The following is a 136,503-nucleotide window of genomic DNA, read 5'->3' on the forward strand; positions in this document are numbered from 1 at the left end:
TGCACGGTTAAGACAGTAAATGTTTGGGAAAAAAATCCTTGGCCACATAGCTAGTTGATGGCAGTCAAAGCTAAAATGAGATTCCAACCTCAATTATTCAACAAATATTTTCTGCTGAAGTAATACATTAATGTAGGCTTAGAATTTTGTATAATATCCATCCAATTCCAGAGCTTTGGACATGAAAGTCCTCTCCTGGGATCCCAGGAGTTAGAGTCACCCCCCTTCTCCCATTTCACCCATCCCCCTGCTTAGCCTGTCACTCTCCATTGGGAGGGTCATTTTGTCTAGAAAGTGATAGAGAGAATCAGGTTCATAAGTGTACATCATGTCCTAAGCCAGACAGTCTCAAAGGGCACTTCTCACACAGCATTCTAAGTCTCTGGGCCCTTTGCAGAATTGTGTGTGCTGGCTTAAGAGTCTGGGTGCTGGAATCAGGCCTCATTCAAACCTCAGGTCTGCAACACTTTAGGAGCCTGGGAGGAGGGACAGAAACCAATATAAATGTATAGGCAATTTAATCTCCCCCATTTATGTCATTTTTTTATAAGTCAAGAATAGTCATATACATACCTCTTATAAATGAGGATTAAATAAGATAATGCCTGTGAAATCCATATTACAGAACTGGGATGTGGGGTGTAGAAAAGTCCCAATAAATGTTACCAAGAATTTTTTTAATTTTTTATACCATTTTTAAAGGTTACACTCCATTTACAGTTATTAAAAAATATTGTCTGTATTCCCCTGTAGTACAATACATCCTTGTAGCCTATCTTACACCCAGTAGTTTCTATTCAATACCTCCCTCTCCTGACCAGTAACCACTGGTTTGTTCTCTGTATCTGTGAGTTTGCTTCTTTTTTGTTATATTCACTAGTTTGTTGTATTTTTTAGATTCCATGTATAAGTGATATCATACAGTATTTGTCTTTCTCTGATTTATTTCACTCAGCATTATGCCCTCTAAGTCTATCCATGCTGCTGCAAATGGCAAAATTTCATTCTTTTTCATGGGTGAGTAATATTCATGGGGTGTGTGTGTGTGTATACCACATCTTCTTTATCCATTCATCTGTTGATAGACACTAGGTTGCTTTCATATCTTGGCAACTGTAAATACCGCTGCTAGGAACATTGGGGTGCATGTAACTTTTCGAATTAGTGTTTTCGTTGTTTGTAGGGGATATATACCCAGGAGGTGAAATGCTAGGTCATATGGTAGTTCTATTTGTAGTTTTTTGAGAAACCTCCATACTGTTACCCACAGTGGCTTTACCAGTTTACATTCCCACCAACGGGTTACCAAGTACTTTTGTCAAACTGACAGAACTTCAGATGCAATAAGAAAAAATCAAGGTAACAAGGTATTAATAAAAGAAAATTTCAAAAATGAGTTATCTGTAGTATCCCATGGTTAAAAAAACACAAGTGCAGGAATTCCCTCGTGGTCCAATGGTTAGGACTTGGCACTCTCATTGCCAGGCCCTGGGTTCAATCCTTGGTTGGGGAACTAAGATCCCGCAAGCCGTGCAATGAGGCCAAAAAATAAATAAAAGAAAATATGAAACATGCAGGGATAATATGAAAAGCTATAAATTTGTCTAGATGATTAACATCAAAAAGAAGGATTTTTTTATTTTGTATTTTTATTTTTTTTTTGGCCTCACAGCATGTGGGATCCTAGTTCCCCAGCCAGGGATGGAACCCGTGCCCCCTGCCTTGGAAGCGCAGAGACTTATCCACTGGACCGCCAGGGAAGTCCCAGATTGTTGTTATTAATAACCTTTGCCAAATTAAACCATGGCTGTTATTATATTTGGTATACGTGTTAACCAAAGTTCTGTTGGCAAAATCCAGCCAATATGTTGGGCACCATACAGTATTTTTTTCCTAGAAACAGTCTTCCTATCTTGTAGCTAGAGATAAGTGTACTCTTTATAAGAATCCATAGGGCTTCCCTGGTGGCGCAGTGGTTGGGAGTCCGCCTGCCGATGCAGGGGACACAGGTTCGTGCCTCAGTCTGGGAAGATCCCACATGCCACGGAGCGGCTGGGCCCGTGAGCCACGGCCGCTGAGCCTGCGCATCCGGAGCCTGTGCTCCGTAACGGGGGAGGCCACAACAGTGAGAGGCCCGCGTACCACACACACAAAAAAAAAAAAAAAAAAAAAAAGAATCCATAGCGCTTGTGAATACCCACATCACAGTATGTGTGACATCGCATTTTAATTTTGTTACCTATCTGACTCTCAGTATGGGGCTGACATACCCTGCCCATGAAATTGCGGGATTAGTTATGTGCAGAAGGGGTTACACATCTCTTTTCTCCAGATTTCACTGCATCACTTGCAGAATCTCTAGGATAAAGGGAAGACACTAAAAACTTTTATGAAATATCAGGAAATGTTCCAGAAAGCAAAGGGTATGATACTGTGGCACCGACTCTGGGGAATGAATGTGAGGCCTTATTACTGACCCGTGTAGAGCTAAACTGGCCACAGGCCTGGGAAAGGTCTGGAGGGCTAAACTCTATATTTCAATCCTTGAAGTGTATCAAATAGCCTGGCTGTTTCTGCAAATTCATAAAAAGTTATGCAGGCTAAGTCACTGAATAAAGTGTGTATTGAGTGCCCACCATATGCAATACACTGTGCTTGCTGTTGGGAATATGGTGCTGAACAAAACAGCAGTCCCGTAATGATGGTCAGAGAGGTAACAAAATTAAAATACAATGTTACAAATACTGTGACACAGGTATTCACAGGTGCTGTAGGTTCCCATAAATAGTGCACTTTAGCTACAAGATAGAGAGATTCTTCCCAGGAAAAAATACTATAAGGTGCCCAAGGTGTATTGATTAATCAGTCAATAATCACCCCAAAGGGAAACTCTGTTACTACCATGCTAAGAGGCTTAAGGTCCCTCTGACACCTGTGACCAATTTTCAATGTAGGGTCTTAAATTTTCTTAAAAAGAGGACATATTCATCAGATGGGCATGTGGCATAAAGTTGGGAGAGAGAGCTAGAAAATTGATGACCAAAGCAAGATTCAAAAAGATATCGCAGGTTGGGAGGATGGCCTGAAACCAAGAAAAAATGTGAAATTTTGTATAAAAGTATACATAAGAACAGAAAGAGGGAAAACTGGCTCAGAAGCAGCCTATGTGGGAAGACTTAGGGAATGATTAACTGGAAGTTCTTCTTGGTCTGACTGTAAGCTTCTCTAACAAAGCAAAACATCATTACTAAACTATGGTATCCTTGAGGGCAGGAATCACATCTTAAATATTGAATACCCCTCCCTTGCCTTGCATAGGACCTAATACAGAGTGTGAGCTCCATAAAACTTTCTTAAATGGAGTCAAAACTAAAGAACCCAAAGTAGTAGACTCCACGAATGAATGGACTTTGGTCAGAACCATCAGGAAAGACTATCAGCTCTCCCCCTATGTACCACCTTCCTGATACCGCTCTGGGCTTTCTCCTCCTAGTTTCTTCTTGCAATAAAAATCAGAATCCTCTGCATGATTGACGAGTTGACCCCATCTCCCACCTGACCTCCAGCCCCACCTCACAGGACCTTCCTCTATCCTCACACGCTGCTCCAGCACTTTTGATTCCTCCAAGGCCCCAGTGGCCCTTCCAGCCTGGTCTCTGATGGGAGATTCCACCCCACCCCCTCATACATATACACATGTGTTCCACTTGCTTCTCCTGGTTCACCCTGGCTTTTCACTGTAACCTATGCAGGGAAACCTCCCCTGAGCCCCCAGCCCTAGGCATGTCCAAGTTCCTGATATGTCCCCTTTCTAGCGCTTATCACCATCATCATCCAATGCTGACCATGGAATTCTTGTTTCAGATCTGCCTCCCATGCAAAAGTGTGAACTCCATGATGGTGCAGACCTCAGCTGTCTTGTGTCTTCACCACTAAATCTCAGGTACCAAGAGCAGTATTTCTCAAGCTTTAATGTGCCTATGAATGAATGAATGACCTGGCAGATCTTGTTAAGCTGCGGATTCTGATCCAGTAGGTCTGGGGTGGGGACCGAGAACCTGCTTTTCTTCCAAGTGATGCTGATGCTACGGGTCCTCTGAATCACTTTGAGTAGCCAAGTCTTACAGCACAGCTTGTCCCTGTGTCCTCACTGCCTTTAATCCATCCCCTTCTTTCCATCCTTACAGCTATTGCCTTAATGGAATCCTTTTGCATCCCTTATCCAGATGATCTTATCTCCCAGCTGTTCTTCCTGCCTCAGTTTCCTAGAGGTCCAACGCCTGGGTCTTACACCTTCAAAGTGTCTTTCTAATATGTAAACCCGTCATGTTGTCCCTCTTCTTTAAAAACTTTAGAGATTTCCTGTCACCTTGTAGGAAAAAAGTCTAAGCTCCTCAGTATGGCATTCAAGGCTCTACCCTGCCTACCTTTCTGATCTTACCTCTTTTGTACCCGAATCTCATATCCCACACTCCTGACCTATCAAGGCCTTTGCAGTTCCATGGACTCACTAGGCGGTTTCATTCCTCCCTACCTTTGCTCAGGCTGCTGACTCTCCCAGAAATACCCTCCCCCAGCTCCATCTGCCTGTCAGAAGTCCACACTCATACTCTGAATTACCTCCCCTTGGTAGGAAGCATTTCCAAGGATTCCCCTCTCCAAGGAGAACTGGCAGCTCCCTCATTTTCTTACCAAGTCCAAGCTCGTACTGCTCACCACATGACAGGTCAATAAATTGAGAGACAATTTGTTGGGGCAAGGAGTAGGGACTTTATTTGGAAAGCCAGCAGGCCGAGATGGTGGACTAGTGTCCCAAAGAACCATCTTCCCTGAGTTAAATTCAGGCTTCCTTAATACTAAAAGGAGAGGGGGTAAATTCCTGGTTCCAGGATGTGTTAATTTCTTCTTTCCTGTAGCCATTTACAGGTGGGCCTGGTCAGGAGGTTTCCTGTGGGCTAAACAAAGGCATTTTAGCTTAACGCTCATTATATGGGAGGCAGGGTTCTCAGAGATGAGCTATTATGTATACCTTAAGCTATAGGCAACATCCCTTTAGTGATTAACTTGTAGCAAAAGCAACAGAATACGAAGGTTAAAGTAATTTGTTCTTCCCTATTACAATTTGGGTTTCACTGTAGCTGTCTATGCTGGACTATCTTAGTTACAGGGCAGCCTCCTCCTTCTGGGCAGTGAGTCCTCTGAGCACAAACCTGTCTCATTCATCCGTGTTACCCTTACACCTGGCACATGGGACACTTAAGTCATGTTTAACACATATGAATGGATGTTATCATGCTTTGCTCCAGATGCCGTATTTTAAAGGTGATGTTTGACACAGTGGTGTCCTCCTAAGGAGGGAACACCAGTACTGGTCCAGAATCCCCGTGACACGAGAAACAGTTCAAAGAACAGTCTAAACGTAAATCCTGAAGAAAAGATGTGCCTGCACATTGTAGGTGCTCAATATTTATTGAACGGATGAACAAATGAGTCATAATAGCTCTCTTCATATGGAGCTGTCAGGTAGAAGAGAGCACACACGCATCCTGAGTTACCTGGAGCTCCCGAAGCTCCAACATTCTATCTAAGGCAGAGATTTCGGTCCATTAAAATAATGAATTTCCTAACAAGACCAAGATGTACCAAACCGCACTTCCTCTAGGAGCCACCTAAATGATTTCTTTCTTTTACAAAGACAAAAACAAAGTAACACAACACATTCTCTGGACCAGTTAGAGTTATTTTTGTGGCAAATGACAGAAAAAAGTTACGTTGTGGGTGATTTATTGTCTCTAATGATGTATGTCCTCAGGACCCTCTCTCTCCTGCCCTCTTTCCCTTTATCTCCCCACTCCCCACTTTCTCCTCTGTTGGCTTCAGTGTAGAGACTCCACACACAGCTCCAGCTCACTTCTCCCCAAAGCAAAGAAAGGACATGCTCCTCTGACAGGACCAGCTGGAACTGTGGCTGAACAAAGCCCAGTGGCCCCGGAAGACGGTTCTCTGGTACACACAGGATCACCTACCAGGGTAGGACCCAGTGTACCTGGGGGAGGAGAATAAGATGGGACTGAGGGTGAAGGAGGGGGCAATTTCCTAGACTAACACTGGCTGAGAGTTACCCGAAGTAAAAATAAAAGCTGGAGGACAAAAACAGCACTTAGCCACCATGGCCTGAACACTTGTCCCTATTCCAGAACTTATAACTGCATTCAGTATTACATTTTCCCATAATATACTTTCAGCTGACAAACACTGGTTATTAAAAATTCCTGAGCAATTCAACCCACATTTTACTAACCTAAAAAGATTTCACTATTCCTATAACATAGACTAGAAGACTTTTTCTGAGTTGACTTTCTTTATTCATTTCTTCAAAAAAAAACGTTGTTACTGTATTGAGGATACAATGAGGAGGAAAACTGTCCTCATGAAGCCTATAATCTCGCAGAGAAGGCAGCCAAGTAAAATGACAATCACAAAGCAGGTGACAAGTACTTTAAGAAAATAACTCGTCTCCATATTGTGGTATTGAGATAGAAAAAGATAAAGCGAAAGTTTCATCACACTCCTTTATGACCAAACATCGTTTTCTTTGTTAGCACGACTAGCTGCCTCTCTGAGTTAGGATGTCAGCTGGCAGAAATGTTATTTTGGCTGAAGTAATCTCAACGTTTCCCCGGCATAGCAGCAGAAGAAAAGGGATCTTCTTGCTTGGAGCGCTCAGTTTCAAAGCTGGAAGAACTCATGGATGTAACATTGCAGTCGTTGGAAATCAGCACCTTCAGAGCACAAAAAGCAACTGATCACTTCACATGAAATCGGCAGCTCCTATCAGTGGCTGGGTCTATAAAGAATAAAAAAAGGAGGAAGCGAGGAGATTAGCAATGTCTTGATTCCCACACCATTTAATCCCTTGTGCCACCCATACTTCCCACTCAGTCATCAGTTTCACTTATTTTTCTCAGATGGATGTTTTGAACTTCTATCATGATCCCACAAACTATATGACCTCTCAGATGTCACCTTGGCTGTGGACATCCTTTTCTCTGTCCATAGTGACATGGCATACTACTCGTCTTTCAGAATCTGCAGTAGGTGAAAAGGTTTGGGTGATACCCTTTTCTCAGGCAGAGAATAACGACATTTTCTTTTACTTGCCGCTCCAGCCTTGATCATATATTTCAGGTTATTTAGGTTTTGAGTGATGGCAGTGGTTGCTGAATTACAAAGCTCATCAGAATTCTGATCTCTGCTTCTCACCTTGCTTTTAAAAATTTTCCTGTCGCTTATGAAAATCTTAGTTGCTGTTGTTAAGTAGCAACTGTGTTAACACTGAGTTAAAGAGACATCTAAAATAACTGCTCTGGATTCTTTTGCTGTCCCTTCTGCAGGAGGCACAGATGTGGTGCACTCAGGTGATCGAAGAGGCAATGGGTTCCATTGTAATTGCTGTGGGCCCAGCTGGGCTGACATTTTAATTTCTGTCTCTTTTGTGGCTCCCATTATCCTGGGGGCCAAGGTAAGAACGTGTCTGGAATCACAATTTGTGGAAGGTTAGTGAAATTCTGGAACAGGGCCAGGACCATTCAGTGCTTGGGATGGATTTCTTGGAGTCTCTCCAAATGTATGGGTTGTCCATCAGTGCCACGTGGCCAGACCTGAGTTTAGAATAGAGAGTTAAGACAAAATTACGCTTACTGCAGCCTGGTTGTACAATGGAAAAGAACAGAACGGAGATGAGTGGTCTGGAGAGAGTTGCTTCAGTGCTTTAGAAAGCTAGCTCCACAGAGGAATGCTCCCTGGGTGTATAAAGGGTTTAGGGTGCTTAGAAAGCAGTTCTTAAATAAATATAAAAGATGAATTACAGGGAAAGTAATGGCTAAGACTGAAAAGGCTCTGGTTTGGGGAAAATGTCTGTCTCCCAAAAAGAAGGTAGTTCTATGTAATGAATAAAAGCATGGCATTCTGGTTCAGCCTGGGTGGGTGTCCCAGCTTCACCAGTTATCAGCTGTAAGACTTTGAGAAAGTTAACTTCTCAGAAAAGCAGCAGTCTTGTGAAGTTACGGTTAAATGAGGTAAGACATATAAAGTGTTTCAGCATAATGCCTGACACATAGAAAGTGATATTTCAAGCCTTATAAGGAGACACTCTAAAATGTTATAATCCAGTGGCTTGTAAGGTTTTGGGGTCTCAAACTACCTTGGGAATTTGATGAAAACTATGGATCCTTGTTCCTCAGGGGAAAAAATGCACATATATAAAATTTGTATGCACGGTTTTAGGGAACTCAGATATACAAGGAAGTACAACCCTACACTTCAGGTTAAGATTTTTTGTTCTAGGGCTACACTCATTCCCAAAAGAGAGACTAAAGACGTCAGTTTTGTTTGTTTTTTATATTTTTTGATGATTTATAATTGTAGTCTCAACTTTTTAGAATTGGAGGGAATTTCATCTAGTCTAAAGCCCCCTTGACTCCTGCTTTTTAGGAATAATAATATTAAGGTCCTAGGAAAACTTGGTGTTTCAGATAAACAGGGAATTCTTTATCAATTTCACATTTCTATAATTAAAAAGCTTAATTTTCTCTTTATCAGCTACCCTTCATGTTCAAGATGCTTCTTAAAATTTAGTATATTTCTACTCCATTCTTAGTCCTGTTCTCTGAAATACATTTACAGCCCTCAGAAGCTCACGTTCATTCAAAGCCCATGGTATTTACAACGATCTTTTTTTTCCCTTGTGTATATTAATTAGCATATTAAAATCGACTCTGCTATACCTGTTTGATATTGTGCTATTTGGTGGAGAAGAGCCTTGCTGAAATGCGGTACTAAAGTAACAATTCCATCGGGCGGGAATTCAAATTAACAGACTTATCGGGCACCTACAATGGGACAGGCTCCGTTCTGTGCACCTGGGATGCATGAATGAAAAGAACTCAGACAGAGATGTGTGCCCTCAGGGAGCCTACAGTCTACAACGAACATGATCTTTGCTTTTGGAAGGATTTGGCTGGGGTTGAGATTCTGTTCGTGGGCAGGACCAGAGCTAACCTGAAAGGTTATTATCTACATGAATGTCACCCACGCCTCCATCACTGTTCCTCAAGGATACTTACCTTCATTTGTTTCAACAATAGCTGACTCAGCACGGGCAGCACAAAACACAGAATGGCCAAAGCGTGCCTGGGCAAAATCCCACCATCCCTTCCCCCTGGCCAGAGCATGAACTACATCAAGCAGCAAATAGGCCATGCTTGGGTAAGTCGTCTCTAGGCTTTCCACTGCAAAAATAGTTTAAGCTCTTCTCCTTTGCTTCCTGGAAACTTTGGGTGACTTTTGAGGGGAATGTGAACAAGAGAGCAAAGGTACTGGGGTTGGCAGTTTGCTCTAGTGAGAAGGGAGCAGAAAGTAGGGCTGATGATACGGGAAAGAGTCAGATGAAATAAAAGGGATGGGAGATTGGAACATGAAAAGTTGGAAGTAGGTCAGATAAGTGACATGCCAAAGGCAAGAGACATTAAAAGGCTCTGAAAAATCATGTGATCTTGTTGAATCTGCTTCTGGAGAAGCAGAGGTGACACGAAGTTGGTGTAGCTAACATGTCACTGGGACCCATGGGCTCTGAGGAAGCCACCTAATCTCACTCTGAAATAGGGTAGAATGATGTCAATGAAGCCCCGAAGATAAAGAGCAAATAGAACCAAGCTGAGGGGGCGCGGAGCTGGCAGGTGGAGCTAGAGCCGCTCTTCACCCCCAGGTCGTTGTCCTGTCTTGGGGCTCAGATGGCTGGTCTTCACTCTGAAGATACTTTGGGCAGCTCCAGGGCTACAGAAATTAGGCCACCGACACACCCAAGCATCTGCCTTCCCTTTGCTTTTTCCACCTAGAAAAATCTTACCGCTCCTTGTTACCCTCCACATCTAGAACCTTATCCTCGTCTGGCTAAATCTACTCCTTAGTTCTTTGAAAAAGGGGAGAAAATCTTATTGATGTTCTCAGGAGGATCCAACTCAGACTTTGCTTCAGGCCCTTTTTACCTGAGATGTCACTGCACAAGCAACTAAGAACTATAGTGAAAAAGCAAAAATTATGTTCATGACATCTGAGGAAGGCGAAATCAACCTAAATGAGTTACATCATTTGTTCAAGAGAACAAAATCATTGTCTTATGACGTGGTAATGCAGTGACTTCTTTCTCGTGCACTCAGAATCTTCAAGCCACAATATTTTTGTCAGATGAATCGCTTATCTCTTCTTCCAGTGAATGCTATGATAGACAACAGTATAAATATCCTGTGTCCTGGGCCCTTGGTTTTGTAAACAATCATGAAATAAATAAGGCATTTTCCCTGATGACCAGGGCAGACTCATAAATAGGTTTCTATAAACAGAGGGCAATTGTAAAAGGCAAAGAGGAAAGAATCCATGGCTTGGTCCATGCTTTATATATCCTGCCCATTACACCTCCCAGAAGACCCTCTCAGCCCAGACCTATATTTAAAAAAAAAAAAAAAAAAAGACCTATTTATAGTATGGTTAAGTTCTTCTAGAGTCATACAGAATACATGAGGTATATTATCTTTTGTGATTTTGTCCATCTCCCTAAAGATAGTTACCTCCTGTAGAGTAAAACTGAGAATCATCAGCTATTAGCTAGTAGGCAAAGCTCTTGATGGCAAGAGCCAACGCACTCTATCTTAGGACTCCAGCTCTTAAATGGGTTAATACGTCCCGTTCATTAACTGGCAAACTGCAGTTCTTCAGTTAAAAGCTTAAGGAATGGGACTTCCCTGGTGGTGCAGTGATTAAGAATCCTCCTGCCAGTGCAGGTGACATGGATTCGATCCCTGGACCGGGAAGATCCCACATGCCATGGAGCAACTAAGCACGTGTGCCACAACTACTGAGCCCACGCGCTGCAACTACTGAAGCCTGTGCACCTAGAGCCTGTGCTCCACAAGAGAAGCCACTGCAATTAGGAAGAGACCCACACACCGGAACGAAGAATAGCCCCTGCTCGACACAACTGGAGAAAGCCCGTGTGCAGCAATGAAGGCCCAACAAAGCCAAAAATAAATAAATAATTAATTAAAAAAAAAAACCAAGGAATGATTATGACTCACTATCTCTAGCTTAGCAAAAAAGAATTTGTTGGGAATTCCCTGGCAGTCCAGTGGTTAGGACTCCACTACGCTTCCAAAAGCAGGGGGCTCCAGTTCAATCCCTGGTCGAGGAACTATGAAGAACTAAGATCCTGCAAGCTGTGAGGCACGGCCAAAAAAAAAAAGAATTTGTTGAGAGCAGGACACATAAAGGCATATATCCATGCGTGTGGACGCATACACTCACCTAATACGCGTGAGAGCCCAAGTCCCAGAGAAGATGGTCCTTCTTCATCTTCATCTAGAGAGAGGTTACAATGGGGGTTACATTGTGGTCATTTAATTTCTCCAGACACTTAGGTTCTTCATTTTCCCACAGGCTCTCTGACACAGAATTCTCTATCTTGTAATGTGATTGAACAGACTAACTAAAAGAAGACCAAAATGTACTTTGTGAACACAAGTGCAATAAAGATGCTTTGATGATCAACCTTGCATGTTATCAAGTACTTGAGGCCCTTTTAAATCAAAACAAACAGTGGTAAATGGCATCAGGGAACCCAAAATATTAAAATTCAAGTAAATTTCAATTGCTACTGAACAAATATATTATTGTTGTATGAAAAATTTAAAAAATAATAATAACTAACATTTATTGAGTGCTCATAATAGGAGGAACACTGTTCTATGCACTTTACAGAAATTTTTTCATTTAATCCTCAAAAAACCCTACAAAGTAAGTACTAAAAAATGAAATTTGAAGAGTTTTTGAACAGCAACTTGATTATACAATACCGAGATAGAAAAAATTTCACCTGTACAGAGTTCTTAGGTAATACATTTCAGGTCACAGCTGAAGTTCCACTTGTGTAATATATTTCCATTTGTTTCCATTCCTCAGCATTCCAATTCCCCATAGACATGTGACTCTCTAGATGTTCATGTCTTCTTGAAGAAACAGAAAATGAAAAGCGACAGGCCTTGAGTATACAGAAATAACTGTAGAGTTATTGCATCAACAGCAAGTCCAACACGACCACAACCCTTCTAGTATGGCCCAGGGAGAAGCACCACTTCCTTTAATTTCCCATCCACAAAGTTTCCAAAGTTGTGGCAAAAACAATCCTCACTGGTCAGGTGAAGTACCTCCTTTATTTTCCAAGGTCTTAGCAAATCCTAAGAACTATTTTACCTACAAGATAGAGAATGGGTTCAAGGGTGGCTGAGCTCAGAATAAGCCCAATATAAATGAGAGAGAGAGAGAGAAGGAGAAGGGGAAAGGGAAGAAGAAGAAGGAGAAGGAGAAGAAGGAGAAGAAGGAGGAGAAGGAGGAGAAGAAGAAGAAGAAAGAAGAAGAAGAGGGAGAAGGAGGAGGAGAAGGAGGAGAAGAAGAAGAAGAAGAAGAAGGAGGAGGAGGAGGAGGAGGGAGGAGGAGGAGGAGGAGGGAGGAGGAGGAGGAGAAGGAGTAGGAGACAGAGAAGGAGGAGAAGAAGGAGAAGAATGAGAAGGAGAAGGAGAAGAAGGAGAAGAAGGAGAAGGAGAAGAAGGAAAAGAAGTAGAAGAAGGAGAATAAGAAGAAGGAGAAGAAGGAGAAGAAGGAGAAGAAGAAGAAGAAGGAGAGGGAGGAGGAGGAAGGGGGAAGGGAGGGCGGAAGAAGGAGAAAGAGGGAAAGAGGGAAGGGGAGAGGGAAGGAAGGGAGGAAGGAGGGGAGAGAGAGACTTAGAAAGGGAAGGAAAAGCAGCGGCTCCTGCAGAGACAAGGCATGTGAGGCACAGGAATGGAAACCAAGAATATTCCAGATCTATTCTGGTTAGCTGAGTTGAGCTCCTCCAAGGCTAGTGATTGGCCCTACGGAAACAGATCACTTGTTGAGGCACATTCCTCACCTGGCAAGTTGAGTCAAATTAAAGCATTTATACCTGTTCATATTTATATGCCTGGTCCCCTTTGTATTTCATAAAGACCACCACAGTGATCTTTAACCTGCCAACTGACACAAAGCTGCCCTTATTCACTTTATCTTTTTCTTGACTAACTACTTAGTTCTTGGAAACATTCAAGGACATTTAACTTTGACTTCTGTTTTTACTTTTTAAAAAAATCTTTTTGGTTCAAAAACTCTAGAAAATCATTAAACTGGGCCAGCAGGCATGAGATCTGAATGAAGGATAAAGAGTGGAAAGGGAGAAAGCCTTTTGTCTCTCAAAGTTTTCTTCACAGGCAGTTGCTCACATAGACACATTAGAATCACTTTGACATTAAACTTGGAGAGAAGCAGTTCGGCTAATAGATTACTGATCTCCATTCTCCAACTGGGAACACAAAATGTTCTAAAAAGTTTTGAGAGCAGCCTTTCTTAATGAAACGTATGCTTAATGAAACGTAAAAATTTTCTATGTGCAAAAATCAAAATGTGGTTTTCTGGCTCAGCGCATTCCAGTTCTTTCTTTTGAATGTCTGACTTTTCACATCCATTTACTAATGAGAACTAAGAGTAATACTTCATATTTGTAAGTGCTTGACATGTAAGGGAAGGAAGATGGTTTTAGTCTCTTTTGATTGAAAGAAACAGGCACACTCAAGTTACTTCACAAAATTAGTGGTGGAAGGAGATTCAGATAGGGGAACGGGCGGTTACAGGGATACATGGCAGGGACCAGAACTGGAAACACCCAGGATCGAAAGCACTTCTAAATACAAGTGTCTTAGTGTCTTCGCCTTCTTCCTGTGCATTGTCTCTATGCTTCTTTTCCAACCAGCTTCCTCAGCCTTTACTCTCTATCTGTTCTGCCCCTTCATAGTTTTAGCGTCCATATGGTTCATGGCATCCTCTCACAATCTGACTTTGCTGCCAGCTGGCCTGGTGCCTTAGTTTCCAATTGCTGAATTTCCCAGAACGGCAACTGATCGGCCCAGATCATCATTTTAAGCTAGTCCATCCAGATGGCTGGCCAGGTCACAGAATGTCTGTCTTCCAGCAAGCATCTACCCCTTGGTCCACTCATCTGAGACAAGGGGCAAACACACAGTATAGAGCACCACTGTGTAGAATGAGGCCACAAGCAGAAAGGTTTCCTTAGAGGAGAATCTGGATGGGACAGGTTGAGATAAATATCTCTAGTTCGCTGGCAGATTATGTGGAAACCAGTTCATTCACCTTCTTTCTTAGAGGAGCTAATCTCAACCAATCACAATGGACCCGGATCATCCTTGATACAGCATGTAAGAGGAGCATTGGCAACTTCTTTCCTCTCCCCTCTCCCTCAACTTTATCTCCATTACATCCATCACTTTACCTTCATGACTAACCAAGTGCCTAGGAATCATCAGACTTATATATCAAAACATTTGGCATTTCAACTTAAAGTGTCAACAAAAGAATTTTTCACATCCCAGGATCATTTAGTTTTATTTTAGAGTAACATGCCAGTGGGCAATAAAATATTAGAATAGGGAATAATGAGTATTTCTTTTCCTACTCCCATAACATTGATCTCAGTAGGAATCCGACTACTGGAGGTGCCCACACTGTATTTGGTGGATGTTGGGAGATCTAAGTCAGTGGACCTCACAGTTTGGTAACCTATCACAGAGAATTAGTTCAAAGAATATTTACAATATTCTGAATGTATGATGCCAAGGCAGGACTGAATAATACTATAAACACTGGCATCGAGCAAATCTGGGTTCAAATCTCAAATGTCTTGTAATAACTGTGACTTTGACCAAACTTTTAATCCCTATAAATCATTTGAAAAATGGAGATAATAATAACCATTTCATAGGCATCTTATAAATATTAGGTAAGATAATGTATATAGGATATTGCAAAATGACTGGTACATAGTAAGCTTTCAGTAAGTGATAGTGGTTGCTTTTATCACTATATCTATTATGATTATAGTATCACTACCATGGATGTTGTGGGGATTAGAGAAAATAGGTTAGAGATATGAGGATTACCTTCAAATACTTTAGAGTCTTAAGAGAGATAAAATAGATGTACCTCTTAGAAATGGTGCCTACATTTAACTTGCACATGCACGGATGGAACTCATCATGGTGGTGGCCTGAGTGAGAACGGTCAAGTGTGAAATAATGATGTTAAATGATATTCTTTAATCTGGAAAAAGAAGTTAAATAGGGATAGTGCCTCTTAGAAAAAGAAAGGAGGATGGCTTCCAGCATAAAAGTTTGTCTACTGTACTGTAAGAAGTCAGGATTCATAGGAGTTTTATAACTGGAACAGGAACTATATTAAAAGGAGAATTGAAACAACAAGATGAGAGTTGCAGATGGAAAGGACCTACTGGCTGGAATATGGGGGAGTCACTGTCAGAAACAGTGGACACCCCGCCACTTGGGTTTCCATTTTACTTCCTCAGGGAGGCCTGGACCAGGTTAGATTCCCCTGCTCTATGTTCCCTTCCTGTGTTTTCCCTACTATAATACTCATTACATATTGGCATTACTTGTTTGAAGTCCATCTTCTCTGCTAGATTATCTGTTCTGTAAGATGCTGACTCTCATGTTTATCACTTTATCTCCATGGCTAGCCAAGAGCCTGGCACGTGGTAAGTACTCCACAGACATATGTTGAGGAAATTAATGTGTGACTGCAGGAATGAATTGAGTAATGAACATGGAATTAAAAGGTGATCTCATTATATACTCTTCTGTATTGTTCTCTAGTATTTGTAAGGGTTAATCCTATCCTCCTGTTGACATTGTAAATTGCATGGAGACACAGCAAGAATTCTGTATCATGTGTCTCCATCACTACGATTAAGGCATCCAGTTACAGGCATAAATGCTCAAAGGAGCTTTCTGAGTTCTTTGCTAATAATTCTCTTACCCTCTATTCTCCATTTTCTATTTATCTTCTACACCAATGCAGAGATTATACCCCAGTCTCACTATTAGATTATAAACTTATCTTTTGTTATTTTTTGTCGCCAGAACTTACTACTTGCTGAGGGTCCAATAAATAAATGAGCAAAAAAAAACTATCTGTACAGCATGTATTTCACAGCATACTCTTCCAAAGTTGCAGCCTTCCAGAATCTTACAAGATGCTATTGTGATTCCAGGCTTGCAGCTCATGTGGGAATGCCAACATTTTATCTTTGAAATTGCTGTGTTTGTTACATTTATATAATTGTTGAAAGTTGCTTCTTGAGAACAAGGCAAATTTTACCTTTGCATGAAAATCATTTTACAGTTTTAAGACAACTTGGGAACTTTATTTGGTAAAAATATGTGTACTCCTTTTCCGGTTAACAAACTCTAATACATCCAACCATTTCATCTAACAAGGTTTTTCAAGCACCTCCTCTTAGGTTCCAAGTACTTGAAATACTCAGATGAATAAGACTCATCCCTGAAGATGCTCCAAGTCTGTATGTAATTGTCACTTTCAGAAGGTCTGAAAGTGGAAGTATAGACTGTTTCCTTCTAAAGGTCCCTTCAATCCCACCTTGGTTCTACATGTTGATTTCCTGCAAATCCTTCACAATAGAATACTATGTCATCTAAGATACCCGAGTCTAAAAATTATAACTCTTCTGTGCTCTTAATTGGATCGTACTCCCAAACTCCTTCACTCTCATGGGGATTTTTGTTTTATTCACCCACTTTCTTTTCTAACACCCAGACAGCCGGCATATTTCACAATGATCTTTCCTTAAAATATATAAAATTATTTCTCTATCTCAGTTTCCTTACATCTGAAAGAAGGATACTGAGAACTGGGGAGAGTGAATTTAGATTATCAAGGAGACGAGCAGACTCACAGAAGAAATAAGGGAACAAAGGAATACCAAGGCAACTTTGGGGATTTTTGAGACTAGGGCTCCTTTTACTTTCTCCCTGCTTACTTGCAGAAATTCTCCTACTTCTCCTATCTTACTAATCCTGCTTGCACTAGATTCTCATGGAAATCCTAAGACAAAACAAATTCACAGAATTTTAGAGCTTGGAAAGGTCTTTGCAATTCTCAGACACAGATTAACCACAAATTTAATAAAATTTAAAATTTAGTGTCCATCACTAGCACTGGCCCCTTCCAAGGCCCTTGGAGAGGCCAGAGCAATGTGTTCACGTGGTCATATTCTTAATTAAATTTCAAAAGCAAGCTATTTTAACCATTATTGGTAAAGACCACAGTCTCTTTTCACTCAAGTTACCTCTTTCAAACTCTCCTTCATGCTGGAAGAATTGGGAAGCCATGTGTATTTTTGTTATTCTGGCTAAGGGAAAGTTAAGATGCAGACACCTTTAGCTTGGGTTTGGTGGGTTATAGAGAGAGAGCAAGATCACAGTCATTTCAGTGTGTGGTTGCTGTTTTGAGTTGTCCCAACGTAAGAATGGGTTCTAGGAATATTTCTATCGCCCACCGGGCCAATTCACATACATCAGATCACAAAGATGTAGGTTGGAGGACGTTTCATGATGCCTAACTATCCTAGGGCACTAGACTAGAGAAAAAAATTGAATTACCTTTCTATTTTCTCCATAGAAGATAACATTTCAAAAATCGTTGTCATATGAAGAGGAAATCAAAATATACTGCCCAAAATATGTAGGGAAAAAAGTAATACAGGGTTGTGTCAGGTAGTTAATTAATAGAGATTTGTTATTTATTTGGATTTTGTGATGTTTATAGTATTTTCAACTTTTTAAAGTTTATTGATTCTATTGATGATTTTAAATAAGTATTTGCTTTCATAAATAATTTTGCATCCATAGTTTTATATTCTTTTATTAAGTAAGGTCCCCACATTATATAAGCTTCAATTTTCCTACAATCTGGATTTGGCCCTGACCCTACTTAATCACCCTTCCACATTTAATAGATAAGAGAACTGAGACCCAAAATCACATCGTTTACAGCACTACTGAACTAAACCCTGGATCCTCTGACTTTCTGTCCATTGCTATTTCTACTACCCTACATTACCTTTTGAGAAGTACCTTGAAAATCAAAGATCTTCACAGAAAAAAAAGAAACAAATAAAAAAGATCTCCTGACCACTGTATATAATAATAGTAAATATTTATATAGCATTTCTTATATGCGAGGCATTGTTTTACAGTGCTTTACATATAGCTCATTTAATCTTCAAAACAACTCTATGACTAAGCTAATATCAATATCCTCTTTTCAGATGACAAAAATCAAGACATAGAACAGTTAAGTAACTAGACCAAGGTCACACAGTATGTAGAGAACATAACATCCTTTGTATTGTGGCAGCTAGCAGCAAACAGTTTCTGAGGGCTTGCAATGTTCTAGTCACTTTGCTGAACACTACAGTGCATTAATCTCATTCAATCTTCACAATCACTCTTTGAGGAGGTAGCATTATTACTCGGTCTTACAGATGAGGAAACTGAAGCCTAAAGACGGTAAGTAACTTGCCCAAGGCCATATATCTAGTAAGGGGCAAAGTCAGTGCTCAAATCCATACCTGACTAGAAAGAAACACTCTCATGGTCCTTCTACTATTGCCACATTCCCCTTGGTCCCTTTCTCCTAAAGCTACAATTAGAATGGGGATGTGGGCAGACTTAGAATAAGGAGTGGGGTGAAGAGTGTAAAGGACATAATAGTCACTTCTTAGACAACTGTCCTTCCCATTTTGTACACACACATGCACACACACACACACACACGTGTCAGGGTACCTAGCTATCCATCATGATATTCCTTTTTTAAATATATTTTTTTATTGAAGTATAGTTGATTTACATATCATGATAATCTTTACATCTGACCCCTTTCCTCAACGTTTGCTATAGCCAAGAGATGACGTTTCTTTTCAATTCATATTCTATAATAAAGTTAAGAGGGACAGTCAGCAGATCAGTAATTTAGGTATTTAGGTGCTGGAGAAAGTTTATAGAGGTGGCGAATCCTTACAAGGATCAAGAAGATAATGTAAATAAAGTGGCAAAATAGAACCCCAAAGAGTGACAGAGATGTTGGTAAACTAGAAAGTGCATGTCCAAACCCAAAGAGCAGGTACTGGGTTCCAGCAGATGGTTGCCATGTGGCAGTATGAGTCCAGTGTGATCAGATCTGACAAATTTTCAAGAGACGCCAGAAGTCTAGAGTTGGGGGTGGGGGGCAAAATATCCTAAATTATAAATACTTAAAGTAATTCAATGTTTAAAAAGCACTGTGCTGGCTAACATCTTGCAGGCCAAACAAATAGCAACAAACCCACGTCTGAGGGCCTCGCTCGCCTTTGCAGTCTGCTTTACATGGGGTTAAATGCAGGAAACTCTGAAATAGGAAGTTAGAAGAGAAAGCCGACAAAAATTTGGATGTTGGTGGAATATTTGTTCTTTGAAAAATGAGCTTTAGTAAGAATAATTTTCTCAGTGGAGGTGGGCGATGGAGGGGGTGGGATGGGAATGGGCACTCAAGCAGTGGCCTTTTTGGATCAGATCCTCATAATTTCTCCTTTGGAGTAGTATTGGTCTTGGACCGCAGGAATCTAATTAACAGCTCAAAGGGAGCAATCAATTTATAATTGTGTGAAGTACAAATTCCTTTGTGCACAAAACAAATTACAATATTTGCAAATTTGTAAATAATGCAGTACTTTCCCTGAAATCCAAAGGCTTTGGGTGCTCCCAGGGGAAAGAAAAAGAAGTCTGAGGAGGCAAAACGTTAGAAAATGACCTATTGTCTCAAGAAATGGAATTTAAAAAATATCTTTAGTAATTGATTTTTTTCAATCGAATCCTTATTTAGGAACTATAAAGGGGCCTGTTCTTAGGTCAGTAGAATGAGAATATCTAGAGAAATAAACAGTTTCAAGTCCAAAAGTCACAGCACGTTACTAACAGGGTATCTTCTTTCGAAAGCACCGAGCATAAAAATGTGCCTCAGCCCTCCCTCCCTACACCCTTGGTTTGTGGTAGGAAATTTCATTTTATAAAAGAGATAGCAAGTCCCAGTTATGATCATTATGTACAATGTCAGAGAAGGAATTGGTGACAGATAAGGACACGAATCCAATCTCTCTGCTTTGCCAAATAGTTGTTTTGAGCCATTCAATTCACAAATATGTACTGGGATCCTTTTATAAGTTCCTGTAGCTGTTATTAGAGATTCAAAAGAGATGTTCTAGAAGAACTTATGGTGTACTGAGGAAAGTCAGAGTGAAAACTCCTTATTTTCTCCAAGATTTTTTAAGCACTTCTCTTCAAGTTGGTTGAGCTAGGAGTTGGGAGTGGATAAGTGAATGGAGTCCATCCCTGCCCTTCAGGGGTTCACCAGTCTAATGAGAACATAGAATTTGAACCAATCATTTCAGTATTGAGCTTTATGCTAAGGAAGAGCTACAGGAAAGCACTTTGGATGCTTTGGCAAGTGCTTATTTCTACCAGGAGATCTTTCAAAGAGAAAGAGATGGAGGGCATTCGAAGTAGAGTTAAGTGGACTATTGACTGGCCTTCTATAGGAGGATGACAGATCAGATTTGTGCTTTCAAATGATTCTCTCCCCTGTGCTCTTATTCACTGTGAGTTGGTTGCAAATTGGTTAAACCTTTCCACAAAATCTTTTAGCAAATTGCATCAAAAGCCTTAAAACATATTCATATCCTTTAGGTTAGAAATTCCATATCTAGGAATAAAAGATGCTGCCAGAAACTTATATATGAGGAAGCTTATCAGAGCATTATTATTTATAATCATGAGAAGCTGGAAACAACCTACATGTTCCATAGTGGAGTAATGGTTAAATAATTTACGGTACATCCAAGCCATGTGATTTTATGCACAACTAGGAAAAAAAAGTCACATTGAAAAAAAATAGTTCAAAACAAGCAAAAACTATTTTTAAATGATGTGAAATGTTTCGTGAAGTGTCATTCTCATTTTGTAATTAAAAAATTAAGAAGTAGTGCTCCACATTGGTTGTTAATTTTCACCCAGATCTTACTTTCCTAAAGTTCTTTCTTGTTTTAGATCAACCAGACAACAAAAGGGGCGGAGTTTTTCCTTGCTCTGTACAAAGTTCAAAGAATGGGCTTTTGTTTCCTTCCCTCTTAACTAACAATGTGATCCAGGATTTGCAAGTCACTTATTCTCTAAGTTACAGTCTCCTTCTGGTATCCAGGCTAGCTGGGAAAGAAAGGGAGGTCAGGTGAGGAATGGAAGAGAAAGGAAGTGTCCAGAAGTTGAACATTACCGTGAGAGGGGAGAAGAAGGATGATGGGACTGAGGGTGTGAGAACCAGAAGAAAGAGTGGTCATTGTGTATTGAGAATGAGTTACTGGATTGGAGATTTCAGGGGTGGGACACAGACACATATACCGTGGTTCAATAGAAGAAATGTTACAGTGCAGTACATGGTTGACTGCCAAATAAATGACAGTATAGACAATGTTACAACAGTTTGGAGGATTTGGTGGAGAGGGCCATCATTTGGTCACATACATGTATATGACCATGGATCAATGAAGAGATTCCTCTAAAACCTCCTTTTAGCAATTTTTGTTAGACGGTATAACTGTATAGGGCTGGCCTCTCTTGGCCTCCCTCTTGAGAGATTTAGTTATGGAAGAACTTAAAGGACTGCACTGTGAAAGAATTTTAGCTATTAAATAGAAGGAAAGGATATAAAAAGTATATGATAGAAAATAATTTGAAGTTAAAATACTGTTTGAGAAAACTCAGTCTCTGCACAAAAATTCACTTCATCCTTCAATTTCTCCTTTCCTTTAAAATGTATTCACATAAAATCTGCTTTACAAGCCAGGAACATAACTCAAGATATTTACCATTAAATGGGGACACCTATGTGTTTCAGTTCTTAGGACAACTGAGACTTCCTTTCTCCCTGGATTTCTTGGTTCTCTGCGTTGAAGTGTACGTAGTAATTTCTCCTTTTGCTGAATCTTCTTGCTTTTACAGTTTCTTCTAACTGCATGTTATACACCTTCCCCATGCCATTGCTATTCTAGGCTCTATAAATCTGCACAGCACCAAGAGAACTTTAGCTATCACTAGTTAAATGGATCAACACATTTACCCAACCACATAACTTAGACCCTTTGGGGGTTTTCCAGTCTATTTTAATCTATTTAAACCTGACACTGGCAGATTTCCATTTCCTTTGTTCCTTGTGTAGGCTTGGTTTATGCCTGTTGGTCTCTAAAAGGGACAGAGAGGAGGCAGCTGTCGAAAAATGAGGAGATTGGCAGTTTTAACCACACAATTTGGTCTAATAGCTTTGATATGCTAAACTTGCTAGCTCCTCCAAGTGTACCTTTCTGATTTTGCATCACAACACTACACTGAATCCCTAAGGAAACCAGGGTAGTTTTTTAAAAAGAAAGGGAAGAAAAGAAAGAAATGCAAACCAGTGAAACCGTTCTTTTAAACCATCTCCACAGATTCATTCTGCCAACTGCAGGCCTTCACAAATCCTCGTACACCAGAGACCTTTAAAAAAAAGAGAAGCAGAGAATACCGATCGTGTTCTCAACAGCGAAAACAGGTGATGTCATAACGCACAGTCCTATGTGGTCCCGGCCAAGGCCGGGTGGGGAGCTGGGGCGCCAGTGCGCACGGAGCTCCGCGCCAGTGGGCAGAGCAAGTTATCTCCGGGGTCCGGAGGACACCGGTGAGGACCGGGCACCAATCAGGTTCTCGCTCGGAGCCTGCCTTTGTTCTCACTGGGGAGCAGGTTTCGGGGCGTCTCGCGTCGTCGGGAACCAGCATTCGACTAGCATGCGCGCTGCTAGCTCCTCGGGAGACCTCGCTCCCCCACTCGCCTGTCCCCCACACCCTGCCAGCCTGAGCTTTCCCCAATTACATCTGCCTTCTCTCCCTAGAGCGTGAACGCCAAAATCCTAAATCCATTTTTAGCTTCGGAAGAGGCAGGTCCAGCCCAACAGTTTTAAATGGCAATTTGTTCTCTGAACCTTCGCTCCCAGGCAGAGCTCCATGCTCTGCGTTTATCTAACCAGCTACCTCAGAAGGACTTTTGGGTGGAAGACAACCCTGTCTCTTTGGCCTTTTCGTGTTGGACAAATAAAGGAATTTTCGTTGCTGAGAGACTGCGAGAAGGGGCTTTAGATGGAGGAGGAAACCACTCACCCACAGGTTTTGTGTCTTTTCTTCCCTCTAACTCGATTATTGGTGCAAATATACTTAAACATCTATCCCCTACCCGCTGCCGAAGCCTCAGGTAACTGGTCTTTTGCAAAACAGGGCTCACGATAAATGATGCATAAAGTTCTTTGAGATCCTTGGATGCAAAGTGCTACGTGATTGCAGTCTTCTTTACAGCTAAGATTTTGGTTAAGAGAAAGCCTAACCACTGCCCTGACGGTAAGGACGTTTTAGCTCCCCCCACCCCCATCCTCTTTCTCAAGAAATCAGGAAATATTTAGCTCAGTCTTAGACCCACTAGCGAGCTCTAGCTCCCAGTTATTTATCTCATTCCCTCACCATTTCTGCAGAGACCTAGAGCAGGGGCTGTGCCTTGTCTTAGGGGAGGGGCTGGACTTCACGGGGTTATTTGCATATGACACACCCTCTTCCTCCTATTGGTGGAGCAGCACACTGTATTCCCACCCACCCCACTACCTAACTAACCCGCCATCTCCCTTCAGTTCGGAGCCTCGGAGACAAACTTAACTTGCCCAGAGATTCAAGGCGTCTTCGGCCTCTCTGATTGGCCGGTGCAGCTCCCAGCCGGGCTCTAGTTGCTCATTGGCTGTGGGCTAGCGCCCGGGGGGCGTGGCTGGAGCGGTCCGATTGGCGGGAGGGGGCGGTGCCCGAGCGTGGAGGTGGTGAAGGTGGTGGGGAGGCGGGGGCGGGGCCGCACTGAGGCGCTGCTGCGGCGGCGGCGGCGGCGGCGGCGGCGGCGGCGGCGGCGGCGGCGGCGGCGGCGGCGGCGGCGGCGGCGGCGGCGGCGGCGGCAGCGGCAGCAGCAGCAGCGCGGCGGTGGCGGCTGCTCGTCCTAGCCTGGCGGGGGCGGGGGTCTGGAGGATGGGGGCGGGTGGAACAACGGGCCGGTGAGGAGCAGCCGCCACCGTCTCTGCCGTCGCTTCGGTAGCCGCCGCGGTGGTCGCTTCGGGCAGCCGTTCGCTCTCGGGGCGTCGCCTCCCATCCCGACATCCCGCCCGGAGGACGCTGAGGCTGAAGCGCGGCCGGCGGCTGGGGGACGGTCCGGCCCCTCAGCTGCGCGGGCGGCCGCAGTGACAGCCCGGCCCCAGCCCGCCGCCCGCCCTCGCCCTCGCCCTCGGTGCCCGCAGCCACGATGAACCGGGGCAGCAGCAGCCCGTCGGCCGCCGCCAACTACCTGCTCTGTACCAACTGCCGGAAAGTACTGCGGAAGGTACGGGCTCGGCCTGGGGTCCGGCCCGAAAAGGGCGCTTCCTGCCGGCCGCGGCTCGGGCTGCTCGGCCCCGGGGCGCACTCTTGGAGCAAGGCTCAAAGAGATCCCGGGGCACCTTCCCTACGCCGAGACCCAAAAAGGGGGCATGGGTTGAGAGTGGAGGGTTTAGCCTGCTGCTGCTTTTGATGTCTGCCGGGACAGACGCTAGTCCCCAGGGGTTGGGGATTTGGGGCCGCGGGGGGGGCGGGGGGACCTGTGGTCTGTTCCTCCGTTCACCTCCTTACCTTGCCACCCCCGGCCTGCTCCCAGGGCGGAGGGAGGGACGGACCTGTTCGATCCTTCTCCCAGTGCTCTTGATGGAGGTCGGTGTGAAATCAGAACTGCTTGGTCTGGTCCAGAGGAACCTGGCTCCCTCTTTGCTGTGCCTAACTCTTGCGGGTGTTGTTTTTGTTTATTCGGTTGCTTCTGCCTTCCTTGCACGCTTTCCCCGAACACTCCCTTTTTACATTCTTTGGATGGTCGTCTTGTGGCTGCAGTTCGATCCTGAAAGGAACTGGTAAAGCAGCTTGAACTTTATGCCCATGGGAAATGCTATTCGACGTTACAGTTTCTCAAGCTGGGGTTGGGGGAGGTGGAGACTGAGGTGGACGTGAGTTATCCCTTTTTAGCACTTACGCATCCCCAGCCCCCCGGTGTTGCTCCAGAAAAATCAGACGCACAATCAGCTTATTGCTTCCCAGAGTGACTGATAGAAAGTTTACTCCAGTATTGTTTAGCTTACTTGGCTTAGTCGCTCCGTTAAGGGGGGTGGGGTGAGGGGGCTGTGAAAAGATGTCGTTTTAGACCGAGAAAAGCTTTTTATCAGACTTTAACAGCCGCCACTGGGTAATATTATAATCAGTTTATTCTTCTCGAGACTCTATTTTTACATTTCATTAAGTGGAAACAGTAGTTGAGGTGCTTCTGTTTGTCCAGTACAAATGAATTAAAATTGCTGAGCTGTGCAAATGCGTCGGGACTGAAAGACTAAGATGAATACTGCACCGTTTTTAGTCAGTTTCTCTAAATACAGTTCAATTGGGATTGTTCTTTATATATTAAAAAAAGAAAGAAAGAAAGAAAGAAAGCATGTAAGTAAGCAAGCTCAAATATTTGCGCTCTTTGTCCAAAAACTGTTTTTCTTCCTCTGTGGGTCAGGCCAAGTGCCAATCAAAGTTGTTTTTCAAGCCTCTTTTCCCTGCAGTAGGGCTGCTGCTTCCCCCCCCCGCCCCCCCATTTTATTTGAGAGCACGAAGAAAGCAAAGGGGTTGCATATTTGAAGTTAATCAAACAGTGAAATATGCCTTAAATTGTGTTTATCGGATATGTTTTTCTTGAAACAGATTTTTATTAAATGTGCATGTTGAGTATGTGCAGTTATTTTTTTCCATAAACTCTGGGATCAAATTACAGTTGATACTTGCTCAGCTCATTGTAGGGCAGCTCGTGAGAAATGTAATGGATCAGAAGCGCAGAGCAGCTTAGTTGAATGTTAACTCTTTCACTTCTGGGCCAGATGGCATCTGAACTTAGCTTTTTAAAAAATGATGATGATGATGATTTTCCAACTTTAAAAGTGATGTTATGTCTTTAACATGAAAAAAAAAAGTGTTGTTGAGACATGTTTGATTAAACTAAAGCCTGGTTTAAAAAAAAAACAGCTAATTTTTTTTTTAACTGAATAAGGGAAAAATGAGCTGTATTGACTTGGATTTTTTTTAATGGCTCTGGCAATTTGGTGGACTAATTAAATTTTTGGAGGTAGTATTAAGTTTCAAAATCTATTTTTCTTTTGAGAGAACCATGGCTGTGGATCCATGACCCTTTGCTAGCTTTCAAGACATCTTTATATCTTTCTCTTAGCTTTTAAGAAACTACTTCTATTTACCTAGAAGGAACATCCTCATTTCTAGCTATTATTAAAAGACAGAGGTAGTATATGGAAAATGGATAGTCACCATTTTCATATCTTATAATTGCTATGCACACCTCTGCTAATTCCCAGTTTTCAGTAACTCCAAGGTATTTAATATTGATTCGTGCAGTAGCATGAAATAACTTTAGATGGAAATGGGATTGTTTGAGCCAGTTATGGCATGACTTGGCAGACATTTGTAGCTTTTTAAGAGTGCCTTAAGTGCTCTTAAAAGATATCAAGTGTTTAGCATTTTAAGTTCTTCATCATTCTAAAAATAGCATGTAAGAGTTTTCTAATAAAGAAATGGTTTTCTTTTTGATAGAAAGTATATAACTCTAAGCAAAATTCATCTATAACGCTCAAAATGGGATTCTCTGGATTTATCTTGTGTTTTCCACTTAATAAAGTGTTCAGTAATAACCATGTGAGTCACAGCATTTTGAATTTTAGTTCAGTGTAGTTCATGATGGAAGAATGACAATCATGCACATCCAGTGTGAATTACTCTTTGCTGTTATAATCCTAATTAATGATGGAGGAAGAGTTACCTTTATTTATGTGGCATGACACCTTTTTCTCTAAGTGGCTTAATTTGTTGCAATGTATTGAATTGGGGGGGAACTTCAAAAAGAACTGGATTCACCTTCAAAGAAAATAATTTGGTTCAACCCAACATCTGAAAATTTAATTGTATATTGTATGAGAATTACATTTATTCTTAGAAGTACCTTCATAATTTTGATTCAGTGTCTACCAAAAAAAAAGAGACTTTTTTACGTATTAAATATACCTAATTTGGTAACCTTAGGTCAGTAAAAAGAATGGAGAGGTAAACCACATAGGGAAAGAAATGAACAAACAAAACTCTCCTCAAATCTATAACTCCTACTTATTCTAACTTGCTCTGTTATCAAAAATAATTCAATAAAGGTTTTAATAAAAGAGGAAATGTTTCTATTTACTTTGGAAAAGTTAATGAGTTGTGAAGTGTAATACATTTTACCTGAAGAAATTCCACTGACAACTAGATAAATTTCAAAGTGGAGTGCCAAACTGCATTAAGAAAGGTAGGTAACTCTCAGTCCACTCATCTTCCAATAAATAAAAGGGTGCATATTACAATGTATTTTGAGTATTGAGCAGTTAGTGCTACTGAAGTGAATAAAACTCTGCACTTTAAGTTAGAGGATTTACCACTTTATAATTCTTAATATGTTTAGGTAGTTCCAGTGATTTATCTTTGTTGGATATTGCACTTTTTCCCCTTTGCTTATATGATCACTTATTTTGACAACTTTTTGATGAGTGAAGAGACTGGGAAAATAAAATGGGAAGTATTAGTTTAAGTCATATGAACCTCATTTTTATAGTCAAAATTGTCAGTTAATAGCAGTTTTATATGGTTCAACCAAAAGAATCGTATTGCTTTGACTGTGGATGAGTAGCTGTATTTTTCTTTGGTTAATCAGGTTTCTTATGTACATATTTTTGATTGTCAAAAGTAGTTTTTTATTTAGTTTTATCTGAAAATGAACTAGACAGAGACCAAGCAGTGAATTTATGACAGCAAGCCATTATGCAGTGGTTTTCAAACTGCTTTTTACGGAGCCCTAAGATGCTTCAGTGTTCAAAAATACTTGAGTTGGATTAAATTTTAAGTACTTTTTAAAATTATAATTTAAAAATACAACCACCCAAAAATCTTTTGTTACGAGACTATTCTTGTGCCGGCCTTGAATTAAAATTTATTCTGCTCCCTTTGTACATATACTTGAACATTTTCGTTAATAAGACATTGATCAGAAAGATTGTCATTGATTATGAAGGCACTGGCCTTTAAAAAAACTTCCTTCCTGTGCATATCTACTCATGTTCAATTTTCACTTGTGAGAAAAACTTATCAGTAATTGTTCATTTATAACTAAAACACTTATAAAAATGCTTTTGTGTATTTATGTGTTTCATAGTTCAGATTCAATGTAAGGTTTCATTTGTAAAGGGATTCTACTGCTTCTATAACCTCCCCACCACCAAATAAATAAACTGCTAAAATATAACTGCAAATGTAGTGATACTGGGAGTCACAAGATATGCTCATCATTAGGTCTTTGATACGTGTTTGAATTTTGGGCAAGTTAGTTAACTTCTTGCAGCCTAGTTTTCTCTGTAAAATGTACATCATTTCTACTTGCCTTGCAGGTTGCTGCATAGCTGGAGAGAGGTAATCTGTGTTAAAGTACTTTGTAAGCCATAAAGTGCAACTACAAATATAAGAAAGACAAGTCTAGGTATTTTCCCTATTCCTAGAATAGGTCTTTTGTGTGTTGTGGCAATATATTTCAATACATACGGAGTAATTTGGTTAGTCTTCACTTTTCTGTCTTGTCTAATGATTGCCTGTAAGTGAGAGGTAAAGATATTATGCTTTTAATTAACGTGATCAACATACCGATTTTTATTTGCATATTCTACCCCTCACGCTCCTTAAATAGTAATCCAACGCATTGATTTTGATGTTTCAAATAATTAAATAAAGTAAAATTGCCTTTTGGACACCTCAGCAGATGAGGGATATTGGTATTAAGTTTGAAAAGACTAAGAGTTAAGGATGATCGTGCTTAATAGAAGTTGGGGCAAATCTAGGGTAAAGCAAAGAATGTTTAATTATTTTAATTTAGGAGAAGAGCCTGGAAGTAAAAACATGTCTCAATCTTTTTCTCCCAATTTCTTCATCCTCTTTTTCCCCTTTGAAGGGACTGGGTTATAACTTATGTTTGGGTAGACCTTCACAATTTTTACAGTGCTTTCACATTATCAGTTGATTCTCATAAACTGAGAAAACTTAAAAGGCATGGACTCTGTCATACAACTCGTATGAAGTCCATTTAATTTTTAATAACACCTCTGTAATAAGCTATAAACTACATTCGAATTGTCCCCTGTAGTATTGAGGCCATCAGGGAATATCCATCCCCCCCATCCCCCAGCTTCAGCATCTGTGGAATGCCTATAGGTACCTAAAACTCTCCAGGTAACATTAGTTGGAAATGTGACTTTTAGCCACTCTTTGACACATTATTGCAGATCAACTGGAGGGGAAAGAGAAGAGTTAGCTGGCTATTTTTATTATCTCTTTAACAGTAGTTTGGTTAATTCTTTAACGAGGTAAAGCACAGTTCTCAAATATGATCTTCAGACCCTGGGAGTATCCAAGATCATTTCAGCAGGCCTGGGAGGTCAAAACTATTTTCATGATCATACAAGACTTTATTTCTTCTTTCACTGTGCAAAAGCAGTGGAGGTAAAACTGTGCTGGCCCCTTAGTGTAACTCAGGGTAGTGGCACCAAACGATAATCACTGTTAAATTTTGTTAAATCCTGACCCTTGAGTGATGAGAAGTATACTATGTGCTTCTACTGCACAGCAATCTGGTTGTCTCTAGGGAAAGAATCTGTGCAGTTGTTTTAGTTGCAAGCTAAACTAGCCACTTTTAAAATGAACCCCATTTTTACTTAAAAGAACACCTGTTAGGCAAACTTTGGTTTGTCATACTTGGGTATTTGATAACAATTTTCTTAAGATTGAGTAATGTGACCCTGAAAATTTAAGGAAAAACACCGACAATATTTATTGCCAGTGATAAAATTCAAGCTTTCAAGGAATAATTCGAATTTTGGAAAATGTATATCTGTCACCATTAGCCTGAAAGCTTCCCAGTTCTTAAAGGTTCTCCTTTTGAAAGGAAGGGTGATTAATGGGTGTGATTTTTTTATAGTATATTATATTACAAAATGTGTCAACGTTTGGAAGATCTGCATGACTCAGTGAGCCAGTATCTTTTAAGTGACCAATGCATGAAGACATTGCTACTCAGGACCTTGCTTGCCTTCTCAGCTCAGAACCAACCAATTAGAGCACAATGGACATAATCTTTGCCATCTGACCATTCTTTTTACCACTGCCAATGAATATTGTCAGTCGTTTTCCTTGAATTTTCAGGATCACTTGACTCATTTTTGAGAAACTGTTTATCAAAATCATGCATGGGTAAAAAATCCATTCAAAATACAACATAGAGAAATGAATTTTAATATAATATAGAAAGTGAAGTTTACTGATTGGGCTTCAGATTCCACATTGTGACTCACCTTTCAGAAGCTCTACTTGTCAAGTTTTGGTGTAGTATCAAAGCAGGGTATTCACAATTATCTCTTGCATTGTCCAACTAAATATCTGTGTGAGGCCAGATTTTCCTTCCATACCTTCAATCAAAACCTATCACGACAGATTGAATACAGAAGCAGATATGAAATCCAGCTGTCTTACATTGAACAGACATTGAAGAGATTTACAAAAATGTAAATCTCTTCCATTTCTTCTGTTTTGAAAATAAAATTATTTTTATAAAAACCATGTGCCATGATAACATGTAGTGGATTTGTTATTATTTTAAATGAATTAATAGACATTCAAAAATTTCTGTTTTAACTTCTACACTAAATCCAATAGTAAATATTGACAGTTATAACGCACACATAAAGAGAAGCTCTTTGGGGACCTCAAGAGGAGGTCCTCTTTGGAGTTCCAAGACCAAAACTTTTGAGAACTGCTGAGCCAGAGATCCTGACAGCAGTGTATGTTGCATATACATGTAATTCTTTAGAGTGTCTATGGGGGAAATAAAATATCACTGGCAGAAAATGTAGATAAACCCAAACCAGTCATCTCTGCTCTATGTGGGGATCACTTGCAGATGCTGCCAGCACCTTTCAGTGACATCTCAGAAGCTTCTCTAGTACCACAGTACAGATGGTCCTTGATTGAGGAAGGTTTGACTTACAATTTTTTGACTTTATGGTGGTGCAAAGGTGATAGGCTTTCAGTAGAAACTGTATCTTTGAATTTTGAATTTTGATCTTTTCCTGGACCAGTGATATGCTTTATGATGCTCTCTTGTGATGCTGGGCAGCAGTAGCAAGTGGAGCTCCCGGTCTGCCATGTGATCATGAAGGTAAACAGCCAATTCACTTACAACCATTCCAGACACATACAATCATTCTGTTTTTCACCTTCAGTACAGTATACAGTAAGTTCCATGATGTATTCAACACTTTATTTTAAAATAGGCTTTGTGTTAGTTGATTTTGCCCAACTGTAGGCTAATGTAATTGTCCTGAGCACATTTAAGGTAGGCTAGGTGTATTAAATGCATTTTTGACCTAGGATATTTTTGATTTATGATGGATTTATTGGGATGTAACCCAATAAGTGGAGTAAGAGCTGTAGTAAGACTTAGACTAGCTAGAGATATCTTTCTGTAAGTTTTGTGAGCATCCCTTTACCTGGTAGAAACCGGGGATGGACAAAAACAAAGCTCTTTGGCTCTAAAGGAATGCTCTCCTTAGTACTTACTATGCAACAACTAAAGAATGGTCAGATCCAAAGATTATGTCCATTGTGCTCTAATTGGTTGGTTCTTGGCTGAAAAGGAAAGAAAGGCCCTGAGTAGCAAAGTTAGCCTTTTTTTCTTGAAAGCTGAGAAGTGTGGGAGAAGCAACAGAAGAAGGGACAAGAATCAGAAGAAAGAGGAGTATCAGTGTAGACTACTGATAACTAGATTGTTTCAATAAAGAACAAGAAAACCACTACTGTAGACAGGAGATAGGACAGCTCTGAATGTGGAAATCCCTAAATATTGCAGCCCTTTAAGGTATAGGGCATTTTCCACTTTGTGTGTGTGTGTGTGTGTGTGTGTGTGTGTGTGTGTGTGTGTGTGTGTGTGTGTGGTTGGGAGAGGGGGGGTTACCCTGTACACAAAGCTATGGCAGCCAACAACTACCTGTAATTCAGTGTGGTGTTGAAGGCATGGGCATAAGGATCTATCTGATTACATCTGGTGAGACCTATGAATGACTACCAGTAGCTGACCTGTCCATTAGACATCACTGTGGTAGGAGTGGGGATAGAGGGAGGAGGTGGAATTCACAATACACAGTACATACGTTGCCAAGCCAAAACATTTAGTCATGTATTGTGTTAACAGTTACGTTAAATGTATGAGTGGATGTATAAACTATTTGAAAATATCTATCCTATACCATCTAAACCTACAGTTAACATGTAGAATTTCTATTGTTCAAACTTTTTCTTAACAACTGTGACATCTCTAAAAAGTCTTTCCTAATCTTCAAACGTTTTTTTCTTCTGTCTTCTGGACTGCTATGCTAGTCAAGCATACTGCATTTATTGCACTTTGCATGTTGAATTATAATTAAAATTTATATATATCTTTCCCCTACTAGGTTGCCTCTTATTTGGGATCAGGTTAATGGAAAGTTTATTTTTAGCAAATATTGGCAGTACATTTATATTGAATACAGTATAATCTAGCTAAGAAAATGACAACTCTTTTCTCACTTTCCAAGATTTGTCTGTTCTTTATAGCCATATTTTGTCCTCTTTATTGATAAGATTTATCTGAACACTTTGAGAAGTTTAATAACAAAAATTATTTTTTCATCTTTGTGACCATGAGAATGTTTCGATTAAATATCATACCACTTTTTCGAGGGAGTTCTGATAGGCAGCAAGAATGTCAGTTCACTAAGAGGATCAGGACACTGGCCTTAGCAGTTGGTCTCTCTCAGAAATGTAAAATGGCCATTGCTTTGATAGGTACACATGCTTCATCTCCTGGAATCTGCTAGACTTCTCTAAGGGAAGGCTACTTTAAAGGAGTAACCTTTAAACCTCAATTTCTCTGCAGGTCTCCTCCTGAGGTTTGTTTCACCAGAGAATTCTGGTTAAGCCTTTCCCTCTTCTACCTCCCCCAAGTCTTTTACTTTGATCTCCTTGGCCACCAAGGAGATCACCCTTGGTAACTGTTAACCAGAGAATTCTTCATAGGCCTGGACTACCTCTTAGCTAGCCTTTAATTTTTAGATACTCCCAGAAGTTATTTATTGGTCTATGGGCCAGAATACTGACTGCCGCGCTAAGGGACACATGAATATTATGGGTTATTCAGTGGTGGGTTGCATTTTGCTGCTCCAAGCTAATAAGGAATGACAGCCATTTTACCTATGTTTCACAAAGAATGTATTGAACATAGCATATGCGTAAGTATGATCAAGTGTAAAACTGGCTGACTAGGGCCATGTTATTTTTTGTACCAGAGATTCTTTAAAGTATAGATTTGAGTAAGACTTACTTTCTCTACTAATTAATAGCTACTTGTACTGCAGGTATATGTTCTCATTTCTAGATATATATTTTATTTTTGCATCTTCCTATATTGCAAAGATGGAACTAGGCAGTTGAAGAAATGAAATCTCTCTTTCTTTTTTTTTTAGATATATGCAGAATTAGAAAGGTCAAATTTACCTCACAGGTAACTAAAACTGGATTTTGTGGAAGATTATGGTAATTATCTGAAACTGTAACTCTTAGTTTTGAAATGCATTTTATTATGTCAATAACAATAGTAGCTTCTATTGAATACCACCTATGTGCCATGGACTGTGCTAAGTATTCAGGCTCTACATGTGTATTATTATATTTAATCATCACAACAAACCTATAAAGAATTATTATTCACACTTTATGGATGAAGAAACTAGAGCTCAGAGAGCCTTAGTTACTTGCTTAAAATCATAGTACCAATAAGTGACAGACTCAGGATTTAAAACCAGTCTAACTCCAAAGCCTGGCTCTTTATACAGCTATAAACACTGCATTCCCTTGTACTCCACATGTTTTCTTTATGTACAAGATTCAGAAAACATAAAATTAATGAAACAATAGGACCTGATTACTTGAGATTAATAGGAGTGATTTCAAGTTCAGATATTTTCTACTACTTTAATTTTACATGAAAAATGTAATTTTTTCTCTTTATAAGATTAAATCAATGAGAATCAAATTGAAGTTCTCATTGGACAGTTTTGACCTATCTAGTTCATTGTTTTATCTATGTAAATCTATTGTTAATTTTGTGACCATTCTTATCCCAGGATATATTTTTCCTAATTTCCCAGCAAACTTTGACCGACTCCTTTTGCCAGCCAGCCATACATTAGTTCAATAACATTGATTCATTCAATAGTGCTATAATGTCTGTGACCAACGACACTGTCTAGAAACATTTTACGTATTGTGTCTCATAAAGAGGACCTCTAGAAAACATTCTCACTTTTTGGTAAATTTTTTTTTGCAGTAACAAAGAGTTAATTTATGAAGATAAGAAGTAGCATGAATGATTATTTCCACTATTCATTTTATTTAATTAATTAATTTTTATTTTTGGCTGCGTTGGGTCTTCGTCACTGTGTGCGGGCGTTCTCTAGTTGCGGTGAGTGGGGGCTACTCTTCGTTGAGGTGTGCGGCTTCTCAGCAGCAGCTTCTCTTGTTGCAGAGCATGAGCTCTAGGCATGTGGACTTCAGTAGTTGCAGCACATGGGCTCAGTAGTTGTGGCTCACGGGCTCTAGAGCGCAGGCTCAGTAGTTGTGGCGCACGGGCTTAGTTGCTCCGCGGCATGTGGGATCTTTCTGGACCAGGGATTGAACCCGTGTCCCCTGCATTGGCAGTCAGATTCTTAACCACTGTGCCGCCAGGGAAGTCCCTCCACTATTCATTTTGGCTTCCTGTGTTAAGGCAACAATGATAATGAAAGAAAACGAGGAAACCCTGGGACTTCATCCTTCCACTGGCCTTCCCCTGCCAACACTCCTACAGTACTGTGTCTACAGAAGAGTTTTTTGTCTTACAAAGGGAGAGAGATTTGTGGGAAGACGTGGTTTTGCTATTTGTTAATTGGAACTCTTGAGAGTTTTCTATAGAAACACAGTTAAGATATCTAGTTAGGTTCTGCAGTACTATTAATGTAACTAGTATTCTTAATAGCCATTTACTGATTAGGCTGGAAACCTAACTACTAGGTATAAGATTGTTTCCAGGGGAAGATACATTGTGAAATCGTAAGTAACTGCTTCACTGGAGCTGTCTTTCCTAACTTGTATGCTTAACACTAAGAAGGCTAATGATTTTGACAAAAAATATTTTTTAATATGTTCACTCTGAGAATATGTTTGGTTATTGGTTGTTGTGTCTAATAGGAAGACTGCAGTATCATCCAATATTCAAGCAGGAGTTGATGGAAGGGATAAAAATTGGATGATAATCAGGATGTTGAGATAACCAAGGGCCAGTATCAAGCTGACCTATCTTTATTCACTTTGTGCTCAGTAAGACTCTAGTCCAGAATGGTGCATTTTAAGCTGTTTCTACTACCCATTGTTGTCTTTAAGGTAATATAAATGAAAAAAATAATCAATTTTAACTCCCCAGCAAGTTTCCTTTTTATTTGAAATTAGGAATTTAACATGTGTATCTTAATTCTTTTGATATAAATTAATAAAGAAAACAAATTAGCCCAGCAAGTTTACTCCACTCAAAAAGAATTAAAACAAAACAAAAATCATCTAAGCTAAAGGTACCTTAGCACTAAACCCCAAGTGATGCTCAAATTCTTTTATCAAAGCTTTTTTGTATAATATATTACTTGAAATTAATGAATTCTCAGATGGAGTGTGGAATCCTATTTGTGTTATAGTTTTATTTTTTTAAGTATGACATATAGTTAATAATCTTGTGAAATATCAATTGTTTTATATTGTACAACTATTAAAATGACTACAAGGTCTAGGTTCTAATATTCTTTACACAAAGTATGTTGATTATTGAGCACCCAAGATTAACATGAACTTATAAGTATTCTTTTGACTATGCTAGAGACCTATTTAACATTTAGTGCCCTTAAAAATGAGGGGAAATATATATTTTGGTAAATAGGATTGTAGAAACAATTTTCCTTTTTTGGTAAAAATATATGGATTGCCATTTTACACTCATTCTGTGTCTCAATGCTATCACCCTTTAATGGCTTTCATATTCTCAAGCAGGCAAGAAATGTAAAGGCTGTAAACATTTATAAACCACTCACAAACTTTGTGAATATCTTTCATTCATTTATTCACTCAACAGACATGAAGTGCCCCTGCCTGTTAGACGCAGAAAGAACCCCAAGTGAGGACATCAGGGTTCTTGCGTAAGCAACGTGATGAGTTGCAACACACACCTGGATCTCACAAAGAGATCTTCAAGATTATGCCCCTCCCCTGGCAGATAGTATAGATCATGTTTGGCAACTGTTTCTATAAAGGGGTAGATAGTAGGTATTTTAGGCTTGCTGGCCCAAAGTAAGGGCTAAGGAGCTGTCTCTGTGACAGCTACTCACTTCTGCCTCTGTATTGTGAAACCAGCCATAGACAATTCATTAAAGAATGGATTCGGCTTTATTCCAATACAGTTTTATTTAGGGGTCCTGAAATTGTAATTTTGTATAATTTTCACATGTCATAAACATTCTTTTGATTTTTTTTCAGTCATTTAAAAATATAAAACCCATTCCTAGCTCCCAAGCAGCAGAAAAAGAGGTGGCAGGCCAGATTTAGCCAGCAGTCAGAAGTTTGCTGACTTCTTGGTGTAGAAGCAGTGCAAAGCATTTTGCATCAGAGACCTCGGTTAGGTGACCTTTCTGATAGGCCTATTAAAAAGTTTTTTCTATGTAATTCTATCTACTTTCATTGGTGTACAAAATTAATCAAAAGCCAACTATGTAATAAACATTACCATTTGTAAAAACAACTAACTGGAATGACCTGCCTATTTAGTACCTGGATAGAGAGCATGTAATTTGGATGGATCCAAAGTAAAACTTTAAAAATCTGTAGATACTGAATATACTTGAAAGCACATTTGTCAGGTCATTTAGCACCGATAAACAGAGTGTTTTTTACCTCTTTTGAAATTGTCACACCTTGTTTGAGTTCAGTGGAAGTGCCATTAGTATTACAGAGGCTAACATTTTAATTAAAGTTACATTTCGAGAGTTTTCCAAAATCTAATATGAGTTGTTTGGATTGATATGTCACAGTGCACAACTTATCACTTAAGAATCTGTTTTTGTGCTGGCCAGAGTCCCCGTGTTAGTATCACAGAGCTCTGTTACTCATACTATCTTTGAGGTCTCACGTGAAGAGAATATACAGTAGCTCCATAGACATTCCTATGACTACAGATTGGCAGTGCAACAAGCATTGTAGTTTTTTGTTTGTTTGTTTGGTTTTGGTTTTTTTGCGGTACGCGGGCTTCTCACTGCTGTGGCCTCTTACTGCTGTGGCCTCTCCCGTTGCGGAGCACAGGCTCCGGACGCGCAGCCTCAGCGGCCATGGCTCACGGGCCCAGCCGCTCCGCGGCATGTGGGATCTTCCCGGTTCGGGGGCACGAACCCGTGTCCCCTGCATCGGCAGGCGGACTCTCAACCACTGCGCCACCAGGGAAGCCCTGTAATTTTTATAGTAAATAATTTTAAAGAGTTGAACTCTGTCTTATTCCATTAAAGTCCTAATTCCTTATCTACCTTCCTCAACCAACATTCACATAGCGGCACTCAAGAACATTAAATGAAATGAACAGATGCTCCAGAGCTGACAAGAGTAGTACCTGAATGCAGAGATACGTGAATGTTGGTATTGGAGGGTGTGTGTGAGGGGAGGATAATTCCATGGAAACAAACCCCTTTCTGGTGAGTAGAAGTGATGGCTATCAGTAATTTAAACCTGGAAAATCATTAGCTATTCAAAATACTTTTTATGGAAATGAGCTTTAAAAATTTCACACTGAGCATTTAATCAGTGACTCTAACATGGCACCATTTATCCAGGTCCCACATTTGTAAAAGCATCAGTATATGATATTTTCCATGCTTGAGATCTAATGATACCCAGAGCAATGACACAGCTAGTGCAACGTGCAAGATTCAAACCTAGTCAGTCACTCAGAATTTTCATTGAAATGAAGATCGGTAACCATGCATTTTAATAATGTGTCCTCCAAACTACATCTGGTAGGGAGTTCTACTGACCAACTCTTGTTACGATTGCATATGGTTATGATGATATATGGGAGAATTAAATGTACATAACCCATGTATTGATACGGATGATCATTCTTGTTCTTCTATCTTATGAAGTAATCACAAATCTGATGCACTTGGTTTAAAAAAACAAATTTCCATAATGTCTAAGCAGCAGATATTAATGGAACACATTTTACTTTTAACTGATGTTAAACTTCTCAAGGTAAGTACGTGACATCAATGTGTTTTTCTCTTGCTTCCTTTACTAATGATCTGGATCAAAGCTATTGCAGAGAACATATTTGTCACAATGGCAAATGGAAAGATTTGATAATTAATGAATACCTGGATGATAAGTTCATTTAACTTCAGATATTTTTAAGGAACAATTTCTTACTGAGTAAGAAACTAACTCAGGTTCCTGCCATCAATGTGCTACAGGGTGTTGAATCTTTTAGAGTGCCAGTAAAATTTGAACATGTGTGGCAGTGTGCATTTAGTAATTTTAGCATTTAACAAACCACTGTGTTTCATGAAAGGTACTCTGATGTCATGAAAGTGAAGTAATTTGTCCTCTAGAACTCCTAACTCGTCCATCACTTTTTTTAGTGACAGGTATGCATTTCATGACCATAAAAAAGGAGAGGAGTGCGCTGTTACTATAAAAGGCCATTTCCTTTTATTCTGTCTTTATAGTCATTTTAATGCATTTTAGTGTTTATGGGTAATTAACTATCTGACAGAGCTGTAGAGCACTTGAAAACTAAAACATAATGTGCTGTCAGTTTTGGATCAATCAATCCAAGATCAAGGATTTCTAAAAATGAAGATGTAAGTCAGTGGAAAAGCTAGATGGGACTCATAGAAACTCGATACATATACATTTTCTGGAGCATATGTAATTGTCATAATTGATTTACAGTTATTTCTAAGAAAATTTTACATTCAAGTACTAAGTTCCTCTGCACAGTTTAATAGTAGATACTTGTTTTTCAAGGATTCACAGGCGACACAAGCCATTTATTGCTGGTCAGGGGGTTATTTTCCTGAATGTCATTGTAACCTCACAGCAGTTATCCAACCACTAGATAGCAGTTTTTTAGGAATTAACATAGTCTTGATTGAATTAATAGCCTTTCCAAATTGCTATGATTTACTGTTTTCCCCGAGGGACTGAAGCTATTGTTTTCTTTAAAATGGTTCATTTTGGGAAAGATTGAAGTAATTTTTAACAAGGAATAACAATTCTCTCATCTAAGGAGTTTGTTTAAGGTCTAGGACAATGGTTCTTGAAGTGTGGTCCTGGAGCTTGCAGCATCAGCATCACCTGGGACTTCGTTAGATGTGCAAATTCCTATACCCCATCCCAGACCCGCTGAATCGGAAACTCTGGAGGTGGGACCCATCAATCTGTATTTGAATAAGCCCCCCCAGGTGATACAGATGCACTCTATGGATTGAAAATTACTAGTTAGGATTCTTATCTAAATACTTCTACAAATCAAAATTTACACATCCATTTTACGTTCAGTATGCGTTATCAATTATTTGAGAAATATGGTAAAGGAGGAAATTGTTTCCAATTAAATTGATTCTAAAGCTCTACTCTTTAGAGATAATAATGGCAAGTACCAGCTCTAGAATCAGGAAGATTTCTTTTGCCTGTTTTAAAAATACAGATTTGAGACTTTCAGGTACAATTTGCTCTTATCTTGAGAAAAATGTTATTACATTGTTGCTAGATTCTGAACTTCAGCTTAAGGAAAAAAAGAGATGGGTTTTGGAAACTTGTTTATGACTGAAATCAAGTGAAAATATCTCCTGGAATTGCTTGTCTACATAAAAATAGGTGTTTTAGCACTAACACTGGTAGACTCTGATGGGTTTTATCATCTTAGGTGACTTTTATTGCAAGGAAGATTGATGTTTTAAGTTTTCATGGAAAATAAATTATCTTAGTTTTTTCTTAAATAGAAGGAGAAATGAATATATGTGTCTTAAAGACAGATTTAGAATTGCCACATTGTCCTTTTAAATTATTTTGAGTCTCTTAGATAAGATTAAATATGTATATAAATTATGAGTGTTCTTTTTTACCTGTAAACTGGTAGCTTACTCTTCAATTACGAATGGGATGTCAGGAAGCCTGAAAATTAAAATAAAACAAACTTAAGGAATGTATATTACACATGGGCCCTAGATAAAAGGATAAAAGATTGCTCTTTGAAAAGGAAAGATAGTTCCAGTTAGTTGCAGTTCATCTAGGATAGTGAATATAAGTACTTTTATTTTGTTGCATCTAATTTTGAGGTAATGGGAGTTTTCTTCATATTGTCTCTACCTTAGTACTAAAATTTAACCTGTGTTGCTCTTACTCAGGAAAAATAATGGACTGTATTAAATTGCCCCCTCCTAACCCACTCCCAAATTTCCCTTCTGTGTTGGCTGCCCAAGAAGCATTTTTAGTGACTTAATTCTAAACCATGGAGATCGATGCCTTTTTATTGACCACTTTTTTATCCTCCTTCTGTGAGGAAAGGACTAATGTAGTACCTTAAATAGAACTGTCTCCATGGCAATGGGCAGTCAGCTTTTGACTTTGAGACTTATAAAAAAGGAAATTTTAAAAGGCATTTTCATGGTCTAAAATAGCAGTACAGCAAAACTAAGGTATGAGACTATTTCCTGTCAGTTATTGCATGACTGATTAAGCTAGCATAACATCTTTCTTTACATAGCACTTTTTGTCTGAGTATTTCAAAATGCTATACAACAATTCCTTCCCTTAATTAATGAGTGATAATTGTTATCTTCAGATTAATAGAAAATTTGAGGAGCTCAGATATAAGATTAGAATTGGGTCCCTGAGAAAAAAGGGTTGCCTAGGTCTGGCTGTATTTTTTTTTTTTTTTTGCGGTACGCGGGCCTCTCACTGTTGTGGCCTCTCCCGTTGCGGAGCACAGGCTCCGGACGCGCAGGCTCAGCGGCCTTGGCTCACGGGCACAGCCGCTCCGCGGCATGTGGGATCTTCCCGGACCGGGGCACGAACCCGTGTCCCCTGCACCGGCAGGCGGACTCTCATCCACTGCGCCACCAGGGAAGCCCTGGGCCATTCTTGATTATAGTTAAACAGAATTATCTCTGAAACACTGGAAACAATGACAAGATTAAAAATAAAAGCTTAACAATTTCTGCCATCTTTTTCTAACTGGTTCCTACAGTTGGGGATCTGTGCATTACTTCTCCTGTTAAAAGACTTCCTTGGCAACCGCCTCCCTTGTTGCCTCTTGCATCCACACCCACTTAAGAGGTAAAGCCCTGTAGTTCTCATTGTTGGGCCACCTAGCCTTCCGTAAATGTCAGGAGTGTGCTGTATATTAGAGGTTAAAGAGTAAGACCACATTATCCTTTGTAATCTTCTTTCGTCCTTTTCTTTTCTGTATTCATTTCCTCCTTGACTAAGCCTTATCTTAGTATGGGGTTAATTTCCAGTTGAATCATCTCGCAACTTAAAAGTATCATCAGTAGGGGCTTCCCTGGTGGCGCAGTGGTTGAGAGTCCGCCTGCCGATGCAGGGGACACGGGTTCGTGCCCCGGTCAGGGAGGGTCCTGCATGCCACGGAGCGGCTGGGCCCGTGAGCCATGGCCGCTGAGCCTGCGTGTCCGGAGCCTGTGCTCCGCAACGGGAGAGGCCACAACAGTGAGAGGCCCGCGTACAGAAAAAAAAAAAAAAAAAAAGTATCATCAGTAAATACTTAATACCCTGATGTTACCGTTAACAAGGGAATTGATTAAACAAATTATGTGACATAAATGCAGTGGAGCACTAGACAACTCTCAGGATGTAGATCTATGTGTTGATGTGAACTGATGTCCATAATAGGTTATTGGATGGAAAAAAACCCCTTTATTAAGGATATTAGGTTTTTCCTTTTTTTAAAAAAGATAATACAGAAGGAGAGACTCCAAAATAAATAGTATTTGTTTCTGGGTGGTGAGGTTACTGGAAATTATTTTTACCATCTGTTTCTCTTCATTGCCTTTTGTTTGTTTTAACAATAAATATGTCTTTTATAAAAATGTTAAGACTCTCAGCATTTTGAAATAATAGAGTAGAACAAATTAAGTGAGGGATAGTGCTGAGAGCAAATCCAAGTGAGATGGTAAATTGAAGATGCCTTGAGATGAAAACAAAAGTTCATGCATTTAATAGATATCCATCGAAGCTACAGATAAACTGCCAAGGGAATAATAATGTGTGTGTAGGTGGCTAATGAGAGCTCAGATATGTAGCCACAGATGTATACAATCTGAAAATGAATGAAGGTATCGTAGCTGTTTCTATACCATATTCCTTTATGTTATCATAGCAATCATTCCAGGATTTCCCTTTAGGAACCTTATGTACTTACTAATATTTAATCAGAAAACTAGTTTTTTCTCTTTAACTTAGAATTCAAAAGATAGCTGCAATTGTATTCTTTTGCTTTTATACTCTATGGTAGGTGAGACATTGTATTTTCAGAAGTGTATCAAATCTGTAATTTGAACATTATATATTAATCTAGAGGTGTTTTCAATTAAGACCTAAAGATAGGAAAAGATGCTTAATTTGTGAAATAATTTAATTTACAGTTACTTAATTGGTATTTATGTTCAAGGGTTTTTGAAGAATACAAAGGTATACAGAATATGACCTAGATTTTAGAGAGCTTACTGTGTGGTTGGAAAGGAAGACCTTTTCTAAATTATTATGAAGGGAGGTAAAAAGGAAAACATATACCCTTTTAGCTTTTTATAGATAATCATAGATTATTATTTATCTTTAACAATTATGAAGTCATGAATAAAACTTCAATCACCCAAATATGCTAGTGTATCGACAGAAAGGTTAATCAAGTATTAAATATCAAATACTTGTTCTTATTTTTAAGGCAGAGTGATGTGATCTTGATGACTTTCTGCATTTTTAAGGATTTTTTAAATCTAAATTTTAATTCTTGAAAATGAGCATCACATTATAGAGTATCTATAACCAATTATTTTGTAAATGAGTGTTTCTCACTTAAGTAGCTTTATTTTCTAATTTTGTTTTCCATTTTTAACTGTCTGGGTCATTTGTTGAGCAAAATAGTGAATTAAGCGACTACTGTGAGTCAATAGTTTTCTAAATCCAGTCTACTCTATAAATCTTTTCTTTGACTTGTTAGATAATGATTAAGCACTTTGACTAGTTACACTGAACTTTATGAACTTGATGTTGCATAATTCTAATAATAGCAAACACATGTAGTAGATAATATGGCACTGTTTTAAGAGCTTGACAGGTATTAGCTCATATAATGTTTTTACTATCTGTTTCAATAGCCTTTTATTCACCCCATTAGTGAGGAAGGGATTCCTAGCTTTGGGTCATGGGGATCACCAAAGAAACAACGCTCAACACTGGACAGGTGAGATCAACAGTTTATTAGTTACATATACCACAGCCCAGGGAAAGAAAACACCGCATGCCACTCAGGCCATAGGGAGGTTGCACTCAGGAGTGAGCAATCAGGGGCCCTGGGAGGGAGGTTTTGTAGTATCAAGAAAGTACCTATTGGTTCCTGTGGGAATCTGTGATTGTCTTGCTTGAGTAATTCCATGGCTGGTGGGGAGGGAACTGAAACCTGCCGCTCAGAGATCAGCAGGAATTGCACCTGCTCCCTTTGATAAGAAGGGTTATTTCGCCAAGGGACCTTATCTGCACGAGCAGAGTGGGGAGAGGAACTTGCGTTTGAGCCATCTGAGGTCTTCCTGATTTCATCAGATACCTAGGCAGCGCGTAATATTGAGCCTTAATTTTAGGCTTTACACTATACGACCCTATGAGGTAGGTACAATTATTAACCCCATTTCATAGATGAGGAGATCAGGTACACAAGCTAACTTGCTTAGAACTATGATGACCACACCTCCAACCGTTGTCTTATATGTTTATGTTCCCTCAACCTAGATAGAAATTCTCAATATCCAGAAATAAAAGGAAGGCATATAGAAATTCAATGTTTTACACCCATTTCTATCTCGTAAATAGAAGTGAACTGCTTTTGTGTTTGTTTACTAGTTGTCATGAGTTTTCATGCATGCGCCCTGATGATTTTATTTCATTTCCCTTTATAAATCTGTAAACTCTGATATAAGTGAATACCTTTGCATTTCTTGATTGAGAGTTGTTGGATATAGTCATAATCAAGAGAGGTAATAGATTTGGGTTTTGTCTTCTAAGAGCCTTTAAAAGCAGAAGAAATATTAAGATAATTTGGATTTTATTCTGTCTAGCATGGGAGGGAATGGTCTACTGATCTAGTGTTTCTATGAGTAACTTAGCTATATTTCTTATAAATATTAAAAAAAAACCTTTGGGTGATAGAAATTTTGCTGGTTTACTTGATTCCAACTTTGGAATTTGCAAATGTGATTTTTCATTATATTTTTAAAAACATACTTTAACTATACAACAGAAAGTAACTGATGGTTATCTGCGATATATATCCTGTTTTATCACTCTAATGATATCAGAACATCTCATTTTTCTTGATAAAATTGGATATCTTTTTCTGTGGATTTGGTCTTCAAATAATGCAAATCTAATTATAAACTGCCTGAATTAACCCTGGTTTTGTTTTTACTTTTCTTTTTTATTATGGCTAAATCTTTGATATAAGGAAGATAAATATTTATTTATAGAGTATTACTTATCATGAACTATATGACAATTAAAAGCAGAATTTCCACACTTGAGTTTTTCTCATTGCCTTCACCTTGCCTGTGAACTTTGTCAAATTAACTTTTTTTTTTAAATAAAAACAATTTCACATCTATTTATTAAATAGTCTTGAGTCATCTGGTCCATAGGGATAATAAACTTTTTTAGTATTCTTTCTGTCTTAATGAGAGCTGTGCTTCACTGATGTAGTGTCATAATGCAACATGCTGTTAATTCTGCTGTAACACTTATGCAGATTTGTTCCAATTGATGTATTAGGGAATAATTTGAGCATGATGGTGAATTTTGCATTTGCTTATGGGCAATTTCATCCAAGAGAAATACTAGGTGAATTCAGAAAACCACACCTAGTTGACCTGAACTGCCTAGGAATACCCTAAACACACATGTTGCTCAAACATTCACCCTCCACCTCAGTTCACCAGTGTGTTTTGAGCACTGTCCATCCACATCTGGTGTCACAACTTTCCAACCAATTTCAGATCATCTTCCTTCCACTGCTTCATAACTCACAAGCTGTAGACCCTCCAGCACGTACTTCCATAAACGATCTTCAGATCTTTTTCAAGGTAATGGGCCATATTTGCTGTAATGCTTATATATTTTTTAGCAATTTAATGTGTGTGAAACTTTGATACTATTTTTTATTAGGTTCTTTTTTTAAAGTGTAAAACTGATGCACTTTTTTTAGTATTGTGCCCTTAACGTCACTTTCCCCATAAGCCTGTGGTTTTATTGCATGATTTTGCACAGTGCAGTGAATTTTTAGGGGCACATGTATTGTGTTATAGCAGAATGACTGTAATTGTAAAGGTTATCTTCTTTTTTTTTCCCCCTAAATTACCCTTGGCTTTTAGTTAATTCATTGTAATAGTGTGATTAGTTTAGTAAATTTACTAATTATAAATGTGATAAATCAGGCATAGAAACTCAGTAGATTTTTTAAAATAATTAGATCATTAGAGATCACAGATATCTTTAAAATATGTCACCTGTGAGGGCCCCAGAGGGAACTGTCATGTACTCATCACCTAAATTCATGGTTAAAAGCATAATTTATTATTGTAACATTATTAAAATTTATGTTTGGGGGAAATTATGGGGAAAAGGAAATTACAAAGTTGTAAAAAATCATGATCTCTAGTACATTTATATTTTTGCATCTACATATGTATGCTTAGAAAAACATTGGAAGGATAGAAGTCACCATGTTAACAGTGGTAGTTTTTGTATGAGGAAATTATGAAGAATTTTTGTTTGTTCTCTGTGTTTTTCTTTATTTTCCATCATGAGTAAAAGTTAAGCTTTATAATGAGAAAAAAAGAAAAACTACAGAGGGGGGAAGAGCACACAAGTTGTGGGGTGCAGTATAGTACTAACAATCATGTAATTTAATTTTTAATGAAGCTCTTAGGAAAACATAATCCAGAATGGAGGGAAATTAGTAAATCTTGCCAGAAATTCTGTCTAAAATTTGAATATAGGGCTACTTTTCATTTTGTGCCCACTATATTCTTGACACAGTACTAAATTTTTTTCTTCATACCTTATCTCATTTAATCCTTATAACGTATCTTATGAAGTTGAGATACCATCCCCACTTGAAGAGAATAAATTGAGGCTTGAAGAGATTAAATATTTACCTGCTGCCTTGGATGCTGCACTATTATCAATATAATGCATTACTTTTTCTCTGAGGAAATGTGTGTTTTTGAAACACTTTTGTTTATTTTTTATTTGTAATAAGAAAAACTATCATATTGTTCTCTAAATTAGAAAAAAGCACTTATTTGGGGGAAAAATGTTGTTAACTTTTGTAGAGAAGGACCCCATTGCCTTAAAATCTTGTAGAACATTGCCACTCAAGGCTTATGAATCTGTATTTCATGTTTTGCCGCTAAAGGAATAAATGTTACTTCAAGGCTTATCCGTGAAATTAAACTGGGCCCTCTGTTCCATATAGCATTCTTATTTGATATTTTCATGTTTTTCTCTGAGAAATCAAATAATAACATTAACAAAATACAAAAGAAATCATTGGCTATCGGAAATGCAGATGTCCCTTGGTACCTTGCAATTATTTAAAAAGTATTTGCCAACTAAATTCTGATGATTCAATAATCACACGTCTATTCAAACTGTTATTTAAAATAATTGTATTCACATGGGTAAGAGAGTCAACTTCGTTAAGTTCACTTCTGCTCTTGAGTATAACATAAAATCACCATTTGATTCGTCTTTAAATCCTCTAAAAACTATCATTGGACTAGTTTTATTGATTTGGAAATGTACTTTCTCATATGAACTTAATCGTGAGGTCTTATAACCACTTATATAATTGTGCTGAGAAAACTCAGAGTTGTTCCCACTGTAATACACTCCTCTTAGAGAAAAGATAGTTTGGAGCACAACTAGGGAAAAAAATTCTTTGCTTTAGAAAGTAAAATTAAGCTTTGAAGGGCAAACAATAAAAACTCATGGGGAAGATCTGCAGCTTCAGCTTTTCCATTTGTATGCTTCTTTTTGGACCCACTGCCATACTTGGAGGAAGCAAAAGCATCTTCTTCTCCATGTGGAGAAGCAGCAAGACACCCATTAGACAGCCAGCACCAGCTGCCAGCAATTGAGTGAGGCATCTTGACCTATCAGGCAGTCTGTACGTGCTGATAATTATATACATGTTTGGCATAGCAATGATCATGTGGCTCTTCTTATAGAGGAGAAAAATCTTGTATCTTTTGGAGACTGCATTCTAGGGAAGAAACAGCTGTATCTGAAGACCTCTAAGATTATATAAACTCCCTAAAAATATGTTAGGGAAAATTAGAACTCACAAATATAGACAGGCCTAGTAATACTTAATTCTGAAGCTAAAAATCTGTAATACATTTTTAAATAGAAATATCTGAGAACAAGTCCGTACATCATTTTGTGATGACTTTGAAAAATAATTTATGGTATTTATGAGAGATTATAAAGATTATTAATCTTATAAAGATTACTTACAACGCTTTCATCATTCACATAAAACAGCTTATCATAATCCCTTGATTTATTTTGGGGGAAAAAGAAACGAGAGAAAGAAGAAAACCTTTAAGCAACATGGATCCTGACAAGAAATAGTTTTTTTTATTTTTAATTTTTTTGGAGTATGGTATGTTTTCTTAACTGGATTATTGAAAAGAATCTTAGATATACTTAAAGTCATTCTGTTTTAAATATGTATACATTATATATATATATTTATCTATAATATAGGTTATCTTCTAATCTTGGCTTTATAACATTTTATCGAAAACTTTTTTAGTTTATTAATAGACTATAAGTAAAATGGTTATTTTTAAAATAACATTTATTTTAAACTAGTTAAAACAATGAGAAAGTAATTCTAAAACAAATTGGTTATGTTGCTTCTGAAAACTTTCTACCAGCATTTAGAGCCCCTCACAACATTGTGTATTACCAGAGAATGTTAATGCAAAAAGGCCCTCAGAGATCATCTTTCTCATTTTTTATTTTTCAAATGAGAAAAGTGATGCCCCAGAAACTGATCAAAGTCTCTCAGTGCTTGAGAAGGGAAAAGAACTCAGGTTTTTCATACCCTTTTCATCATATTACCTTGCCTATACCATTCAGTTACATATCGTTCTGTTTATTATTGTTTGAGGTATATATGTCTAATTTCACCAGCTAGGTTGTAAGCTCCTTTTAGGTAGCTTTTATATTGATACTTTGTATATTCTTAAGAGAGCTATTACATAAGCTGTTTAACAATGAAGAATTCAGTGCATAACTGAATGGTTATGGATGGTTGTTTGATTTGAATATGTGTTTTTAACTTAGAATGCTTAGTGCAGTGTTCTGGTTCCCACTAGATGTCCTTTTAATGCTTAAAAATTAGTAATGCTTAAATCACATGAATGATCGTTATTTATTTTGAGTTAACCAGAAGACAATTCAGTATGCTAACACTGAAGACTTAAGTACAGGCCATCCTTAGTTAAAATAAGTTGTCTGTTAAAATAGAATAAGAAAGAACAGAACATTGCATGGATAACATCTGTATGTAAGCTAACCTGGAAAGTGGGAGGAACTATCAAGAGAATGACAAATTAAAGAAAGTCTTCTTGATTATTAGAAAATAATTATTTTCACAGATCTCAATTGTAACATAGTTGCAGCATGTTCCTTCAATCAAAAACTACATCATGAGAAATTTTTTGCCAAAACAAATTCAAAAGCTTTGGATGTTGTGAAACAGCGGTCCCCAACCTTTTTGGCACCAGGGACAGATTTCATGGAAGACAGTTTTTCTGCGGGGGAGGGGGGATGGTTCAGGTGGTAATGTGAGCGATGGGGAGCGGCAGATGAAGCTTTGCGTGGTCCACGGCCACTCACCTTCTGCTGTGCAGGTGGTGGTGGAGGACCCCTGTTGCAAAATAATTCTATTCATTTATAATAGGTGTGTGTGTGTGTGTGTGTGTGTGTGTGTGTGTGTGTGTGGTGCTTTTTAGGACTACCATGAGTCCAGGATGCCAAGAAATGATTTTTAAAGTGGTTTTTGTCCAAAAATTGTTACTTAGTATCATTAAATGCGTAATAGGCTCAGTAATACATAGGAAAATTGTGATCAATCAACATTTATTGAGCACCTGATTTGAATTAATTATTCAAGTTAATTAAGATGGAACACTTCTTTTATAATCAAATTGGTGATAGAGAAGATAAAGACATGTGTAAAGGTATAACCCAGAAAGGAGACAGTTCACTGGATTTGAATGATTCAATATAGTGTATGTGGGAACTCAGTTGGGCCTCATGAGATGAGTGAGCAACATTGTAATAAATATGAAGAGGGGACATGGCATTCCACATGGAGGTTCAGGGATGAAGGAACAGAAATATGCAAAGGAATATTTCGGAGTCAGCAAATCAGTGTAGCCAAAGTGAAGTGTTCAATTCGGGAACACTTGGAAAACAAACACTGGAAAGCTAGGTAAGGGCCAGAATGTTGAAAACCTTACCTTTTTTGTTTCTACTGTACTTCCCCCAATCCCCATCCCCCACCCCCACCCCCGCTGGGGATAAAGTAATAGCCTAAAATCAGTAGTGGTGATGGAAACAGAAAGCATAATAGAGTCACTGAAAGAAAGTTTGTGAGCAGGCGGTATTAGAACCTGGTATGAAGTTATTAAGTGTTATGGTGTTATGCATGATAGGAAATTTGGGTCTTTAAGTGCAGATTAAAATGATAAAGCACTTGACTCTTGCCAGCAATTTCATCTCCCTGAACCCCATATCCTTCCATATACCTGCCTTATAAACGTATATCTCTGGATTTTTAGAATCAACCTCAATCCAAGCTGCCTCATTCTCCTGATTTCTTTTATACCAGTTGGTGTCACCATTATTCATCCATCCATTCATCCAATTCCGAATTCTGCGAGGCATCCTAGACATCTCACTATCCTCATAGCCAATCCGTCACTCAATTCCGTTTATTCTACCTCCTAAAAAGCTCTCAACATAATTCCTTTTCTTAATCCATACTGCTTAGTTAAGCCAAGTCGTCTCTTTCCTAGAACTTATAGTAGCCTTATAATGGGCTTTATTTCCTCCAACTTCCCCACCCCAGCCCATTTTCCAACTGATGTCAGAAATGCTTTCTCAAAAGACAATATCCTTTTAATATTGTCTGTCATTTATATGAATTCAAAACTCTTGGCATTCATATATGGCTCTTGCTTATGTCTCAAGTCTTATTCCCTGAGAACTATCCAGGGATCATATAGAAACAGCATATGGTTCTCCAAATGTATCATGTCTTTGTATTTTCTTTTTTTTTTTTTAACATCTTTATTGGAGTATAATTGTCTTTGTATTTTCTATTCCTTTTCTCCGGGATGTTGTACCCTCATGGACCTAGCCATCTTTTTCTAGGTAGTCTAACAAATCTTTATTTCTTCGTAAAGAATTATCCCATCTGGAGGGCAATTTTGAACCATCCTCTTGCAGAATTAGGCTTATCCTATCTTGGTCATCTCCATTAAAGCTCCTAACAGGTATTGTAACTGTGCATCCAAATTTATTCACCTCGTGTTTCCTTGAGGTCAGCACCTATACTTTATTTATCTTTATACGTCCAGTTCTTAGCCCAAGACCTTCCAGATAACAATCTTTAAAAAATCAAAAAAAAATTGAATGAATTAATAGTTCTTCTTTATAAAAGTTACAACGCTTAATCTTAGTAAGGTTTAAATATACATAACACATTTTTTCCTCTAACTTGTAAAGTACCAAGACTTTATTGTAATAATTGCCATTTATTAAATGCCTGTTGCATGTCAGGGACTTCGCTAGGCACCTTTAAAAAACTATCATGAAAAATGTCACTCTACACAAAAGCAGAAAGAACAGTGTAATGAGCCTCCAAAACCTATCACCAAATTCAATATTGGCAAGATTTTGCTACTCTTACTTTATCAATACTGTGGTGGTGTTATTGTTGCTGAAGTAATTTAAATTAAATCTCAAAACTCATTTCCTTTTACCCCTACATATGTTAGTATGCATTTCTAAAATATACAGACACATTCTTGTATAGCTACAATGCCAGTATCACACTTAACAAAATTAGCAATAATTGCTTGATGTCATTTAATACCTCATCTTATTCAAGTTCCTGCCAATTGTTTAATGTCTTTTCCGAGGTAACTGTTTCTGAATTAGGTTCACCATTACATTTGGTTGTTAGGTCTTTTAAGTCTCTCTTAGGAGTAGTTCATCCTTTTATTTTTGTTTTTGTTTTTCATGGCTTTAACTTGTTGTTTTCAGCTGTCCTCTAGAATATTTTGTAACCTAGGTAGTTTTCTATGCTTCCTCATGTCATTTCACTTGCTCCTCTGACCTTCTATTTCCTGTGAATTTGAAGTTGGGCCTGAAGGCTTGATTAAGTTCAGGTTCAAATTATTTTTGTATATAGACATTTTCCTCATCCTATTTTATGGCTGTATTGATAGGTTAGATTCCCGCAAGTGGGATTGCTGGGTCAAAGGGTAGATGAATATGTAGTTTTTCTAGACATTGTCAAATTCCTATCGGTGGGGAGGGGTTTGTTTGATTTTGCATTCCCACAGTTTTTGGGACTGCCTGTTCCCCTATAGTTTTGACAATAAATATGTTGCCTAACTTGGATTTTTGTCAATCTGGTGTGTGAAATATAATATTTGCTTTTCCTTTTATGAGTTACTTCTGTGAATTGCCCATTCTTTGTTCACTTTTTGATCTTGTTGTCGGTTTTTCCCTCATGATTTACAGGAGCTCCTTATATAATTGATATATTAGCCATTGTCTGTGTTAAATTGCAAATATTTGTCTTCTGATTTTGTTTATTGTATTTTTGTACCATACAAAAGGTTTTTTTTTAAGTGTGTGTGTGTGTGTGTGTGTGTGTGTGTAGTTGAATTAGCAATTTTGTATTGTTTCTGGATTTTGAGTCATAATTAGGGAAGTTCCATTGGTTTGTCTATGTGCTAACACAACTCCTTTAATTATAAAACTACGATCTTTTACTATATGGCAGAGCTTGCACCCCTTCTACATTGCTCTTCTGTTATAGGGTTTTCTTGATCGTTCACGCTTAACTGTTTTACAATTAAGTTTATTTTACAAATAAGGAAATGAACACTTCCACAGAAGTTCTATGACCATGTAGTAATGAGAAAAGTAAAAAATAATAATTGTTCTTAATGGTTCCTTAACACTTTGTCTTCGCGTGAAGGTTACTTTTAGCAATCCTTTTGCAACTGTAACCGTTCATAAGGATACATAATTAAAAGGAGGAGAGACGAGAGTGTATTGGAAACATTTATTTCAATCAGTGGTTCCCAAAGTGTGGCAGTGGACCTCTAGCTTTTAGCACAAATCAAAGCAGTGGCATTACCCTGAAATAATAATCATTATTTAACTCAACAGCCTGTATTCACACACACACAAAAAAAGTCCGTTTCACTGAAGAATATCCTTGATGAAACAGTAAAACTTATGCATTTTATTAAATCCTGACCATTGAATACTTATCATTTTAATAATCCCTGTTTCAAAATGGAGAATAAAAACAAAGCTCTTCTCCATGCCAAAGTATGGTGGCTGTCTTGAGGAAAAGCAGCTGTGGGACAGAGTTGTGAGCCAAACTAGTCATTTTTTTGAACACCATTTATTTTTATTTATTTATTTATTTTTTTGCGGTACGCGGGCCTCTCACTGCTGTGGCCCCTCCGGTTGCGGAGCACAGGCACCGGACGCACAGCCTCAGCGTCGCGTCCATGGCTCACAGGCCCAGCCGCTCCGCGGCATGTGGGATCTTCCCGGACCGGGGCACGAACCCGTGTCCCCTGCATTGGCAGGCGGACTCTCAACCACTGCGCCACCAGGGAAGCCCTGAACACCATTTTTATATGAAAAAATGACCGACTCATAGCTATGGTTATTCAGACTTGGGTATTTAGTAGATACTTTTATAAAAATGAACAAAGTGAATCCATCACTCCCGGGAAAACAACTGATAGGATTTATTGCCAATGATAAAATTTGAACTTTGAGGAGAAAAGAATTTTGGAAAACAGGTATCTCGACCATGAGCTTGACCGCTTCTCAAAACTTAAAGATTTTTCTGATATGAACAGTGCTGACATTAACACATTTTATTTTAAATAATATATTCGATGTGTCAACTTTGGAAAACCTGTCAAATGCAGTGATCCACTATTTTCTAAATGACCAATGGTTAATAATACAAAATCTTGCATGGATAAATGATCCCTTGAAAGTATAAGATAAACCAATGGATTTTTTTTAATTTTTTAATTTAATTTTATTTATACAGCAGGTTCTTATTAGTTATCTGTTTTATACATATTAGTGTATACATGTTAATCCCAATCTCCCAATTCATCCCACCACCACCACCACCCCCCTGCCACTTTCCCCCCTTGGTGTCCATACATTTGTTCTCTACATCTGTGTCTCTATTTCTGACCTGCAAACCGGTTCATCTGTACCATTTTTCTAGGTTCCACATATATGTGTTAATATATGATATTTGTTTTTCTCTTTCTGACTTACTTGACTGTATGACAGCCTCTAGATCCATCCATGTCTCTACAAATGACCCAATTGCATTCCTTTTTATGGCTGAGTAATATTCCATTGTATATATGTACCACATCTTCTTTATCCATTCATCTGTTGATGGGCATTTAGGTTGCTTCCATGACCTGGCTATTGTAAAAAGTGCTGCAATGAACATTGGGGTGCATGTGTCTTTTTAAATTATGGTTTTCTCTGGATATATGCCCAGTAGTGGGATTGCTGGGTCATATGGTAATTCTATTTTAAGTTGTTTTTTTTTTTTTTGCGGTACATGGGCCTCTCACTGTTGTGGCCTCTCCCGTTGTGGAGCACAGGCTCCGGACGCACAGGTTCACGGCCATGGCTCACGGGCCTAGCCGCTCCGTGGCATGTGGGATCTTCCCAGAATGGGGCACGAACCTGTGTCCCCTGCATTGGCACGTGGACTCTGAACCACTGCATCACCAGGGAAGCCCTATTTTTAGTTTTTTGAGGAACCTCCATACTGTTCTCCATAGTGGCTGTATCAATTTACATTCCCACCAACAGTGCAAGAGGGTTCCCTTTTCTCCACACCCTCTCCAGCATTTGTTGTTTGTAGATTTTCTGATGACGCCCATTCTAACTGGTGTGAGGTGATACCTCATTGTAGATTTGATTTGCATTTCTCTAATAATTAGTGATGCTGAGCAGCTTTTCATGTGCTTCTTGGCCATCTGTATTTCTTCTTTGGAGAAATGTCTATTTAGGTCTTCTGCCCATTTTTGGATGGGGTTGTTTGTTTATTTTAATATTGAGCTGCATGAGCTGTTTATGTATTTTGGAGATTAATCCTTTGTCCGTTCATTCATTTGCAAATATTTTCTCCCATTCTGAGGGTTGTCATTTCGTCTTGATTGTAGTTTCCTTTGCTTTGCAAAAGCTTTTTAAGTGTCATTAAGTCCCATTTGTTCATTTTTGTTTTTATTTCCATTACTCTAGGAGGTGGGTCAAAAAAGATGTTGCTGTGATTTATGTCAAAGAGTGTTCTGCCTATGCTTTCCTCTAAGAGTTTTATAGTGTCCAGTATTTCACTAAGGTCTGTAATCCATTTTGAGTTTATTTTTGTGTATGGTGTTAGGGGGTATTCTAATTTCATTCTTTTACATTTATCTGTCCAGTTTTCCCAGCAGCACTTATTGAAAAGACTGTCTTTTCTCCGTTGTATATCCTTGCCTCCTTTGTCATAGATTAGTTGAGCATAGGTATGTGGGTTTATCTCTGGGCTTTCTATCTTGTTCCATTGATCTGTATTTCTGTTCTTGTGCCAGTACCATATTGTCTTGATTACTGTAGCTTTGTAGTATAGTCTGAAGTCAGCAAGTCTGATTCGTCCAGCTCCATTTTCTTCCCTCAAGGCTTTGGCTATTCAGGGTCTTTTGTGTCTCCATACAAATTTTAAGATTTTTGTTCTAGTTCTGCAAAAAAATGCCATTGGTAATTTGATAGGGATTGCATTGAATCTGAAGATTGCTTTGGGTAGTATAGTCATTTTCACAATATTGATTCTTCCAATCCAAGAACATGGTATATCTCTCCATCTGTTTGTGTCATCTTTGATTTCTTTCATCAGTGTCTTATAGTTTTCTGAGTACAGGTCTTTTACCTCTTTAGGTAGGTTTATTCCTAGGTATTTTATTCTTTTTGTTGCAATGGTAAATGGGATTGTTTCCTTAATTTCTCTTTCTGATCTTTTGTTGTTGGTGTATAGGAATGCCAGAGATTTCTGTGCATTAATTTTGTAACGTGCGACTTTACCAAATTTATTGATTAGCTCTAGTAGCTTTCTGATGGCATCTTTAGGATTCTCTATGTATAGTATGTCATCTGCAAACAGTGACAGTTTTACTTCTTCTTTTCCAATTTGTATTTCTTTTTCTTCTGTGATTGTCGAGGCTATGACTTCCAAAACTATGTTGAATAATAGTGGTGAGAGTGGACATCCTTGCCTTATTCCTGATCTTAGAGGAAATGCTTTCAGTTTTTCACCATTGAGAACAATGTTGGCTGTGGGTTTGTCATATATGGCCTTTATTATGTTGAGGTAGGTTCCCTCTATGCCCACTTTCGGGAAAGTTTTTATCATAAATTGGTGTTGAGTTTTATCAAAAGCTTTTTCTGCATCTGTTGAGGTGATCATATGGTTTTTATTCTTCAGTTTGTTAATGTGGTGTATCACATTGATTAATTTGCATATATTGAAGAATCCTTGCCTCCCTGGTATAAATCCCACTTGATCATGGTGTATGATCCTTTTAATGTGTTGTTGGATCGTATTTGCTAGTATTTTGTTGAGGATTTTTGAATCTATATTCATCAGTGATAATGATCTGTAATTTTCTTTTTTGAAGTATCTTTGTCTGGTTTTGGTATCAGGGTGATGGTGGCCTCATAGAATGAGTTTGGGAGTGTTCCTTCCTCCTTAATTTTTTGGAAGAGTTTGAGAAGGATGGGTGTTAGCTCTTCTCTAAATGTTTGATAGAATTCACCTGTGAAGCCATGTGGTCCTGAACTTTTGTTTGTTGGAAGATTTTTTAATCAGAGTTTCAATTTCATTACTTGTGATTGGTCTGTTCATATTTTCTATTTCTTCCTGGTTCAGTCTTGGAAGGTTATACCTTTCTGAAAATTTGTCCATTTCTTCCAGGTTGTCCATTTTATTGGCATAGAGTTGCTTGTAGTAGTCTCTTATGATGCTTTGTATTTCTGCGGTGTCCGTTGTAACTTCTCCTTTTTCATTTTGAATATTATTGATTTGAGTCCTCTCCCTCTTTTTCTTGATGTGTCTGGCTAAAGTTTTATCAATCTGTTTATCTTTTCAATGAAGCAGCTTTTAGTTTTATTGATCTTTGCTATTGGATCTTCATGTTTTCGTTGTCATTTGTCTCTAGGTACTTTCTGATTTCCTCTTTGATTTCTTCAGTGATCTCTTAGTTATTTAGTAACGTATTGTTTAGCCTCCATGTGTTTGTGTTTTTTACGTTTTTTCCCCTGTAATTTATTTCTAATCTCACAGCATTGTGGTCGAAAAAGATGCTTGATATGATTTCAATTTTCTTAAAGTTACCGAGGTTTGATTTGTGACCCAAGATGTGATCTATCCTGGAGAATGTTCCATGCACACTTTAGAAGAAAGTGTAATCTGCTGTCTTGGGATGGAATGTCCTATAAATATCAATTAAATCTATCTGGTCTATTGTGTCATTTAAAGCTTGTGTTTCTTTATTAATTTTCTTTCTGGATGATCTGTCCATTGGTGTAAGTGAGGTGTTAAAATCTTCCACTATTATTGTGTTACTGTTGATTTCCTCTTTTATAGCTGTTAGCAGTTGCCTTATGTATTGAGGTACTCCTGTGTTGGGTGCATATCTATTTATAATTGTTATATCTTCTTCTTGGATTGATCCCTTGATCATTGTGTAGTGTCCTTCTTTGTCTCTTGTAACATTTTATATTTTGAAGTCTATTTTATCTGATATGAGTATTGCTACTCCAGCTTTCTTTTGATTTCCATATTCATGGAATATCTTTTTCCATCCCCTCACTTTCAGTTTATATGTGTCCCTAGGTCTGAAGTGGGTCTCTTGTAGACAGCATATATATGGGTCTTGCTTTTGCATCCATTCAGCGAGCTTGTGTCTTTTGGTTGGAGTATTTAATCCATTGACGTTTAAGGTAATTATCAATATGTATGTTCCTATTACCATTTTCTTAATTGTTATGGGTGTGTTTTTGTAGGTCCTTTTGTTCTCTTGTGTTTCCCACTTAGAGAAGTTCCTTTAACATTTGCTGTAGAGCTTGTTTGGTGGTGCTGAATTCTTTTAGCTTTTGCTTGTCTGTAAAGCTTTTGATTTCTCTGTTGAATCTGAATGAGATCCTTGCCGAGTAGGGTAATCTTGGTTGTAGGTTCTTGCCTTTCATCATTTTAAATATATTGTGCCACTCCCTTCTGGCTTGTAGAGTTTCTGCTGAGAAATCAGCTGTTAACCTTATGGGAGTTCCCTTGTATGTTATTTTTCATTTTTTCCCTTGTTGCTTTCAATAACTTTTCTTTGTCTTTAATTTTTGCCAATTTGATTACTATGTGTCTTGGCATGTTTCTTCTTGGGTTTATCCTGCCTGGAACTCTGTGCTTTCTGGACTTGGGTGGCGATTTCCTTTCCCATGTTAGGGAAGTTTTCGACTATAATCTCTTCAGATATTTTCTCGGGTCCTTTCTCTCTCTCTTCTCCTTCTGGGACCCCTATAATGCAAATGTTGTTGTGTTTAATATTGTCCCAGAGGTCTCTTAGGCTGTCTTCATTTATTTTCATCTTTTTTCTTTATTCTGTTCCATGGCAGAGAATTCCACCATTCTGTCTTCCAGGTCACTTATCCGTTCTTCTGCCTCAGTTATTCTGCTATTGATTCCTTTTAGTGTATTTTTCATTTCAGTTATTGTGTTGTTCATCTCCGTTTGTTTGTTCTTTAATTCTTCTAGGTGTTTGTTCTTTAATTCCTCTAGGTCTTTTTTAATCATTTCTTGCATCTTCTTAATTTTTGCCTCCATTCTTTTTCCGAGGTCCTAGATCATCTTCATTATCATTATTCTGAATTCTTTTCCTGGAAGCTTGCCTATCTCCACTTCTTTTAGTTGTTTTTCTCAGGTTTTATCTTGTTCCTTCATCTGATACAAAGCCCTCTTCTTTTTCATTTTATCTATCTTTCTGTGAATGTGGTTTTTCTTCCACAGGCTGCAGAATTGTAGTTCTTCTTGCTTCTGCTGTCTGCCCTCTGGTGGATGAGGCTATCTAAGAGGCTTGTACAAGCTTCCTGATGGGAGGGACTGGTGGTGGGTAGAGCTGGGTGTTGCTCTGGTGGGCAGAGCTCAGTAAAACTTTAATCCGCTTGTCTGCTGATGGGTGGGGCTGGGTTTCCTCCCTGTTGGTTGTTTGGCCTGAGGTGACTTAGCTCTGGAGCCTACCTGGCTCTTTGGTGGGGCTAATGGCGGACTCTGGGAGGGCTCACGCCAAGGAGCACTTTCCAGATCTTCTGCTGCCAGTGACCTTGTCCCCACAGTGAGCCACAGCCACCCCCCTGTCTCCACAGGAGACCCTCCAACACTAGCATGTAGGTCTGGTTCAGTCTCCTATGGGGTCACTGCTCCTTCCCTCAGGTCCTGATGTGCACACTACTTTGTGTGTGCCCTCCAAGAGTGGAGTCTCTGTTTCCTCCACTCCTGTCAAAGTCCCACAGTCAAATCCCGCTAGCCTTCGAAGTCTGATTCTCTAGGAATTCCTCCCTCCGTTGCCAGACCCCCAGGTTGGGAAGCCTCATGTGGAGCTCAGAACCTTCACTCCAGTGGGTGGACTTCTGTGGTATAAGTGTTCACCAGTTTGTGAGTCACCTACCCAGCAATTATGGGATTTGATTTTATTGTGATTGCACCCCTCCTACCATCTCATTGCTGCTTCTCCTTTGTTTTTGGATGTGGGGTATCTTTTTTTTTGAGTTCCAGTGCCTTCCTCTTGATGATTGTTCAGCAGTTAGTTGTGATTACGGTGCTCTCGCAAGAGGGAGTGAGCACACGTCCTTCTACTCCGCCATCTTGAACCAATCTCAAACCAATGGATTTTTATGTAACAGAGTAAGAAGTTTATTGATGTGGTTTCAGATTCTACATTCCAACAAACTTAAAAGCTACTACTTATCAAGTCTTAATGTAGTATCCGTGAGGCTGGATTTTCTTCATGTTGTACAACAAACAGATTGAATACAGAAGTGGATATAAGAATCCCGTTTTCTTTAATTAAGCCAGATATTTACACAAATGTATAATGATGTTACTCTTCTTAGTAAATTTGTTTTGTTTTGTTTTGGAAACTGTAGTTTCAAAAACATTCATTTGTGTTAAAATGTAATGGGTTTATTCTATTTTTATTTTTAAATGAATTAATATTTAAATTTTTTCTTTGATTTAATTTCTAATGTAATAATTATTGATAGATATCACTCACATTAACAAAAGCTTTTGGGGTCAATATTTTTTAGCAATATAAAGAGGTTCTGATATCAAAAAGTTTGTGAGCCATCTACTTACATGAGCATAACAACTGGTTTTAATTCTGATTATAACAGGTTTTAAGTTTACCTGTATACACTAAAGCACAGTTTTGTAGTCCTCTGTTAATAGATTTAGGGATTGACAAGATAGAGATGAAGAGATGAAGTTCACGAGACAAATCCTATTTTCTATTCTAGGCAAAAATTAAAACACAATTGTTCCTTTCAAACTTCTATTCTTTTCAGTTGTATTGAAACTGAAGTTTAATATAATTCGATGTAAAACTGAACATACTTTAATTTGCTCAGTTGTGTTCCTGGCAGGCTGTGTGAAAGGTACTTTCTCAATTTAAATGAGAGCATGAGTTCTTGTTATTTTTGACAACTCAGTGTATAAAGAAGTACTGGTTTTTCAAATGGCTAAATGCTTGTTTTGAAAATCTCTAGAAATCAATTGTATTTAATGTTTTTTCCCTGATTCCTCTAAGCTGAGCAAGTGACCTGTATTTTGTTAATCATTGGGTTTTGAAAAACCTGGAAACTGTCCCGTCATTCTGTTTCATTAGAAAAACTTAGAGGCCTTTTGATTTTGTTACAACATGGGTGGTAGATACTAAATACAGATGTTTGACTTAAAACTCTACTTTTCCTTCATATACCAGGTAACTACATTCACAGCATATTTTTTGTTTCTCCAAAAGACTAGTAGCTATCAGCCATATACTGAGTAATATTAGAATGTTCTGTAGCCATAATTGTCTCTAATAGGAGTCTTAATTTCAAAAACTCCCAACTTTTATTTCTTTTAATCTAATTGGAACATAATTTTAATAGGTAAAGCTTTCTAAAATTAAAAGCAAGTTTTACTATTACACATTACAGACATTAAAAATTGTTTGAGGGAATTCCCTGGTGGTGCAGTGGTTAGGACTCTGTACTTCCACTGCCAGGGGCCTGGGTTCGATCCCTGGTCTTGGTGAACTAAGATCCCACAAGCCTGCGGTGCAGCCAAAACTAACTAAATGAATAAAAATAGTTTGTATGGAAGTAAAGCACTTCTTAATACTTTTGTGGGACCTGGGAGTGATCTTATAATTAGTGGTAGTAAAGTATATTGTCTATATGTTAATAAGGAAGCATTGAGTTAGGTAGCTATTATGAAGTTGCATTATCTCAGGTACAAGGCATAGTTCTCTTCTCATTTTCTTGCCCTTAGCCCAAAATTTTACAGCATGTTCAATGAGTATATTTTGTCATTCTGCATCTCTAAAGAAAGTGCTTAACACTTAAAAGCTTTTATAGGAGTCTTTGTTGCTCAAGATCAGTGTCATGACATGCAATATTATTACTGGTTTTTAAGAAAGTAGTACAAATTATAGGAAGTGTGCAGGTCTTGCTTGTTTTAACAACATAAAAAGATAAACAAATGGAGAAAAGTGAATATTTGTCACATAGGGGGCCCAGACGGTACAAGGAAGGTAATGGATTGATGTCCAGGACTGTGGTTATTAGTTTAATTTATTGGTATTTCTCAATAAGAGTGCAGAGAACTGCCTCGAGTCCACAGGATGCTCTTCCCTGCTGAAGGAAGAGAAAAGGGGTGGAAGAGCCTGTACCAGACTCCTGTCTCCTCAGTTTAGCTCAACAAATGTATGAGCGTTTACTATTTTCATGTTGCAGTACTGTAATGCTATAGATACCATGTTAGAAATGATCCTGCTCTCTAAGGAGCTTACTTATGGTCCGAAGGGAGTGATAAGATAATGACATATGTTAATAGCTATAAGAGAGAAACAAAGTATGATTGTGAATCTTAAGAAGAATAGATTTAAATTACTAGAAGAGCTTGAGAGTTGGTGGGAGTGGAGGAAGATCAAAAGAGTTGGTATTTGAGCTGGGTCTTAGAGGAAGAATGGGTAGAATTTCAATAGAGATAAAAAGAGAGGGCAGAGCCTCAGGAAATGCTGGTTCAGATCTATCTAAATTCCACAGGACACAGAGAAGATCTGCCATGTTAGAAATACCAATTTTTAATTTACAAGTAAACCTAACTTAATTGATATACGCTACTCTGTGGTATTACATGGAAAGTGGAAAATGAGGTGTATTCTTTGCTACTTGCCTCTGGATGGCACTGGACTGGAGCATGATTTTAGGTTTACTTTCAGTTTAAACGATTAGCTAATGGTGTAGTTTAAAGGCTGTCCTAGGCCCATATTTGTTCTTCTTTGTAGGTTTGTGTCACTGTGTGGTTGTAGAGGGTACTTGTGGTCCTTTGTTTTTAGAAGTTTGCTATTTCATAGACAGGATGTAAATATGAAAACTTGCCTGCACTTTGAACAGGGTCACCCATGTGTTCTAATGAGTAAAATTTAAGGGATTTTGTTACTAGCCAAGGGGAAGCTCATTTAGAAACTCAAAGTTTAGAAACTTTGCTCTATGGATATTCATTTTTAATTCTTTTAGTGCTAGGACGAGGTTTATCTTTGCGTACTTAATTGCATCTACTACAACAACTACTGCTGATTTCTACTAGTAATAGTAATACTCATGGCTACTGTTTCCAGAGTACTCAGTAGGTGAGTTTGTTTATCTTTAGGCCCACAAGTTAGTAAACCAAAATTTATCTAACTGTTCCTACCGAATGGCACACCAAGGTTTTTTGGTTTTTTAGTGAGAGTTGCTTAATTCATTTCCTGCAACTCATTTTTTGAAAAGAGATTCTGTTATTCAAATGGCCACTATGTAGAACTTTCAAAAATGGACCTGAAGTTTACCTGACACCATACACCATACTAAAGTTGAAATACTCCAAGATGAACAAGGTACTGTCCCAACCCAATAGCACCTGACAGCTTAGTAGGGGAATGAGGAGGTAGGGAAATTGATAAATGCAGTACTTTTAGTGGAAATGTTTTGAGATTTCAAGTTAAAAATCTTACTCAGTATATGTTGTTGAAGAAGGCTGAAATTCATGTTATTAGTGACAAGATCTTTGCAGCGTTCCTCAAGTGACTATACCCAGTGGTGGAGCTGTTGCAGGAAGGGCTTGGTAGCCTTGGTTTTAATAGCTTGGTTAGAAGGGGAACTGAAATCTCAGGATCTTGGAGACAGGATTCCCCACTTACGAAGGGGAATTTCTAGTGCTCTTAAGAGCGTCTGCAAATTTCTGCCACACCCTACATGTGGGGCTGGGCTCCTGGTGCTCTTGGGGTCCCTATACCACTCTAGCTCCAAGGAATGGAAGAGATGTTGTGTGATTTGCAAGATTCTTGCCCTTGATGCTATTGCTGTTTTCTGCTTACCAGTCTTTTCTCACTAAATGACCTTAGATCTCAGTTAGTTATTATAATACATATCTTTATTGTATTGAAGGTCAATACATATTTTAACCTAGAGTAGGAGAAGTCACAATTTTATTAAATAGTCTTTTAGACCATTTTGGGATGGTGGGAAGTAATGTATATTCCAGGTAATGACAGACATTTAAATTTGAGTTTACTATAAAATTAAAAATCTATTACAATTAATCTAATTTAAAACCCATCCTTTTCTCATTTAGGGATAGACAGTTTTTAGAATATCTCTGTGTTCTTTTCCATTTGCCCTTTCCTTCTGAAATATGTAATGTCATCAATTTCTATAAACCCAGTCATTATTCCTGAGATTGTCTGCTAAGGAATAAAAAGACGACATCAGCATTATTTCTTAGCATAGAGCCACCTACCCATCTCTGCCCTTTCTGCAGTGGTTTCTGCCAAAATGGAACATCTAAAAAGAATAGAAGGAGAGTCAACAACTGTAATTTACTGTTTGTGTTGATAATTGCAGTTAGCTTTCTTATGGTCACAATTAAAATTTTTATTTGGGGTATGTGTTTTATACTTAAGATATTTTGTCATTACAGTATGTTAAAAAATGTTGAAGTTATTAAACTATCTTCTAAAGATACCTTTAAAAATCTTCAAAAATTGAGGGATTAGTATGTTAAGTGGAGTCAAATTTCTGCTTTGCCAGAATTTTTTATATGTTGAACACATTTTTTTAACCTCTTAATGTCTGTATGTAAAGTTAATTATACACATTACTCTCAATATTATTGTCTCCCATAGATATAAATTCATAAGCAGCTTTTACATTTTAATGGATAGAATTTGTATGTTTTTTGCTTTTCCATTTTTAATGAAATAAACTAAAGAAGATAAATGTAAAAATTAAATTGAATAATTTATTTTAAAGATATTTAGTAGCTTAAAATGCAGCAATTATTTCTCCTTAGCAGTTGGCCTTTTAGGGGCAAGTAATTTGCTGATTACCTCTAAAGTCTCATAATTTTAAGAATTCCTAACGTCCACATAATTTTCTAGTGGGATTAATTTATATAAAGTGATCTAGTAAATTGCCTAGCAGTTAAGTGTCAAAATAAGCAATTTTCTAAATATAATTCATCTTTATCCTTTTAGTGTTTTGTTTTCCAGCACATAATTACTTAATAGGCATAATTTTACCTGATGAATTTCAAGCATAACTTCTTTCAGCTATAATAACACATCTGAAGAAAGAAACTTTCCTTATGTAGCATTCTTGGGATCACAACCCTTGTAAAATAATCTCTTAGGACACATGGAACTGATACATAAAAAGTATCAGTTCTTATTTTATAACTAGTTTTTCTCTTGATTAAAATCGTAGGATTTTATGGGAAAAAAATTTAAGCAAATACTGTGACTGCTGTCTAAGATATTTGAAGACAAATCACAATTAAATTTACTATTGTTTAAAATTTCTTAAATATTTTATACCCCCTTTTATTTTTAACATGAGTCAACATTTTAGAGAATTTCCTTTCTTCTTTTTAAGTTAGTGACTTGAAAGTTGTCATCAAATTAAGACTCTGGGGGCTTCCCTGGTGGCGCAGTGGTTGAGAGTCTGCCTGCTGATGCAGGGGACACGGGGTTCGTGCCCCGGTCCGGGAGGAAAAAAAAATTAAGACTCTGAAGAATGGCATCTGCCAACTTTTCTGCCATCGTCGTTAATTTGTTGGTTTTATTGGTTTTGCAGTCTTACTATCCAAATAATTTTTATATTTCTATGAAGTTACATTAATACTTGTCTATTCTGCTTATGTTCATTCCTGAATTTTTAACCATTTTGTATCTTTGCATTATCTGAGTAGCTGAAATCAAGACTAATCAATGCTATGGAGCAGTGCTGTACCATAGAACTTTTGGCAATGATAGAAAAATCCAGCTTGGTACCCACTAGCTACATGTAGCTATTATACACTTTAAATGTGGCTAGTGCAATCAAGACACTTAGTTTTTAACTTCTATTTAATGTTAATCAACTTAAATTTAAAGAGCCACATGTGACTAGTGGATACTGTAATGGAAAGTACAGTTTTTAAAAAATCCAGGACTTGTTTTTTGGTTTTACTTTTTCACAGAAACAAGGTTTATGATTTCAAGGTCATTGTGTAAGATTCACTAGTATGATCAAAGTCACATATTCCCCAGGATAAGATATTAGCTTTATACTTAAGAGAGGAAAACATGGCAATATTATTCCTCAAAATTAGTGTAGCTATGGGTTATTTTCACTTCTAATATAGAACAACCCTGGAATTCTTCTATTAAGAGTAGCATCTGTTGAGAAAGTATATTACAGCTGTTACAGTTTGGGGTGTTTTATTATGCTTTAGGGAAAATTGACAGAAGAAAAGTTTAAAATGAAATATTATTTTGTCTTGTACTTTGCGAGTTTTTTTTACATTTTTATGTGTTATCTCCTCAAAAGCAAGGGCCTGGAATTGACATGATTCTCAGCTGTGAGGGGAAAATATTTCTCAGCATAAGAGACACTCTTACGGTTGAGATGGAGCTGGGGAAAGGGTAACTGAAAGATTTTGTTGGGAAAAGGCAATTATAGGATTTAGCGGCTGTTTGAATGCAGATTCCTAGGATGGAGAGTCAAAGATAACTCTCAGAGCCAGGGTTACTGGTGTTGTGTGGTGATTTATAACTTATAGAGGAAAGTGAGGAACAACCTGTTTAGGGTAGGAGATTAGTCTGAAACATGTTGATTTTAAGGTTCCAAAATGCCCCAGCAGTTCAAAATGCCCCAAAGCCAGATGGAAGGGCAGAGCAGAGCTAGCTCTGAGCTCAATAGCAAAGATACAGCAGTCAGTTGCAGGGCTTGCTTGTTTTTCACATCACATGCCCTTCTCTCTCCTTAATCTGCTCCACCCTCCTCCCCGCAATATAGTGAAGCTCAACAGTTCAGTAGAGTTTTGTTTGTATCAAGAAGATGGAACCTATGGATGAGAACGCTCACTTGAGAGAATGAATGTCAATGAAGGAAGTAAAAGGAATGTCTAGGAAGAGTGTAGAAGTGTTCAAAGAAGTCAGTGTATTGGATGGTTCAGTGCTAGGAAAGCTGAGCTAGGGGAGAGTTGCCTAGCAAGAAGCAGATGTGAATTGTCCATGGAGATGAGAAGGCCAGTGATTGCAGGGGTAGCATCTCAGCTGGGATCTGAAGAGTGTGGGCAGCTGTTGTTCAGTGGGTGTAAAGTTTCAGTTATGCCAGATGACAAAGTCCTGGACATCTGTTTTCAGTACTGTACTGTGCACTTGTTAGGAGGGTAGAGTTCATGTTCTGTGTTTTTTTACCGTAATTTTTTAAAAGGGGGAAAAAAAAGTCCTTGATATCTTTTTGCAGGCTGTAATATGTGCAGACATTGAGACAAAGATTCTCAGAACTGGCTGATTTTGGTTTTTTTTTCTTTTCCTGAATTGTTTCTGTCTGGATTCACTCTCAATTCGGTTGAGCGGATTTCTGCAATTACATTAAGATGCTTGGTTATGGGATTCAGTAGGTGTGACCATCAGACCAAAAACTCTGCAGAGCAGTCATTTAACATTTCAAAAAGGCATTAAAATGCCTGAAGATGTGATTAAAAGAAAATCAGATGTAGTCTCGAGCAGCGTTTCTGTGATGGTAGAACCTTCTGTGACGGAGATGCCTGCACAGGCCTGTACAGTAGGAGCCAGAGCCACGTGTGGCTGCTGGGCACTTGAAATGTGACCAGCATGATTAAGCAACTGGATTTTGAACTTTATTTAATTTTAATTAATTTAAATGTAGTCACATGTGGCTGATGGCTGCCACGTAAGGCAACACAGGTCTGGAGACTTCAGAAAAGTGAATCAGGACATGAATAAAGTAGGAACCCAGTCCTTGGTCATTTTAAATTTGAAATAAAAGCTGAGGAAAGGTATTACAAGGTATTACAGGGGACCAGAACTCCAGCTTATGGTTGTAAAGGGAATCTTTTGGATATGGTGCTATCCTATTTCTTTTGTGTTTTATTTTATCAACTTTAAAAAGATACAGAAATAGAAAGTAGGTGGGGAAAAAACGTTCAGGAAAATGAGTTTTAAGGAGAATTTACAAGCTGCCTTGATTGTTAAAAAAATTTTTTTTACCTTCATATAAATATGCAACACAGTCAACTGAGACAATAGTAGAGTCTTCACCAGAAAATATGCTTCTTTTACAGAAGCTGGAAGTAGACTGATCCTTTCAATAGTGACGCCATTTTAAAAATATAACCGAAGAAGGATACATGCTGGTATAACTTTAAAATGTTAGTTTTCCCGTCTCTTCAGTGTATAAATAGCTCTCTTAGGTGAGGCCACGTCATCTATCCCCTGGGCTATTGCACTAGCTTCCCAACTAGGGTTTTGTTTTGTTTTGATTTTTGTTTTAGGGTGTTTTTTTGTAGTTTTTTTTGGTTTTGTTTTGTTTTCTTTGTTTGTTTGTTTTGTTTTTGTTTTTTGTCTCTGGCCCAGGGACCACATCACTCCCAGAATTGTATTATTAAAAACACAGATCTGATCACAACTCTGCTTCAGGAATTTTACCTCAAATATGTATACAATTAAAAGTTTCAAACACGTTTTTGAAGGCTGTTTTTCACTTTTGAAGTTAGTGGGTTCAGTGAACATTTTCTCAGCTGCTGAAAATAGAATTGGTAAAACATTTCCATTAGCATATTGGTAGTATGCAACAAGAACTTTAAAGATTTATAACCTAAACCCTAGTAAATCCACATCTGGGAATTTTTCTAAAGAAACCATCTTAAATACCACAAAATGTGCCCCCAAATCTCTTTATACAAAGATATTCATCATAGCATTATTTATAATAGTGAAAACTGTATATAACTTTAATGGAAAATGACAAAGTAAATGATAATTAATAAAATGATGTCTTCCCATATCACTTTGTATATGCATCTGCTATGGACTATATCATATGATGTAGTTAATGCATTTTTGCCAATCTACTCCTTTTTTGTGTCCCCACTGTGCCTAGCACATTGTGAATGCTCAGTGAATATTTGCTGAATAAATGAACAAATGAATGTTGACACAAATGAAATCGTGTCAGTTGCTTCTTATCAATTGGTTAAAATTAATAGATGTTATATTCTTTTAAGTGCAGTAGTGTGCAGTTCCATTTGTGATGAAACTGTATTTCAGATTTAATTCTCTGCTACTCCAGAAAATATTTTTGTAGGCAAAATAACTATTTCAGACATTTAAAGGTAAATTCAGTTGATAAATATATCAAGTAATGATTTTTATAAATAAATCATATTAGTAATAAATCATTCTCTTTCTCCAAAGTCCCTTTGTACACTTTTAGTTTATTTTTCTCTCCCTGTATTTTCTCTGAATTTTATGTATTTTTATGCACATAAATAAAAGCCTCCACTTATCTCCCTATTGATATTTTTCCCCTCAAACCTGTGATTTGTCCTCACAGTCAGTTCCTCTGGCTGCTTTGTTTATTTGGAATGATCAGTTGTCAAGGAAATTGCTTTTCACATACTAGCGCATTAGGCTATACTATATAGAGAGTATTTGAAATTTTATTTTCTATAATTTACTAAGGCTAGCAAAGGGAAGAAATCTGTTATTTTCTTTTAAATTATTTTTCCAGGTAAATCTAGATGATAGTTGATGCAGACAAGAAATACCAATATTAGAAATTCTAAATTATTCCTTTTTACATGGAATCCTCTAATGTACTTCACCAGTAGATAGAGATCTATTTGTCATCACTTCACAAGTATAACCTAGATGCCTACTTCTTTCTGAAACATTAGCAGTTTGAGATGATTATTATTTAATATATTTATTTCAGTAGAACCCTGAAATTGTTGAAGACTGTGTGCCAAGCTCCCAAGGGCAGGGACCATATCTGTTTTGCTCGCCCTGTGTCTTCAGTCTATCACAGTATCTGATTAGGTTCTCAAAGAATTGTTGAATGTCTGACTGCTTCCTAATGAAGTAAGGGATTTAAATAACTGTTTTGTGTTTGGTAGGCTCTTGGATTGTAAGGAACAAAAAAAAATTCAGGTCACCTTGTGGAGAAAAAAGAGAGAGGGGGAAGGGAGAGAAAGAAGAGATGATTAGGCTCTTCTCTTGCGAATCTGTAGGAACTCTAGTGGTTTTCCCATAGAGGCTGGTATCTGTTGATGCCACTCTGCTGCTGCTTCATTGTTTTCTCTTTGCCTCTGCTTCTGAGAGCTATTTTGTATCTCTTCTCTGTCAGATTACATTACTTTCCTATAACTCTAGTACTCCAGAATCTTACTGGTCCAGCCAATTACCCTCAGCTCTGTCTGGGTAGAACTTTTTTCATCAAGGCACTCGTGGGCTGCAGATCAGTTTCTGTGTTGATTGGTCTAATTGGCTGTGGCCAGGACACAAGGTCATGTGAAATAGTTATTGCCATCCTCAGATAGGAACCACCTAGAGCTGCTTCCTCATTTTAGCAGTTTCCTGAGGAGGGCTTGGTGGCAAGCTTAATATTAACACTCCTTTCCAGCAGACATCTGTTCCCATGTTCTTCAGTTTCCCAGTCTTTATAATATTTATAAACCATGGCATAGTCCCTATTTTTATGTAATGACTTTGGAGGGCTTCTATTTCAGAATCTTAGGCTATCACTTTTATTATAGAAAATTAAGTAGCCATTCCTCCTATCTCTTCTCCTGGTTAAAAAGGATTTCAAAGCCTGAGAGTTCTTCATCATGCGTACCGAGAAGGAAGTTAGTCCCTGATTGAATGGGGACACCAAAACGATTTAACAAAAAAATTAAAAACTTAAAAAAATAAACACTCAGACATACCACTGGCAATCTAGCAGTTGCTAATACTAAATAGAATAGCAGTGGAGCAATAAGCATTGCTATAGTCTACATTTCTTAGATTAAATTAACCTCTGCTTCTCCAAGGTTTACATTTTTCTTACTTAAAGCTTCAAAACTTTATATTAAATATGCTTATCCCTATTTTATTCAGAAAGAAGAACACAGATCAGATCATTGCTTTGGTATGTAATCCTCTTAGAATTTAACCTTTCCTTTAGCTTTCAAATTGAGGTCTAACAGTGTACTAGTATACTATTAGATACGATTTTATTAGGGAGGTTGATGGTTTTCAGTCACGTCAAATATGGGCTAAAAAATCTATGGTGCTGTAGAGTGTTACTGAGGGAAATGACATTTGGGGAGCCTACTGTGGGCCCTGCACTGTGGTAGGAGCTTGTCTGTCCCATTATCTTGTTCATGCAATGGCCATATGGGGTTTTTGTTGTTGTCGTTTGTGTTTTGCGGGGTGGGTGGGGGGAACCAAGACCTAACACTTACTCTGATTTTACATAATTCTATTTATTTATTCCATTTATTTTAGTACCTCAGCAGTCAATCTGCACCGATTTAACTTTACATAGAAAGTCATCATTAATACATAAAACTTTTCTTTTAAAAACAGGATAAAAGAATCAGAGTATCTCAACCCTTGACAAGAGGACCAAGTGCCTTTATTCCAGAGAAGGAAGTAAGTTGATGTCTTAATATACATAAAGTGTGATTTAAAAAGTAGCTTAATTATGTCAAAGAATATCTCCATTTTTTTAACATGGAAGTAAACCTGTGTTTTGCTCTTATTTCTTATTTATATGTCAGAAAACCACAGAGGTGTTTTCATTTCAACTTCACTTAAAAGACTGTGCGTGTGATAATCTGCCTTTTTATTTTGGAGTTAGGTAGTACTGCAAAGTTAGAATAATATAAATTTTACCATATTTGATTTCAAATATAACTTTTCTAAATAAAGCTGCTAACAATAATAAAACAATATTATTTTGAAGGTTTAAGGTTTTAAAATGGCTAGTGTTTCATGGTGATTATAGGTTACATAAATGTTAAGAAAAGACATTTTGAAATGAAAAAGTGAGTTTTCCAACTAAACCTGTTGAAGAAAACATGATATTTTATCACTAGTAGTTAATCTTTTCATTTGGTTCTAAGTCTCTGGTGGGACAGAATGTCACAGAATCTCCACTGCAAGCTGCACCTTTGATGAGGGTGGGAAGTTAAGATGGTAAATGTTGAAAGAAAAGATGTAAAATGACACAAAGGAGATTATAATCAATACAAGATTTCTGTACCTATTTAATGGGTATATATCTCTATGAAAGATCACAGCAATCTTTAGGACCTGTAGATTCCTAGATGCCTCTAAGTTATATTTGGGCTAAGAAAAGTTTAAGGACCACTAAATGAGTTTTTCTCTGTTTCAAGGAGTTATTAATTCATATTAACTGTGGTTACATATACTGATTTACTATTGGCTGCAAAGATATCATTTATCTTAAAGCACCAGCATTATTCTTTATTGTTCAGAAATTAGTCAACACATATTTATAGAGTACCTATTATGTTTCAGGCAACGCTTAAAAGAAGGGATACATGCCAGGCCATTGCCACAGTCAGCAATTCCATCATGTTCATTTGCCTTTTTAGCGACCTTACCATCTACATGAAACTCCAAAGTTAACAGTAGTGTTTCAGGAGCTCAGTGACTGTGGCTGATCTAGGTGGTGACCATTCATTAGAGAAACTGCTGTGCTTGTCCTATTTCCCTCATAGAGCACAGGGTTGCTCTTAGCGGAGTGATTGCCTCATATATATATAAAGACTTCCTGAAACACAGCCATTTACACAGTACGTATTTGAAGACAATCTGGTTTGCAGAAGTAGCTGCTGTTTTCAGGCTCTGTTGCATCATATGAATCTATTAATGTATTTTAGGCATCAGTTAAACAGAAGAATCTGCTGCTGGAAAACAAAACAAAAACAGCAAATATTCTGTCCCTAATTATATGTAGTTTATCTTGATCCTATCATATTTTTAACTATCATCTTGGTTCCCTGTAGTTGACAAAATGGGAGGAAATGGGCAAATGGAAATATATTTGGTTTTATAATGAGCCAAAGTGGAATTGCCTCTTTTTTACACCATTGTAATTAACATTTCCTCACAATTTAGACTTTTCAAACATTACATTTCCTTTGGGATTAAATTTTCCTCAGTCAGTAGTGTCTTTGTATAATTTGTATTTATTTTCAGACTGTGAAGCCAGCCCTGAAAAGTAAACAGAATTTCTTAAGAGCAGTGTGGATCTTTGGAAAGACCATGAGTCTGGACTTTAGGAGATTAGATTTTAGACCGGGCTGTGCTATTAAATAGCTGTATGAGTTGAATTTAATCTTGAGTCTGTTTCCTTATCTAAAATAAGGAACACATTCTTCTTAGGTCTAGAACTCTAATTCTAAAATACCAATAAATAATGAACCAATCTGAGAAATACACATCTGATGTGTATTAATTCCCACAGAGCATGGTCCTTCTAAGAGGTGCTAATAAGCTCTTAACACCTTCGGAGCCAATTCTTGGTATGACACCCGAGCTGTCATTGTTTATAAAGCTCTATGTAAATAATCTATTTTTGAGAAAGCTCTTTTGATTCTCTCCAATGCAGCATGTTCATTGTAATAATTTACTTTGTTTTTAGTAATTAATATGATGGGCTCAAAATAGGAATTCTAGTGTCCTTATTAATTTTTCAATTAACACTTTCCTATAAATTATCATATTTTTCTTTGTCCCTAAAAAGACTGCAGAAAGCTTTTTTATGTTGAATAATGAAAAAAGCAAAGGATCAGTCTGAAAATACTTGTCTTAAGATATAGTGATTAAGTATCTTCATAGGCTATTGAGATAAAATTGTAAATATATGTAATCAGATGCCAGTGCTTTTGCCTCCCCAATTTTGCCTTATGTGCCTGGCAAAGCAGATGGGAGCTTCTTTTCTCCAATTTCATAGCTGTGTGTATAATGTTTGATAATTTGACATTTGTTGTTTAATAAATTGTGGTCCCAGAGCCAAAAATGCATGGGCTTTCTTTTTCATTTCTGTTTCCAATATGAGCAACTACATAATTTCAGTGTCTGTTAATATAAAAAGAACATTCATTTGCTTCAATCGTGGCATAATGTATGTAAACCAAGGGTGTGTTTACAAAAATCATGATATTGTTTTGTTTCTTGATTGGAAGGTTGTCCAAGCAAACACAGTGGATGAACGTACTAACTTTCTTGTGGAAGAATACTCTACATCCGGTCGCCTGGACAACATCACCCAGGTCATGAGTCTGCACACGCAGTACCTGGAGTCCTTCCTGAGGAGCCAGTTCTACATGCTGCGCATGGACGGCCCCCTTCCTCTACCGCACCGGCACTACATCGCCATCATGGTGCGCTGTGTTCACGTGACATCATCCTCACTTGGTCCCTCTCCCTCCTAGTATTATATGTGTGTGCACAGCTAAGTATAATTAGGTAGAAATAAGAACTGAAAAAGCCTGTGGACTTTTGGATCCCAAGTCCATTGGATACATTTTGAATGCTTTAAGCCACTCAATGTACTGAATGTTTCTCATTTAATTATTAGTAAAGTCATTTTCCATGTTTAATCTCTTATAATTAAAGATGCTTGTAGGGTCCAAAGTAATATCTCTAGTAGCCCACAAGTTTTGTTTTTGCTCCTGATAGCTTTGTTTTATTATTAATATAAAACAGGTTGTTTGTGCCATTTTAGTCATTCTTTACAAGATGAACATCACTAATTTGGCCAAATAAGAGGAAAGTATCAGCCAGCACCAAAGGAGGCTCTGGATAAGAGACGAATTCTTAAGTGAACTCTTACACTTCCAAGTTTAGTAGTTGGTACAAACTAGTTAGCTAGTTAATGTTTGAGGGGGAGAATTATAAATTGGGGTGATAGGCAGCAGGAGTAATAAGGGTAGAAGCAGTGCTACAGTTGGACTATTGCTGGAGGAAAGAAGAAGACAAGATGCAAGTGCTATATATTTGGAGCGGTTAGTGGAACGGCTGGGCTGGCAGAGTGAGCAGAGCCGGCCAAGAGTTAGTTTTTATCCAGTTTAATTTGTTTATGCTCTCACTGAAGTTTTAAACAACAAAAAAGGGCTGCATCCTGTGTTTTATTAAATGATGAACTTGACAAAGATTACTCAGCTTAAGGTTTTGATGACAGTAAGGCCGAAAGCCAACTTAGAATGGTCACCAATGAAGAGAGAAATAAGATGTAGAAAATAGAATAAAACAATACTGTTGAACTGAGAAGCAGCCTTGAGGAAATGAGAGGTGAAAAGTCTGTTTTGCGTGGATTTACCAATTTATCAAGGCTGACACTGGCTTACATATGAAAGAAAGGGTCAGTGAGCTTCAGTTTCACCTCAATAGGGGGATGGGCACAGAAAAGGCTGATTCACAGTTATCTCAAAGGGAGTACGAGAAATACTCAAATTAGCATACATTCTGAATTGGTACATACAAGTTAATGAGATTCTATTGCTTTTTAGGTAGAATACAGTTGATATCATTTACCATAATGAAATGGACATGTATTTCCTTAACATAAATAGAAAATGGGTTCTAGGTTGACCCGTACCACTTCTGGATGGGAAGTAATTGGCTTCTTGTGACATTAGCTTATATAAAGTATCAGCTTTATGTATTGACTCAAGAATCTATGACAGCATTGTGATGAAAGTTTTAGGAAGAGGATTTTGTAAGAAAAGAATTATTAGCTATAACAATTAACTCTATCTCAGTGATTGGCTTAGTAATAGTAGAATAAGACCATACCATGACTATTTTATCCACTAACTTTTTTCTTTGTGTATCAGGCTGCAGCTAGACATCAGTGTTCTTACTTAATAAACATGCATGTGGATGAATTTTTAAAGACAGGAGGTATTGCTGAGTGGTTGAATGGTTTGGAATATGTACCACAAAGACTGAAAAATCTTAATGAAATAAACAAGCTGTTAGCACACCGACCCTGGCTGATCACAAAAGAGCACATTCAGGTACTGAGTGTTTCTTTCGGGGAAAAAAAAATAGTTTACTAACGATTCTCACTAAGAGTTAATTCTTTAGTTAAGTATTTTACTTAAGACTTAATTTTAAATACTTGCATATTAGGAACTTGAAAAATAAAAAATAATGTATTAATATGTGTAAAAAAGATAAATTTAGAAAGTCAGTGGGTTTAATTTAAATGTAAATGAATATTTCTCTTCAAGTAATCAGTAATTAGCTTATACTAGTGCTTTAGCGAGTAGCTATAAGAAAAGTTGATTCCTATTTTCAAGCAGTAGATAGAACAAAGAACATGCACTAGCAGGATAAGATACCTGGGTTCTAGTCTCCTAACTTTTTTACCCACAAGTTTGTGACCTTTAGTAAGTTTACTTCTGTGGGCCTTGGTAGTTCACCCTGCTATAAAATGAGGGACTTAGATTAAATGAGTTCTAAACTCTTTTCTAGTTCTAACATTTCATAATTTTAAGATTTTGAAAAAGTGGTTTTGCAAATAAAAATGATTTGCTAACTGGTGTGTGTATGCTTACATGCCTCTAGAAACTAGAACTTAGATAAGAGAGAGAACTGTGATTGACTGGAGCACTTGCCCTTCAAAAGGAGTGTCTGTGAAAGGCCTCCAGGGTGAGGTTGTTGTATAATATGCTTAGCACTGTGCTTGGCACTTGGTTACTATTCAATAAGTAGGAGTCATCATCTAAATCACTATCAGTAGAAGCCTTAGGTATTTAAAATCCCTGCTTCTAATGCATAGAAATGTCCTTGGTTTTGTTTTGTTTTGTTTTGTTTTTTCCTCATCTTGTTAGTTATTTACCCAGTTAAACCAAACTTAACTTTTGTCAATATGCATACTCTCAGACTTTTATTATCTATTAGGGATTGTTTATAAAAATATGAACAAAGTTATAGCAATTTGAACGTGTAAGGGAATGGAGATAAGTGTAAGGGAATGGAGATATAGTCCTGGGCTACAATATAGCCCATGCTTAATAATTAATAGAAGACAGTGGAGCCCCATGAACATTGCACTTTTCAAAAAGTTTGAAAAGCAGAGAAAAATGTATGTATACTCGGATTATATAATACTACTTATAAAAATAAAAGAAGATATGTAAAAGTTACATTAGAGTGGTAGAATATGATTGATTTTCCCTTTTTTTCCCCTGAGCTTTTGGTCATATATTAAATTTGTGTGTAGTTAAATAATGGAGAGTAAGGCAAAAGCAGTTTTTTGGTTTTGGGTTTTAGCTGTGAAGTGAAACAAATGAAGGTTTTACATTTGTGGTGGGGTGGGGGGGGGGTGAAGGCACAGCAGGACATATCCCCACACATCCACTGAGAAAGAGACAGACAGACAGATAGACAGAGATGGATGGGAGAGGATCCCTGACGGATTAACAGCTGGAATTGGTATTGGAGGGATTACTGCTTTTAATGGCTTCACTTACGATTCCATCATTCATCTGGAGGATCCAGTAAAATAACGTATAAAAAAGTGCTTTGATATTCTTTATGTCCTTTCAAATGTGAGCTAGTATTCTACAGTTTCTCTCATCTGCTATAGGTTCTTCCTCCGTCAGAGAAGATATCTAAAAGATAACTAAAAGTTAACTTACTGAATAAATTTTTATGTGATTTTTAAGGTAGAGTCTCTACCTTAAAACCATAAAATGAATGATTTTGCTAGAGAATCTTTAAAGTCCCTTCCCTACTTAAAGTAGCTTCAGTGTTCTTGGATTCTCTAAAATACCTTATTAAAATAGCATAATATGTAAAAGTGCTTTGGAAGCAGAAGTTCCATTGTATATATAAGGAATTTCAGAGAAGCCACGACATACTTCTGCTGTTAGGTTAGATAGGTTTAATGTAACATTGTTTGAGCAAAGCTGTATCTTTAATATATGAAACATGCTTAAAGGGAATTTTAAGTATTATAAATGGACATGTGAAATTTTATAGATTTTTCCATACTTTCTAAAATTGCTTTGTAGCATTGTATGATTTTTCACTTTTACTCTGATTTGCTTTTTCATTTCAGAAACTTGTCAAAACTGGAGAAAATAATTGGTCTCTGCCCGAACTGGTACATGCTGTGGTCCTACTGGCACATTATCATGCTTTGGCAAGCTTTGTTTTTGGTAGTGGCATCAATCCAGAAAGAGATCCAGAAATCTCCAATGGATTCAGGCTAATATCAGTCAACAATTTCTGTGTGTGTGATCTCGCTAATGACAACAACATAGAGAATGCATCTCTAACAGGCAGCAACTTTGGGGTTAGTTTTCTTAACTGTTTTCTTTACTACTTTGCCTTTTAACTTGCTACGTTAAAAATATCTAGAGGGCTTCCCTGGTGGCGCAGTGGTTGGGAGTCCGCCTGCCGATGCAGGGAACACGGGTTCGTGTCCCGGTCCGGGAGGATCCCATGTGCCGCGGAGCGGCTGGACCCATGCGCCACGGCCGCTGAGCCTGCGTGTCCGGAGCCTGTGCTTCCGCAACGGGAGAGGCCACAACAGTGAGAGGCCCTAGTACCGCAAAAAAAAAAAAAAAAAAAAAAAAAAAAAAAATCTAGAGAATTTATCTGATTAAACAGGATATTATGTACTTGAAATATTTCGTATAATTTTTATTACTGTAAAAATTTAACCTGTACCTGAAGTTCTGAATTGTCTTAAGGAAGCTTTTAAAGCAAATAGATTACAAATCGTAAGGCTGCCTCAATTTTCAAAATAAGTGTTAATGTAATTTAATATATAGCAAATTCTAGAATTCTAGATTAAATAAATCCATTCATATAAACTTTTTGTATTTATACCTGAAGCAGAAACACTACACTTCTGAAAATGTTTGATTTTTGTCATATGATTTTCTTTGGAGTTACTGGAAAACCCACTTAGGGACTTAATAACTCTGCTAGTGCCACTATGCATAAGGTGACATTGGGAGAAGGAGACATTGACTGGAACAACTTTTAATATTAATAACACCCAGTATTATCTTCTCTGGCTCCAGATCGTCGATTCTCTAAGTGAGCTAGAGGCCTTAATGGAAAGAATGAAAAGGCTTCAAGAAGAAAGGGAAGATGAAGAGGCATCTCAGGAAGAAATGACCACTCGCTTTGAGAAGGAGAAGAAAGAAAGTCTTTTTGTGGTCTCTGGAGATACTTTTCATTCATTTCCTCATTCAGGTGCTTTTTTATTTCACTGTCTTTGCCTTTTAGTTGTTCTTAGAACCCTGACAGACCACCTTCAGTGTTTTCCATATGGATATGTCCAAACGGTTTTACTACCACGTTCCTTTAATTTAGTTCTCCTCTACCTGACCCTGATGCCATTGCTTCCCCTCTTATGTTGGTGTATCTTTGAATATATTTCAGATTCAGTTGAGAGGTACTTCAGTTTTGTAGTTCATATTCTATCCTGAATAAAATGTTTTTTCAGAGCAGACCAGTTGCTTATAAGGTTAGATAGGAATATTTAATCCATCCTACTTTTGTAATTTTTTTTAATGATAAGTAAAATTCTGTTTTGACAGATGTAATTTGTAAGAAATATCTCTGCCTTTTTTGTGGGTGGGGAGTTATGTGGGAGGATTGTTCTCACACTGCCACTTTTTTCCAGATTAGTTCTAAAATTATACTGCACTTGCATTTGCATTTCTTTGGAGAAACCTTTGGAATTTTATAAAAATATATTATTTAGGTCATTTCTTAGATTATATTTGGAGGAATTCATTCTGTATTAAAAGCTAGGCTTCTTTGCTCTAGTCTTAAGAACACACTTTTTTCCTAATACTCTGAGAGACTTTGAAATAGGAGGGAAACTTTCCAATTATGACTAAAAAAGATATTGAACACCACATAGTAAATGTTATTAAAATAGCATAGACTCAGTAGACTTTGAAAGCTTAAACCCTTCAAAGTCATCAATCTACATAACATTTATTTTTACAGTTCCCTTGGTTTAAAAGAGGGCTTCCAAATGACTAGTCATAAAGCTAGTGAGTCTCATAAATCCTGAGGGTAATTGATTTGGCTATGTTTGTTAAATATAACGTTGACCAATAGCTCTCAGAAGTTTTACCAGGAAGAACAAGAACCCCTTTTATCATTTCCCCAATGATTTTTTTTATGAAAGATTTTATCTACCAAACTGAGTATATTTAGTAATAATTTCTCAGAGCTTCTAACCAGCAGGAAATGCCAAATATAAAGAAGCTTATTGTTTTGGTTATTGATTTACTGTTCATACTACAAACATTTATTGTACCCTATGTAATCTCAGCAGGATGGTAGGTACTAAGCTTTCCAGGCTAAATAAGGCATGATTCCTGCCCTCTGGGGGGGCTCTCATTGCTAGTGGAAGAGAAAGAAATAATTACAATACATGACAGAATGTGAAGGGTATATGGACCCAGTCGTGGTGGGGGAGGAGTGTGGACAGAAGGGGTCCTAGAGGAGGACTTCCTCCAGCTGCCTGGCTCGAAGCTAAATCTTAGAGACTTGAGTGCAAGGGAGTCTGACAGTGGCTGGGGGATGGGGAGTTGGTGGTGAACAGCATACCTGCCTGAGCCAAGGCACGGTGGTAAGGAAACAGGATGCTGGGTGCAGAAGCAAGTGGTTCTGCATTAGGACGTAACTCACGAGGTAGGTAATGTGAGGAGGAAGCTGATTAGGTAGGTAGAGGCCTTATCATGATGACCTTTCTAACCTTAAAGAGCAAGTAACCTGCCCTATTTTGGACATGTTGAGTTGTGATGTCTCTAAAGCTTCCAGTCTGGAGACATCTAGTACAGTGCTTCTCAAACTTTAATGTACACTTGAGTCACTGAGGAATCTTGTTGAAATGCAGATTTCTATTTGGTCCATCTGGGCCAGGACCTGAGAAGCCTCATTTCTATCACGTCTCCAAGTGATGCCCACGCTGCTGGTCAGCAAACCACACTTGGAGCAGCAAGTGTTGAGCAGGAGAGAGTTTTAAGCTCAAGATAAAGTTTTGGAAGTTATCAGCATATATTTGGGAGTTAAAATCAAAAGCGTTGTTTATAAAAATCATCCAGGGAAAACAAATGGGACAAAGGAAAGTAATGAGCCTTCTAGGTAAACCAATATTTTAAAATGTAATTGTATTAAGGTTAGTAATATCTGTTCACTTTTAGACATTAATTTTTGTGTGTATGTATGAAAAATTTTAATATACACCTCTTTATAACTGAAAGAGTGAGTAGACAAAAATCCAGAGAGTATTTAAACTTATTTAGCACACTTTAGCTAACTGACATATATAAAACACTATATCCCAATCTGCAACATACAGCATTTTTTCAAGTGCACGTAGAAAATTTCCCAATGTCAACCATATACTGTTAATAAAACAAATCTCAACAAATTTTGAGATTAAAATTTCATGGAGCATAACTTTTGACTGTAATGGAAGTAAGCTAGAAATCAGTAACAAAAATAACTGGAAACTTCTCAAGTGTTTAAAAATTAAGCAGTATACTTCTAAATAGCACAGAGTGAAAGAAAAAGTTACAATGGTTAGAAAATACTTGGAGCTGAATGGCGGTGAAACATGGCATAGACATTAATTTTTTAAAGCTTCTCTAAGACCATTAGAGCTTAAAGGACATATAAATGTTTTATTTCTTTTAGGTTTCTTTTTTTAGTATTGAAAATATATTTTACCTTCTTGGACCCTTGAGCAAGGACTTCTAGCTTCTATAGTGAATTTTGACTAGCAAGTCTTAGACCCTAGCCAAAAATTATGTTCTGGTTTTAACAGAAAAGGCTGCGTCATTTATAAATTATTCAAGGAAATAAATTGTTTCATTATTAACTCTTCACCATTCCCAGTACTAAATTTGCTGGTCACACAAAGATAACAGAAAAATGACTCAGTATGTGGCTAATTGAGTTATTTTTATAGACTTACTACGTTTTAAAATGGAAATAGAAATTTATTTTTCCCTATAACAAGTTTCTTGGTTTGATCAGTGTGATAAAAGCATTTTAGAGTCCATGCAGAGATTCTAAGAATAGTTTTTCAAACCTCTTGGAGAAAATAAATGTTTAAATTGTTCTACAAGGGGAGAATTCTGTAACTTGATAACAGAGTTAACTAGCTTTTATTGTTTTGTTTTGTTTTTTTTTTCCAAGTTAGAATGGTGCTCCATTACTGTAACCCAGTATTTTCTGTAGTATATTAGTAGCCACCTCTTGGGAGCAGAAGAATGCAAGTAATATGTAAAATAATATTTTGAGTCCAGAGTTTGAAATATTTGTTTAGATAGAATTAAGATTAGAGTTTTATATTTGTCGATCAGACACTTTTTTTTTTAATTTAACTTCTTAAGGTAAATTTAGGAAAAAAATATTTGTAGTGTGAGAGAACTTTGTATATTTCCTTCTATGGACAAAATTGTCTAGAATACAGATCTTGACTGACTCTTAATTTGAAAATGAATAGATGGATATTATTTGTAGGAAAAATTCTATCATATTTGGTTTTACTCTTTATTGTTTATTTTAAAATGTTTAAAGTTCCTGTGACAATTTAGAAATATATATGAGCAAAACAAAAGCTAAGAGCAAAGTCAAAGGAGCCAGCTGTGTAATAGTCAACTCCAGGATCGATGTCCGCCAAATTAGACCACCCGGCTGTACAGTGTAGGGGGAAGATCACTTCAAGAGAGGAACTATTTTATAGAACTGATAAATAAAATAAGTTTATAGAACTTATTTATCAGAGACTTACTCACTGGTCTTGGTTTAACCCACAAGACTCCTAGTTTTCATAGCAGCCTCAGTGATTGCTACTACATTTTTGGCTTCATTTATATTTATTATGTGATGAACTGAATTCAGGAAAGCATAACGTCGTCCATAAATGTTAGGAGAGAATGCATTGAAAACACCATTTTTTAAGTGTTTCTATTTATCTGAACAGAGGCTGGAGCACAAGGAGACAGGGCAGTGGTTGTGGGGTTGGGTGGGAAGAAGCCTGAGCTTTGCAAGTCACCTAAAAGCTTCAGATCAGTTTAAGTAGTTTAATGTGTACAAGTTTCCCACATCATCTTAAACTAACCCACACTGTATTCGTTACTGACACTCAGTACTGATAATGGTATTAGTAACTTACAGTTAGTTTTATTTCTTAAGTATATATTTCTTAAGTATATATTTATTTTCATATTATTTCTTAGGTATATATTTCTTTTCATATTAATGAAACAATGAAAAAATAGATATTAAGTACATAGCATAGTATCTGGTATATGGTAAGTACTCAACAAATGCTAGTTTCTTCTCTTTATGTGTAATAAGTTACGTAAGATTTTAATAAGCTGCTTCCTAGGTTGGGTAGCCTGGGCACTTGAGCTTTCCTGCCTATATTAAGCACCCTAATTAGTCCATGCCAAGGGAACTAAGGAAGGGTCAAAACTCATGAGAAAAGAATAATTGCTAGGATTTTCATGAATAGCAAAGATTAAAGATAATTCAGGTACTACTAGTCTATTAGGTCTTTCAGATGAATTACTGTAATTGCACTTGTATTTTAAGCTTCTCAAGACTGTCCACTTGAGGATTATAATTTTTATTATGTCACAAAATTGTTTTATTAACTACTTATTTAATATTTACTTATTTATTAAATGTTAAATTTACTTAATATTAATTAAAACACTTATTAGGAAAATGCTGTTCTTTATGTGGAAGAAACTAGTGTTTTATTTTGAAAAATATGTGTTCATTTTCTAGAGTAGAAGGTAGTAAATAAAGGTTGTTCATTCCCTTTTAGTGGTTGAAATCAGAAAAAGAGTAATTATAAAGACAGACTAACCTAGGAAAAAAAATAAGTTAAAAAAGAATTATCTTTAAATCAAATTAACATGCATTGGGCATTTACAATTTTTCAGTGGTAAATTTTTAACATTATCAAGTATACAGAAGTCAACTGTCTTAATATATTATTATAGTCTTCTGTCTTTCTGAATGCCATTTTGATAATATTCTAATCACAGTCTCAGAAGCACATTGTTTACTTCATATGTTGTATACCTTGTTGTTTTCATGTACACAGAAAAGCGCATGTATCTTTGGTGTAAAACTTAATGAACTTTACACACAAACTGATCCTTCCTGTTTAACTAGCACCCAAATCAAATAAGGGAATAAGAGTGGTACCCAAAAGTCTACTTTCCTCCCTATTGTGAACCCTTACAAGTTCTCCCTGGATGCCTCTTTGTAAGCTAAAAATGAACTCTATTGAACTAATTTTCACTGTGAATACATCCAGATGAAACACCATCTGATTTTAATAAAATTCATCTTAACATTAAACTCAATTTTAAGTGGTCTTTCACCTCATCCCTTCTCTTTCCCCACATCCTACTTCATCCCCTGGAAAGATCAAAAATTTTTTTAAGCTTTATATTCAAAGGCCTGTGCTATCTTCCTTTTCTAAATAAGTAAAACACATGTATTGATCCTTGACTACTACTATTTAGATATTTAGTCAATTTTTTGCCTGGGTAACTACAGCTGAATGTTACGATTGCCAATATTTGGTAATGAAATTGTATTCAAAACGTCAGGTAAAGGTATTTTATGTGAATTTAAGCCATGTAGTCAATATTGTCACTTTGGAAAGCCATGGAAAAGCTAAATGAAAAAGTGGAGGAAAACGAAGCTGATTCATTTGTTCTAACTCCGTATGGTTTCCTTAACACTAGGTTGTTCATTATTGTCCTTAGATTTTGAGGATGACATGATTATAACATCTGATGTCTCCCGATATATCGAAGACCCTGGTTTTGGGTATGAAGACTTTGCCAGACGAGGAGAGGAGCATTTGCCAACATTCCGAGCTCAGGTATCAGATGCCTTTAATTCAGAGAAACTGGAGAAGAGATACTGTCATTTTAATTGTGAAATGTTGAAATGTAAATAAATTGACTTCTAAATAAATTAATAGAGCATTTCGATAGAATCTGTAACTATCTTTATTTAACCTAGTTTTTGGCCTTGTCTGATTTGATGTCCCAGTTGATGGTTTATTATTTCAACATTAACCCCCTTAGAAGGCAAAAGGAAACTGCTTTATTCAGTTACTTGCATTATTACATGATAGTTGTTTAATGTCCTTTTTCGGAGAGGGCAGGGAGGAAATTGAGTGATATGTTCACATTTATAATAAAAAGGCATTTTGTAATAAAATCATATACATCAGTAGTTACGGGCTTAAGGGCCAGCCCCTCCCCAGCCCTAGAAAAGAGCCATAGTAGTGATGTGGTTCATAAAAAGAGAATGAGTGTGAATAAAGACAGACTCCTCCATGCTTGCTTCATATGATCTGCTAACCATCCGTGTCACTGAGTAGGTTTAGTCACATAGGAATATTCCAAGGTCTTCTGGGGTCCTTCCAAATGACGGCATAGTTTGCATAGTACTTGACGACAGGAGGTAACCAGAGTTCATCACCAGTGTGCCAAACCCTGGACCCACCGAGGAAACAGCACAGCACTCCCATCTACAAACTGATGTGAAGCATTCTTGGTAAAGCTGCAAACTTGGAATTAGTGAAAGAATTACGGACTTTGAAATATCTCCACTTACTTGCTTCAGTAGTTACACTTAAAAACATAGACTTTAAATGGAGAGTGACCATTTTGTAATTGGAGATACATTTTATGTTTTTAGGACTATACCTGGGAAAATCATGGGTTCTCCCTGGTGAACAGACTTTATTCTGACATTGGACATCTTCTTGATGAGAAGTTCCGCATGGTCTACAATCTCACGTATAACACTATGGCCACCCATGAGGATGTTGACACAACCATGTTGCGCAGAGCTTTATTTAACTACGTTCACTGTATGTTCGGAATCAGGTATGGTCATCATGGAGACAGTTTTATATGTTTCTAAGTGAAAATTCTGGCATGCATCTTACTTCTATCCCATTGAGAAGTATATGCTTCTGGGGAGAAAATATTACATGTGGACTTCTGATTTTTAAAAATTAATTCTGTCTTATAGAAAAGCATTTTTCTTTGTTTAGCTGTTACAAATCTTAACATGCATATATAACTATAGTAGTTAGAATCTACTAAGAAGGGAAAAGAATATCAGTAATCATTGGGGATAGGAGAGAATCACTCAATTTGAGAAACCTTACTGGACGAACTGGACATTTAAAAATGTATATATTATGTCCCTTTAGATGGGACATAGTGCTGGGACAAGAAGTGCTGGCTGGTTGGTTGGTTGGTTAGTTTTTGGAGGAATGGTAATTAAGGTATAAATAAAACTAGGGTAGAGTCCTCCCTCATAAAGCTCACATAAGAACACTGAAACGGGGCTTCCCTGGTGGCACAGTGGTTGAGAGTCCGCCTGCTGATGCATGGGACACGGGTTCGTGCCCCGGTCCGGGAGGATCCCACATGCCGCGGGGCGGCTGGGCCCGTGAGCCATGGCCGCTGAGGCTGTGCGTCCAGAGCCTGTGCTCCGCGACGGGAGAGGCCACAGCAGTGAGAGGCCCACATATCGCAAAAAAAAGAACACTGAAACGAAACTGTAAGTCAATATAAATTAGTGGTCTCTAAATTTAGAAAATTAGAATTGAGAGGACAGGGAGTCAATGAGTGAACGAGACTGAATGGTCTAATCAGGAAAGCTCTTTTGGAGAACATCCTTTTTGAGCTGGGTTTTGAAGACTTTTATGGAGAGGGATTTGCAGAAGGAGAAAATCCCCTTCAGTCAACTGAATGAATACATTCAGTTGACTGAAGAAAATCCTCATTCAGTCAACTGAATGGATACATTCAGTCGACTCTATACTATATCCTTTCTGATATAGTATCAGAAAGCCTTTATGGAATGGAATTAAAATTCAATTTGTTAAGCAACGTGGTTTCTATAACTTTTTAAAAGATCCCAAATTTCCTGAAAAATCAACTAATAATGAAACAGTCCACCTAAAGGACACTATTACAATGGTAAATAATAAATCTGCTATTTGCCCATTTACCATTCTAGAAAGAATCATCACACTTTAAAACAGATATTATACCAACCTAATTAAGAAAAATAAACACTAATAGATTTTAATTCAGTTGCAATAAATATTTATTATGTTCAAGACAATAAATAACAAATATTATGGTGATTATTTTTCTCTGTTGGATGCTACTAAATAAAGTTTATATAAAATCCTGGAGGCTTTTTTTTTTTTTTTAAACTAAGCGTTATGTTTGGGTTAGAAAGTAACAGAAAATATAGAAGAGAAATCCCACAAGCTCCCACTACTACATTTACCCTTGTATCTGCCTCTGTGCCTGTTTGCTCTTTCTTCTCTCATATTGTGGATGAACTGTCTATACTCCTATGCTCTTGGGCATAGCATCCCATCTCCTCTCATCTTCAGAAGATCCCTGTTCTAGCAATTCTCCCTTCTCCCTCCTGCATAATCAACTTTACTCTCTTAATCAGATCTTTCCCATCAGTATATAAACATGCTATTATTTCTCTCATCATCTCAAAAAAACAAAAATCCTTTCTTCATCCTTCTATTCCCTCTGGCTATTGCCTCATGTTTCTGCTCCCATGCACAGCAAATCTCTTTGAAAAAGCTTTGTGTGTCTACTGTCACCATTTTCTCATCTCCCATTCTCTTGTGAACCGACTGCAGTATCAGGCTTTTACTCCTGTTATGTCAACAGAGCTGCTCTTACTGAGGTTGTCCGTGACCTCTGCATAGCTCCTTGCCATGGTCAGTTCTCAGTAGCATCTTCTTTGACTAGTCAGTAGCATTGGACGCAATTGATTATCCTCTCTTCCTTGAAATGGGAAGCCCTAGACTCCTGCCTTAGGGCTCAAATGTCAGCATCTCAGAGAAGCCTTCCTGCCCGCTCTATCTAAAATCACAATTCCCCTCCCGGCCTCCAGTTGCATTTTATCTCCATAGCAGTTATCACTATCTGATACATTGTATGGTTTTCTTTTTCATTTCTTTCTTTTTTCTCCAGTAGAATTTAAATTCCACGGGTCCAGTGATTTTTGTCTATTTTGTTCATTTGTGTATCACCAGTGCCTAGGGGGGAGTAACATGGCACATAATAGACACTCAGTAACTATTTGTTAGGTGAATTAACGAATGAGCGTTTGGTATTTAATTACTAGATAATTATTGTGTCTTGGTATAATTTTAGAAATCAGAAATTTTGATTCTGTCATTCTAAAGCTTGTTGTCATATTGCTTATAGGTATGATGACTATGATTATGGAGAAGTTAATCAATTACTTGAACGAAGCCTGAAGGTTTACATTAAGACAGTGACCTGCTATCCTGAGAGGACTACCAAGCGCATGTATGATAGTTACTGGCGTCAGTTCAAACACTCAGAAAAGGTGTGTTTCATGACTAAACCTTTTATCGTAGACAAATATTCAACATAAGAAGTCATGATTATGAAAAAATTATACATGAAAATATTAATAAATTAGCTCCATCAAAGAAATGGAAGTGGCATTATCTGGCCATCTGTTTTTCTTTCCGTGATTTTAAATTAGGGTTTATTAACTAAATTTTGGTTCTGTGTTTTGTCCAGTGTGCTGTATAAAGTAAAAGTTTAGCATTGGCCTTTGAAAGATTGGATCTGAATATTGATATTTTAAAAGGACATTTGGGAAACTGTCCACCATCCTACTAGTAAAAATCAAACCTTCAGAGATGTTGTGCGAGCTATAATTGTATATTATTGTATGCCCAGAAGGCATACCCATTTAGAGATTCCTTCACTCTAGCCATTACAGTTAACCTCTTAGAACAAGGGCGTCTCACTCCAATTTGGTAATTTGGTATTTTGACAATATAATGGATTTGGATCTTTGAGCCAAATATGTTATTATATGAGGATATTTCTTTGGATTGAAATATATAGGAATCCTTATTTAAGACCTAATAAATGTTAAGGATCTTTACCAATATACTAGTACAGTATAAGTATGGCTATAAATCCTAGGTCTTTGACCTTAAAGGCCACGAATCTTCCATTTATATCACAGTTTCTAAGCTTGAGAGTACGAAAACCTTTTCAGGGTCCTAATATTCACTCAATAACCATATGACTTTGATAAAGAATGTTATGACCTCAATCCCTAGCAGACTTTCTTGAAGTCTTAGAGCCGATCACACATCATGTAAATACCCATTTGCCTCCAGCATCTCTCCGAGATGGATCGCTATGCTCTGCTTGTATGTTTGCATTAGATTTTCTCCCTTTACTAGGCGGTATCTAGAACTTCTCCTTACTCATCAAGAGAACAGATCCAACGATACATCTAACCTATAGAAAGATATCAAAATAATCTAAATATATCACAACATATTTCTTTGGAAACATTTTGAAAATATGTGGGTATATAATTTAACCTATCGGATGAGCTGTGTCCCCCCCAAAAAAGTTAGGTGCTTGTTCACAGCTGTATCTGAAAGACTCTAGGCAAGCTGTGCATATCTGAGTAACAGACACTAATTCCAAACTGCTTTAAACTTCACATTTTCACTTTAATATCTCCCAAGTACAGGCACACCTCAAAGATATTATGGGTTTGGTTCCAGACCACTGCACTAAAGTGAATATCACAATAAAGGGAGTCACATGAATTTTTGATTTCCCAGTGCATAAAAAGTTATGTTTACACTATATTATAGTCTATTAAGTGTATAATAGCATTATGTCTTAAAAAACAGTGTACATACCTTAATTAAAAAAATACTTTATCACTAAAAAGTGCTAACCATCATTTGAACCTTCAGTGAGTCATAATCTTTTTGCTGGTGGAGGGTTTGAAATGTTGTGAGGATTCCCAAATGTGACACAGAGACACAAAGTGAGCAAACGCTGTTGGAAAAATGATGCCGATAGACTTGCTTGACGCAGGGTTGCCACAAACCTTCAGTTTGTAAAAAACACAGTACCTGTAAGGTGCCATAAAGCAAAGCACGATAAAACGAGGTATGCCTGCAAATCGTAAGAAATGTTTTTAAAAGCTTTCCAAGGAATAAGCATAGGCTATAAGAAATGTGGGGCTGAGTTTTAGCCATATAAACTTTTACAACTGGAAGAAAGTATAATTTGTAGGAAAATTGTGATTTGTAAAAATCAGTTTTATTTTATAACCCAAAAGATTGACTGGCTTTACATAACATCGATCCTAACAAAATTATTGGACTTTTTAAGACTTTAGGGGTCATTTTTACTGCTCACTTTTTTTTATAAACACAGTTTTCTTATGAGTATTACATCACGTACCCGCATAAATATGCCCAGGCATGTGTGTTTGTACATGTGTCTGTAATACCCATGAAAAACATTTGTGAATGTCTGATATATGAAAAAAAAATTAAGGTTTTTTCAGTTGTTTATGATGGTCACTAAATTGGTAACACTTTCATTTTCTAGGTTCACGTAAATTTACTTCTAATGGAAGCACGGATGCAAGCTGAGCTTCTCTATGCTCTTCGTGCCATAACTCGGCATTTGACCTGAAGCATCATCCAGGGAAAATGTCATATATGTGTAAAGACCTTTTCACATAGGCTATACATCAGAAGCTGTTTGTGATGTAGCATCAAACATTATTCAATTCTCTAGTGTCAAAGTTTTAGCCGTTTTTTTGGGGGCGGCTGTAATGTGCAATGATGTATTTTCTTTTTCTTGATGCTTAACATGACTAACAATTGCAAAAGTAATACTGAGGAGCACTACTTGGCATTGTTTATAGTTGGGTTTTTGGATACTGATCATAAGTCATGAACCTGGTTTGTTAATGCTTAACTTCAGTGCTTTGGGGTTTGTGTGTATGTGTATTTTTGTTCTTTCCTTTTTTTTTTTTTTAAATATGGAAAAGCGCTTACAATCTGCTCAAGCAATTGTTTTTCAGATATCGGAATTCAGCAATGAATGACCTCCTCTGGCCATTCTAGAATTTTAATGTTGTGTCCTAAATCTGGTGGAGGAGAAGCATGCGCTGTTGAACTAAGCTGCTCACAGGACACTCATCTGTGTCCCCAGGAGATTATTTGTCAGGCACTGTTTATTTTTTTTATTTGTTTATTTGTTTGTTTTTTTTTTACTGCTATTGGCGATAACATGAAATGTGATACAGCCATTGTCCATAATTTAATGTGAAATTGATCATGATGAATTCTATAGCATGCTACTGAAATGCCAAATTCAGCTAGTTTCTTTCTCTTCTGAAACAGAAGTTTCCGTTTTCCATATCAGATGTATATATTAAAAGTGGAATTATGCACAATCCTTTCTATCACTGACAGTAATCCTCAGTCATCAGAAATAATCAGTGCTTGCAGGGCTACTTACAGTTCACTTAGTTGGCACATATAAACATGTACCCACATAAGACTGACCAAAAATTTTCTTTGCACATTTTTCTTTTCTCATAGTGTTTTCTATATTGCAGTAAGCGGAGGAAGGTTATAATATACCTATATTTTTTCCTGTTAGGCTTTTAGAACTTATTTTCCATGGTTTTTCTTATGATAGGTTAAACAGTTTATTATTCAAAGGCAAAAATTGTGTTTCTATGCATTAATGTGATTGAACGACAACAACAAAAGAGTGCAATATGTTAAAAAAAAAAAAAAATACTCAACAGACTTTCCCCCTACTATGTCACTGCAGAAGTGTCCTTTTAACACAGAGCCATAAAGAAATTTGGTTCAGATTTCTTTATCGCCCAAGGCTTTTGCCTTCCTGGGGTTGAACAATGTTCCTTTCATAATGCCAAAGCATCCCCTTCCCCAGAAAAATCTCTTTGGACAACTGGTTAAAAAAAGATCTCAAGTCTTAAGGGAAGAAAAAGCATCCCAAAAGTCACATTTTTGCATTGGTTTATGTTGCTTGATTAGATTATCTTCACAGAGCACAACATTATGTGTTTATAGCTTTAATTTATATTATGTTAATGAACCAGTGAAGTGCCTAAAGAGATGCTTACAGCTATCCAGTAGGACACAACTGCACTGCTTAAACACTTTTTGGTTAACTAAGGGTGACTTGAATTTTACACAAACATGCTAATTGTTTTAAAACAGATCCATTTTTTCATAGTGAATAAGATAGTTAAAATTTTCCATTAGAGTTCCCACAAAGATTTCATTTTAGACTTACTTGTTATCTAGGACTTACTTTTTTTCTCTCATGAAAGAATTGTGGACTAGTGTTCTGTTCAGTCATTTTCCCCTTCCATTTATCATCCTTTTCTGGTACGATCCATTAGGTTGCTTTCTTTTAGGCTTTGTTCTAGATAAGAAAATAGAAAGAAGACTGTAAACCTATGAATATGAGATAGTTCTGCATTTTTAGATTCCAGGATTTTGTTTGAAATCTTCCACGTGAGGAAAAAAATTGCTAATTTTTTTTAAGACAGGGTGGTTTATTTAAAGAGATTATTCAAAGAACTCATGTCAGATCTAGTCTGTTTTGTTTATTGTGTATACCATATGTTGATTTTATGCCGTATCACATTATATAGATATGTGTTAAATACGAAGAAAGTCTTTAGGGGAATGGCAAAATACGAATGACAACATGCATGTCCATTTGACTTCCCCAATTTTAGAACTTTCAAGTTGAGGATATCCTTTACTCTTGACTTTTTTTTTTTTTTTTTAACTAGAATTCTTTCAGTTAATATCCCTATGTTTTTGTGCAGGTGACCTGTATTACAGGATAAAAAATGATTTTTATATATTGAAAAGGAGGAGAAATTCTCACAGAACACCATATGAGCTTTAGACCAAAAGGGGAAACAAGGTTTAAGTAACTAAAATGGCCACTTAGTTTTTGTTTTTTGTGTTCCCCCCAACCCCCGGAAATGTAGGTAGTCGGAGTTGGGTTATGGAAATCTTAGTGCCTTTACTAGATCTCTTTCCTAGCAAGGTTTCGTATTAGCTCAGCATTGATCTGTCTCATCACTAATCAGGAAAATCAGTTGACTTGGAACTATAAACAAAGACAAAACAATATATTTATGAACCTCACTGAATCAGCCTAGAAAAGTTGACTCTGAAGGTGCCAAAGCACCTGCCGAGATGCAGCGCGCACAGCCTTCCAGGTTGTGAAATCCATTGTACAGCGAGTTTGCTGTGAACTTCAGCTAATGCAAACTTGAAATTCTGATGCGGTTTTCCAGGGTGGTATTTTTTCAGAGTATTGAATTTACTATGTAGTAATTTATAGTATAGCTTTTTATATTAAAATGTGATATTTTTAAAAGAGATATCTGGTTCAATTGGTGTATTGATGTGACTATACGATCTGCTAACCCACCCCTTGGGCTCGCATTGTGCCAAACTGAGATGTGCAGGTGTGCGTGAGAAAAGCACACGTGAATGGGAAGCCTCTAACTCCGTTGCTTATTATTTTCAAAATAGTCTAATGATCCACTGCTGTATGTGCTCGGTGGATAGCCGTTTACTTTTGAATTTCAAATTTTCCCACTTCCAGTTATAACTCTCAATTTCTCAGATCACCTTAGGAAAATCCAGCTACTCTCCTCTCTGAAAGTAAATCTTGAACCCGACCCCTTGACTGCGGGAGTGGCCAGGCAGGTGCCTCCTTGGGAGCCTTCTGATGAGGCTTCCTCAGATGGACTTGTGATAATTAGAGGAAAACAGGCTTTTGAGACGGGACAACTTATTATTTCTTCACCTTTTTGAGCTAAGGATACTATCTCAGTCTCAGGAAGAATCTTTGTCCCATTTGGGGTACTTTTTAAATAAAGAATGGCTAGTGTGGAATCTGGGGCATGGCCTTGGCCTGTAATTATGACTTTAAACTCAAATAATATTGACAGAGCAACACAGGACTGTCTTAGAACAGAAAACTCGATGTCAGCTTTATATCAGAATCATATTTGAACCAGAGCCCCTATTTTAATTGTATTATAAAGTCCCTTAAATTGGGATTGACCTATATACACTAACTAATATGTATACAATAGATAACTAATGAGAACCTGCTGTATAGCACAGGGAACTCTACTCCATTTCGCTGTACAGTAGAAACTAACACAACATTGTAAAACAAATATACCCCAATACAAAATAATTAATTAATTAAGTCCCTTAAAGATTTTAAATGCTTCTAACAGCTAGTTAACATTATTCCTGAGCAACTTTTTTTCCCACCTTATAGAGTTTTTAAATCCAAAATCTTAGATCTTTATGCCACAGCAAAATGAAATTATCAACGAACAATTAAAGATCTGTACTTAAAAATAGTTCACCACTTTCATGCAGAGCGCATGCATATATGATGGTAAGATTCTTTTAAACACTAAGGACAATTCGTGAGGGAGAAAAAAATTTCAGTGCATATTATAAAAATGATTTGCACTGTGCTAGTAAAATGAGGTTTTTGTTTTGTTTTATGTTGTGTTTTAAAGACAATTCTAAATCCTTCCTCTGGAAAGCAAGACCTTAAACTCTTCTCTTTATCTAAGGGGACTTTTCTTCTTTTATGCAAATAGACGGTCTTGCATGAAGCGAAAATTATGCAACAATAATGTTATATAAGTAGTAGAGGAAATCTGCTAACAGTATAATTCAACAGTAAACTGAAAGGTATATGGCTCCTCTATTCAGATCGAGTTTTAAGTTACCTAATTTTATAGTCAGAACCTATTCTAGGTGGCCATAATCATAAACTGTGTTTCCCGATTATATCCCTCTGGAGACTGAGAATCAAATAATCTTTCCTTAAAACAGTACTGTAACATGAATGTATTCATCTCAGTCAACAGAACTTCAGTGCCCCCTGTATATGGGGCTTACTTCCATGCTAATTTGGCTTCGTTAGTAGTATCCGCTCAGGTGAGACCTAGAACAAAAATATCTGGGGTGAAATGGATCATAGAGGTAGAGGTACCTGTCAAGGCAGAAACCTGTGAGGAAGGAAGAGTCTTTCAAAGAACACATGGACCATAATTCTAAGAGCGTGGCTGCCGTCAGCATCACACACCTAATCTAAAGGAGCACTTCCTATTGTGGGAGCTTCTGCCTACATTCAGCCCGTCCTTTCCTGCCTGCTTTCTCTTCCTCCAAGTGCCTCGACCTCTACCACGCTCGCTCTCTTCCCCTCCCCTCAGCCCATCTTGGTCTGAGCGCCTTTTCACAATCCAAACGAAACATCACCAGCCACCTGCTGATCGTCACCAGCATTTACTTTTCCCAGTTACTTCTTCTCCATCCATGAGGAATACGACTTGTCCCAACTCCCTCGAAATCCCTCTACCATCTAGCTATATTTTGGCTAACCTTTGCCCTGGACACCCTCCCAGATCTAATGCAGCACCACGTGTAATCTCGTCCATCCCATACTGTTCTACCCTTTCCCAGCTGCCAAAATATCTTGCTCTCCTCTACCTCATCCCCAAAGAGCCTATAAACTCAGAGTATCCAACCTTTTCATGGATTCACTCTCCGTTGTTCAGTAATACTACTTCCATATTTTAAATAAATCATAGAAGATTTTTGCCTTCTATCAAAGTAGGAATCTTTATATTTATACATGATACAGAAATTGAACTATTTCTACCATGCAGAATTTAGCATTTAGCAGGATTTTAAAGTGATTGAATTGCCATCTTAACCTGGATCTATATTTGGTTAGTCCAAGTTATTTGAATGTAAAGTGAAAATTCTCCAACAATCCAGATTGATCTGTAACCTATCAATGGAACAGGAAGTTTCTGGCATACAAATGGGTGGTGTTTCAGACATTTGTTTTATTGGTGTCATTTGGGCCTTGAAACACATTTCCAATAGAAGGACATATGATAAAGCATGTTTAGGTGGTCCCACTGGATCACAGAAGACCATTTGATTTATAATATAGATAAAATACCATAAAATTGGCTACATAATGGTTTGATTAAGCTTCCCTAGGTTAGACTAAGCTTCTAACCCCTATTCCTACCCTATTCTCATGCGGGAAAATGAGCTACGGGATGAAAAGGGAATGCACTGCCTTCGTAGTCCTTACAACCATGGCTGCACTTCCGGTATATCTAGACAGTATCATTAAGGAACAGGAAACGCACAGAAGAGGAAGAAGCATCAGGTCTTCCTCTCTGGCCAGTGCCTGCTCAGTGTGGTCCATAGATGAACACTGTCAGGCTTCTAACGTGGGGCGTGTTTATCTATAGACCTGAAGACAAACCCCCCTTGTTTGAAAGTACAGATTATTATGATCTACAGTGGTATTTGGATGGCCTTCCACGCCCGTTCATGAACAACCCAACCTGATAACAGAGTCTAGTCGATTCCTTTAAGGGCCCAGAAATGAATAGATGCCTAGTTAAGAAATGAGACTTGAATGATGGAGACTGAAAGGATGGTTTTTATTAAATCATATGTCATGAGGTGTTCATTCCAGCTTTAATTACGACTGCACCACCACCATGAAGTCCAGAGTTGAAAAAAGAAGGAATATGGGGGCGGTGGGCGGAGGGATGCCTATCTGATTCTTTTCAATGCTTGTGGAAATCTTTGAAATAAGAAAATGCATACTATAAAATAGCCATTAGAACAAACACCCCATTTTACAGCTCATAGGACAGCATCAAATGTTAGTAAGTCTAAATATGATAAATGTAATTTTTAGTATATAAATTTGCTAAAACAGTCTATTTTCTTGCACCCCTCAGTTTAACCTCTTAAAAATGAATGTATAATTTTAACAGAAAGAATATCAAAAGGAGAGACACTCTCTAGTCTTTAATGTTAAAATATTGTTTATGAATGCTGATTAGCTTAAGTATTCATTATGACACTTACTGAATGGAACTGATCATACGTCTCTTTCTTGAGTTAGTCCTTACAGATTGTCAGCTGACTCCCAAATCTGATAAGGAAGGATCAAAAGGTAGGATAAAGGAAATGTATCAGTTGGGTAGCCAAGAAATTTCCTTCGTAATGTTGAGACTGTTTTCTCCTTTCTGAATTTCACTGGTTCGCTAAAATAAAGGGTAAGCATTAAATGGTACCCTTGTTCATCAAGGAAAGAAAGTCATCCCAACTCTATATCTACTGCAGATAATTTCCTTTACATCCATATATCTTCCCTGGAAAGAAAATGCAATTTTTCCCTTCCTCTTTCTCCTCACGTTTACTCTTTTCAGTCGGATAAGGTAGACACAGAAAGCAAACCACAAGCCAGTTTGGCATCTTCTCCATGCTAATAGAATACTCACAGCCACATGCACAGTTGGAGCAAGGTTACAAAGAACCCTGTCAGGTCAACTTGGAACATGGCCTTGCTACTGGGATTAGCTCCTTCAAACCTGAAAATAACTTTCCTGGTCATGGAAGAACTGGATGTATCCTTTAGCTTAAGAAATAGGATTTGAACTTGAAATCTCTTTTTTTTTTTTTTAACCTGATTTTGCAGAGCAGCTACATCATGAATGTATATATTAAGACTTCGTAGCTGAATTGCACATGAAATCAGATTGCCAACTTCTTATCTTTCAATTTTAGACATCATTTTATCCTTAAGTTGTGAGTGATATATGTAGCATGCTGTGAAACGTCTGTTATAGTTCTTTAATTCATCAGTATTAATACAGAATTATCTTTTGCGTTCCTTGGTACTTTTTATTCCATGTAATCAGAAGCTGTGATGTTTTGCCTTTGTAGTCCTGTGCTTTGTTACTGTAATTTTTTTTTTTACGAAGCACGTGACTTTGGACTAACGTGAGGCGGATGACGTGATCTTTAAGACTGCTATATATCTATCAGTCTCTTACTATATAAGGTTTTCAATTAGAATAAGCTTTTATCAAATAGATCATTGATGCAATTTAGGATTCACACAATTTTCAGTGTCAAATGGCGGTCATACATTTATAGTTTCAATTCTGAAAATAGCAAACTTGCTAAACAGCCACTTTAAACTTCTTCTGGCAAATCAGACCCTGCTGTAGATATAGTCTAAGTTAGTTAACCATATAAGGCTTTTCAACTATTATGCCCTCCACATAAGTCAGCAGTTAAGAAGATTATAGAACCCATGAAAGCTTTTTGTGTGTATTAACTAGGTTTTATTTTTCTTATGTTGCTGATTCTACAGTTCTGACTAAAGCTGACCTGAATGGATCAGTTTTTGTGTAATATTCTAGTGCTTTAATGCCTCTTTTTTTTTTTTTTTTTTTTGGAGGGATGGGTAATATTATTTGAACAGATGCAGAAGGAACTGTTGGTGAGTCAAGGCAAACACATTTGAAATAAAGGAACTGTGTATTAACATGTTAACAATTCATAACTGCACTTTTTATGACATTTTGAAAATCTATTTATAGGTACAGAACAATGGGTTTTGTTAAACTGTATCACATTTATACTTGCAGAAATTTATTTCATTGTTATTAGTAGGAATTTTATTGGTTCAATAAAATTGGCAAAACTGAACACTGTTTGCTTTTATATATATATATTTAAATTAATATTGGAGTAGCATTCTTGCCTAGGTTTGTTTCTGCTTAAATTACTGGACATGCATTCTGAAAGACATCAGCATTGTAAGAGTCATTTTTTTCCCCCTTATTTCTTCCTGACCCAGTTTTCTTGTGGTATTTCTTACAGTCACTTGATACTGCATTAATAGAATACTGCAATAGTGTAAGTTGTGCAAAACGTACAGTTATTGTTACCTTTGAAAATGTCCATTGTGATCTCAGCAATAGGCAAATTAGTTTCACTATTATCTCTTATTAACCAAAAATAGTAAGGTAGAATGAGGAAAGGGGCATTGAACCTGGGGTCAGAGCTTGAATTCAAAGCTCGTTTTTCACATTCTACTAGCTTTGTGACCTTAAGGAATTTGATCTCTAGGAACGTCGATTTCTGTCCCACAATCTGAGGGGGATAATGCCTTCTTGAGATGGTTGTTTGAGATGAAGTGTAATAATATATTTGAAATATGCAGTACAGTGATGACTCTGAGTGAATAAATGAGAAAGCCCAGAGAATACTCTTGTTGCTAATTGAAATAAAGAGTTAGGAAGGAGAATTTGGGGGGAGGGAGGTTTATACATGTGTAATGTGAGGTGACAGTAAGACTCCCAAGTAGAAATGTAAAATAGTCTTTGGGAAAGTTATAGAGGATGTGCAAAGCCTTTTGTGCAAGGTATTCCAAGGAGAGCCCTTTTTACTTCTCGTAGCTTGCTGATTACATAAAAATTCATAGCAAAGGCCAGAACTCTCCCTTTGTGCCATGTGTCCAGCTGTACTGGGAGATCAGCAAAAACCAGCTTCTTGCTAATTAGAGTCTGCCTTTTTCACCAATATGCAACCTCTGGGAGAGATAAAGGACAGGACACATCAGACCAAACTCAGCCAACAGCTAAATTTCCACTTCTCCCCCAGTTCAAACTCCAGCTTTTTGACCCTAGCTCCCTAGGAATTGATTAATAACTTTGAGCCATTTTTAAAAGTAAAATGAAACTCCTTGTTTATGTGTGTATTTGATCTTTTCACATATATGATCTCATTTAATCCTCATAATAACTTTGTAAAGAAAGGATGACATTTTACGGAAGAGGAACTGAGTCTTGAGAGCTTTGCCCAAGAGTTGGCACTTAGAATCAGCACAGTGGGAATTTGAACTCTGTCTTTCTGATGCCACATTTATACTAAACTTCACTGCCTTAATTCAGCCTAAGTTTCTTAGGTTAATGATATAAATGACTATGCTCTCAACAGGACATTTTAACTGAAAAATAAAAGGATAGTCCGTGCTCCAAACAAGAGGTTAGATAACCTACCTCTCTGGCTAACTTGCAACTTTTTTTAAATTTTAAAAAACAGATTTTTTTTTCCTCCAGTCCTGAATGGGCCTTACGATTTAAAAGACGCTCCCCGAGGGAGAGGTTCACAGACCAATATATAAAAGCAGGACTTGTCAATTTAAAGGCCAGAAGTCTCTCCAAAGAGAACAATAAGCCTGATCCTAAAGAAGACTCAGGAAAGCTTACAACCGTGTTACTTTTTTATTTTTAGGACCATTCTGTATGGTGGAAGTTACCAATGCAAAGTCATAGTTTCTAATGTATTTAATTTTCTTCTCCCATAATCTCACGTACTTGAGATGTTTCAAAACACAGGTGGGCCCAAATCTTTCCATAGAACTCTTTTTTAAATATATAAACTTACTTACTTTATTTATTTTGGCTGCGCTGGGTCTTCGTTGCTATACACAGGCTTTCTGTAGCTGCAGCGAGCGGGTCTACTCTTTGTTGCAGAGCACGGGCTCTAGGCACGCAGACTTCAGTAGTTGTGGCACGCGGGCTTCAGTAGTTGTGGCTCGTGGGCTCTAGAGCCCAGGCTCAGTAGTTGTGGCGCACGGGCTTCATGCTCTGTGGCATGTGGGATCTTCCCAGACCAGGGATCAAACCTATGTCCCCTGCGTTGGCAGGCGGATTCTTAACCACTGAGCCACCAGGGAAGTCCCTCTTCTTTTTTTTTTTTTTTTTTTTAAATTCATCCATAGAACTGTTTAAAAGGAGTTTGAGACAAGAATTCTTAATACTCGCTCTTACACTGGCCTGCTTCTAAAATAAACATAAACAAACCCTTCATCTTCACATCAAGAGGAAACTCAGGAAGAGTCTCCTGGTTACAGTACTTTCACCGCCCACTGACTGTCTCCTTTATTTGTTGAGGCAGCGGCGCCAGCCACTCCACACACACCAGCTGCTTCACACATCAACCACCGTGGCCCATCGCTAACTCCCTCCTGCCCTGTGCTGTGGCCACCAGCTCCGCTCAGGCTGGGGCCAGGTTTTCCCAGAGACAGTGGGAAAGCACCTCTTAGGTCTGGCTTCCTGCCCCGGGGCTGCTCTGAGTGCTTGTGGCAGGGTGCCAGATGGACCTGCCTCGACACTGATCGTGCACAACTACAAGTGAAGGGAGTTAACGGTTAACCCCTGAGCAGTGACTAACTAGAGACAAGGGATGAGTGTTTCCTTCTTTCCATCTCCCAGGTTGCAGTTCAGAGACTCAGAGGGCCTGGTGGAATCGAATACCAGTCTACTCTTTCCTCCTTTTCCTATTTCACTCCCCCGGTCCTCCACTCCGGCCACTTGATCTCAAAGAAACCTTGTTCTCGGGCCTTGCTTCCTGGAAGTCCACACCAAGATAAGGCAGGGCAGTGCAGTGCTGGGGTTTATCAAGCAGGTCCTAGAATAAATTCAAATCTCAACTCCACCATCGGGAACTATCTGGACTTGAACAAACTACCTGATCTTGTGGTTCCTCCGTTTCCTCATCTGTAAATACAGATAACAGTAATGACAAAGAAGACATAGCCCTTGTCGTTAAGAAGGGGGAAGTGTGGGTAAGAAGAGGGTAAAACAGGCAACATCAGACAGCATAGGAAAGAAGATAATAGCTTGTAATGTGGGGTCGTAAAAAGAGCCATCATTTATCAAGTTATCATGTGTCCTATCTAAACGTTAGAAACTTTAAATAATTTTATTATAGCCCCCCTGCAAGCAGGTATTATCCCCATTTTAGAGAGTTAAAAAGAACCTTCCTTCCGAGGTAATGAGCATTAAGCTAAAATACCTTTGTTTAGCTCACAGGAAACATCCTGACCAGGTCCACCTGTGAATGACTGCAGGGAGGAAGAAATTAACACATCTCCTCCAGAGGCTGATGGGAGCCAGGACGTGTTTGACTTTACTCCCTCCCCTTTTAGTATAAGAGGAGTCTGAATTCTAACTCAGGCAAGATGGTTCTTTAGGCCACGAGTCTACCATCTTCTCGGTCTGCTGGCTTTCCGAATAAAGTCGTTATTCCTTGCCTCAACAACTCGTCTCTCGATTATTGGCCTGTCGTGCGGCGAGCAGCACGAGCTTAGACTCAGTAACCAGATGCCAAATAAAGAGGAGAGTCGTGCATTTTTGTCTGCTGTTAACAGTGATGGCTTTTAAAACAGTGAATATTGAAAGAGGCACTTCTAGAATTGCTACGATTTGGACTTGCAGAGATTGAGGAACTACATGTTTAGGCAAGGAGGTCGGAGGGAGCAAAAGCCTGCTGCAACATGCAGTGCACGTGTGTGGGACCTACATCAGAAGATGAATTTGGAAATTGTAATTTGGTCAGATGTGCAGGGTCTGAAAGGTCAGGCTAAAGGACTTGTATTTATTCATTTGGAAAAGGAGATGAAAGCCATTTTCAATGGGTCTTTAGCACAGGATGGATGTGTCCCACTTTAAAACAATAGCATCTCCTTGGCAACCAGAGCCCAACTAGAATTTCAGGGCAGCATGGAAACAGGATCTGCAAGGTAACTGTGATGCCTTCTTTGGGACGTTTTCTGAATATCTTGAATAATTTCCTGAATACTTTTGCACATCCCCCTGGATGATGTACTCCAGGCCATGACTGGTAAAGCTTAACATACTCGAAGCAGACAGTTGCCATACAAGGCCTTACCTTCCCACCTACGTGCGCAGAGGCTCCTTCGATGCCCAGGACCAGTGTGAGACCCTTCAGAACTTGGTGCCTTCTAGCCATGCGATACCTAAACGGATAACGATTAAGTGATGGATGTGGTAGATTATTTGTATAAATGGTACCATTTGATGTCCTCCCTGGACCCACACGCTTTGGAATGTGACTTTACAGCTTATCTTATTAAGAGGTAGGGTCTGTTTCTCCACCTCCTTGAATGCGGGCCCTTCCTGTGACCAAGTTGGCCAACAGCGTGGCAGAAGTGGCATTGTACAAGTCACAGAGCTAGGCTCTAAGGCCTTGCACGCTTCCACACTCTCTCAGAATTTGGGCATGCCTGGGCTAGCCTGCTGGAGGACTAGCCACTTGGAGCAAGCTGAATTGCCCCAGGGGTTCTGGCCAAGGTGTGGGAAAGCCCAAGCAAGATCGTTGGAGTCATTTAGCCTGACTGCCAGCCTGACAACTGACTGCTGACTCAGGGGGGTGCCTCACCCAGCCCAGTTCAGATCAGCAGAATCACCCCGCCAGCCCACAGACTCACGAACAGCATCGTATTGTACACCATTGAGGTTCTAGGGTTGTATGTTACACAGCATGGCTGTGGCAGTAGATAACTGATATCACATCAGTGCTGGAGGTGGTTAGCACTTCATCCACAGAGAAACTGGATTGGAAAAATTATTCTTATATCACAGTCTATGAAGGATAGCCTTGAGAATAGTTGTAGGGATTTTCATTTCTAATCTCTAAACTAGAGTCAGCGTCGTTGGTAACAGCAATCAGCCCTTTGCTAATCCCTGTCCTCAGAATGTCCATCTTCATGGGGTGAAATGGAGCACATTCCTGTTAAGCTTGTTCTTAGGTCTTCATCCTTAATATTTTGGATCCAAAGTATGACTGTACTCATAACGGGGCTGGTGAGGTTAGGGCCAAAAAACTCAAACTTTAGAGTATAAGAGTCCCTGAGGAACTTGTTAAAAATCCGGGTTCATGGAACCATCCCCATTAATTCCGATTTAATGAATATGGGCAGAGACCAGGGGTCTCCATTTTTTTTTTGGAATTTTTGAATTTTATTTAATTTATTTTTCTATACAGCATGTTCTTATTAGTTATCTATTTTATACATATGAATCTCCATTTTTAAAAAGTATCTCTGGTAACTGGGGGCGGCATGGTCAGACTTTGAGGGGAAAATGGTTCAGGTTACAAGACGAGCTTTCCAGTTCTGAATGTAATAAAACTATAATATGGGGTCATGCAACCGGGTAATAATTGAAGTCTGTGAAAAGATAAAAAGCAAACCAATCCACAGAAAGACAAGTGGACACAGAAAGTCATCATGAATAAGGTACAAGGAAAAGAAATATTTTTCTCCTGGCCTTTCACTTAAGTTTCCTGCACTACTTCTATTTCTACCTCAAGTGAAGTTTAGGCTAGATTAATAGTTCTCGACCATGTTGCACCTAGAATCACATGAGGACTTTAAAAATACTGATATCTGAGAACCCCACACCCACCCCGAGATTCTGGTGGACTTAGTCTGAGGAGCCAGCAAGACATTTAGTTTTGAAAAGCTCTCCTGGTGATTCCAGCATCCAGCACATTTTGAGAACCAGTGGACAAAATTAATAACACCTCCCACCAAGTAGATCTCTTCCTAACAGTGGAGAGAATCACAGCCCAATTTATGACCTCCGGGCAGAATGGAGAGAAGACAGCTGGATTAGGCAGAGAAGAAAAGGAATTCTCATCTGCTTCTAAAACCATACTTCATGGCAAAGTCTTAGAAGTGCTGGGACAGTGAACACGGAAACATACACCCAGTTCACGTGACTCCAGGAAAAGAAGGCAAGTGCCGACGCTTACTGGTGGGCAGAACAAGTTTTGCATACTGAAGTCATTCTAGATGTCTCTGTCTCTGCAGTGTGTACACTTAAAAGTGTGGTATGCAGGTTACATCGGGTCTTTGATAATTAACTCTCTCCCTCTAAATTTGTGGTAAGAATGCTTGTCTGGTATTTCAGATATTTCTTGAATGCACAGATCCTGTGTGACGTACAATAGTCCCATGAAAATAAGACTTAGGGGAATTCTTTAAAAACTAAATGGACTCTGGAAGATTAAAGTCTAAGCAATGGTTCTCAAACCTTCTCCCTGTGCATCGAAATCTACAGGGAAGCTTCTTAAAAACAGAGATTCCTGGAAACCACCCGAACTTACTAAATCAGAATGGGAGGTCAAGGGTCAATACAATTTCCCTTTTTACAAGTTCCCCACACAAATTTTTATGCACTCAGTACCACAAGAGTCTCCTTTTGAGAACCATGTATCTTTGGGGACAGGCCCCCTTAGGGGGTTTTTACACAGAGTTACACAGCCTTAAATCCACTTGGACTGTCTCCACCCTCTCTCCATGTTCAGTATATGACTGGGAAACCAAAGAAGGTTGCCATGTTATCAAAGCAGCAAATCAAAAGGCATCCAGAAGAAGCTGCATCAAAGATGGGTTCCTGGGCTTCCCTGGTGGCGCAGTGGTTGAGAATCTGCCTGCTGATGCAGGGGACACGGGTTCGAGCCCTGATCTGGGAAGATCCCACATGCCGCGGAGCAACTGGGCCCGTGAGCCACAACTACTGAGCCTGCACGTCTGGAGCCTGTGCTCCGCAACAGGAGAGGCCGTGATAGTGAGAGGCCCGCGCACCGCGATGAAGAGTGGCCCCTGCTTGCCACAACTAGAGAAAGCCCTTGCACAGAAACGAAGATCCAACACAGCAAAAATAAATTAATTAATTAATAAACTCCTACCCTCGACATCTTCTTTAAAAAAACAAAAAACGCATACGCCCTTAAAAAAAAAAAAAAGATCGTTTCCCCACGGTGAAAATGAGCTCCCATTATAAACTTCGGTTACAAATGTCTACTGAAATGGAACTTCTCAGTCAAAAGGCAAAAACACTCTTAATGCTCTTCATACACATTTCTGAATTGCTTCCCAGAAAGGTTGTGCCAGTTTACACCTTGCCAATGTGCATGAGATGCCCATCCCTATGGTCACAAGCACTTCAGACGAACTGTAGCTCCTACCTAAGTTTGCCCAGCGCTGGCCTTGATGGGATAAGATAGAAATACACTGTGCCTGGACCAAGCAGTCAGTGAGGGGCAAGGCTCAGACAGCCATGGGACTTCTGAGCCAGAGAGAAGGACTCTGACCCCCTGATTGATTCTCTGTGGTTTTCAAGAGAAGTGTGGCTCTCAGCCCGGAGAGGCTGTGGGGGCCCCAGATGCTTGGCAGAAGGTTGGGGGATGCTGCCTATGGAAGCAGCTCCTCTGGGCTGAGGCCAGGGCTGACTCCACGGAGAGGGCCCCCAGGTGGGGTAAGGGAGTGACTGAGAGGGTGGGAGGTCAACAGAGGCAGCGAGGTTGAAGGCTTCAGAAGACCCTGTCCTCTAACTTCAGGTGACACAGCCAAGTTATCCCTGTGTCCTCTCTCTCAGCTTCCTGGTGCTGCTATGGGACTCCAGGCAGCTTGGGGCTGTGCCTATCAGACTTCTCCTAAAGCAACATACCCATGTCTCTGAGGGGTAGATTCTAGCCAACTCCTTCCATAGAGCACTTTCTATGTAAAACAGTATTCTGTACCTAGACCCCTTTTTACTCAGTTCTGGTGGGCCCCAAAGGATTTAGGAGTTGGCGACGTGCTCCCATATTCCAAAGTGAAATAATGGCTCATGAACTCAGGAGTGGCAAGAGAGGTCCTCCCACACCTGTTTGTGATCCTTAACCTCAACCCCACTCCTGGCTAAAGGAGCTGAGGTTGAAAAGGCAGGAGGAGATTTCTTTACAAAGAACTATGTTTGAGCTCCTCACAGAGACCATTCGGAGGCATTTATACACGTCTGGTGCGGTTTAAAGAACCCCATGGACAGTGCTCGCCTCCAATCTAGAAGAAAGCACACAGGCTAGATTACGACTCAAGTTGCCCAGGTTGGCATTTGGCAGGGGACGGTGCGTGAGCACTCTTAGACCAGAGGAGACCTTGGAAGATAAGCTGGCTGGAGCCATCTTGAAGGGACACCGTCTAAGAGGGGGCCTGCCAGAGGAAGGTGGGATCACAAGAGGACACCCAGAGAGTGCATGTCCTGAGTCAGCCCCTGTGTTGTCAAGCCTGTCTCAAATTGTGTGTGTGGAGGAGGGAGGGATGACGTGATCGGATCTGCATTTCAAGAACATTCTGGCTGGAGCATGGAGAATGGAGGGGACCAGAAGAGCAGTAAGAAGGCGTGTTAATAGCCAATCAGGTGAAAGGAGCAGGTAGCATGGACCAGGACGGGGACTGCAGAGATGGTGAGAAGTAGCTGGATCTAGGAGATGCGAAAGAGGTCAAAGTGATTGAATTGGGGGGAGGGTAAACAAGGAGGCACCCACGACTCCTTGTTTCCTGATTTGCCCATGTGGCTGCCTGATGGAGCCATGGACTCAGAGAACCCTGGAAAAGGACCACGTTCCAGGGAAGAGACCATGCGTTTTGCCTCGGTCATGGGAATTCGGGTGACTTGAAGACACACAGACAAAAATGTTAAGTAAGCAAATGGAAGCTTTGGGCAGGGGTGAGATGGCTTAGGAAAAAGAGTGAGACGTGAAGGCAGCCTAAGAGCCCACCTTGAGAAACTCAACAGTCAAGGCCAGGACGAGGAGAAGGCACCAGTGCCGGAAAAAGGGGAAGAGAAGGAGCTGCCAGAGACCTGACCAAAACGCCACGTGCTGCACCTGTTCTCAACGCTGGCTGCACAACAGGGAATAAAATAGATGAGTTCCCTGCCCGCACGGAGTTTACAGTCAGGGGCAGGGAGGCAGGGAACAGTAAGCAAGAAAATCTTAACATTATAGAACTAGAAATCGGAATAAATGTTGTAAAGGGAAAGACAGGGAACAAGAGTGAATTGTGGGGCAGGGAAGGGTTCTCGGAGGAGGTGACATTTATGCAGATTAGCTCACCCACACAGGATGCTAATTTGGGGCAGCTGTCCCGGGGCAAATGTCACCGGGATCCCTGGCGATTTCTTAAACCCTTGGCATTGGAGGCGCCAGTGCACAATGAAGAGAGAAGTGTTTGGAGAAGGGGAACTCCCTGGTGCCTGTTATCTGCTTCCCCACTGGAGAATGTTCTTCCCTCCCCAGCTCCTTCCCTGCAGCTGCCAGGGGCCCAGTGACTAAGTGTCTTCAACTAGTGAGTGTCTCCCCAAAGAACGGGAGAGGACCTGCAGAACTGACCCAGGACACAAACGCCCGGCCGTGAATGGGTGGGAGAGAAGCTGTCACAGCCCCTGGTCCAGTCGGAAGGTGTTTGGGCTCTTGTTCAAGGCCTGAGACCTGAAGACCTGGCTGGCACTGGCCACTAAGGGAGCCAAGTCCTTGTTCAAAGCCAAGTGCCCCAGAGGGTGTCAGGTACCACTCAGCCCTGCCAAGCAGTCTGCAAAGAAATGCTAACTGGGGTTGCCATGGTGATTGCTGTGCTACAGGCAAGCGGGTGGGGTTGAGGGGTGGGTGTCAGCTGGCGGTGCCTCTGGGGCCTGAGCGTTGGGAATACAGCCCAAGAGCTCCACCACCCGCCTGAAAGACACCCTGGCCTAAGGGTGCATTTATACACCCAAAGCCCCCGTCAGACTGCTCTATTGGATTTCTTTTAATTGATTTCCTTCAAAGTAAACAGTATAGTATTATTTATATACAATCCCATTAACTAAGCAAATGGGAAGCCCCGTTTTAAGGCAGCCTCCTTAAGCACTGTGAGAAAGCGCGAAGCCACAGTGAAGAGCTTAGGCTCTGGGGTCAGACAGACACAGGTTCAAAATCCAGCTCCACCACCTGCCAGCTCTGCCCCCTACCGGTTCAGTGACAGGCAAATTCCAAAACTTCCTTCCGCCTTCCTTTGGTTTTATAGGATGAGATGACAGAACCTTCTTTGCAGGGGTGTTGTGAGGATTCAACGAGATGATATCTGTAAGGGACTCGATAATAATAGTAATGATAACAATGCTAACATTTATCGAACACTTCAAGTACGTTGAACGTGGTCAAAGTGACTCACCCGAATGAATTCATGACCTGGCTCATGGAACTGGAGATCCTTAGGTTGAGATCCTGAAGATCCTTTCCCAATCTTAGCCTGACCCCACCTTTCTGGACTCCTTTTATGATTTTACTCCCTCCCCAAGCCAGACACAAGTCCTTGGCTACAGCTGCGCCGGCCTCTCTTCTCCTCCTTTTCCAGCCGCTGCCTTCTCTCACACCTCTGACCATGCTCCCCCCTCCCTGGGTTTACTCGGCGCCACCTTGGTCTACCAAACTCCTACTCATCTTTCAGGGTGCAATGCAAATGTCACCTGCTCTTTGAAGCCTCCCCCGCCGCATCCAGGCAGTCAGCTGCACCCTCCTCCGTGCCCCCACGCACTTCCTGCACACCTTCTGAATGATAATAATAAACACAGGTGCCAAGCACCATGTTGAAGTCCTTTATTTTAGCTCATTCGATCCTCACAGGCACCCTATAACATAGGATTGGTAATGAACCCCGTTTTAGGATGCAAAACTTAAGGCCCAGAGAAGCTAAGTAACTTGCCCAGTGCCACGTAGCCCATAAGCAGCAGAGCCAGGGCACAGGCCTTATGACTCCAGAGTCGGTGCTGGTAACCGCTGCACCAGACCGCTTCTCCCTGCCGCTGGGGGCCCAAGCCCACCTCCTCCAGCAGGTGGGGAGAGCCAGAGATGGCGCTGCATTCATTTCAGCAACCCTGCCATCCAGCATAGCAGCTGGCGCCCAGGCACATGCAAACTCCCCCTCCACGCAACCCCACACACACTAAACTAGACTATTTAAGGAGAAACCACTAATCCAGTAAACTCACCCATGTGTCCTGGTCTCTTTTTCTTTCTGCCCTTGATTAGGAAACTCAGCTCTGAGTCCTGTCCAAGGGGCCCAGTAGAGTCTCTTTGAAGTTGATGAATAATAAAGAGCTTCTTCAAGTTTATTGAATTAAAAACAAACAAACAAAAAACAGCTGTTTTTTTCCCCTGGGGAGAAGTCTGGAGCCTAATGATAAAATAGAGACATATTATTTGTCATGACACCTTTTCCCATTGAAAGGAAGGGAATCCATTTCTAAAGAAAAGAGTAATAACAGAATTCAAAAGGTAACCGGGCTTCCAGAAGGGTCCGTCTCTGTCCGGGCAGCTCCCAGAGGCAGCTGTGAGGCCAGAGGAAGTCTTAAACAGAGAGTTTGAGAGGGCACCGATGGCCACGAAGTCATAGCAGTAGCCCAAGGCCCCAGCCCAGCTCAGCACCTCTCAGCCAGCGCTAGCTGGGGTGGCCAGGAATCGCAATAAGGGGAGAATATTTGAAAAATCTTTGGAGTTAGAAAGACTGAAAAGTTGCCCAGCCGGTGCTGGTCCCTCTGTTTCTTTGTTTGTTTTCCAAGTCTAGTGTCTAATTTGGGTGTTTCCAGGATTCTAGCCCTTTCCTCGTTGGAAGCAGATCATGTCTGGGGCCAACCGGTCCTTTGCTCCAAGTCACCCATGTTCCTCGGGACATTTTCCCCCTTAGAAACAAAAGGTGGGGCTTTGTCAAGATTCAGCGGCATTCCTCTCAAAGCCCCAAGGCTGCCTCAGTTCAGCGTGCACAAGAGGAGGCCTTTGAAGGTGCGAGGGCTCATTTCCTAATAAAGCAGGCCAAGAAAGAACGAACATCTTTCAAATTCAGGTCCTAATCAGCTCTGTAAAAAATGGATTTTTGAGCCGAAGGCTTAAATTTGGACAAAAGCCTCAGATTCGAAAAATGCTTGAAACTAGAATTGGGAGGGGCCAGGGGTGTGGTAAGGAAACATGGGAGTGGGGAAACACTGGTACAGGGCTTTGCCTTCAGTCTGCAGTTACTAAGTTCACGAGTTTGTACCTTCCCGGTCCCATTGCTAAGTATACCCTGAGCACACTTTGTACCAAAACTCAACACGGAAATCAGAGTTATATGTCACAGGGTTGCTGTCCTTGAGTGAGTCACCATCCCACCAAGGACAGGAGACCCAAAATAAGCAAACATCTGCATATAAAGGTCTTGGCACATGGTAAGGGTCTCTCAAAGTCACTTCCTGGCCTCCCTTCGGGCTGCTGGAGAGGACAACGATGTGACCACTGGTGGTGTCTCTGGGTGGAAAGGAGCACACTCTCACCTCGGAAAGAGAAAGTTCACTGTGGATCTAAGTGCCCAGCAGGACTGGTGAGGTGGGAAATGGCCAGGGGGTCCATGATGAGTGAGAATTGGCTGGTGGGGGGCAGGGGTGGGTGGGCAGGAGGAGGGTGGGAGTGGAGGGCAGAACTCTTGATCAGGGGCGCCGATGCCAGGCACAGTGGTTGGGCCTCGCCTGAGTTTCACATGGGAGCCAGACTCGGACAGCCATGTATGTGTTATGTGTGTGTGTGCGTATGTCTGTTTGCTTGCTTGCTTTTTGCTTTAATATTTTATTTAAAATACTTAATACGGGCTTCCCTGGTGGTGCAGTGGTTGAGAGTCCGCCTGCCGATGCAGCGGACACGGGTTCGTGCCCCAGTCCGGGAAGATCCCACATGCCGCGGAGCGGCTGGGCCCGTGAGCCATGGCCGCTGAGCCTGCGTGTCCGGAGCCTGTGCTCCACAACGGGAGAGGCCCGCGACCGCAAAAAAAAATAATAATAAAAAAATACTTAATACTATTATAATATTCTGAATTTGAATGTCTAGAGTGGGGGAATATTTGCTCTTTGATTTTCAATTTAGTTCCAGGCCCCGTTCCTATTACTCATCACTCAATTCATACATTTATGTCCCCTGCCCACACTCCATAGAAGCTTATGGCCTCAGCCCTATAGCTAACAGGGAAATTGGACATCTTCAGAATGACGTAAATGGTTGTTCAGAACTGTCACTTGCATGTAGAGTTGCCAGATAAAATACAGGTGCTCAGTTAAATCTGAGTTTGAGATAAACAGAAACTTTTGGGGGGGGGGGGCATGCCACACGGCATGTGGGATCTTAGTTCCCCAACCAGGGATTGAATCTGCACCCCCTGCGTTGGAAGCGTGGAGTCTTAGCCACTGGATGGCCAGGGAAGTCCCCTAGATAAACGGAAACATTTTAATATGTCCATACAATAAAAATTATTCGTTTTTTCTAAATTTCCAATTTAACTGAACATCTCGTTTTTGGTTTTTGCTATATCTGACGACCCTACTCCTATAGCATATGTCAAATTAATGGGAAGAAAGAGAGGATAAGACCAAATGCAGAAGTTGTACAGCCCCAGAAAGAGACAGATAACAGCTCCTATAATAGGGCAGATGGCTGGATTGGAGATGAACGATGTTCTGAAAAAAGAAGGAGCAGAACATGCAGCCTGGTTAGAGACATGGGGCCAAAGCAGAGAATAACCCAAGAGTCACAGAAATGCAATTCACGCTATAGCTCCACCACACGTGGGTAATCAGACGAGATGCTCCCAGCCTCGGTTTCCCCATTACCACCTCCTAGCCTGTGGAGAGGAGTAAAAAGATCATGGAATTGCTGCACAAACAGGAGTTGTTATCACAAAGGCCCCAGCCCTGTTCTTCCCCACACACACCACTACTCCAGCCAGGCCTCTTCCATGCTATCTCTGCCCAACTATTTTGAGCACAGGGTAAATGTCCCCTTGTTCCATCTCCCCGTTGCCCACTCTTCCACATGGGTACTTGTAGGACTCAAGTGTTTCCTGTCCTTGGCAAACTGGATGACCTTTCCTTTCCTTTTTTTTTTTTTTTTTTTTTTTTGCGGTACGCGGGCCTCTCACTGTTGTGGCCTCTCCCGTTGCGGAGCACAGGCTCCAGACGCGCAGGCTCAGCGGCCATGGCTCACGGGCCCAGCCGCTCCGCGGCATGTGGGATCTTCCCGAACCGGGGCACGAACCCATGTCCCCTGCATCGGCAGGCAGATTCTCAACCACTGCGCCACCAGGGAAGCCCTCCTCTGCTTTTTAATGAGCTGTTGGTAAATGTTTATTAGGGCAGAGGGGGACACAGTCCCACAAGCCAGAAGCTCTGACGATCCAGGTCGCCATCAGCCCATGACCAAACAGCCTCTGGGTCGGAGCGAATGTACTTGGACCTACACCGGGTTCCTCTACCAGGCAGAAACCTGCTTTGCAGACGACACAGGGCAGTGGCCCTGAAACTGACCCTCCCCTCCCCACCTTCTGTGACTTGGGACAGATCATGTGGCTTTTCCATCCAAACGTAAGGTTTCACTTTGTTACTGGATGTCCTTTTATTTTCGTTGTTTTTTTTTCCTTTCTTCATATCCATGTTACAACTAGTGCTAACACTGCAAGTGTCTAAACAATTTCTTTCTGAGTTATACTTGATGGAGACATAAGACTCTCTCTCTTGCTTGGATTCCTTCAAGTCACTTGCCCCACCCTCAGAAAGCTTTGCCTTCCTTACATATACGCCCAGAGAGGGGCTCAGGACGGGAGCTGCACTTTTCCTTGGCCTCTGTTGCCACCTGCAGGATCATTTGGGGGAGAGTTCAAGGACGCTGGATGGCGGCACAAAGAGAAGGCAAAGGTAGCGTGGAGTCTTTGGGCTTCACCGGTTGTCAAGAGGTTTCATAAGGCACGACCTCATCGCCTCTCTGGCGCTCCAGATCCAATATTTAATTAGCTGCATGGCTTTGCGCAGTCACTTCTGCGAGTCTATTTCCTCATCTCTGAAACAGTATTTGATATCCATAAAATCGCTTTGATAGTGATTATTGGGGGGTCACTCATTCATTTATGTGTTTATGAAGCAAATACCACATCGGATACAAAGACATGAAAAATAAAAAAGATTTCCTGGAGGAAATCACAGTCTTACCGTGGCATCAGTCAAACACATAGGAAACTGTCCGTTGTTGTGAGAGAGGTATGACCAAAGTGTCGTGGGAAGTAAGTGGTGACTAACTCCGTCTGGTGCAAGCAGGGAAGGTTTCACAGTGGAAGTACCACACGAGCTGGATTTGGAAAAACAAACTGCAGTTGACCAGAATTCAGAAGAATGCACAGGAGTCATCCACCATATAAAGAAGAGGGGAAAGGACATTCCAGACAGAGGGAGCAATGAACCAAAATGCTTTGACGCAGCTTGCTCTAGAAAGTTCCCAAGGAGTGAATGAACTTTCGCATCCTGCAGCAGCCTTGGTAGGAGAGAAGTGTGAGGAGAGAGAATTTTTCTAACTTCAAAGCCAGGAGGCAGCCGCTCACGCTGCCTGTGGCAAGGCCCAGTCCTGGCAGGAGTCTAGGATGCAAAAGAGGAAGAGGAACAGACCATTCAAGGCAGGATTGGGAAGTTCGCTCATGACCCGGGCACTCACCACGTGGCCTTGGCTAAGTGACCCATCCTCTCCATGCTTCAGTTTCCTTATTTGCAAATGGAGATGATAATACCCACCTCAAGAGTGTCCTTGCAAGATGCAAGCAAAATCAGTAACCCAGTGCCTGACACGGACATACGCAGATACATAAGCCAGTGGAATTACTATCAGAGGTGAGCCTTCAGGAAGTTATTTGACCTCCCGAAGCCCACGTTCCTCACCCATAAAATGAGAATAACAATGTTTGGCCTGCACGCATCAGGAATTTATTGTGACGATACCATCAAGAAATATAAGCTGTAAAGTTCATATAAACCTGAGTTACAAACAAGAGAGAAGAGGATGAGATCATCGAACCTACTTTTTTTTTTTTTTTTTTTTTGCAGTACGCGGGCCTCTCAGTGTTGTGGCCTCTCCCGTTGCGGAGCACAGGCTCCGGACGCACAGGCTCCACGGCCATGGCTCACAGGCCCAGCCGCTCCGCGGCATGTGGGATCTTCCCGGACCGGGGCACAAACCTGTGTCCCGTGCATCGGCAGGCGGACCCTCAACCACTGCGCCACCAGGGAAGCCCTCGAACCTACATTTTTAAGGTACACTGAGCGCCTGCTACTTGTAAGGCATTTTCACTTTTGTGACCTCATTTAACTTTTCCTGAAGACAACCTTCTGAGGTGAGTACCACGTTTATTTTCATTTTACGTGTGATGCAAGTAAGAGTCATTTACCAGATGGTAAATGGTTTGTCCATTTACCAGATGCTCTCTGAGCAGGCCCTGTGCCTGAGCCATGAGCCAGAGAGGATCATGGGAGCTGTGATGTGCACGATGGTGCCTTGGGCTCAGGGCTGGACTCCTGTGTCTCACTCATCCTCTCGCTGATCTCTCCATCCTTAGGGTTTTCAGCACCACCTATATTTATCCCGACAACCCCCCATTTCCATCTCCAGCCCAGCCCTCCCGAGACACGAGTGTCTGCCTAGCCAACCTCTCCACTGGCTTTTCTAATAGATACCTCACCCTGAATATGTCCAAAATACAGCTCTACTCCACCTTTCCTCCACAGTCTTCCAGTCTCATTCAGCAGCAGCTCTATCCTTCCAACTGCTTGGAGTCACCTTCGATTTCCTTCATACCTCACAGGAGGGCAGGAATCTTTTTTCTACTACTTTGAAAACTACATCCAGAATCTGAGCACCTCTTTCCACCCCTGCCCCGAGAGAACCTCCCCGGATCATCACCATGGCCCTCATTTTGTTGTTACCTCCTATTCACAGCCAAGTGTGATCCTTGTGAAGAGTAAGTATCCACCTGTTGGGCAAAACCCACGAATGGGTCCCCGTATCATTCACATTAGAGCCTATAAAATGTCTGCAAAGCCCTATACAATCGGCCCCCTTCCAACAGACATGCTCTAGTTATTATATGTATTGCTTATTGTCTGACTACAAGCTCGGCCAGGGGTCCTATACTGGCACATAGAAATACGCCTTGAACGGATAAAATGACTGTACAAGTGTTTGATTACTTATAGGAAATGCTATGAACAAGACGTGCTTCTCTAAAAGGAAATTCACAGGGAGCGAGCCAGAATCCAGCTGTCTTACAGCTCCAAGCCCAGAGCTCATCCCCTAAGGAAGACAGTGTGCAACCCAGTGCCTGGCACAGAGCAGGGGCTCCCACAAGCTAGCTGAACTGGAAAATGAAGGGATTTCAGAAAGCAGGGAAAGTCTTCCCTCACCCTCTTGCAGAGGCTGCTCAGCCGTCCTGCTCTCTCTTTCTCTGTCTCCCTGCATGCGCCCATGCACACACACCAACGCCCTCCCTCCCTGGGCCTGCTTTCCTTCAGGTGGGGGCCTTGTGGCTCCTTAAAATGTGAACAGCTCTCAGGAGGGGGAATAAAAGGAGAGTCACCAGGACGGAGTCAGCTCACACTGGCTGTGCTAGAGAGGACATGCGCAGGGACCCTCTCCCCTAAGCCTTACTGCGAGTGAGGGGGAAGCCAGCACTGCTGGATCTTCTGGAGGACCCCGATGAGGAAAGGGAACGTCATGGCTGTAAACAGGGCAGACATAAGTCCCACCTCAGCGGTTGGGTGGAGAGAGGAGACGTGCCCAGGAGCCCTCGAGAACGTAGAATAAGGTTGCCCTCTGCCGGTAAACCTGTGAAATCAGCCCACAGAGGAAGATTGCAGAGATACATGTGCAAAAAACAGCCCGACTAAACCGTAACCTGAGTGCGTGTATTAACACACCTCAGATGGGGCGCATCACAAAAGAGAGGGGGAAGGGGACACGGATCTAGGTAAGGGCGAGCCTTATGGGGCTCACGGAAGTATCTGGTCACGTTGAGATGGGTTAACAGACTGTCCGAGCCTAATGTCCCCATACCTTTTATTCATCTAACTCTCCAGCTCTGAGTTCACCGTTTTCCAGCAACTTCGCCGGCTCCGGCCTCCCACTGGGCTTGCCAGCAGCGAGGAGACGCACCTGCAGGCGAACTCACAGGTGTGGACCCCAGCCTCCCTTTCTCGGTGTACGTGAATAAATGACGCTCCACGTGGCTAGCACAGCCCAGCCCTTCCCAGGCGGGTCACCAGTGCTGTGTGGGCGCCGCGCACAGGTAGGATCCAGAAGGGGCGAGCGGGGCTCGGATCCCGGAGCCGAGGGCTGGCCTCCGACGCCCCAGCCGCCTTCCCGAGCTGGGATCGGGTTCCACCCGGGTCTCCAGCGGGTCCAAGGGGGGCCCAGAGGGTAACGCAGAATTGGGTAGATGAGAGCGCAACTTTCTGGGAAGAGTCTAAGGCTTCCTTCCCTCTGATGCTCAAAGGCTACCAGTCCTTGGAAGGGGAGGAAGGGCACGATCCGGCCAGCGGGAAGGAGTCTGGCTCTCCCATCTGGACTCGGCCTACTTCTTTGACCTCATCCTCCCCGCAGTGCCGAGTGTCACCAGAGATGCAGGGAGCGGGTGGGTGTCGGGAGCGGCGGGGGGAGGACCCCAGACCCGCAGGCGGGCACGGCCGACAGCGATCACAGGGAAGAAAGATTCTCTCAAATCCCCGTTCCCTCCTCTTTCGAGCCCTGGCCTCGGGAAGGGAGCCCCGGAGGCAGCGGACAAGCCCCCAGGGAACTGGGTGGCGACCCAGCCGCCCTCCTCCAAGCGGAGACGCCCTCCCCACCACCGCCGTCGTGGGGCTGGGAAGTTGTCAAAGGAGGCGCCGCGTGTCCTTGTAGAAGGGAACGAGGTGTGTGTGTGTGTGTGTGTGTGTGTGTGTGTGTGTGTGTGTGTGTGTGTGTGTGTGTGTGTCTATTTTTCCATCTCCCGGTACTACAGTGGGGTGAGGGTAGCTTAAGTTTATCCCGGTTTCGGTCCTGTGAGCCGTAACATCTTTTTCAGGCGCCGAAGAAAACAGGCTGAGTGGGGCTGGGAAAGGAGCGCAGTTGCCGAGAGGAAGGGGCCTGGAGGTCACCATGCCGCCTCCCCGGGGACCTCGGAACTTGGTGCGGCCACACCGCCGGCGGGACAAGACTCGATCCCGCCCAGGAAAGGGAGCGGTTTTCTCTCCGGCCCACCCCAAGGGAAAATAAACGGCCTCTGGCGCTTTGCTGCATTCCTGATTTTTAACAAAACTATTGTTGGAGGTTGGCCCCCGTGCTTGCTCCTCGGCGGGAGCAAACCTGCCCACTCCCGGGCCCGCGGCGGAGCCAGCGCCGCCCAGCCGGCAGGCCGGGAACAATGCCTCTTTGTAGCGGGCCCTCGAGGCAGCTGCGGCCCGCCACGCCCAGGGCCCTCCCCTTAGAGAATTCCGAAAGCAGTCGCAAGCCCTGCTCTTCCTCGAGGTCTCGACCTCGGAAGAAAGCAAAGCATCCTTCCTAATCCTTCCGAGGGGGTGAGAGAGAAGGGAACTAACTTTTCCTGCGCCCCGTGTGTGCCAGCCCTTGAATCCTCCCTGGCAGTCTTGTCCAGAGGAATTATAACCCGCCTTTGGTTTCTGTGCCTTGTGCCAGGTCCCACAATGGTAAATGGCAGAGGGGATCTCAAACTCGGCGCTAAGAGAAATTATATATACATATTTTTTTTCTTTTCACCACCCAGGGTTGAGGATTAAAGCCATTTTGACATTGTCCCTGGCATTTGCTTGACTCCAGTTCTTCCATATGCCCCAAGAAATAACATCTTTCCACCCCCTCTTTCACGCACCTCCTTGGTTGCCTGAGAGCAGTGGTCACAGTGTGACTGTTTGGGGGGGTTCCTGCCTCCTCGTTCGGTTCTGAGAGGGCAGTGCCGTCTGTTTTTTGGGTGTGCTTCCAGAATGGTCCTCTTCTCTCCGGCTCTGGCTTGTCAACCCTCACTCAATGCTCGCACCCATCTCTCAGTGCACTGCCAGGACCTGGGAGCACCTAGTCCCTCCCAGCCACCTTGCAGAAGGGCAGAGCCTCAGGGCTCCCATCCTTTGAGGGGCTATTGGCAGCATCCACACAGGATAGAGCCAGTCCCAGGCCAAGGATGATTGCCAAAGGCACGGGGCAGTGGGTGCTGGCTGTGGGGTCACTAAGGGACTACAGGCCCAAAGTAGAGACTGAATAGCTTCTTGGGTGAATACTGACATGGGGGTGCTGGTTATTTGCGGGGAGGCAAAAATGCGGTGCTGGCACTCACAGCTCCATACATTACAAACGTCTTCCCCGACCCCACCCCACCCCTTTCCCTGCATTCTTCCTCTATTTGCACTGGCTGTGAACCACTTCTTGCCAAATGACTCAGTACAGATGGGAAGTTTAATTTATTTGAGGGAGGCCTGTATGCTATTTGGATACCAACAGTCACCAAAAAAAAAAAATTGAACTACCTAAATAAAGATAAAATGCCCAGTACTGGTAACTGATCGATGCAAAATTTGCAGCCCCTGATGGACCCTGAATGTTTGGATCAATCAAAAGCAAGACCAGGGCAATATATGTGGGGTTCATGGACCTCAGTAATTTTGAGGCAAGACGGTCAAGTGAAAAGTGTGTAGGCTCCAACCTGGCTTAGAATACCAGTTCTGACACAAGCTGTGTGATCTTGGACCAGTTACTCAAGCTCTCAGAGCTTCAGATTCATCTTCTACAAAAATAGAAATAATAATTCTTTATTTTGGCACGGTTATTGTGAAGAGTAAAGGAAATAACATATTTGAAAGTTCCTGTAGTACAGAGAGTGTTCATTTTATTGTTGAAAATTCTATCAGTAGGGGCTTCCCTGGTGGCACAGTGGTTAAGAATCTGCATGCCAATGCAGGGGACACGGGTTCGAGCCCTGTTTCAGGAAGATCCCACATGCTGTGGAGCAACTAAGCCTGTGCGCCACCACTACTGAGCCCATGTGTCATAACTACCGAAGCCCACGCACCTAGAACCTGTGCTCTGCAACAAGAGAAGCCACCACAATGAGAAGCCCGCGCACCGCAACAAAGAGCAGCCCCTGCTCGCTGCAACTAGAGAAAGCCTGCGCATAGCAACAAAGGCCCAACGCAGTCAAAAATAAATAAATAAAAATAAAAATTTTAAAAATAAATTAAAAAAGAAAATTCTATTAGAATTGAAGCCAAAACTGATTTCTGTGATCACGTGTTTAAAACCTCTGGAAAGACAAGCCACCAGAGGTCTTTGGGTGCCTCAGGCAGGATCTGCAGGTATGAGAAGGGAGAAGGAGAAGGTAGAATGAGGTCTGGGGGTTCAGGGACTTATGTCCCTCTTGGTTTCCCAGTTTGGGTGCAGAGGGAGGAAGCATGGTGTTCTGGCAGCATGAGTATGTTTTGGCAACATTTCAAAAATTGTCCCCCTTTTCTGATCAACCTGCCCAACTCCAGTCTCTTCCCTTCTCTCCTCCCTTCACTCCTTTCTCCTTCCCTTCCTATTTCTTCCCACACCCATGAGATTGCAATTAGTCCTTTTGAATCTCAATTTCCTCCTCTGAAAAGCTTGTAATAAGAGTAGTTCAAAGACCTAAATGTAAGGTCAGACACTATAAAACTCTTAGAAGAAAACATAGGTAGAACACTCTGACCTAAATCGCAGCGATATCTTTTTTAATCCACTGCCTAGAGTAATGAAAATAAAAACAAAAATAAACAAATGGGACCTAATTAAATTTAAAAGCTTCTGCACAGCAAAAGAAACCATAAATAAAATGAAAAGACAAACCAGAGAATGGGAGAAAATATTTGCAAATGAAGCAACCGACAAGGGATTAATCTCCAAAATGTAATACGTTCATGCAGCTCTATATCAAAAAAAAAAAAAATGAACAACCCAATCAAAAACCAGGCAGATGATCTAAGTAGCCATTTCTTCAAAGAAGACATACAGGGAGTTCCTTGATGGTCCAGTGGTTAGGACTCGGAGCTTTCACTGCCAAGGCCTGGGTTCTATCCCTGGGTGGGGAACTAAGATCCCACAAGCCAAACAGCATGGCCAAAACAAAAAGAAAGAAAGAAGAAGACATACAGATGGCCAAAAAGCACATGAAAAGATGCTAAACATCACTAATTATCAGGAAAATGCAAATCAAAACTACAGTGAGGTACCACCTCACACCAGTCAGAATGGCCATCATCACAAAATCTACAAACAATAATTGCTGGAGAGGGTGTGGAGAAAAGGGAACCCTCCTACACTGTTGGTGGGAATGTAAGCTGGTACAACCACTATGGAGAACAGTATGGAGCTTCCTTAAAAAACTAAAAATAGAACTACCATATGATCCAACAATTCCACTCCTGGGCATATATCCAGAGAAAACCATAATCCGAAAGTATACACGCACCCCAGTGTTCATTGCAGCACTCTTTACAATAGACAAGACATGGAAGCAACCTAAATGTCTATCAACAGAGGAATGGATAAAGAAGATGTGGGACATATACACAATGGAATATCACTCAGCCATAAAAAAGAATGAAATAATGCCATTTGCAGCAACATGGAGGGACCTAGAGATTATCATACTAAGTGAAGTCAGACAAGAGAAAGACAAGTATCTTATGATATCACTTATATGTGGAATCTAAAAAAATGGTACAAATGAACTTATTTACAAAACAGAAATAGAGTCACAGATATAGAAAACAAACTTATGGTTACTGGGGGGAAATGGGGAGAGGGATGAATTGGGAGACTGGGATTGACATATACACACTACTATACATAAAATAGATAACTAGGGACTTCCCTGGAGGTCCAGTGGTTGGGACTTCACCTTCCAATGCAGAGGGTGCAGGTTCGATCCCTGGTGGAGGAGCTAAGATCCCACATGCCTCGCGGCCAACAAACCAAAACATAAAACAGAAGCAGTATTGTAACAAATTCAGTAAAGACTTTAAAAAAAATTAGATAACTAATAAGGATCTACTGTACAGCACAGGGAACTCTGCTCAGTACTCTGTAATGACCTATATGGGAAAATAATATTAAAAAGAGTGGTTATATGTATATGTATAACTGATTCACTTTGCTGTACAGCAGAAACTAACACAACATTGTAAATCAACTATACTCCAATAAAAATTTTTTAAAAAAAGAGTAGTTCAGGGCTTCCCTGGTGGCGCAGTGGTTGAGAGTCCGCCTGCCGATGCAGGGGACACGAGTTCGTGCCCCGAACCGGGAAGATCCCACATGCCGCGGAGAGGCTGGGCCCGTGAGCCATGGCCGCTGAGCCTGCGCGTCTGGAACCTGGGCTCCGCAATGGAAGAGGGCACAACAGTGAGAGGCCCGCATACCGCAAAAAAAAAAAAAAAAAAAAAAAAGAGTAGTTCATAGGGTTGTAAAAAGGATTAAGTGAGATAACATATATTCAATAAATCAATCCTATTTCCCTTAAGTTGTCTCATCTTTTCCTCTTCTCTCTTGACTTCTAATTCTCCCTGCTCTCCTTCTTCCCGTTTCCCACAGAGACTGAATGCTGAGGACTGGGAAACATGCGGTTCCTTTATTCCATCCCACCCTCTTGGGCGGCTGCCCTTTGAAGATGACTGTCTTTATGATTAGCAATTTCTCATCACCGGCCTCTATGAGCGAACAGCTCCTGAATTATTTACTTTTAGGAACTCTTCATTGGGTGTGTGTCACAACTTGGAATCCTAGAGTAAATAAATTCAATACTGTAAGTTGATTCAATGTGGGGTCATGCCTAAGCTCAACAACATTAAAAATGTACCAGCTTGCCCTGAGGGCTCCTAGGACAGGTTACATAGAGGAAATTGGAGTGTTCATCTTAGCACTTTGCTTAGGCTTAGAGATCTGGCTTCTCCTTTTGAGGGGGGCACTGAATATTCTAGAGCCCTGCAGGAAAGACTCTCCTGGCCCAGAGCTAGGGCTGGCTGCCCTTACCCATCGCGATCCCTCCCCTCTGTGATGCTGCCTCCCTTTTACACTTCCCTCTGGATTGACCACTAATGCATTTGTTTATTCTGCAACCATCTACTGTGATGCCTGCTATGGTGGATAGGGTGGTAGTAAAGGTCCAGACCCCTTGCTCCTAATCGTGACAACTCTGAAGGGCTATGCCAGCTTCAGAGGGCTTCATGGACCTGCTGAGTTCTTTGTTCTGACTGCATCACAGCCCACCTTCTCTTTTGCCATGTCCTGTGTCTTTGCTTTCCCTCACAGGTGTGGTCCCTGAGCACTCCTCAGTTAACTTCCTTCATGCTAATCTCATCTCAGAGTCTGATCCCTGGGAGCCCAACTGCACCATGGAGCTGCATGGAAAGCACATGGAAAGTGGACTGGGACACACCTGTGTTTAAATCCTGCCTCTATCACTTAGTGACGGTGTGACTTTAGGCAAGTTATTTAACCTCTCAAAATTTCATTTTTCATCTGAAGGAAAAAGATTATTGTGAGGATTAAATGAGTTTATATATAGTGTGTAAGAACGTGGACCACTGGAGCAACTCAACGAATGTTAGTCCTTCCTTAAATAGTATTTCTCAAACATGACATCCCAGATCCCACTAGAACTATATTTCTAGTTTATAAATTATTATTATATTTCTAGTTTATAAATTTTAGTAGAATTTCTGTTTTTATATTCTTGAAATTAATCCTGTATCTTTGAAAGGGGTGACTCTTTCATTATTAAAGTTCTAGAACACTGTCTTAGGTCAAGCATAATGGTGAAGAAATCAGAAGGACTGTGGATCTGGTGATCTTAAATAAGCCAGCTAACGATATCACCTAGCTAATCGTTGCAAAAGTTCCTCACCTGTAGAACGGGTTATTAATAGTACATACTTAGGGCAGATGGTATCTTTCTTAAATGCCTACAACAGTGTTTCCCATCCCCACTGCTCTTCTGAAATGATCTTGCCATCAAAAGATGGAATCTAGTTCTCATCCTCTTGCATCTGGGCTGGCCTCAGTGACTTGCTTGAACATTAGAATGTAACAGAAGCAATTTCTGGGATTTCCAAGGCTAGATCATATGAGTCTAAGTCATTTTGTCTGGGTCTCTTATAACGTGCCCTGTTGGAACCCAGCCACCATACTGTGAGAAGCCCAAGCCCTGGGAGAGGTCGTGGTGTAGGCGTCGGCCGACAGCCAGCATCACTGCCAGCCAAGTGAAGGAGCCATCTTTGATGTCCAGAACCACTGGGCCTTCAAACGTATGTGGTCCCAGTCAACATCTGACTGCAGCCCCGTGAGACCCCAAAAAGTATGGCCCCACGGAGCCCAGCCAACCCACAAACCATGACAGATAATAATAAATTGTTGTTTTAAGCCATTAAATTATGGGGCAGTTTGTCAGGCAGCAACAGGAACCAAAATACTACCTCCTAGGTTTGTTGTGAGAAGTAAATGAGGTAATGCATGCAAATCGATTAGCAAAGTGCTCGGTTAGGGATTACTACACTTATAGAAAAAGGCAAGCTGATTTATATGGGAGCTAAAACATGGGTACAAATAAACTCAATCCTAAGCAGACATCGTCTGATTCAATATTTAGTGAGCACCTGTCACATGCCAGGCTCTCTCTATAATCAGAAAACCTCAGAGTAGAAAGGAATCTTCTAGTTCAACCTCCCACCGAGTGAGGACATTCCTTCTTGAATGTTTGCTTAACCCAACAATTATTTACTAACCCCTGCTCTGTGCCGGGAAGGGTGGTAGATGGTAATGCTGGGAAATCAAACACAAAGATGCCTAAGACTCAGTCCAGGGCCAGAGGCGAACACGTGGACAGTTTCTGCACAGCGTACCATCTGTGGAGAAGAGGGACACATTCCCCAGCATTGAATGGGGTGAATCATTTCATTGTCGGCCAGCTCTGGTGATTTCACCTCCCTGTGCACTGGCTCCTGCTGCTGTATTTTCTGTGTATCAACCTGTAGTTTGAATGGCAGTTCTCAGGCTCTTTGTCTTCTTGCTCCATATCCTGAAGTTGACTATTTACACATCCACTTACCCACCTCTGCTCATGCTGACCCTCATCAGGGGCACATGAACACCAGCATGGGCTCTTTGAGGGCAGTACCTGGGTCCTGTTCATTGTTGGAGCCCCAGCTCCTAGATCAACCAGGAAGAAAGGAGGAGGAGAAGGGGGAGGAGGGGGAGAAGGGGGAGGAGGAGGAGGGGGAGGAGGAGGAGGAGGAGGGGGAGGAGGGGGAGGAGAAGGAGGAGGAGGGGAGGAGGGGGAGGAGGCGGGGAGGGGGAGGGGGAGGAAGGGGAGGAGTAGGGGAGAAAACAAAAGACAACAAAAACAAACAAAATTGCATCCTGTTATGTGTGGGTTCAGAAAAATGACAAAAATTCCTTTAATTAAGTTCATTTCAAACAAGGACAGCAGGGAAAATTACCAGCATAAGCTGCATTCTCAAGCTTCAAGGGAGTCTAAGTTTTTAATAGGCTGGGGTTTTAATAGACAGGTGAAACCAGTTTCTGAAAAAGTTCACTTTGAGTTCATTCCAGCCAGGTAGTTAATAGCTGCTACAGTTTATTTGCTGTCACTGTTTCCCACACACAGCCCTGTTTTATGGCTTCTTAAAATTACCTTTAAAAAGTGTTTCACAAACCATGAGCTTTACACAAATCTACGGGTTAGAATTTTTATTTTAAATGATAAGTATAAGTTCTGTGGCACATCTGAGAACGCTGTTGTCTTCTCTTGAGAAACAGGAAGAGAACACTGTATAACCCACCAGGGCAGAGCACACAGCCACCTGAGCTGGGCCTGTTCTTCCCAGCCTAACTCACCTGCTGAGAGCCCCACCCACACCTCACAGGCATGGGGAGCAGGAGCCCTGGGCATGAATAGACCAACATTTGCTTCATTTCTTTATAGTTTCCCCTTCATATAAGTCAGACCCCTTCTCCTGCTCATTCTCTTCCTCCTTATTTGAAAATGTTATCACTTGTTTGTATTAGTGTTTCTCTGAATGGTTGTAATTATAGTTTACATGAAACATAGCACAGGGCTCTTTTATTTATTTGTTTATTTTTTGTTGTTGCTACAGTGTATTCATAACATGGGGGGGAGGGGAGGACACCCCCAAACTCTGGTCTTGACTGTACCCTTCACTGATGCCAGAAGTTCAAGCTGAGGGCCTTTGTGATTTTTTTTTCTCTAATAAATGTGCATTTGTTTAATTAAGAAAAGTAAAAGAGAGAAAAACCCTAACCATAACAAACTCTCGATGTCCTAAGAGTATTGAAAAATCAGTGTTTCCTCTATACTGAAATATCTGAGAAGCTGAGGGTGCCCCTAGTTAGAACTCCAGTCCCAAGTTCTTCTAGGATAAGAGTTGGTGCCCAATAAATTGCTGCTGGTCTGGGGGAGCCCCGATTGTTAGCTGAGGCAGATGTAGCAGCTGGGTCTTTACACCCTTATGACCGTACCCTCAGTCACAAGAGTTACATATCCTCAACACTCCTCTTACCGGCAAGTTCTTCTACTACCTTCTTGCTTACAAACCTGCAAAATGCTTTAGTTCAAAAATACTGGATCTATCTACTCCATCCTGTGATATCCAGGCCAGATTTCAAATCTGTTGGGAGGAGGTGCCAGGCCACTGCCACAAGGCTTCCCTTTATTTTTCATGTTCTCCTTGGGCGTATTATTCTCAATGAATTTGGCCATAGATCCCCGTTTTCCCCTGAGCAACCAATCCAAGTAACATTCCAGTGGCATCTGCATCTCCATCATTGTTTCCTCTACATTCTGTTATTCTGGCTCCTTACCCCACTTGGCAGACTCCCCCAATCTTCTCTGCTTTTCTCCTTTGCTACAAACAATCCAGTTTCAAGTTCCTCATCTGATTGGGTTTATCTTAAAATATGGCTTTGGCATTTTAGAATTCATCTTCAAACTCCATGATTCCTTCATCTCACTTCCCAAGGTTCTATGATTCTCACTGTGTGTCAGTTAATATGAAGTCTGTTTGAGACCCAGAAAACCTGTACCCAGCCTTATTTCCAGGAGGTTGACCCATCCAGAATGAGTGAGGTCAGGTTTGAAACAGAAAAGCTCGTCTCCTGTTTCCTTTGGAGTCAGAATCAAAGCTCCATGGTCAAGGTCTATCCTACAAGGAAGATAGGTCTGGGTCAGAGGCCACCCTGCTTTCATTCCAGTGGGAAGTAGATCCCAAGCCATAACTTCCGGTTAGAGTTTATCTGAAATTCCCTATGTCTGGGAAAAGAGCCTTTGAAGTCATGAAGCTTCTTACTTCCAGAATAGGATTTTGCTTGCTTTTTTTTTTTATGGAGAAGAGAGTCTAAATTATATTTATATTTACTGTCCTTTGAAAATGACTGATGAGAGAGTCCTCAGAGGCTCTTTCTAGTATCTCACTACTTCTTTTGGTTTGGGGCAGGAAGTAATGGACATGAAAAGCCAAAACTGGGGAATCATGACATGTCCTGCTGGGTTGTAAAGAAGTGTCTGAGGAGTCAAAAGCCCTCCTGGATTGAGGTGTGTCTGGTCAGTATGACAGGTCTTCCTGGAGAGAGATGGATCTGGGAAGTCATGATAAGCTCTCCTAGGAAGAGCTGCATCTGGGGAATGTTGATATGTTCTCCTAGTTTGCATTGTTTCTGAGGAGTCAAGAGCCCTCTTAGACTGCAATGTGTCTGGAGGGTCATGATGGACACCCCTTGAGTGAGACGGGTCTGAGATATTTTGCTGAGCCCTCCTAGAATGAGAAGGATTTGGGAAATCATTGCATCCCTGCTAGAGAGAGATGGATCCACGGAGTCAGGACAAGAAAGCCTATGAAAAATCAGGCCTTCATTCTTGCTTCCATTTAGCATTGGTCCAAAAGACCTCCATCTGTTTTCCCATCAAGCAAGTCTCCATCATCTTCCTCTTTCTCCTTTCCCAGTTTAGTGGTAAAGATAGCTCACATCATGATCAACTCACATCATGGTGCACAACCTTCATCTTCCTCCCACTGACCCTGCCAGGCTTCAGCTGCTTTTTGCAACACTAGCAACTGAAAGATTGCAAAGATCTCTTAGGTAAAAGTGACACTTCAAATGCATGACTGCTGAGAGTGGTAGAGCCCTGCCCAGGGTAGTAGCATTTCGGGCTCCTGAGCTTTAACGGGCAAGGAGGAGAAACCACACCAGAGGGTGTTAAGTCCCAGAGCAAGATGATCTTCTAAAGAGCCCTGAGGGAAATGCAGCAGGTTGGGGCTCCACTTGGAGCCTCAGGGCTTCAGGAAACACTTCATGTAGTCCCTAAGAGGATCACCTCTATTTTTGTAAGCAGTGCATATAATGGGGTCAAGTTTAGCCGTGATCCAGAAACAGAAACAGACTCAGAGATATAGAGAACAGACTTGGGGTTGCCAAGGGGGAGGGTATTGGGGGAGGGATGGAGTGGCAGTTTAGGATTAGCAGATGTAAACTATTATATATAGAATGGATAAACAACAAGGTCCGACTGTATAGCACAGGGAACTTTATTTAATATCCTGGGACAAACCATAATGGAAAAGAATATTTTAAAAAAGAATGCATATATATGTATAACTGAATCACTTTGCTGTACAGCAGAAATTAACACAACATTGTACATCAACTCTACTCCAATTAAAAAAAAAAATGTTTAGCCACGATCACAGTGTTTACCTACACCCAGCTATGCCTGACTAGATATTAGGTCATTGTCCAATTGATTGACTGGGATACTCATTCAAGAGAGAGAATATTTGTGTGATGAGGGGTAGGAATAAAATCATTTTCATGTATAAGATCTGTTTACATTTTTCAGTAATTAAATCTAAAGAGGTCCTAGAGTTTCTTCACCGTTCAGTGCGTTTTCATTAAAACACTACCTCCCTCAGTAGGAGTGGATAGGGGTGGACATAGTTGCTCATTATTGAAAGTTGATTTCTTCTTTACTCTTTTCACTGACTCAGTCTAAGCCAACCCCTTAAAGTTGTTTTTACTTTGCCTTGCAAAGAAAGCAATAGTGTGCCCTTACATAATGTTAGTGTTTGGAGAACTGCCTAGAGAATATCTAGTTTCTCTAAGTGAGTGATTCTGCAGTTCAGTCCTAATGTAAGTGTCCTGGTGAGAGATGTGTGTTGATGGTCAGATCACCTTCCTTATCTTCTTTGTTCACCCCAACAGCTTGGAAGTTGGAGCAGCATGAAACACCTCTCCCAGGAAGGGCATGGCTCTGGGGCTTTGGCATGCGAGCGCTTGCTACAGTACCCGAAATCTGAAGCTGGACTTCACACCTGGCCTCCACGGCCTGCCATGGAGTTAGGAAGGAAGACACGATTGCTCACAACACTGCTGGTGTAACAGAGGCTGTTTTGGAAGCACCTTCTATGTGCCCATCAGTGGGCCAAGCGCATTTCATCTATTTTCTCACTTATAACACAATATTAGCTGGTAATAAATGAATAATTCTCCAGGGTCACATTGTTCTGGGAACAACGTAAGTAAACAAGCTGGGAGGCAAGGGCACTTGATGAACTGACAGATCAGAGGGTCAACCTGACCATGAGTTCCTTAAGGATGGATTCCTCATGTGACTCAATTTTATTCCTGCAGACCAAGGCACTGGAAGACTCAGAGGACAGTTTCTGGGCAGGTTAAACAGGCTGAAGGCAGCAAGAGGGGCTTAGGAGGCAGCACAGTCTAGCAGTTGAGCCAAAATCCTTCGTCCTTCTCAAAGGAAGATTGGATTTTCTCCGAGATTTCTCTGAATTTTCCATCTGGACCATTTTGCTGCAAACTGGCAAGGCTATGAGATTCCCCAAGACTACCTGGGCACATCCTCTCTTTGATGGAACACAGCTCTAATATTTTCAGGGTCCCCTCAATTCTTTTTTTTTTTTTTTTTTTTTTTTTTGCGGTACACGGGCCTCTCACTGTTGTGGCCTCTCCCGTTGCGGAGCACAGGCTCCGGACGCGCAGGCTCAGGGACCATGGCTCACGGGCCCAGCCGCTCCGCGGCATGTGGGATCCTCCCGGACCGGGGCACGAACCCGTGTGCCCTGCATTGGCAGGCGGACTCTCAACCACTGCGCCACCAGGGAAGCCCCCACTCAGTTCTTATGATCAGCACTACTCAATCTTGGTTTGCCTGCAGATGACTCTGCACAGTCTTTTGAAATCAAAGAACTCAAATGTAGGGGCTGGAATTGCTCAGGGAAGGCCAGAGTTAAGCACCTGTCCACATGGGGGATGAAATGGGCAGACACCCTGTTCTACAACCTCACCTCTAGTCAGAGTGGCTGAAGGCATTTGTAAATCTGCGTCCCCTCTTAAAGATAAGTGTTTTGGTAATAATTTTGCATTACAAAATCATTTCCCTTCTCAAAATGGGAACTTATGTTATTTTGAAATCCTTTACCCACTTAAAAAAATTTGGCAGTAAAAATACATATCAGTGAAAGATGTCATTTGGGAAAGATTGCATTCCTAATTTGCCTTTCTATGAACTCATTCCTTACAAAAAGATAAACTGTGACTTTATTTATTTTTTAAAATTTATTTTATTTTTTTATTTTTGGCTGCGTTGGGTCTTCGTTGCTGAGCGCGGGCTTTCTCTAGCTGCCGCGAGCGGGGGCTACTCTTCATTGCAGTGCGCGGGCTTCTCATTGCGGTGGCTTCTCTTGTTCAGGAGCACGGGCTCTAGGTGCGTGGGCTTCAGTAGTTGTGGCTTGCAGGCTTAGTAGTTGTGGCTCGCGGGCTCCAGAGCGCAGGTTTTGTACTTGTGGTGTATGGGCTTAGTTGCTTTGCGGCATGTAGGATCTTCCCAGACCAGGGCTCGAACCCGTGTCCCCTGCATTGACAGGCAGATTCTTAACCACTGCACCACCGAGGAAGCCCAAACTGTGACTTTACATAACAACGAAACTTTGACAACAATGTTCTTCTTAGGCATTTTTGTAATATGTACATATTAAGGATGTTTGCTGTCTGTCTGCCATATTACATTTATCAGTCTTCCCTTCTCCCTGACCAACTTGTACTGTAAGGCATACAAATACACAATTGTATTTTTGGTCTACCCTCCATGCCTAACACACAGCCTAGAGGACATGAAGTGTTCAACAGATGAATATTAACCAGAAACTCTAAAGGCAGATCACCCTACATTTTGCAACCTATCTGAAAACCCTATCTTATTTCATTAGGCTTATTTTCAGATTCTGAGGGAAAATATTTGTTTTGAAAACCCCATCACAAACATCCAGTCTCATCTCCAGATAGCACAGAAAATTCTAGAACAAAGACCCATTGTCTCCTGATTCCTGGCAGAGCCCTGCCTGATTTGGGATTGAGAGAGAATGTCTGCAGAGGGCACATGAGATATTTACTAAAATATTGAGCAGAGAGACATCCCCTTGGAGGAGAAAGCTTAGCTGGTTATAACTATGGGCTCTGAAGTTGGATTGTGGCATGTCAAGACCCAAGTTCACTCCTGGCTGTGTGACCTTGGACAAGGTGTTAACCTCCCTAATCCTCAGTGCCTTCCTTTGTAAAATTCCTTTGTAAAAAACAGACGTGCACTTCAGCAGAATGTCTAGAGTGTAAGTGTTCAAAGAATTTTAGCTATTATCGTTATGTTATGATTTCAGTACCAGCATGTCATGTACACAGCAAATCTAGTTTCTGGAAACTGTGCAGTGATGTCATTCCTCAGGTTTATCCAGCTTCCTACCAATTGAGTCTATGCCTTTGCTTCTACGTTCTATAAAACAATGAGATAAGCATGTAAATAATCATCCGTTTGTGTTTATAAGGCATGATCACATCCATGTTCTTATTTGATCCCCACAATATCTCTGTGGAAGTAAATGAGAAAGACCTTTTGATCTCCATTTTACAGGTGAGGTTAAATGGGGCGCAGTGGTTGAGAGTCCGCCTGCCGATGCAGGCGACGCGGGTTTGTGTCCCGGTCTGGGAGGATCCCACGTGCCGCGGAGCGGCTGGGCCCGTGAGCCATGGCGGCTGAGCCTGCGCGTCCGGAGCCTGTGCCCCGCATCGGGAGAGGCCACAACAGTGAGAGGCCCGCGTGCCGCAAAAAAAAAAAAAAAAAAAAAACGACTTTCCCAAACTAATAATAAATATAGAATAGAATGGGACTTAAAGCAATATCTTTCTCACTGTGTCTCTGGGCTGAGTAGAAAGAGCCTTGGCAAAAACAGCATCCCCCTAGTTAGAGTTCCTGACTGCCATGTTCGCTGCTCTATGCCACTGGCCACGTTTCGCCGCCATCACTGGGAGCATCGGGATAGGGGGGATTTCTCCTCTGCTTCCTGGGATTCTGGATCCACACTTTGCTGCCTTAGCTTTGAAGCCTAAGCATCTGGTATCAGCCTCTCATCCTGCCCAAGGTTGTACCGACAGGTGCTACTAGAAGGCAGCTTGCTGGGGCAAATCACACTGTTCCTACACATACAAGCCCTCCCAACTGACATCTTTATCTACGTTAAATATCATCAACATTCTCACCCAAGGCAGCTTTGAAAGGAAAGGAAGTCACAAGAAGGCATCAGGCTGCCTGGAGGAGATGGATAAACATTGGGGGTGAAGGGATGTTTCTATTCTGTGAAAGTCCAAGGTAGCTCCAGCTTCCAAGCAGCCAGACCTGAGCCCTGGGCACTGAGGCAATGGATTTGAGCACTTTGCATCCTTTTGGATGAGAATCAGCTCTGGTGGGAGCATTCCTTTCTGCTCTAGTCCACAAAGTAGGGAAGGACTCTCTCAAAGTACCTGGCACAGGACAACTGTAATGACCTAAAATCATAAAACCAACCCTAGCTGTACAACAGAAGTGTATATGAAGTTTTTAATAAACACCTATGCCTAGACCAATTCAATCAGAATCTTGCACCTGAGATCCAGGTAGCAGTATTTTTGTAGTTGTACTGATATACATTGTATTGTATACGTTATCTTATTGGTATATAATAAACAATTTGTCAGCATAAGTATACATCACCACTATCAAGATAATGAACACAGACATCACCACCTAAAGTTTCCTCATGCCCTTTGTAATCCTCCCCCATCCCACCACCAGGCAGACATTTATCTGCTTTCTGTTGCTATAGATTAGTTTCCATTTTCAAGAATTTTACACAAATGTAATCAAATGGTATTTTCTTTTTCTTCGGTCTGGCTTCATTAACTCAGAATTATTCTGAGATCTACCCATGTGGTTGTGTGTCAATTCCCTTTCACTGCTGAGTAGTATTCCATTCCTTTGTGTGGATATACCTCAATTTCTTTATCTATTCACCTGTCACTGAGCATTTGAGTTGTTTCCAGTTTGGGACTATTATAAACAAAACTGCTCTGAACACCCATGTACAAGTCTTCGTATGGATGTATGTTTTCTTTTCTCTTGCATAAATATTTAGGAGTGGAGTGACTGAACCATACAGTGGGTATATGTTTAACATTTTAAGATGTTGCCAAACAGTTTTGCAAGTGCTTGTACCAGTTTACATTTCCATCAACAGTTAATGAGAGTTCCAGTTGCCCTACATCCTCACCATTCTTGTGGGTGTGGGTGTATAATACATTTCACAGTGATTTTAATTTGAATTTCTATAATGACTAATGATGTTGAGAGCATATTTCATGTGCTTTTTTCCTTTTTTGACATACGTAGATCTTTTTTTTATGAATTTATTTATTTATTTTTGGCTGTGTTGGGTCTTTGTTGCTGTGCGTGGGCTTTCTCTAGTTGTGGCGAGCGGGGGCTACTCTTCGTTGCGGCGCACAGGCTTCTCATTGTGGTGGCTTCTCTTGTTGCAGAGCACGGGCTCTAGGATCGTGGGCTCAGTAGTTGTGGCGCACAGGCTGAGCTGCTCCGTGGCATGTGGGATCTTCCTGGACCAGGGCTCGAACCCGTGTCCCTTGCATTGGCAGGTGGATTCTTAAGCACTGCACCACCAGGGAAATCCCAACATATGTATATCTTTTTTGGTCAAGTTTCTGTTCAAATCTTTAGGGATGGGACCTAAGCATCTGTTAAAAGTAAATAAAAGATCCCTGGTGATTCTAATGTTCAGTTGGGATTAAGCACTACTGTCTTTCTGAAAAATTGAGTACAAATCTCTCATTTTAATTATGTGGAAACTGAAATCTGGGAAGAGATTGGATTACTTGTAAAGTAAGGGAAATTGCAAGACAGAGAAATCACCCTTAACACAGTTATGGCCATTAGGGAGCAAGTTCTTCATTGCAGACTTAACTGCATCATTTCCATAAGTCGGATGAAGCATCTATCCATGTCAAGACTTGCTGGTCTTTGTTCCAAGCTGATCATTCATCATTTCTCTTAGTCATCTGAGTGTTTGTTCTATAATAAACATTTGAAGGAATTGACAATTGACTTCTTTTAACCAAATATTTGACAGTATTATAACTGTGGTGAAATGAAAGGGAAAATAGTCTTAGGGCTTCCACATATAGTGTTAACTACACAACTCTAGAGGACTCCATTCACATAGACACAATGTGCAGTGTACAACCTGTACAACCTTATATGGTAATCCTGAACAACCTTAAATCTAAGATCTAGGTTCTGAATCTCACCTTCTAACTGTGTTATCCTAGGAAAGTCAGTTGAATCTCTGACTCTTGGTTTAAAATCTATACAATTTGGATAATTAGCGCTCACAGGATAAATATAAATGAAATGAGTTGATGTTAGGGATTAGCAAACCCAGGTGGCTATAAGAGCTAAAGCAAGTAACTTAAATGAGCAAAGTGGTTCAGAGAGGTGATCAAGAAAAAATGGCGTTCATGACGAACTGTCTAATCAGCTCTAGATGATTATGGCCTTAGAAAAATGCTGGCTCAGAGTTACCAGAGCTTTTATTTTTTAAGAGAAGTCAGAAATCAAAATAGGTGTGGTTCAGATGTCCACTGATAAATGTGAAAGGACTTTATAATCACAGCGCACCTTATATATTGAAAGGGCATCACTCTGTCTTAAATCAAGCTGTGAGTCAGTCCATGTGGGTCTCTTGTAGGTGTCTGTCCTACACCCCCTCCTTCATCTTTCTTATGACAAGTACCACCAACATCACACGGTTCACGACCAAGACTGGGTCAATCATCTTATCATGTTTTCCTGGCCACAGTGATTGGCCCAAGAAAGAATGTACCCAACTGGGCAAAAAAAGAAAAAGAAAAAAAAATAACTCCCTGGGGATTTTCCTAGCCAGAGCTAACAGAGAAGCTTCCTTCCTTCTCTAGATATGCGGCCATAAGGATGACTATCCAGAGCTGCCTGTGACCGTGCTCCATGCTGTACAAAGAGAGACCATCTACTCTAGGGGAGAATAAGGACAACATAGTGTGATAGAATTCCGTCATCATGTGAGTCCCTGATATCAAAAGACCCTCTCCCAGCTTCTGTTACATGATCTAGTAAATTTGGGACTGGGCTAGCTTCAAAGAGGTTTCTGTTGCATGCAACGAAAGGATCCTGACAAATGCATTTTGCCATCTTGAAGTACAATGGCAGCAAATGAGTTTTCACTGATTTTCAATACATCCTCATGATATCTGATTCATGGAGAGAGGATACAGTGCTAAGAAGTGAGCCTTAAGGAAGGAGATGGAAAGGTGGTCATGGCATTTCAGGGGAAGCTAACCAGGGCTGTGTAGAATTCTCTGTGTTGGTTTGGACACTGCACCCTGAGGTATTTTCTCGTATTTGAAAGCTCAGATGTGGGCTCTAATGAGCTTCCAGAAGTGATGGGCTTTTAGAAAGGGATTTACACTAGGACACATGAGAGATTGAGTGGGACATTTTGATATGATATTTTATTAATTTACACTGAAAAATAGAACTGATCTGTAGACTGGAACACTTCCATCAGCGTCTTAATACATTATGTTCTTAAGTTACACAGGAAATCAAAACATAATTCAAAGCCACTTTGTAAAAACTTTGCTGAAATAAAGCATTGTTGAGGGGGGTTGAAGTCTATGTGTTTGGTGTACATTCGCCTCGGAGGCAAACCATCACCCGAAGCCAGGTCACAATCAAAAGTTTCTTGGTGGGAATGGGATAGAATAAGAGGTGTTAGGTAGGTTGAAGTTTAATGGCATTGAGCCAAAAATAATGATGCATTCATTTTGCAGGGCAGGTGATTTGGAAATATCCAAAGTTCAAATTGCCAAGCCTTGCTCTCTCCTGGAGAGTACTCATCTGGGCATAGCCAGTGTCTGTCTAGGCAAATTTTCTTTCCCTGCGATACGATGACTGAGCACCTCCTTTTGTGCTGGAAACACTTTTTCTATACGTGTCGTAATGCCCTCAGTTGGATTCTGGAGTTGTGGTGTGTGTGGCCAGCTCTGGAGAGCAGACTGTGTTCTTCACCACTCTGCTTTCAGTGGTGTCACATTGGCAGCTGGAAATCAGGCATGGTGAGGGTGTTTATACCAGAGAAACTGGCAAACATTACAAATCAGGGTCTTTTCTTTCCCTCAGCAAGCTGGTTGTTCACCATTAACTAGCACACTACAGGTGATGAGCCTTCTTTCAGGTGTACATTTCTACTTTGATCTATTATGGGCTGATCTTCTATTTGACAAGTAGAGAGCAATTTGTTGGCATTATTTCTAAGATTTTAGAGGACACCTCACTTTGTCCCTAGCCGTCACATTACAAGGGCTCGCCTAGGCCAGGCTCCAGCCCCGTGGGAAGCTGGTCTAAGGCACTTCCTGACCCTCTCAGCACAGTGCTTCCCACCACGCCTCTCACCTGGCAAAACAATTACTGCCTATGGGAGTTGATCCAGCCAGCGGGAAGGATTTCATAGGATCATTTATTCTAAGTTGCTAGTATTAACACAATGGGCTGCTCTTTGTATTTTCATAGGAAAGAGACAGCCTAAGGGAAGGGAGCCAAGGGGGGAGATTTCTGGAAATACTGCAGGCTGCTGGGGGTGGAAGCAGGGCGGTTATTTGGGAACATGAGTATTACATTTTTTTTTTTTTTTTTTTTTTGCGGTACGCGGGCCTCTCACCGCTGTGGCCTCTCCCGTTGTGGAGCACAGGCTCCGGACGCGCAGGCTCAGCGGCCCTGGCGCACGGGTCCAGCCGCTTCGCGGCACGTGGGATCCTCCCGGACCGGGACACGAACCCATGTTCCCTGCATCGGCAGGCGGACTCTCAACCACTGCGCCACCAGGGAAGCCCACAACATTTCTTAAATGCTCTCAGGTTGGCTGCCACCTAAGGGTAACCCCGCTCAATTGTGCAAGTCGGGGAAGAACTGATGACAATCATAATAATGATGAAAGTGATAATGATGACGATGTTGATGATGTTCTGCTGTCGTCGCAATAATGTCCCAGGAGATTTC

General features: G+C 40.0%; 2 protein-coding genes and 1 long non-coding RNA gene across 4 annotated transcripts; 2 read left to right on the forward strand and 1 right to left on the reverse strand.

Moving 5' to 3' along the window:
- Positions 1–6,359: 6,359 nt before the first annotated feature.
- LOC138414148 (uncharacterized) lies at positions 6,360–23,788 on the reverse strand. The gene is made up of 5 exons (XR_011246567.1): positions 23,777–23,788; positions 22,490–22,571; positions 11,927–12,056; positions 11,359–11,412; positions 6,360–6,847 (listed from the first exon to the last, which is right to left on the reverse strand). It is a non-coding gene; the product is annotated as an uncharacterized lncRNA (long non-coding RNA).
- Positions 23,789–24,140: 352 nt separating this feature from the next.
- Positions 24,141–91,242, forward strand: SESN3 (sestrin 3). 2 transcript variants are annotated; one of them, XM_060018083.2, is made up of 10 exons: positions 24,141–24,474; positions 71,234–71,299; positions 73,864–74,061; positions 75,517–75,699; positions 77,751–77,987; positions 78,724–78,898; positions 84,466–84,584; positions 85,412–85,602; positions 87,976–88,120; positions 90,178–91,242. In XM_060018083.2, exons 1-10 carry the CDS (start codon positions 24,397–24,399, stop codon positions 90,262–90,264), a joined length of 1,479 nt encoding a protein of 492 aa, XP_059874066.1. In that variant the 5' UTR covers positions 24,141–24,396; the 3' UTR covers positions 90,265–91,242. The 2 variants fall into 2 exon arrangements, with proteins under 2 accessions (XP_059874066.1, XP_059874067.1); XM_060018084.1 differs by lacking the exon at positions 24,141–24,474 and adding an exon at positions 70,779–70,793.
- A 21,621-nt stretch (positions 91,243–112,863) lies between these two features.
- Positions 112,864–117,283, forward strand: LOC132430229 (uncharacterized). The gene is made up of 5 exons (XM_060019649.1): positions 112,864–112,888; positions 115,933–115,977; positions 116,087–116,180; positions 116,610–116,917; positions 117,070–117,283. Exons 1-5 carry the CDS (start codon positions 112,864–112,866, stop codon positions 117,258–117,260), a joined length of 663 nt encoding a protein of 220 aa, XP_059875632.1. The 3' UTR covers positions 117,261–117,283.
- Positions 117,284–136,503: the final 19,220 nt, after the last annotated feature.

This window comes from Delphinus delphis, chromosome 8 (genome assembly GCF_949987515.2).
Source record: "Delphinus delphis chromosome 8, mDelDel1.2, whole genome shotgun sequence".
NCBI classification, from domain to species: domain Eukaryota; kingdom Metazoa; phylum Chordata; class Mammalia; order Artiodactyla; family Delphinidae; genus Delphinus; species Delphinus delphis.

Excerpts from the sequence above, each read along its gene's own strand:
- SESN3 (XM_060018083.2), top strand. The coding sequence starts at position 24,397 with ATGAACCGGGGCAGCAGCAGCCCGTCGGCCGCCGCCAACTACCTGCTC. Across the intron at positions 71,300-73,863 it reads CCTTTATTCCAGAGAAGGAA|GTTGTCCAAGCAAACACAGT; the intron begins GTAAGTTGATGT and ends CTTGATTGGAAG. Across the intron at positions 77,988-78,723 it reads TAACAGGCAGCAACTTTGGG|ATCGTCGATTCTCTAAGTGA; the intron begins GTTAGTTTTCTT and ends CTCTGGCTCCAG.
- LOC132430229 (XM_060019649.1), top strand. The coding sequence starts at position 112,864 with ATGGCGGCACAAAGAGAAGGCAAAG. Across the intron at positions 112,889-115,932 it reads GGCACAAAGAGAAGGCAAAG|ATGGGGCGCATCACAAAAGA; the intron begins GTAGCGTGGAGT and ends AACACACCTCAG. Across the intron at positions 115,978-116,086 it reads GGAAGGGGACACGGATCTAG|CTCTGAGTTCACCGTTTTCC; the intron begins GTAAGGGCGAGC and ends CTAACTCTCCAG.